Below are 122,211 nucleotides of genomic sequence, written 5' to 3'. Positions count from 1 at the left end.
AGTTCTTGGACTGGAAGCCAGCTCCTCCCTCCTCAGTGATAATTTCCAGACCACAGGCCTCTTTTTGGATGACCACGACAGTGACATAGTGACAGGGCTAGGAATGGAAGCAGCTGGAGTCTTAACCAACATTTTATCCACAGAATGTAATTTTTATGATCTTGAGGGCTGTAGCTCCTGTTTTCAATTCCTGGGAAGTAACACCAGTAACACACTGTTCAATAGCAGTATAGTGTTTCTCAGACTTCAGCAGTTAGTATACCCACAGCAGGGCCTTTCCTGTCTCTACAGCCCTCTACGAGTTAAGTAAATTTCATATCATCACTTTTCCATTAAATATAAGTTATTTATTTCTTTACTTGAATTCTGAAGTTAGGGTATCTGTGTAGCCTTGATTGGCCTAGAGTTCACTTATACCCCAGGCTGGCCTTAAACTTGTGGTGATCCAGTCATCCCAGCCTCCCAAATATGAGGATTATAGACAAGCCAATACCCTCCTCTGGCCCCTTGGGTACCTCGCTCATGTGCACCTATGCCTCCAGCTTTATGGATGTGCACCTTGTTAGGGTGGGGTTGACGCACACACAGAGAGTTAGCATTTTCTCTATTCAGCGATCAGTGTGGATGGATATCTTTCTTCCTGTACAGCTAGCTGGACCACTGCCAAGCTTCTGACCTTTGCAATGCCCACGTACAACTTGAACTTCACCGTCCTTTGGAAGGCACACAGGCTGAACATGATGATGCTTCTATCTCAGTGCACTGGAAAGGGGGAAGACACGATCTCCCTCCGAAGGTGAGAAAAAATGTGTTAAAATGTCTTACGTGGTTCTTGCTTCAATTAGAAGTCACAAAATATTAAGAAATAATATATCTTGCTAAGATGAAAATATCCAATAAAAATGAGTAGACATGGACACATTATCCAAAAATGTATGGCGGACAAATAAGCACATAACACATTTGACGGTATTATCCGTTGAGGAAATGCAAAGTCAAGCCACAGGGAGAGTACCACCAACCTGTTAGAATGACTACGATTAAAGTTGGCTAATGCTCCCCGGAGCTGGTGAGGAGGCAGAGTAACTAGCTGTATTATATCTTCTTGGCACGAACGCAAATTGGCAAATAGTAGAAACAGCCAGGCAAATGTGTGTGTGTGCTTGCGCACACTCGCGCGTATCTACAATTCATAGCATTATTAGTCAGACTCTATGTCTTTTACAGAAAAATAACCTACTCTGAATAATATTTGCAGAGTTTCTAGACTCGCTGAAGCTAACACACAGATCCTAGGTTAAGCATCCTTAACCTAGAATTCCAGAACATTTCCCCAGCTGAGAGTCAGGCAAAGGGCTGCAGAGAATTAAAGCAGAATTGTAAAGCAACGTTTTCATTCACGTTGCTTCCTCGTATTGGACAGCAGGTGGCGCGCCCGCCTGCCCGAACGCCGGGCTGGTGGCGCACGAGGGGGGCGTGGCGCAGTGCTGGTCATCACCTGGTCCAAGGAACAGCTTCCCAGTGTTATAAAATGGGAAAGATGCCAGATTGCAGGTGGCTAGGAGTAACCTCGGGGAGTGGGGAGTGGGGAGTGAGGGGGGGGGCGCCTCCGTATTCCTTTTTTTTTTTTTTTAGCGTTGAGCTGTAGATGTGTCGTAGCCTGCTGAGTGAAGTGGAGAGATGTGTGCTTAGGGTGCTTGGATGCTGTGTGTGAGGAGAGCTCTTTGCAACTGCACAAACCACAGAAACCTGACTGCAAATACTTCTACATGCAAAGGAGGAAACTGAAACCTTCCTGTGTTATTTAAAAGGCGTGAAAGCTGGAGATGCAGCTCAGTGGTAAACTCTTGACTAGCTTATGTGAGTGACTAGGTTCACTTCCCTGTACTGGCAAATTCGAATAAAACAAAACAAAATAAAAAGCATCAAAACAACTACAGTTTGGTTTTTTGGAAACCATTTTCTTACAGAACAGTCTTTCGCCTGCACAGCAGACTTCTTCCTTATTGTTGGCAATGGGATCCATGCAGACTAACTGGGCTGTCTGGAACCCGGTGGGGCTGATTTTTTCAGATGTTATCCTTGGTTCTTCAAAGAAGGAGGGTAGAAGTTAGAGCCTGAAGAGCAGAGAAGCTCAGCCTGGGGAGAGGAGGGACCCTTCCAACACAGGACTGGAGCAAGTGAGTTCCAGAAGGCAGTGGGTATTATAAGGTTACCCACTTAGTTGACACGTATATCCCTCCTTATAAAGATGAAGGTGTCTGGTGTGCAGGCGAAATAGTGTTTTATAAGAGGAGCAGGGTTTCCAAATAGCAGTTGTTTTCATGGGGGCGCAACCTAACCCTACTCCTGAAGCAATGATGCTTTACTGCAGAGGTTGTCAACCTGTTGGTCGCGACCCCTCTGTGGGTTGGACTAACCCTTCCACAAGGGTTAAATATCCAGATATCCTGCCTGTCGGATATTTACAGTCATGATTCATAGCAACAGCAAAATTACAGTTACGAAGTAGCAACAAAAAATAATTTTATGGTTGGGCTCATCAAAAAGTAAAACACTATATGAAAGGGTCACACACAGTCTTAGGAAGGTTGAGAAACTACTCTAGCGCACGGCTTCTCAGCAAGCGTGGTTGCGGATACCTGTGGTTTCAGCACCAGATTGGCAGGAGGCAGAAGGACCACCTGGTGTTCAAGGCTGGTTTGGGTGAGTTCCAGATTCACTGGTGCTAGAGTGTGATGCCCTGTTTCTGGCAGGGAAAATAACACATTCTGGCTCATGACCAACTGTGTACCTTAAGAATAAAGACATGCACAGGTTCTGGGTCTTCCCTTTGCTAACTGGAAAGAATGGGAGGTGGGATATGTCTGCATTTATAATAAGGATTCTGAATAACTCTTCTATTCTCCCCTTTTTTGTTTGTGTAATTGTTTCGCTTGAGGCAGGGTCTTGCTATGTAGCTCAACTGGCCTAGAACTTACCATGAAACCCATGCTGGCCTCGGACTTCTGATTCTCCCATCTCCCGGGGGCTGTCATGGCAGGTCTGTACCACCACACCTGGAAACTCAGAGTCTGAGAACCATGGCATTTTGGCAGTTTAGATAAAAAAGCCAGGTTCTGAGTACACAACTCCTTCCAAAGTTGATTTTCTGCTATAAATGGTCAGATGTGATCCTGTAATCCCAGCATTTGGGAGGCTGAAGCAGAAGGACTTTTGTGAGTTGGAGGCTAACCTGGGCTATGTAGTAAGTAGTAGACCTTTTAGCAAGGTGGCTCAGTCACCATGCTTGATGATTTAAATTCTATCTCTGAAAGCCAGGCAGTGGTGGCGTACACTTTTAGTTCCAGCACTTGGGAGGCAGAGGCAGGAGAATCTCTGAGTTCAAGGCCAGCCTGGTCTACAGAGTGAGTTCCAGGACAACCAGGGCTACACAGAGAAACCCTTTCTCAAAAAACCAAAACCAAAACCAAAACCAAAACCAAAACCAAAACCAAAATGACAACAACAACAACAAAAAAACCCAAAATCAATCTCTGTGACCTACATGGTAAAAGAAGAGAGCCAACTCCTACAGACTGTCCACTGACCTTCATATACTCATGGTGGCATGTGGGCTGTTCCCCTAAATTGAATGAATAAATGAATGAATGAACAAAAATCACAAATAAAGAAAAAGAAAACAGGGCCAGGATTGGCTAAGTTGGTAGAGAGGTTGCTAGCATATATGAAATCCTGGGTTCTGTCTCAGCCCTGAATAAACCAGACCTGGTGGTATTAACCTACCATCTTGGGAAGGCAGAGGCAGAAAAATCAGGAGTTCAAGGTCATCTTCCATTACACTGGGAGTACCAAGCCAGCCTGGGTTACTTGAGAGCCTGTCTCAGCACCCCTATTCCCATCTTGTTACTGCTGATAGTGCTGACCTATTTTAATAATATTAGCTGTGTGTTTCTTATATGTCTCGCATTGGCTCATTGATCCTTCATATCAATGGGCTATAGACGATTATATGTTACTCTAGTTCTATCTGTGAAGCATTCAGGGCTCAGGGACATCAAATCTCAACAGAAACCGAAACCAAAATCAGCCAACCGACCACAGCAGAAACCACTGAGACCTGAGAAGCGTGCCCAACCAAAAAGGTCCAATTTGTGACTTTTAAAAGCTTTGAAAGACAGGCGCAAGTATAGCGTGGGAAGTCTTTTAGTCACCTTTCTCTTCACTGTGACCAGATGCTTAGTAGAAACAACTTAGTTGGCGGGTAGGGGGTGATTTCTCTTGGCTTATGGCTTCGGAGGGTTTAGCTCATGGCTGCATGGCCTCCTGCACTCAATCAGAAACCATCATGGTGTAGGTATGTAGCGAGGCTGCTATCCACTCCCTGATAGGTGGGGAGTAGAGAAAAGGGAAGCCAGGAAGAATCCAAGTCAAGACGCAGCCCCTCCTCATATGACCCAAGTGATCTAGGCTCTGCCTAATTTTCACTACCTCTTAACCCTGCCATATATCAGGAGTCCCTCCAAGGATTAAACCATCTACTATGTCAGACTCCTTGTCAACTCCTACTATGTCAACTCCTACTATGTCAACTCCTACTATGTCAGCTCCTACTATGTCAGCTCCTACTATGTCAGCTCCTACTATGTCAGCTCCTACTATGTCAGGTCTGATTGTTTTGGGATGCCAGGGGTGTGTGAGTCTCATCTTTTGATCATTTCTTTCTTTTTTCTTTTTTTTTGGTTTTTCAAGACAGGGTTTCTCTGTATAGCCCTGGCTGCCCTGGAACTCACTCTGTAGACCAGGCTGGCCTCAAACTCAGAAATCTGCCTGCCTCTGCCTCCCAAGTGCTGGGATTACAGGCGTGCGCCACCACCGCCTGGCATTTCTTAGTTCCAATAACCACTGCATAAAGATGCTAATTCTTCCTAACACCCCTCCCCCCAGTAATGGGGCAACTTGCCTTTCAGAGCCCACAGTCCTGTGCCATCCCCAGCTCTGACAGAAGACGGTGCTTGACGCTGAGGCTTAATCCACTGAGAGTGGTAGTGGAGCACCTGCCCCTGTCACTCACATGATGTGGCAGTTGCTGACCCAGCATGTTCCAGTCAGATGGATTTCCCTGAGCACGGACCTTGATCTTCTTCTGTCTCGTATTTTCAGTTCTGAAATTTGAAATCTTCAGATCTGTCGTTTTTTATTGCCTGCCTCTGTGGATTTAGCTTCTTTTGTATTTTGATGGAATTACATTTGTTGAGAAACCTGTGAGCTGATTTTCATGTGTTCATCAAAAGATTTAAGGGACTTGTTTTTCATAAGTTGTTGTGGGACTTTAAACTTAAATCTTTTTTTAGATTTATCGATTTTATGCATATGAATGTTTTGCTTGCATGTATGCACACATGTCACATGTGTGTGCATCATACCTGCAATTTGCGTACCACCTGCAATTTGTGAATGCACATGTGCATGTGTGTGTGTATGCACATATGTGCAATACATGTGAGCAGCCATGCTCACCTGATATGTGTTTGTGTGGAGGCCAAGGTCAACACGGGCATCCTCCTCAATCATTCCCTACTTTGTTTTTTGAGACAGGATCTCATGATAAAGCCATAGCTTGCTGTTTTGGCTGGACTGACTGGCCAGTGAACCCCGGCATCTACCTGTCTCCATGTCCCCAGTGTGGGGGCTACAGATGAGCATCATCGTGCCTGGCTTCAAATTTCGTATGTCATTTATGCCATTTCTACCCATCTCTCTCCACATTTTCGCCTAACTCCTCCAGTGTTCTTTTTTCCTTATCTATGAATCAAATTCATGACCTCTTCTATAATTGCTGTGTCTGTCTGTCTGTCTCTCTGTCTCTGCCTCATTCTGTCTCTCTCTCCCATTCAGTGCTGCTTTTGCATGTGTGTGCTTAGGACTGAGCACTCAGGCTTAGCTAATCTATCAGGGGCTTCATCCCTGATGGAGAAGATGGATTACCACCCTCTCAGCAGCCCTGGATTGATGGTAGCTTTTGATCTAGGGGTGGGACCTTGTGAACTCTCCCTTGAGTTGGCATGTGGGCATGTGTGTCATCATGCAGGTCTTATTCAGGTAAGCACATGGTTGAGAGTGCGTGGGCGCAGCATCCCTGTCTGGTGTAGAAGACACTATGTAAGCAGCAGGCATCCTGGTCCTCAGGCTCTTACAATCGCTCCACATCCTCTCTGTTCCTTGAGGTTCCCTGAGCCTTAGGTATAGGGATTGAGATGTGGATTGAGACTGGTACCCCACTTTTTATATGGGTATGTGTAGAAAGTGTTTTATCCCCTGAGACACCTCTTCAGGCCACCTGCAGTGTTTTATTAACTTAAAAAATTAGATTATCTTAAGAAAGGGGTCTTATGTAGCCCAGGGTTGCAGAGGCTGTGGCTTTGAACTCCTGATCCTCCTGCCTCATCTCCCAAATGCACAGAGGGATTACAGGTGGACTCTACTAATCCAGCTTTTATTAATCTTTTAAAATCTTATTTTCATTTTGGCCTGATCTCTTTAGTAATCTTTCTCTGGTCTTTGGGAAAGCATATTCTTTTTGATTTGTCTCAGGACAGGATCACACTTGTAGCTCAGGCTGGCCTGGAATTAGTCTAGCCTCAAGCCAACTTCAACCTCCTGATGTTGCAGAAAGAAGGCACCGGTTCTGACCCACAACATTCTGTTACTCTGTGATGAACATGTGCTCTTCTCTTTAAAGATGAGCTCTGGCAAGGCATGCTGGTACATTACCTATATGGTGTGTACTTGGGAGGTTGAGGCAGGAGGATATTCCAGGACATATTACAAAACATATCAAAAACGAAGCAAGCCAACAGAGTCCCTGGAAAGAAGTGAATCCTGAGGTCTAAGGCTCTAAAATCTATGAACAACGTGAAGTTCATTTGGTCTATATATTCAGGTTTTCTAAATTTCACATATCCATGTAGACAACTGAATAACGAACACCTCCACCTGTGGCTGCTATTTACTGACTGTATCTGGCATGGTGGACTTACACATTATGGAAACACTCAACCCTCACCATCTCCTTTTATCTTCTCAGTGTGAAAAGTACACACTACTACTTACTGTCCATTTTTCATAGCAGAAGAAATTGAGGTTAGACTTGTGTGATGTAAAGTTGCTCAACGTGACTAGCTGCTGAGTGGCAGAGGCGGGGTTTGATCCTGGGTCTGGAGGGAGATGCAGCGATCCAGCTTGTCAAGCCACTTGCTTCTTTACTGGGATTGACAGATTTACTCCGCTGCGTGTCTGAGCAGTGACAGACGATCCAACAGCACCTGGATGGTTGGACAGTGTAGTGCGGCCCTGCTCTGTGCTAGGCTGGAGTTCACATCCCATAGACGTGTCTAGCTCCAGAGCTTCTGGTAAACCCTGCCCTCCCAGGGCCTGGACACAGTGAGGGATGTGGAGGGGTCAGCATCATGATGGCTTGGGCTTGAGGCTGATCCAGAGCCCAGTACTCTCTGGTGGTGGGGGGCAGGGTGCTAGCTACTACTTGGCCAATGCTCATTCTGGAAGGAGGCAGGCAGCTGCCACCACTCCTCCACAGCTCCTCCCAACCTCCCCTCTCCCCCAGCCCTGGGTGACCTCCAGATACCAGAAACTGATGAACTAACTCTATCCAAGCAGCACAGGAAATGCCTTTGGTGCCTGTGGTTTCAGATTTCCAAGATCAGAATTATAAGTCGAATGTGTGCCGATGTTCGCATGCCAGTGTTTACACTGGGGAACAACCTCGGTGGGGGGAACCTTGCTACTTCTCGGTGGGTGGCAGGATCACGTCTGTTTGTGAGGTGAGGTCAGAGGCAGCAAGATGAAGTGCCGGAGGCCATGCAGAGCTAGGGCTTGACCCCAGACCCGTCTGCTCCAAATTGCTTTTACTCTACCAGACCTGTGAGGCCCCAGGGGTGATTGGGACAGGCCTGGAGAAGGAATGGAAGGTTGGAAGAATGGAGACAGCCTGCCCCTGTCCTCTCTGTGTGCTCTTATCCTCTTGTATCAGGATCCTGTATAAGAATAACTTGAAACAAGGTTTCCATTGCCAATGAAGTGTTTTTGGAGGACTCAAGTTATTTTTTCTCCCCTGAGAATAAGGTCCAAGCATCCCCCACCACCCCTTATTAGGTCTCCTATTCTATGTAGGAACACGAAGAAGTGTTTGGGAGAATGTTAGCAGTTGCAGCATGGAAATACATGGTCCTGGAGACACAAGCAAAAGAAGTGTAACTTTAATGACACTTTGCCAAATTCTTTAAAAAACCATTGCTATTATGTGCGTGTGTGTGTGTGTGTGTGTGTGTGTGTGTGTGTGTGTGTGTGTGTAAACCATGTGGTATAATGCATGGGAGGGGGTCAGAGGATAACTTGCCAGAGTCGAGCCTTGTGTGTCCTGGAGATGGAACTCAGGTTCTCAGGCTTGGCAGTGTATACCCGCTCAGGGGTCTTAGTCCTTGCCACAAATCTTAACCTCAGTCATCCATCTATAAAAAACAGGACCTGGCTGAGATAATTCTGGTTCAGCTTCTACCTGTGTACCTTGGATGCTGTGATTAATTCAGGAGATCCTAGATAAAGGATCCTAAATTGTCTGCTAATGATGCGTGTGTGTGTGTGTGTGTGTGTGTGTGTGTGTGTGTGTACCTTTTGGAATGGCCTTGTCTGTAGTTTTGGTGGTATTGACTCCTGCCAGTTGTCCTCTGGCTCTCACATCAGCTGTGGAACCTTCTCACCTCTTTAAAAATACATAAAATAATAAATATAATTGCAACAATAAATGATAGTAATAACAATGTCACTAATAATAATAGTCTAACCCCTCTTTGTCTGCCGCAAAAGAAAAGTCTTAGGATTTGATCAGACCTGAGGAAGAGGAACCTCAAGGCTCTCCTTCACAAATCACTCAAAGTCACACAGGAGAAATTATCTTTAATATTTGACTTGTTTTCTGACCCTATCAAAGTGCCAGCATTGACTGGAGAACTGGGAGGGAGGGGCTTGAGCGGTACAAAGTCAAGAGACAAACAACACACCTGGACTTCACCAGGGGGCACACTTGCTCTGTCCCAGCACTCGCGTGCGGGCAGACCTCATCCACGCACCCACGCAGCCCACGCGTACACTGAACAGACACACGCACGTGTACCCACAGATAAATACGTATAGAGGAACTCATTTTATGTATATACAGAGAGAGAAGAGAGAGAGACTTAAGTCCCGGCCGGCGTCGGGGGTGGGGGACCCAGGCTCGCAGCATGCTCAGCCCAGCTCTTCGCTGTACCTGGCACCCATGCCCCTGCCAGAAAAGCAGCTGCCCCTCTCCCCGCCCCCCTCCCCCCTTGTCCCCTTGCGACCCTGTGTCTACCCAGGGCTGACACTCCCCCCCGCCCCCGTGCGCCCTCCCGCCCCCCCACCCCACGATGGTGTTCTCCCCCTGATGTGTGTGTGTGTTGGGGGGGGGGATGGAAGGGGACCCTAAAAGTGCCCGGGCGCCAGGGGCATGTTGCTCTTGAAGCCCGGCTGCCCGTTGGCCAGGTCGGTCGCGGTGTCGCAGCCCCCGTTGCTGGCGTCGCCTTCGGTGCCGGGGCTCTCAGGCTCGCCCAAGAGCTTGAAGGTGAAGAGCGGCCCGGAGTCGAGGCGGCCGCGGCGGCCGGGAGGCTCTGGCAGACTGAGCAGCGCCCCGGGTTTCCACTCGGGGAAGGCGCTCAGCTCCACGGGTGGCTGCGTTCCTCGTCCCAGGTAGCCCGGGCTGGGCGACGCCGAGGGCAGGGTCCGCTGGCTGCCGCTCATGCAGCTGCCGCTGTCATCCAGAGAGTCCTTCCGCGACTGCGATCTCTCCAGCGAGCCGCCGCGGGTCCACGGCCGGTAGGTGTAAGCGCAGCCGCCTAGACGGCGACGGCGGCGGCGGCGACGGCCACCGCGGCACTGGCACCCAAGGATACGCATGAAGGCGCGCTTGAACTCCTTGCTGGAGCACGGGTAGATGATGGGGTTGAGGCAGCTGTTGAAGTAGCCCAGCCAGAACACCACCTTGAACACGGCGTCCGGGGGCTTTAGTGTGGAGAACAGGGAGCCTGCAGGGGTGCAGACAGAAAGACAGGCAGCAATTGGTTAGTACACTCTCAGCCGCTCTCCTAAGCTGTGCTCAATGATAGCGTTCCCACCTTCCCTTCTTGTCCCAGGTGATTTTCTCTCTTGGGCTGCTAGTCTTTCTCATTTGGAAATGAATGAATTACTCCGGAGCCGGGACAGATGCTCATTGGTTAAGAGGCCTCGTGGCTTTATCACAAAGACCAGAATTTGGATCCCAGCACTCAACATGGAGAAATTCCCAATTGTCAGCATCTGCAGCTCTAACAGAGCTGACTTCCTCTTCCATCTCCTGTGAGCAGTACACAGACACATGCAAACATACTCACACAGATACACACATAGACACACATTATAAAAAAAAGAAAAAGACAAACCAGGTATGTTCACTTTGAATCCCAGCATTCGGGAGACAGAGGTCTGAGTATCTTTGTGAGTTCAAGGCCAGCCTGGTTGCATAGTGAGTTACAGATTTAAAAATAAAAATAAATAAATAAATAAATAAATAAATAAATAAATAAATGAAGGAAAATGAATGACTCCCAACTCAATAACTTCCCTCTGTATATGAAATCTCATCTCATTTACATAAACTGCTGCCACAGTCCTGGCGGTTAGGTTTCATAGAGCAGCCCTTACTGTTTCAACCCATGAGATCTTAAATGTCACTGGTAATAGTACACCTTTTTAGTCTAGGCTGCCTATGTGAGGTATCTTATCTTTCTTAAAAGCTTGGGAAATAGGCACTGATTTGTTCCCATGGCGAATAGGAGTCATGTTAAAGACCAAAAAATGCAAGCAGACCTTTAACAATAAAAGAAAACAACTTAAAAGACTTTAAGAAAATCTTGGAATGAAGAAAAATGACTTTAGTACTTCAGAAGGATGATCCACAAGGCAGGGATAGGAGGAGTTATTTATATTCTCTCACACAGCTAAAAGGCTATTTAAAATATAAGAAACACTCTAGCAAGAAGAAAGAGGTGAGCATATATCTCAGTAGCAGAGTCCTTGTGCGTGATGCTGTGGGTTCAATTCACTAAGCCAAACAACGTGAGTTCTTGGAACCAGCATGGAGGAAGGAGACAACAGATGCTAGCCTGGCCTCTGACCTCCACCTCTGCAACACTGTGAATAAATTGAAAAACATTAAGCTAAATGAAATGGTGGCTGATGTCTGTAATCCAGGGGCTGAGGCAGGAGGATTGCTAGAAATCTGAGGTCATTCTGGAATACGTAGTTCTAGGCCAGCTTGGGTTTCAGGGTCAGGTACAAAATGAGAGTCTGTCTAAAGGCAAGCAAATAAATTCCCCCACTCCCAAATCAAAAAACAAAAATCAACCAATCGACCGGATAACCAGTCAAAGGAACAAAACATCTCTCCATCTCATAACCAAAACAAAAATAAGAAATTAAGAACACAGAATTCCCAGTAGCAATATACTTAGAGAAACAAAAAAACCGTGGATAAAGAAAAAGGTAATTCACGTGGATGAAGACAGGATACTCAAAGTGTCAGGCGGTCAAATACATGAAGTAGAGGCCACAGAGATGAGCCATGGGCTTTAAGATGATGGAAACATTAGAAAGCTGCCAAGTAAGGCTGTGGGGACACGAGGAAGCCCTGCTAAGGGTGTAGGCGGTCTAGACATTTAGGAGAAGACACTGGCACTACTTGGCTTAGTCACGTGTGCACACAGTTGAGCTGGGCTATTTTGTTCCAGGTCAAACCACTCTAAGAATTTCACATAGTACCAAAAGGCAGCCTACAGGAGGATGCTTTTAGTAGTGCGGTTTGTGGTCACGGAGAATAGGAGAAACCCTGGGGAAAAGGAGGAAGTAGACATGTGGAAGCCTGGATAACGGGTAGCAATTACGTACCGGGATAACATACCTTACGGCAATATGGAAAGAGTCTAGATTCTTCTTTCCATGGCAGAACATGTAAAACGGAGTGAGATTTATGAATGATGTCATTTAAATAATTCACCAAACAACCATATGTGTTTTGCAGAAACATTTTCAAATTAAAAAGCACATCAGATAACGATGTGAGACACTTAATGTTTGCCTAGCGGTGAAGGCAGATGGACAAGGAATGGGAGATGGGAATAGAAGGAAATAAATCAGTAAAATAAGAGAGTGCTTGGCACGGACGGGTGACAATGAGATGTTGTGATCCGTGCACATGATTAACTTACCCCCTGAATGTGAGACCCTAAATCATTTCACGGCAGTATCAAATTAAAAACAATTTCTAATTTAAATACTAGGAAACTGAGACCTGGAGCAGGTAAGTGGGCTGTCCCTGGCCACACAGCATGCCTGTAATTTAGCAAGCACTGAACCTACATTTTACCTAAATACATGGCATATTTATTTATTTATTTTCTTATTTAGTTTTTATTCATAATTGCAAACTTAACTTTGCAATCCAGCTAGACTTGATGGGGAATGAGGAAAATATGGAACCCAAAGAACTTCAGTGAGAGCAGAGATTACAGGGTATTGCGAGCAGATGGGATGGGGGTGTGCTCCTGAGCCACTGAAGGAATGGTTTGATGGGTAAAATGCCCACAAGTCAAAAGAAATTAGAGTTGTCCACAGTCGGAAATGGTGACCTTTTAAAATAAAAAGATCAAAATTAAAAAATAAAGCTCTTTTTTTTGTTGTTGTTGTTTTGGTTTTTCAAGACAGGGTTTCTCTGTACAGCCCTGGCTGTCCTGGAACTCACTCTGTAGACCAGGCTGGCCTCAAACTCAGAAATCCTCCTGCCTCTGCCTTCTAAGTGCTGGGATTAAAGGCGTGCACCACCACCGCCTGGCTAAAGTTCTTTTTAGAAGAATGAGAAGATATTTTTAAAAAGACAAGAAAAGGTAAGTATTTTTAAAAACAAGCAAAACCTTATAATGCAGAAAAAAAATCACACTTCAACAAAATTATTTTTGAGACAGGATCTTGCTACATAGTCAGGCTGGATTCAAACATGCCATCCTCTCAACTATGCATTTCAGTCTCGTTTATGTATTTACACATTTAAAGCAGCACGACTATAGTTTACAGACCACTTAGGACTGTCAGTGTGTACTCTAACCTCAGTACACACTACGTGGCATTCGGTCTTTCCTGTTCCGTCCTCTGTGCCCTGCCACACTGTGGGCCTGACCCCTGGATAATCTAATAATCCTTATATTGAACTTGTTGAATGGATAGAGTACTTTCAGGCGGTGTGGATACTTATAGAATTTCCGTCCCCGGGCTGGTGGGATGGTTCAGTGGGTAATGCTGTTTGCTGCAAAGTCTGATGAGTTCACAAGGATGAAGGAGAGGGCCAACTCACGAAAATTGTTCTTTGGTCTCCACTTGCATGCTATGCCCCACGACCCAAACAGGCAAACAAACAAAATGCAGTTTTAAATAAAAAATCTTTAGGCTTGGGTTGTACTTGCATTCTTTCTAGGGACACTGCACCTTCTCTCTTCATCATCTTTTGATGTAAAAGTAACTCTTATTCTCCTGTAGTAACTGCTCTTTCCAAGGCTTGTTACTTTAGTCTGTTCGCTTAGGTGTACTCCTGAAAGCATCCAGCCCCCTGTACAATCTTATCTAGCCCAGAAATGTTTTCAGCCTCTGAGATTTGCTGCTGGATACATTCCTTTCTTCCTAGTTCTTTCTGAACTCCGGCTGGCTGATTCGACCCAGCTGTTCTATCTCCAACTCCTCTCCAAGCTGACTGATTCGGTGGGACTTCTCTCTCAGCCTCTGACTGAAGTGCTGTTTGACCTCAAGCATACTCTAGTAATCTGTTCTCACCTTCCGGCTCATCCTGTCTTCACCTGTGTCTAGCCATTTCCCTCTTCGACCCGTGTCTGTAAAACCCTCCCCGTAAAAACCGCCTGCCTCTCGCCTCTCTCCCTCTATGCTCTTTTCTTTTGTTGCCTCTCTTTTCTCTCTCTTCTCTTGAGAGTTGGACGTATCTTAGTCTGTCAAATCTTTCTCTGGTTGGTTACTTCGACTGTCATTCAGTTAAACATCACCTTCAAGCATGGCTGCTTCCTTCTACAAACTAACTTTACCTTCATTGTTTGGGATTAAAGGTGTGTGCTAAGTGCAGAGCCACACCACAACTAGAAACAGTTTGGTTTTGTTTTTTCAGTAAATAACACAATCTCAGGGTTCAAATATCCTGCAACAAGTCCAAGTTCTCCCTATTACTGTGGGGGAGTCCCAATTCTTCTCAGTTTAGTAAACCAGTAGTGCTGGCTGTTGTGGGATTGGCTGGGCTCCTGGAGCAGGATTAAACCAGACAGGAGTTTCTACTTGGAAAGAGTACCACACATACCCAAGTATCAATGCTGACTGATGTCTTCTTTAAACTCTGAGGAAACTCCGAGGGCTCCTTTCTAGCTGCGCGGTGCTAAGACCAATAAGGGCTGCTCCGTGTTTTGATTCTGACAAATATTACACCAAAAGGCTTGTATTCCATCACTTAATCCAAAGATAGGGTTTTGGATTAAGACACTGAACACAAGGCTCCTAGCTTATAGTAACTGAACGGGAAGCATCCCGGAGGGATGAGCCTTATGTCTTACGCTGTTGGCACCTTTCTAAGACCGTGTCTGAGGGGTCTAGGAAACAGGTCTTGACTAAGTAGGAAAAGGACAAAGAGTGATGAATATTGGAGGCCTATGTAGGCCCCTGGGAGGTATGTGCTGGTGAGAACAAAGACAGGCAGCAGGTCTTGTTGTATGGGTACCTATAGAGACCAGGATGGCAGCTATGGACACAGTGTGAGCAAAGACAGGAAGGATCGACCACCAGCACAGCCTACTCTCTGAGGATAAACATGTAACCCTGCCTGGGGTCAAGCCTGTTGAAGGTGGCAGTGAATTGAGCAACAAATGGATTGTTCTTTTTAAGGACTACACAGAGCACGACGACGACGCTCATTAGTGGCTAATGGTCTCCAAAGCCGTCATCAGCTCCGTGAGTATCGAGTTCAAGGCCTTGTAAAGTCTGGGCAAAGACCTGAAGCTGCATTTTCTCACGCAAATCTGTAGTCTTGTGCTATTCATTCCTGTGAGCAGAAGGGTTCTTTCCTCTCAAGACAATTTGGGCAGTGTGAGCGATGACTGGAAAGCTGAATTCAAATGACCTGGCCTGTGTTAGGAATTGGCCGTTGGACTTTAGAAGGGTTAATGAACCTAGTTTCTCATCTATAAAATGGGAACAGTGACTGTTCCATAGATTTTTTTTTTTAAGTAGGTGAACGTATCTCTGTACACGGGGTGTGGTGGCACACACTGAAAATTCCAGCTCTTTTTTTTTTTGTTTGTTTTTTGTTTTTTGGATTTGGTTTTTTCGAGACAGGGTTTCTCTGTCTAGCCCTGGCTGTCCTGGAGCTCACTCTGTAGACCAGGCTGGCCTCAAACTCAGAAATCCGCCTGCCTCTGCCTCCCAGAGTGCTGGGATTACAGGCGTGCGCCACCACCAGCCGGCATGGAAATAGAGAGAGTACACGTTCAAGGTCATTGTCAGTTACAAATTCAGTTTCAAGGTCAGCCTGGGCCACAGGAAGCCCAGTTACAAAACAACAACAACAACAAAACAGAAATGATAAAAAGGAAGAAATATATGAGAAAATAGAAGGAAAGAAAGTATCCATGTAAAACCCTTAATATCTGGCACTTTATAACTAATAACAAAGGTCGGGCCTTTTGAAATGCACTTGTTCCTCATACCAGCAGGGGGAGAGTTACAGCTCCTGTAAATATATAAATCTGTGGCTTTATGCTTATATAAAATGGTTCGAAATTTTCATGTGGCCTACCTGTAGCCTCCCATGCATTTTGCATCTTCCTTAGGTGACTGATAACAAATCAATAACTCATAGTATCCAGTATGATATAAATGACATATAAGCGGTTCTTATACTGCACAGTGTTTAGGGACCAGCAAGGAAAAGAAGTCAATCTCTCAAGTACAGTTGTGACTTTTACCCTCAAACATCTATGCAAATTTATTTATTTATGTGTTTATTTATTAGTTGGTGTGTTTGGGGGTCACATGCCAGGGAGTAGGTACACCGTTCAAGGACATCTTTGGGGAGTCAGTTATCTCCTTCTTCTATGTGGATCTAGGGTACTGAATTCCTGTAATCACACCTAGTGGCAAGCCTCTTTGCCCACTGAATCATCTTCCTACTCTACTCTTAATGTTTTAAATTCAGAGTTAGTTAACCTCTTGGATGCAGGACTGGAGGATACAGAGGGGCCGACACAGCCTGCCCAGCCTTAAGCCTCCACCAGGAACCCTGCTCTGATCCATTCAGGCCAAGTCAGTGTGACTTCTTCATCCAGCACCCTGCTGAACACAGGCAAGCAGGTCCCACTTTGCCACTTAGTTGCTTGTTAGTATTGTTAAAGCATGTCTGTCCCAGAGCTGGCTGAGGCCACATTCACTAACTAGACTGTAAATCCCTTCTGGACAGGAAACGTTAGTTTCATTTTTCCTCCAGATTTCTATTATAAAAATGATAATGCAGAGGTAAAAATGGCCAGTTGCAAAAATAAATGTATAAAGGAATAAAAAAATCCTTCTCTAGTCAAGTACAGAGGACCAGAGTTAACAGTTGTGGTTTTCTTCTGGGATTTTGTTTTGTTTTGTTTTGTTTTGTTTTGTTTTTCAAGACAGGGTTTCTCTGTGTAGCGCTGGCTGTCCTGGAACTCACTCTGTAGACCAGGCTGGTCTCGAACTTAGAAATCCGCCTGCCTCTGCCTCCCAGAGTGCTGGGATTACAGGCGTGCACCACCACCACCCGGCTGATTTTTTTTTTCTTAAATGTCTCCTTTCTCCATGTCCCTTTCCCTAAATTGCTTGGCTCAGTCACTTCTTGTCTGGGTTTATACCACTTCTTCACCCTCTCTACTGCCATATCACATTCTGATCTGGATGCATAGTAATTTATTTAACACATCCCCTAATGTCAGTCAAGCGGATGATTGATTTCCAATATTTAACGGTTCCAATCTCCATCGATTTAAAAGCCTCGGGCGCGCTCTCTCTCTCTCTCCACACCTGTTTCTGTAGGCTAAAGTCCCCTTCAAGGAACCCCTGGGCCAACTGTACTGTAAGCTCTGACAGCTAGCCGCACTGGATTCTTAAGAGCTGTCCCAAGCTTTCCTCCTGATGGACTGTGTGCTGTGTGATGTCTTTCGTACAGTGCCACTCTGGGTTCCTGTAGCCATTGTGGTCCTTCTTGTCCCCTTTGTACTGTGTCCTGTTTTATTGTTGCTTCCTTCAGACCCTTGTGTGGTACCACCTGCTCTCCAGTAAGCACTTCTGTTTCTGAGACAGAGCCTTCATTCTTTGATTATGGCTGTCCTCCAGCTTGCTAGGAAGCATACGGACTAGCTTTACATACACGCTCCCTAGTTTCCAGTGGAGCTGTACAGGCATTCACCAACATGTTTGTGCCCTGCAATGATTTCTTTTGTTGTTTGTTAATTTGTAAAGACAGATTTTCATGTAGCCTAACCCCATTATGTCACTGAAGGTGACCTTGAACTCTGGTCTCTTCTATCTTCACCGCTCAAGTGCTGGGATTACAGGTGTGTGTCCACATCCAGCATCCTCAGAAATTTTTGACAGGGAGTCCTGTGGTGTGTGTTTGTGTGTGTGTGTGTGTGCACGTGTGTGTAGTTGTTTCAGGGGTAGAACCCTGAATATTCTTCCTGATATATCAACTTTCATACTGTTCCTAGGGACCTCAGGTTCTTATCAGTAAAATGGAGTTAGTAGCAGCAACAACCCAATGTTGTTTAGGATTAAACTAGATGCAACTTGTTAAGTCCGTAGGGGGTATGCTGTAAACCAGGTCTCTGATCCCACAATCAACTCCAAAGTAATAGCCATTTACCACATAGTTATTATTCCTGTACTGATGGGCCTCATAATTCCATCAAAAATAAATAAATAAAACAATAAATAAATAAAAAATAAAAACCCTTGGGACCTATGCTTGATATCGTTACACATAATTTTGGTTTAATTATTTTCTCATCTGGGGCTTCAGTTTCCTTCCTTGGACTTAGTAGCTCTAGTTAAACATCCTTGAGAAGGCACACCCTTGCTGGGGGTGGGGCTGGATATGAGCTTCTCTTGACCTACCACACGGGGGCACTGTGAGCTCGGGACTGCTTGGCCCCTAGTACAGGAATATTTTGACTCCTTCCCTCAGGATCTTCACCCCAAGCCCCGCTCCTACCCCAACACATAGGAGGACTAAGGCTCTATTTGCTGGGCCAGGCCATGTCCTGGTAGGAAGCAGAAAACCATAGTTAATTGGAGAAGGTGCTAAGCCTCTTTGGCTCTAGAGAAGATGGGTCGCGTGGATCTTTTCCCTTGGGTACCCAAACCGATCCTTCCTCAGAACAGGCTGCCAGAAGACAGAAATAAACACAACAGGAAAAGCAGGTTCCTGGAAGGCAGGGGCTCTGTGCTGTGGGTCAGGCTGCGGAGGGTTCTCTGACAATGTCACCAACTCACTGTGACAGACGGTCCCTCCTCTCTGAGCCTGGCTCTGCTTCTCCCGCTATCGAAGCAATTCCAGAGCAATTCCAGTGCTTCAGGCTCTGCGCCTGCGCAAGTCTCCTAAGCGTGCCTACTAAGTGAAGGAGAGTGACCGATTCAAGGCCACTCAGCTTGGTGACCAGCAGATAGTCACTAGGTCCTACTCCTGTCGATTGGATCCAGCACATGTTTATAGAGCAGTGGAGTCGGGGATTTGAGGTTCTTTTCTGAGGTCATAGATAGGCAGATCTGCATTCTCAGGAAAGGGGCGAGAGAAGCTCTCCCCCCACACCCCCAATATCCCCTCCCCGCCCTCACCCCATCTTCCCCCCACTCCCCCCCCCCCACGCGCAAGAGTGAGCGGCTCAGATACTCGGAAAATGGGAGTTACTTTCTGCACAGATAAGTGACTTTATGTTTGTTGAGGGCTAGGTGTAACAGATCCCGTGAGCGCGCTGACACAAGGGGACGGTGGTCACAGTCCACAGGCAAGGGTTCTCACTATAATGCTTCTTTGCACTTAGGTCCCACACTGGGTCCGTGTCATCTCTGAGCTGCTGGAGCTGCATGAAACCTTCCTGTATTTTTCTCAGAAAGCAGTCTATAACTGTCATGGCAGTTGTAAAAGGACCAGAAACTCTCCAAAGGCCTAGTCTTGAGGCCTGACCTCAAGACTAGGTTTTCTAATTAATGTCTGAGCCTCCACTTACTTGTGCTTTACTTTCAATCCATTCACTTTGGGTTCCTAAACTATAGGGAAGAAGAAGAAGAAGAAGAAGAAGAAGAAGAAGAAGAAGAAGAAGAAGAAGAAGAAGAAGAAGAAGAAGAAGAAGAAGAAGAAGAAGAAGAAGAAAAAGAAGAAGAAGAGGAGGAGGAGGAGGAGGAGGAGGAGGAGGGAAGAGGAGGAGGAGGGGAGGAGGAGGAGGAGGAGGAGGAAGAGGAGGAGGAGGAGGAGGAGGAGGAGGAGGAGGAGGAGGAGAAGAAGAAGGAGGAGGGGAAGATTAATTAAAAAAAATAACTGTATAAAATTTCCACAAGGGAACCTATTACTTTGTAGGATAATTAAAATATAATAGTCTAATAGATACATACAAAAGACACATTTGCTTTTTTTTTTTTTTTTTTTTTTTTTTGGATTTGGTTTTTTTCAAGACAGGGTTTCTCTGTGTAGCCCTGGCTGTCCTGGAACTCACTCTGTAGACCAGGCTGGCCTCGAACTCAGAAATCCACCTGCCTCTGCCTCCCAGAGTGCTGGGATTACAGGCGTGTGCCACTACTTCCCGGCCCAAAAGACACATTTGATTAAGCATCTGTAAGTGCTTAATCGTTACCTTAATGAGACATAAATTCCTAAACTATGCTTTTGTGTTTGCACTGGATATGGTGTATGTGTGTCATCATGGACGCACACGGAGACCAGTGGAGGGCGTGTGCTGTCCTTGTTGATCCTTTTGTACCTTATTCTATGAAGACAGCATTTCTCAGTGGACCCGGGACGAGGCTGGTGACCAGGAAGCCCCAGGAAATTTAGCTTTGTGCTTCACTTCAAGGACTGGGTTAACATTGTGTGAGACCCCAGTCTGATTTTTTACATGGCTGCTGGGGATTTGAACTCAGGTCTTTACACTTGCACGGCCAGCACTCTTACCCACCGAACCATCTGCCCAGCCCAGAACTATACTCTTGAGAGAAGCTTTCATTACTAGTTGGAAATATGAATCATTTGCTATACAGGGAAAGCCCTGGTTAAAAAAAAATAAGATAGAAACACAACATTCTTAGTACGTTTTGGATTGCTACCGACTGGCAGGCCTCAGGCCTGCTCTCCCTTCCTTAGAAAGGAGAGGTTAGTACAGGTGGAGATGTGCTGACATTTTGGCCTTAGAGTGAGAGGCATTCCTTTTCGAGGGACCTAAAGTACTGAACGATGTGAACTGAGACTCCCTTAGGGAGCTCAGTCCCTGGCACATAGTAGATGCTTCATAAATATTTGATCAATGACTGAATATGCAATTCAGAGGTTCTTGTGTCATTTGTAGCTGTAATTTGAAGCCATCACATTGGCCACACAAACCTACATCCTATTTGATTTGACCAACAGCAGAGATATCCCCAGGAAGCACTGTGTTAGTGACCCCAAGGCCCATATTGACTTATCCGGCAGTCTTAGGATCAGGCTTATTAAGCAGATCTAATGAGACAGCCCTCTGAAAGGGCTGAGGGGGTGAAACCTTATCACTTGGGTGAGGCATTTCTATTATTTTACTCTACCTTCTGTTGAGTGCTAGGAGGGGGAGGTGAGGCTTAGTTAAGAAGGGATAAGTTGGGGGAACAGATGCTATAGTAAACCCACCTACGTCAAATGGCTCTTAAGGGACTTTGAGTGATTTAGGGGGGTTGTAAGGTTTAAGGATCAAAGGCTAACACCCAACAGGGCCCATAGAGAGAAGCATTTGTAGGTTGGACATATTCCAAGGAGGTCATCATCCTGTAGGGTCTATTCCACAACTCTGAAGAGTAAACACCGAACACTCAACTTGCTGGGAGCCAACAACACTCACCATAGCCACAGGGCATCCTTGTAGAATCACAGCTACTCTTTAACAAAAGTCTTCCTTTGTACCAATCCCCGGGCTAAAAGCATGGCCTCTTTTGCCTGTGTGGTGTTTAGTTTTAATTGTCAGCTTGATGCAATCTGGAAGAGAGCCCCAACGAAGGACTGTCTAGAGAAGGTTGCTCTACTGGCATCTGGACAATCTGTGCAGAATTCTCTTAGTTTAGGTAGGCCCACTGTGGGTGTCACCATTCCCTTGGTAGAGGCTTCTGAACTGTGTAAGTGGAGAAAGCAGCTAAGTGTGCATGCGCTCATTCTCTGCCTGCTCTTGACTGTGGGTGTGAATAGCTGCTTCATGTTCCTGCTGCTTTGGCTTCCCTGCAATGATGTAGCCTGGAACTGTGAGCTATTGTCAGTGTACTTTACCATGGCAACTGGATAAGAAACTAGGATAGAGTCTCCATTTTATCATCCCTGGTCTTACGACAGCTCCACTTGGCCATGCAATGCCAAACTCCAAAGGGTACTATTCATACTGTAATGTATATTTCCAGCCTGCATATCTGGTCTAGAGACCATGGTTATTCCAGGGTGACAGATAGAAGTCCAGATTCTACAAATACACTCCTAGAGATCACAGAGAAGGTGGGAAGGAGAGTTTAGACGTTGAGCCTTTGAATCTAGGCAGACTCAAATAAAGGTCCCAAGCCAGCAGAACAACACTTAGGAAAACAGAATATATATGTTGATAGATATAAAGATCGGAAGAACAGACAATGAGCATCTGTCACCACCGCTTATCCTCAGGCAGGGGGATTGCGGGTGAACTTTCCTCTTGGTGATTTTTGGTGTTTTCCAACCCCTCCCCCATACAAACTAATTATGGACTCAGTTAAAACTCAGACAAATAAAATCCAAACAAGCCCACAAGATAGTAGTTTTAGAAATTATCCTATTTTGTGTAATTCCCACGACAGCTTGACAATCAAGCTGGATTTGTTGCTGTTGTTAAAGATGGCACCATAGTGTCACAAACATCCTTGCAGGTAAGGGGCAGAGACATTGAAAGGGACAATTTTCACTGCTGACCCCAAACTAACCTTCTTTGTTAGTCCCAATGTGCCTTATACCCTGCTGACTTTATACCATCACTATGAGGATAAAACGGGTCGGGGGTGGGCATGGGGGTGGGGGGTGGGGCATCTTTTTTATTCTTTCCACTCTGCTCTCTGCGAATACCCCAAAGTCTTTACCTAACACTGGTGCAAAGGCAGAACCGGTGAGCATGCTTGCAGACTGCTAGGCAGAGCCATCAGAGTCCGTGGCATCATGTGTTTGGTGTACAGAGCACCAGCATTGAGCTCTGGTTTGTAGCATCCTGCTAGGCTGGGACATTCAGAGGCTCCTGGATGATAAATTCAGATTTAACTTATTTCACAGTTATCATCAGGCAAGCCCATGATCTCAGGGGAGCCAGTGAGAGGTGAAGCCAGTTTGATCAACTTGTAAATGGAGTAGGGCTCTTTTCCCGTCTCCATCCTCTTATTAGCAGTGTTTGGCTACACCCTTAGCCAAACTGTGTCTCCTTAGCAGAAAGAGTCTGGCCCAATAAAAACTGGAAAAATAGAAAACGCTTGCTCATTCCTTCAGCACTGGCTCTGTTAAAAGGAAGCCCTCCTGGATTTGGAAATCTCCTTCGAGGTTTTTCCATCTCCCATTTGCCGAGATCATAAACTTCTCTGGCAGATATCATGTCTTTGGGGCCAACAGACTCATGTTAAGTTTTAAAACAAATTAGCGATAAGAATAAGCAGAGTAGCTGCTTACAAAAACTGGTTCCTAAAACAATCATTGGCCACCGTGTTTACAGACATCCTCTGTGGAGATCCCTCTGATGGCTCAGCGCTTCATTCACAAGTGCTTCTCTTCATCTTCCTAAATACTACATGGGTCCCCCTTAACCAGCAGTTACTTAGCACCCGGAACATTCCAAGTACCTTCTCTGTCCCTATGATGTGTCCCCTGTCACTCTTCCATCTTCATTTCAGTTCTCTGGTCTGTGCCCCATCTTTGTCTCTAATTAGAATGTGAACTTCGAGAAAAGAGAGTTTGGGTTTGACTCTTCTGTCTCTGTTCAGAGCCTAACACAGGGCCCAACAGGTTACAATAGGCACTTAGCCAACGTACATTAGACAGGTAGTAGTTGAGATTAAACATAGTAAAATAGGAACACGTTAGTCATTAGCTGTTCAAAGAAGTGAAACTTCTGGATAAGCAATACCCAGGCCTGTATTAGAAATGAGTATCTGGCTGGGTGGTGGTGGCACACACCTTTCATCACAGCCCTTAAGGCAGAGGCAGGTGGATCTCTGAGTTCAAGATCAGCCTGGTCTACAGAGCAAGTTCCAGGATGGCCAGGGTTACATAGAGAAACACTCTCACAAAACAAAACAAAACAAAACAAAACAAAACAAAACAAAACAAAACAAAGCAAAACAAAGCAAAGCAAAGCAAAGCGAAACCAAAACCAAAACTAAAACAAACAACAAACAAAAAAGCTCCCCAAACCCAAAAGAATAAAAGACAGATAGTGAGGCATATAATACTTGGTCTGAGGACATGGCTCAGTAGTTGAAATGCTTATTGTACGATTGTGAGGATGGGCTTTCTAATACCTAGAACCCACAGACATCCTAGGTAGGCATGTGACCTGCCTGTAATTCCAGCCTTTGAAGATGGAGAGAGGGTATACCTAGAGCAAACCAGTTAGTAAGACCAGCCATGAGCGAGCTACTGGTTTGGTTGAGTTACACCACCTCAATGGGTAAGATAGAAGAGTTATGGAGAATAATTCCCAGCATCAATCTGTGTCTCTCCATGTTCTTGTGCACACATGCATGCATTCTCATATTCCATGCCCACATGCACACATTCTCTTGCACATACAAACACACATACATACACATGCACTCATACACACACATACCCCCCCCCACTCACTCACACACACACCTGCATGTGTGCTTGTACACATACACACACTCCCACAATACAAATACACACATGTACACACACACTCACTCACTCTCACACATACGCACACAATCACACATATACACACATACACACACACACACACACACACACACACTCACTTTCTCACATACAAACACATACACATATGGGAAAAAAACCAAAACATAGAATCTTTGATCCAGTGCATCAGACCTTCTTTCAAGCAAGTCTCTGAGGTGAGAAACATTATCTCATGCCACACTGGCATATTTATTTGTGCGAGTATACATTTGTACTCAGTTGTCAAGACTATAGGTGCCAGTCACAGGAGCCATCCTCGTAGTGACGATGAGATCTCTCAATGGGACTTGCTTTGAGACTAGACTGTCCAACCAGCGAGCTCCAGGGCTCCTTTTTTCGCTGTCTCACCAGCAAGGGCATGTGACCACACCTGGCTCTTTAGTGTGCACCACAGGAGTCAAGCTAAGGCTCTCATGCTTGTGTAGCAAGGACTTTACCGGCAAGTTGCATTCCCCGGCAACTATTTTATTTCATTTTTAAGACATAGTCTCATACTTTAAAGGTTGGCTTTAAACTCAGTTTGTAAACCAAAGACTAAATAAGAACTTGAAGTTGGGGAGAAGACTAGGGTGGGGTCGAGGAGGCTAGAGGAAGTTGGAAGGAGAAAGTAGTAGACAGATATGATCCATACATATATAAAAAACATTATTTAAACAACAATAGCAACATCAATACTCCACCTTCAGTAAGTAGCTGAGGATGACCTTGAACTTGGGACCCCTCTAGTCTCACCTTCTGAGTCCTGGGATTATAGGTGGCCAGGCCACGCCTGTTTAAGTGTATTGAGATGGAAGTGGTGTTTTCATGCATACCCGACAAACACTGCCAACTGGGCTATAGCCCCAGGCATACAAACTTATTTTTAAAATTTGTTGTCTTGTGTCGTCTGTCGGTTCTCAGGGAGGAGCATGGGATTGGTTCCCTTGAATTCAGTTCTCTTACGACTCCTATCGTTAGTAGGATAAAGTTCAAATTGCTCGGGCTGGAATTTAAGACCCATTGAACTTGGCTGTAGTGAGCCGCTCCTCTGCAACATTCCCTGGCCTCTTTCCTCCTGCTAACGCCTGCTGTCCGCCGGCCTGAGAAGGCTCTCCTTGCCTGCCCCTCCTTTCCAGACCTGGCTTGGGTGGGTTCCTCCTTCATACAACGACTCGCTTCTGCAGTGTGAAAACCAAGGAAGAAACTAGCACAGGGAAACTCTGCTAAGCTCTGGGTGGTGCCGGCAGCAGCTGGCTGCAGCCAGGCAGGAGGGATGGGCTCCGCAGTCTCAATTTACACAGGTACACACTGGGCTCTGGGGTGTGTGGGACTCATGCAGTATCACAAGCAGCTCCTAACTGATGGAACTAAGACTCCATTTCAAGCATCTTTGGCCGCAAAGCTGGACTCTTTTTTTTTTGTTTTGTTTTGTTTTTTTTGTTTTTTTGTTTTTTTGTTTTTTTGTTTTTTTTTCGAGACAGGGTTTCTCTGTGTAGGCCTGGCTGTCCTGGAATTCACTCTGTAGACCAAGCTGGCCTTGAACTCAGAAATCCGCCAGCCTCTGCCTCCCAAACTCTGGGATTAAAGGCGTGCGCCACCACCGCCCAGCACTTGGGTCTTCTTAATGTTGTATTCATTCATTATATATTTTTTTGTTTAGCCATTAAAACTGTTGCATGTATCTGGAAGCCAAGAGTTCTGAGGATTCTTCTCAGCTGCCAATCCTGGTTAAGCAGATAACTGAGCATCATGATTTCTAGTACCCACAGGCCTACTGAGTCTCCTCTTTGGTGACCCACCAAGCACAGAGTCTCCAGATTAAGTATATCCACTGTTTCTGCATGTGGATAAGTACACTTGAGTGCAAGTACTTTTGGAGGCCAGAAGTATCAGATGTCCTGGAGCTGGGGTTAGAAATCACTGTGAGACACTGTAAGGGTACTACTGGGAATTGAAGAGCATCGATTGCTCTTAACCACTAAGTAATCTCTGTAGCCACCCCCACCTCTTTATCTCTGCTTGGTTGAGACATGATCTCACTCTATAGCTCCAGGATATCTTGGATATTACTACATAGTTCCAGTTGTCATTGAGCTCACGGAGGTTTGCCTGCCTCAGCCTCTTGAATACTGGAGTCACAGTCAGGCTCCATCACCTCTGTCTTTACTCCTCTTCTTTACTTATCCAAATGAGATCCACCTACTTACCTAACTGAACCCAGCCCAGTTCTCATCTCTGCCTTGAGAGTGTCTCTGACTGCTCCAGACAACATAGTTTTAGTTTCTCACAAGCACAGCTCATAGTGCACAGGCCAACATGAGACTCTAGTGTTTACAGGTGATACCTTTGATCTCTTTAGGCATCTTATATACTCTTTACAAGACAGCGTCTATGTTTCATACCACTATCATGGGGCTGAACATACAGTCAATTTCTATTGATTAATTAACATGCCTATTCCAGTGTCCAAGAGGCGATCCTCCTGCTGACAACCCGAAGTGGGGAGTAAGTGGGTGGGGTGTCCCTTCAGCATGTAGGGGGGACTCTTCCAAATCCTATGAAGGTTCTATGCTTTGACTTCATGAGAAATAGTGTTTTGCTCAGTGGAAGGCTTTCACAGACTGAGCATTGGTGAGATTTATGGGGAGGCAGTTATAAAACTTTATAAAGGGGTATAAAAAGAAGACACATATAAATGGCGAGACATAGCTTGCTTTTGAACAGAAGACCCTATCCATCACAGATCCATTTCTCCCCAGATTCCTCTGAAGGTCCAAAAACAACCTTATTAAAACCCCAACAAGTTTTTTGGGGAAGGTAGATTTTTCTTTTTTAAAATCCAAAATGAAATATATGCATAATTATGACATATAAAAGAATAATTATGAGATGTCCAGGAAATTTGAAAAAATGATGGGTTGACTTTGGAAATGAATTAGCTCATTTCCTGAGTATATTAATTGTTGCTGTCCACAAAATATGAGGGCAGGAAATAAGGGAAAGGCAGAAAGACCCATAAGGTTATATACAGTTTAGGTGAAGAACCAAATACCCATGGAATTTTAAGTATCATTTTAATGCTTTCACAAAAAATAGATTATTTGTAAACAATGTTGGGGCAATTAGAAAGAAATGAAGTTGGATCGTTACTTCATCCATTTCTTAAACATAAATAAGCCTGTAACAATTTAAGATTGTAAGTATTCAAAAACCCCATTGAAATACTAGAGGAGAGCTGGACGTGTTGCCGCACTAAGGAGCCTGAGGTGGTTGGAGTCAGTTCCCAAGTTGTAGCTTTACCTAGGCTTATGGAGGGAGCTCAAGTATAATTCCAGCTTAGGCAATTTAGTGAGCCCCTGTTTCAAAAACACAAACAATAACAACATCAACAACAATCACCACAATAGCAACAACCACAACAATAACAGCAAAGAAAAACCAAGCATGGGACTGACAATTTAACTCAGAGGTAGAGTTTTTGCCCAGGGTGCATGATGCCCTAGTGTGATGGTTTGTATATGCTCTGCCCAGGGAGTGGCACTATGAGAAGGTGTGGTCCTATTGGAGTAGGTATAGCCTTATTGGAGTAGGTGTGCCACTGTGGGTATGGGCTATAAAAGCCCCATCCTAGCTGCCTGGAAGTGAGTATTCTGTTAGCAGTCATCAGATGAAGATGTAGAACTCTCAGCTCTGCCTGCCTGGACGCTGCCATGCTCCCACCTTGATGATAATGGACTGAACCCCTGAACCTGTAAGCCAGTCCCAATTAAGTGTCCTTTATAAGACTTGCATTGGTCACAGTGTCTGTTCACAGTAGTAAAACCCTAACTAAGACACCTAGTTTAGTCCTCAGTATTGAAAAAAATCAGAAGAGATATTTTTACAATATGCATAAGTATTTTAATGGTTTGAAAAAAAAGTAAGATTTTAAGGTGTGACAGAAGTTCAGGACTGCTAAAGAAGAAATGTAGATGATGAATTTGTTGAGGTATGTTTATACAGTCACAGATTTTATTTGTTTAATTTTATACTTTGTGGGACAAGATATGGCTTCCTGTACAGCCAATTATGGCCTTGAATTTCTGATCCCCCTGTTTCCATCTCTCCGAGTGCTTAGATTACAGGCATGCGTGACCACATAAGGGTTAGGTTGTACAAGGCAGAGAGCCAGGACTTCATGCTTGCTGGGCAAGCACTCTACCAACTGAACGATGTCTCTATCCCAAAGTCTGCAGACTTTAAGACCAAAGATATGAGAAGAATTGAGAGAAATACTAATTTTGTTTTTGTTTTGAGGTGCTGGGGGTTGAACGCAGGGCCTTACATATGCAAGCCAAATACTCTACATTTCTACACTGAGCTACATTTCCAGCCCAAGAGAAATATCTGTGATGTAAGTGACAGCAAAAGGAATGGCATCTTGGATACAGCAAAGCTCTCATTGAAATCAGCCAGAGAAAAACAAATCAGTAGAAACCCATGCAAATCAGATGGATAAACAAATAGGATGAGGACAGTGGTCAGCTCAGGAATTGGTGAAAAGTAAAATTCTTCTGCAAATAAACAACGTGAAACATTTGAGAGCTATCAATCCATACGAAAGCTTAAAAAGTGCTATGTGGGGGGTGTTGTTAGAGTGTTGACAAGCAGATAAGAGCATTTGCTGTCCTTGTAAAGGACCAGATCCAACTGAAGTTCCAACTCTAGGGAATCTATTGCTCTTTTCTGAATTCATTTGGTTTGCTCACGCGCGCAAGCGTGCGTGCGCGCGCGCACGCATGCACACACACACACACACACACACACACACGTGCCCGCACAGTCACACACACATACATACACACACACACACACACACACACACACACAGCCACACACACAAATCTTAGTGGGAAAAAGTGCCAATGTTCAGTTTGCCAAGGGTATAGGAGAGAAGACATTTTTGTGTGCTCCAGTGGAAGGAGTGAGTGACTTTGGGGTGGACAAATGGCATTACCTAATAAAATCAGATGACCATGGTGTTTGACTTATGTATGGTACCCAGAAACTTGTCCTCTAGAAGTGTTCTCGAAAGAGAGCAAGATGAAAAGGGTAGGGAACCAAAGAAGTGCTCCCCCAAACTGAGAAATAACCCAGATTTCCAACAATAGGGGATTGTAAAATAAACCATGCAGCACTCATGCTGTGAAAAACCAGGTATTTACCAAAATGGTAAGCTTAGTCTAAAGTGACTTACATAATAATATTAAAAAGAAAAAGGTACCAAGTACCAGGAGATCATGATGACAACCTACTTTTTAAATGATTTATTTATTTTACTTTATGCGTGCGAGTGTTTCGTCTTCAAGTATGTGAGCACACTGTATGTGTGCCTGGTGTTACCGAGGACAGAAGACGGTGTCAGATCCCCTAGAACTGGAGTTAGAGAGGTTTGCAGGCAACCAAGGGGATGCTAGGAATGGAACTTGGGTCCTCAGTAAGAATGACAAGCATTCTTTATGGCTGAGCTATCTCTCCACCCCAATCTGATTTTTATATAAGAATTCTCTTCCTCTCCCTCTCACCACTCTCTCTGTGTATACAGTGTTATATTTATAACAAAAACAATATGAGTAACTGAAAACTAAACTGTTGATAGTGCTTATTTCTGAAAGAAGGGGTCTATGAAAATTTTTGCTTTTTATCCATTTTGTTTTTGTAATGAACAAATACTGCTTTGCTGGAGTGTGTGGGAGAGATAGGTTGAAAATATAGGATGTGTGTGTGTGTGTGTATGTGTGTGTTTTGAAGTCTACACAGAAAGAGCCCGTGGTGGGCACTGAAGCCTGGCCTTGGTTTACGGGGTATGAAGTAAGGAGTTGATGACCTCCCAGGGTCTCTTCTTACTCTGACTCTAAGCCTCATGCCCACCATTTTGAAATGGGCCTGAAGTTAGCAGAGAAAGTGCATGATCTCTTTGGAGTTTCTTTGAGCCCAGAACAAACAGGCCACCCAGCACTTGATTCTTCCTTGTGAGGTGGTAGATGAACTCGTTGGCGGGCTGAAAGGCCCACGTGTCTCCGATGAAAGGCTCCACGACAGAACAGGGGCAATTACTGGCCTTGGGGAGCCAGATGGGAACCCAGACAGATTGGGCCACTTAGGCCATTAGGCTCTGCAAGATGCCTTTCATCCCGTCCCCCAGCAGCTGTTGGCTCATTTGAGTTTTCTTTCTGACTCATCCCTTTGTTCCGTCATTTGGCTGGTGGGATCAAACTTTTCCTATCTCCAAACTTGTCTTCCATGTTTAGCTTGGCTCTGGACCCCCCACGTGGCTCTGTATATCTCCTTCCACCTGTTTGGTCCCATGTGGGACACACTGCTCCCTCAGGGGCTCTGTCTGGGGATAGTGATGCCTTTTTCATCTGGAGCCCTTTGCAGTCTTTGACTGCATCATGAGTGACGCCAGCCCCAGCTCCAGGATGTCCTGCCTTCTCACCAGAGGTCCCTCTTGTCTTCTCATGTCTTGAGAGTCAAGCACGTTGCTTGGCACTGTGAAATTTTATATGACGAAATAAATGTTCTTTGCTGTTGACTGACACTCTCCAAGTTCTAGAAAAAAGAGCTCACTCTGGTTCTTAGGCTAAGTCTGTGAGCATGGCCTAAAATGACTCTGGGTACTGTGTCAGTGACATAGGAGCAAGAAGTTCTGAGTGCTCCATGGGAGCACGGCTGTGGGTAATAAGAATGCACGGTGCATCTCGGAAAGCTGGAACAAAGGAGTTTTTGAAAGTTTTTACGGAAAAGAAATGATCACAGTCGTATATGGTGGTTGGTGCTTGTAATTTTAGTACTCTGGGGACAGAAGCAAGATGGGTAGAGCTGTGAGTTCTAGACCAGCGGGGTTACTTGGTGAGTTTCCATCTCAAAAGTAGGAAGAGATCAGGAGAGGGAAAAGCACTTGCTGCTCTCGTAAAGGACCTAGGCTCTGTCTCCAGCACCCACAGGTGGTTCACAACCATCCGTAAATCCAGTTCTAAGGGATACAGTGTCTCTGGCATCCATGGGGGCCAGCCACATGCACAGTATGTGTACATACACTTTAGCAAAACATTGACATGTATAAAAAGTAATATATCATAAAAAATATGCAAGAGAGGAGAAAGAGGGAGGGAGGGAGAGAGGGAAGGAGGGAGAGAGGGAAGGAGGGAGAGAGGGAGAGAGGGAGGGAGGGACGGAAGGAGGGAGGGAGAGACAGAATGGCTATTTCAGTCTCTGAGGAGATTAACACGTTCTCTACAATCTAGAGATCAAGTAATGTGCAACTGTATCAAAGTATCATATTGTATCCCATTACTACAGACTTCATGTTTTTATGTTTCATTGAAAAAAAATCAATTAAAAAAGCCTCTGAAATTCCTGATCTTTGTCATGGTTTAAAGGCTGTTCACAAATGGGCAGTGTTCTGGAAGGAAGGGCCTGGAAAATGATTCCTTGCTTGGCTGGCACATGCCCTGTAGGATAGATGCAGAGGTGAGTGGGTTTGCTGTGGCCACACGAGAAGAATTTCAGAGAATTTCAATGAAAATTCTGAATGTGTTCTATTTGTGTTTTGAGTAAATGTGTCATTTATAAATGTGTCACTCAGATATGGTTGGGGGGACTCCTCTTATATGTACCAACCAGTACCCCCAGAACTCCCACGGACTAAACAACCAACCAAAAGTACACATGGAGGGACCCATGGCTCCAGCTACATATGTAGCAGAGGATGACCTTTTCAGACATCAATGTAAGGAGAGGCCATTAGTCTTGTGAAGGCTTGATGCTCCAGTGTAGGGGAATGCCAGGTCAGGAATGTGTGTGTGTGGGGCGGTTGGTGAGCAGGGGGAGAGGGGATTGGGATAGGGGGTTTTTGGAGAGGAACCAAGGAAAGGGGATAACATTTGAAATATAAATAAAGCAAATATCTAATAAAAAATTAAAAACAAAAAAAGAAAAGTAGGTGAGATTGTCTCCTAGGTCCCTTCTCCACAGTCTTTCAATTTAAAGCCCTCCCTTGAGCGTCAGGATCCCTGGGGGTTGTCTGACCTCTGCCTGGCCTTTCCTCCCACTCCATTTCCAGTTTCTTGATGTTCCTCTTGCTCATATCCTGTGTGGCAATGGTTCCTTGAGAGAAGAATCTCTCACACCTTGTGCAGTGTATGAATCCTGAACTTCATAGCTTGCAATCACGACTCTCAATGTGATGGAATTTAGAGGTGGAGCCTTTGGGGATTCAGTCTTGAAGGTGGAACCCTCAAAAATAAGAATAGTGTTCTAATATTAATAGGACTCTACAGGGGCAGGAAAGTACTTGCTTAGTATATATAGCCTGGCTTCCATCACAAGCATATAAAAATATTAGGGGCCTCCAGAGTGACTCTCTTACTCTCCATGTGAGGACAGAACAGTCAACCTGAAGTCTGGAGGAGGCCAATAAAAAGAACTGGATTGGGCTGATGAAATAAAAACCAGAAGGTAGGGAGATGGTTCAGTGGCTGAGAGCACTTGTAGCTCTTGTAGAGGATGAAAGTTTAATTCCTAGTATGCATATGGTGGCTCATAACCTTCTGCGACTCTAGTTCCAAGGGATCTGATGCTCTCTTCTGACCCCTACAAACACCAGAGATGCATATGATGCACATATATATGTACATTCAGGCAAAACACACATACAGCGAAATCAATAATTAAAAAGAGAAACAAAAACCCATCTTTACTAAAAACAGACAAAGCTAACAGTTCTGGACTATGGTTCTTGGAGCAGCCTGAGGGGACGAGGACCCCAAACATGTAGAGAAGATGCTGCACCCAGACCTCCTCATCCTTTCCCACCTCTGTTCTTATGTTGTCTCTGGAAGGTTTGAATTATTATTTTTGAGACAGGGTTTTAGGTAACCCAGGCTGGCCCCAAATTACTGTGTGGCTATGAATGGCCTTGAACTGCTGATATTCCTCCCTTGACCCCTATAAGCACTGGGCTTCTATTTTCCAGATGGGTTTTTGGATGTTGGTTTCTGGATGGCAGTGTCAGCAGGAAGTCCCCAAGCTCTGCGCCACTTTGCAGTGAGCCTCAATCGAACATCTCCTAGACTCCTGCAGCTGGTTGAGCATTTAATCAGGGAGATTAATATTGATCCTGGAATCAAGGAGATTTCACTGATTATTTTGTTCAGCATTCCCAGGCTTAGGAGGTGAGCACAATAATTATGTGTCGTTTACATATTAACAACAACAACAATAGAAAACAACAGCTCAGCTGTTAAACGAGTTGTTCAAAACTGCACAGTGGCAAACAAGATTCAGCTTAAGGTATGACCTCCTTCTATCCACAAATCCTAGATTATTTTAGAGCAGTTATGTTCAACCTTCCTGATGCTGTGATCCTTTAATACAGTTCCTCAAGTTGTGGTGACCCCTAACTGTAAAGTTATTTTTTTGCTGCTACTTTGCAGCTGCAATTTTGCTACCTTTATGAAACATACTGTAGATAGATCTCTGATATGCATGATATTGATATTTAACCTCTAAGAAAGGGTTGTTCAACCCCAAAAGGGGTTGCAACCTGCAGGTTGAGAACCACTGGTTTCGAGACTTGTATGTCCTGTGAAACATTGGTATGGGGGTGTCTGTGAGAAAACCAGAAGTACTGCTTACACACAAGGAAGGAGAGACTTATGGAAGATTGTTTGGGAATTAGGCATTATTTGATACTATTATTGCTTTCAAAACATGTTCCATCTTTGAAAATGTTGACGAGATGGATTGGAATGGTAGGGCAAAGCCCCTGCTTCACCTGAGGAGGCCTAAGAGCAACTGAATAAGTGTGTTTCTGTAAAGCCTATAGTTTAGGAAGGGTCTTTAGCTCCTGAGAGGAGTCTGACTTTCTGATTTCAGAGGTAGAGAACAGGTACAGACTCTCACAATAGTTAGAAATGGACTCATTCTTTGTGATGGTTAATTTTGCTTATCAACTCGACAGAGCATAGACTCACATAGGAAATCAGTCTCTGGGCCTGCCTGTAAGGGTCATCCAGACTGTTAACTGGCGAGAAGACCTACTCTGACTGGTGGCAACACTATTCTTGGATTCTGGACTGAACAGGATGGGGAAAGCAAGCCGAGCACCCGTATCCGTCACTCTCAGCTTCTTGCCTGTGGATGTAGTGTGACTAAACTGCCCCAAGCGACCCGCTGTCATAATCAATGGAGCCCTGTCACGGTGAGCCAAAACAAACCACTCCAGCATCCAGTTGCTCTTGTCTGGTGTGTTGCCCTAGCAATGGGACAGGTAACGGATAGTCTTCATGACAAGAAGATGCTGTTCTGATCCAAATAACAATAAAACAACCATAGAATCAGCCACCATCAACAGAGAGCAGGCAGGTGGGTAGCAGGTTCTCTCACTACATTATGCATTATCCTGTTTGGTACTCAAAAGTTATATGTGGGAGCTACCATTAATTGTCCCCATTTCACAGATTTTTTTGTTAGTTTCTTTGTGATATGAAGATTTGGACTGAGGACTTCACAAATGCTGGCTAAGGACTCTGCCATGAGGCTATATCCACAGACCTGTTTTCACCTTTTACTTTGAGACAAGGTCTCACCAAGTTGCCCAGCTGCCCTCAAATTTATGATCCTTAGGCGTCAGCTTCCTGACCAGTAGAGACGACAGGCCTGTGTCACCAGGCTTGACTCCTTTCACAGATGTAAAAGCTGAGGTTTAGTAGAGAGGTCACCTCTGCAGAGCCAACTGAATGATCTCCTATTCCCGTCTTCTGTGGTTTCAGTCTATGATTCGGGTATTAAGGTATCAATCAAGTACCCCAAAGAAGTTTTAAAAAGTAATGTGCAGCCACTACGGAAATCAGTGTGGAGATTCCTCGAAATACTATAAACACGTGAATCACATGACTGAGCTATAACTCTCTTGGGCATAGACCCAAAGGACTCTATTTTTCTGATACAGAGACACGTGCTCAGCCCCGTTCATAGCCCCTTTCAGAATACCTAGGACATACAAACAGCCTAGATGCCCAGCAACTGGTGAACAGCTAATAAAAATGTGATATCTATAGTGAAATCATATTAAGCTGCAAAAATGAAATGAAATTGTGGAATTTGTAGGTAAATGGACAGAACAGGGGAAACATTATACTGAGCGAGTTCAGCCAGATCCAGAAAGACAAACATCCCATGCTCTTGAACTCTTGTGAAGATCCTCGTGTGGAATCTTTAGATTGTGCGTTTACCTTGGGGTAGGCATTGAACCAAAGGGGATAGATAGCAAAGGGGCCAGTGGTGGAGATAAGAAAGAGAGAGCCTAAGGGAGGTGGGGGATGGTAGAACATGGGGAAGGTGGAGAATAAAGGCGAGGGAGGTTTAAGTAGGGAGAGGGATGGGAGGATAGGATATAGAAGGGACCAGGGGAGGGGTAACTCATACTAACGATGTCTGAAAAAGCCAAATGGAAACCTCCTATTTAAAAAGCTTGCCCCCCTTCTTCCTTTCCAAATATTCATATTGGCAAAAAAGAGTTGAAATGGAGTCACCTTACATGGAGGATAATACTCCTTCCAGAGATGTAGGTTGACAAATAAAAAGTCCAACATCAGGCGAGGAATAATATCCCTTGAGTTATGGTCAAGAGTGTCCAGTAGAACACCCCCACCCGCAAAAACCCAACAACAATATAGAGGATTACCACTGCTCTTGGTTGCCCACTGGGACTCTATGTAAAATCCCATGTTGAAGGCATCACACACTGCACATGGAAAGAGCAAAACAGGCAAAGAGAAAGGAGAGATAGCAGGGTAGACGCGTAACTGTAGGCATTTGGGAGGTGGAGGCAGGAGGATTAGGAGTTTGAGGCTTTCAAAAACCCCAAACAAAATGTAGACCAGGACCACAAAGTAGTGTATATAAAGAAGAGGGTGGGGGGAAGAGTCACATTAGGGTATGACTATTAGTTTTCAGATAACCTTTATTCCTGAGAAAATTGGGAGAAGCTATTTATTCAGAGTTGAAAACTCATCTTTCCCCCTGTCTAGACCTCACAGACTGAGGTGCATAAGAAGATGGAGAGACAAGGGATGCTTAAGTGGCAGTGCCACGGAAGAGAACCAGAGGATAGCAAAAGGTATGCCCGTATAGTGGGGAAAGCAAAGAGATGGAAAGTCAGAACTAAGTTGGTGTTACGAAGCCCTAAAGTCCTTGTTCCCGTCACTTTCTTCTCATATTTTTGTCTCAGATGAAAGTACGATGAGACCTAAATGGTGGCTGTGGTTGGGTGCTGAAGCCAGGGCATTTTGGATTTCAGTCTAAGAAGAGAAGTTACTGCATTCTGTTTCTTGGTGGTCTGTCCTTCCTGTTCAAATGTAACATAGCTCTGCTCTGGGTCACTCCACAGGGCTTCCTTCAGCTTGATAATTCTTCTGTTTGCTTCCTTCCTTGCAGTTTCCACCTGATGTTCAACCCCAAACCTGACAATGCCACTGAGCCTCAATGGTTCATTATGAAAAATGGCCCTATTTCTTCCAGAGGTGCATGTTTACGATGAGGGCACACAGAAAACTCCACCTGCCTGAGTCGCAGTGAAGACAGGTGACCGGTTGGGCTCTGGTTTTCATTTTCCCTCTAACCTCTCCCTGCTCTAACCCACTGATCGATCCAGGAGAGTCGATGCAGTCTCTGATGGCTTGAGGTTTTGCAAAGGCCAAAAGCTAAGTAGGACGTAAGGAGAAGCCAGTTAAAGTCCAGCATGCGAACAAACAAGTTTGGCAAGAGCATCTCGACTCATTCTTCTGAGGTCGCTGATACGCATGAAGGGAGGCAGGCTAGCCCATCTGCTCTGAGCTCTTGCTGGCTTAAGAGAGGACAGTATGACCTTAGGAAAAAGCCTTGACCTGGCCACCTGCCTCTGCATGGCTAGCGCTCCTTTTGTAGAGTCAGGTTCTTTATTCTAGTGTCTTTTGATCTGCCTCTTTACCCTATGGATTTGTTAAAAGAAAGGACAGTCTGGTAAAGCCAGCATTTGAAGACCTGGTTTTATTAGCCCCACTTTCTGTTTTACTTTCTGTGATGTTAATGTGTCAAGCCTCTAAAATACAAAAAAAAAAAAAAAAAGGTGTCTGTGAAACACCGAGAAAAAAACGTCTCCTGATGCTCGGATGTACAATTTCTTTGTAGCTGTTTCATAGCTTCTCTCAGGCTTTCCAAAGATCCCTGTACTAAAAAAGGGGTAAGGACCATTGATTTAAAGAAAATCACTGTTTCAATCAAGAGCCGGGTTGTCCGTGTGCAGAACCAAGCACCCAGAAGCCTGGTTTCCATTTCTCTAATGAACAATTCGAAGCTAATGGTGTTGGTTAGGATGCGGATGAAGGAGCCTATTGTGCCCTGATTGTGAGAGCATGAATTGGTTCATGATTTCTGGAGGGAAATTGAGAGAGATGGCTGAAGAGCTCTAAAGTATTATGTATTCGAATTCTCTGGCATGGCAGTCCTGAGAAGGCATCTTAGCAGCGTCAGTTGTTAATTCTGGGATCAGATTGACAGGTTGAAATTTAAGAGTTATTGTCTCTATCTTTGTAGAGGTCTCAGTCCCTCTAAGCTACAGATTACTCATCTATGAAATGGAGATGTTATCTGTCCATAGAGTTCTTTGGAGGGTTAAATGAAAACATACCTGTGAAACATGTTGTATTCATCTACAGCATGAAAATGCAACAAATAAAAACCCATGAAAAGGCACTTGTAGCCAAGCCTGATAATCTGAGTTCAATATCTGGAACCCATGCAATGGAAGGAGAGACTCAATAAATAGTAATTACTATTTGCATATAACGATTTGATTGCCATATTACTTAAAATGACTAAAGTTGGAACTTTATTTGGACTTCAAATTTGTAACATGAGTAATTGACCTAAAGATATATGGTATTTAACCAGTTAAGATTAATGAAGTATGATCAGAAAAGTGTTTCTATATTTATAAGCTTTCTATAAATACACACACATATATGCATATATATACACACACACATATATACACATGCATATATACATATACATACACATACACATACATACACATATACATACATCATATACATATACATAATATACATACACATACATATACATACATGCATATATATACACATATTTATATTCATACAGAGCAAAATTCTCCTCCCTCCTATTGCTGAAGACACCACATATATTGTTCACTGGGCATGGAAGAATCAAGTCATTATTAATGAGGACGCTTCCTATTTGCTGACTAGTTATCATTAACTGAAAGGTTCTAGCGAGTCTGGGAAAAAGCTATCAACAGTTGTGTCCATCTCTGAACCCTGTGAACTGCAGTAATGACCAGTGTGGCGTGGATATAAGAGTGGCACAGATGTTATGGATGTAACCAACTGCTTTCTAAGTTGAAGTCCATTCCACCAGATGACATCGTGCTGGTAAGCCTGGCCAGAACCCATGGATAAGGAGCTAACAGGCATTAGAGGTGAACCTTCAATTCTCTTAACTGTACATGTATCAAACTTCTTTCTACAGTTATATCTCTGTACCCATGACTTAGTGCAGACCTCAGACCTTGTCATAAAAGTCTCTTTGTTCAGTGGGAGGTGATTAATACAGGAATGCACAGCTCATTAAAGTGCAGAGACCAAATGTCAGTGGCATACTCAGCCACAAATGAGACATCTCCCACTATAAAGGTTTAGAGACCACTGTGTATGAGGGAGAAGAAAGACTGTAGGAGCTAGAAGCTTGGGAGGACTGGAATTAACTAGTGCCTTCTGTCTATGGCAGGACTGTTATCTTGATGAATGCAACAGTTGTGGTTGCTTGTCCATGATTTGCACAAGACCAAGCCAGTCGTGACTGTAGCATGGACGGGGAGGGGCTCATGAATCATCTTCCTTATCTGAGGAACTATTGGTAGTTGATAGCTTCTAGAGGAGGAAGATTCAGTTTTCTTGAAGGGTGTGGCCCTGTTAGATCAGCAAGACATTTGTGAGTATATGGGCACCACAAGTTGGAACTGGTGGGTTATTAAAAAAACAAATTACAAAAAGGGGTTGTGAAATTGGGAGTGGGGAGTGAGGTGGGGTGGATCTGAGGGAAGTTAGAGGAAGGACTCAGGAGTGAGTATGATAAAAATTCTTTGTATGAAATCCTCAAAGAGTTATTAAATGGATAAACATATTGTATGAAACCGTTTGCAGTGTGGAAAGACACTAGGGAGGTTACAAGAGGGCGTGTATGATATTCCACAGAAAAGATGCTCAGTAAACATTCTAGGCCTTTCAGCGGCTTTATTTGGGGCGTGGGTTTTGGTGATCTTCATCTTCCTTTCCTGTATATTCTAAATTTTCTGTAATGAACACATGAAGCTTTTTGCAGGAAAACTGACAAACAAAATTGACTTAACAAAATCATTCTATGAAAAAATGGCGACTAATCACTGTTGAGAAATGTGTCATGACTGTGATCACTTTGGGGCAGGGTTTTTTTTTCTTATATGAAAAATAAGAGTTTTGTTTGTTTGCTTGTTTGCTTGTTTGTTTGTTCATTTGAGAGAGGTTCTTATTGTATAGTTCTAGAGGGCCTGGAACTCAAGGAGACTCCCCTGTCTCTGTCTCCAGAGTGCTGGGATTGAATGTGTGTGCTACCATGCCTGGCTTAAAACTGAGTTTGTAGCTGGGCAGAATAGCACATGCCTATGATCCCAGCGCTGGGGAAGAGGAGGAGACAGGAGGATCCAGGAATTCAGGTCTCCCAAGTCTGGGAGGCATCAGCCTGGGCTACATGAGATCCTGTCTCAAGAAACTGTAGCCATGTTCAGTGGGCAAATGTGCTTGTGGTTTAGTTGTGAGCACATAACTTTGAGTCCCTAGAACCCACATAAAAGCTGGGTGCACAGCATGAAGATCTGTAATTCCAGTGCTCCTGTGGGGAGATGGGAGGCTGACACAGAAGGGTCCTCAGAGCTCTTGGGCTACCTAGCCTTGTACATAAAGCAGTGAACAATAGACTCTCAAACCAAATGAGTTTGGTTTGTGTTTCAGCGGAGCGTGTTTGTCTAGCAGACCTGAGGCCTTGGGTTAAATATTTATCATTCCAGGATACTGCCACCACCGCCACCACCACCAGCACCATCACCAGAACCACCACCATTACTAATAAAAGAAAGGCACCAAACAAGATAGAAGGGGAAGACCAGAACCCAAGGCTGACCTTTGACCTCCATAAACATGTTGTAAGCATGCACGATTGAATGTAGGTGCACATAATTAAAAATGTAACCAAAATCAAGGGGCTGGAGGAAAGAGCTCAGCTGGTAATAGTCTTGCTTTGCAGGTCCCAACGCCTAAGTTCAACCTCTAGAACTCATGTAAAAAGCTATCTAGGCATGATGATGCACACTTGCAATTCCAGCTCCGGAAAACCTAGTATCCTTGGGCTCATTGCCCAGCTGTCTTAGCATGCTTTGCAAGTTTGAGGCCAAGGAGAAAGCCTGTTTTTTTTTTTTGTTTTTTTGTTTTTTTGTTTTTTGTTTGTTTTTTAAAGGGCAGATGAATGATGCCTGAAGGGTAATACCCAAGGTTCTTTGCTTTCATATTTACACGTGGGTAAGCACACTCATGTGCGTGCGTGAGTGTGAGCACACACGCACAGCAAAACGAGAGCAGCACCTTCTTTTCTTGCTGAAATGTAAATGAATTTTGCTGTTGTTTTGTTTTTGAGGTAGTGACTTGTGGATTGCCTGGGATGGGCGACTGAGCTCTTGATTCTCAAGCCTCAACTTCTGTATTGCTCGGGTTCCAAACAAAAGGACAAAAACCAAAAAAACAAAACAAAACAAAACCAACCAAACAAACAAAAGCATTGTTCAGGTGGTAGGTGGTAGGTGGTAGGTGGTAGGTGGCACTCATGGGGAAGCAAGACTCTTTCACTTTCATAGCTTTCATAAAATCATCTGGGTTTCATAAAATCACTGCAGAGTCCTAGCTAGTTGGCCTTTGAGAAGGCACTCACAACCCTGGGTTAGAAAGCCATTGTAATGACTCTAGGGAACTTCGTATGGATTGAAGATGTCAGGGACTGTGACATTCATCTGCGGACACTGGCCTGCAGTCAGGATTCCAGGTTTAATCTCTGTGAAACTGATGCAGGAGCATGGCTATGCTTACTAATTAGATAGCAGCAGTGTAATTGATCAAATCAGTTCCTTTCATGATGCAAAGCCAGAAAAGTCAGCAACAGCTTGGGCCAGCTTCCAGATAACCAAAACGCACGACTCCTCCCTGAGAAGATACTGCTGTCGGTCTGGATTGCCTTCCTAACTGCTGACTCCCCTCTCAGTGACAGACAATATGGTGCATTTGCAGTAGCTCCTGTCTCTCTCATGTGGTCTGTTTCCAGGCTTGGGCAGTTTAAATAGTGCTCATTCATTCCTTTCCTGGATTTACGGCAAGCATTAAACTTCATCAGCCTTAAAGAGTCATTGCACTCTGAAAGGAAGCAAAGTCATAGCTGCAGTTCCCCACTGCATTTATGAATGGCTCTGCCGTTAATTGGAAAGCCAACGTGTCAAAAAGAGAACAAAAATGCAAAGTACTGGAGGAAATGGCGCTTATCGCAACAGCCAAGATCAGGGACCTGTGCTTCTAGTCTGTTTTGTGCAGATCGAAGGAAGAAAGGCACAAGGGGTGGCTTTGGTTGAGTGATGTATGAGCATGGGATTTGGAGGAACCCAAAAAGCCTGTTGTACGCTTTGCTTCTAGTGAGCCCAGAGAACCAGGGGCCATGATTTTACCTTTCAGAACCTTGGTTTTCTTATTGGCAGAATGGAGGGAATTAAATCAGCCTCAAAGGGTTGAGAAGATTAACAAGATAACAGAGAAACAGCCAGTTCACATCTGAGGATGTCATAAGGGCTGTGTAAATATTTACTTCACACTCACATCTTGCCCTCTGCAGGGAGCCCTGCAATCCTGTCTTCATTCTGGGTTCTGGGTTCGTGGACCCCTGGTTCACTGCCCAATGCTGTTGGAGTTCCTGGTTTTCGTTATACTTCTAGACAACAGTCCCCATTGCATTGACAGAGTTTGTGACACATTTATGTGAGTTTTGATTTTGCTTTTATTTTTTTTTGAAATGTGGTCTCATGGGGTGTCTGAGTCTGGCCTTTAACTTCCTGGATAGCCTAAGCTAGGCTTGAACTGGCCGACTTTCTTCTTTGGTTTCCTTAGTGATAGGATTCTGGTACATTCCACCCACCAGGATGAGTTCTGAATCTTAAGAGAGGGCTAAACAGAATCCTGGAGTAGGATCTCATGCAAGGTTTGAAAATAGCATATTTGGTATTTTTTAATATGACAGTCTTAATATAATATACACGAATGTAAAATTAAAATTCTTTTGGATGGCAGTATAGGAGAATCCCTATAGGAGAGACAATTCAGCTCTCATTCTTGAAAACGGGGTTAAGTAAGACGGAGAGAACAGCTTTGCAGAAGGTCTTAGCAAACCATGTGCAGATACACTGTAATCCTGCAGGTTGGCCTGAAGTGGACACTGTGGGGTACAGATACCCTCTTCTGTCTCATTTTGGGTGTTATTTACAGGATGGGTTCACTTGGTAAAAGTTATATATTACGATCAATATGTTTTCCTGCAGGCATTCCCATGGCAGTGTAAAGTTAACCTAAGAAAATACAAAGGTTGGAAGTCCTCACAAATCCTGGATCATGCTTTTTCCTTAGTGATTCGGATTTTTCTATTCAAGAACAAAAGGCCATCCCTCCCATGTCGCCATCTCTTCTGCTTGTGCCTCTCCTACAGCCTCTGCAGCTGCTCTGAAGCCTCTGCAACCCGTTCTTTATCCTATGAGAAGGGTTTGTGGTTCTTTCCTACCCTCCTCCTCCTCCTCCCCCCTCCTCCTCCTCTTCCTTTTCCTCTTCCTCTTCTTCCTCCTCCTCCTCTTCTTCCTCCTCCTCTTCCTCCTCCTCTCCTTCCTCCTCTCCTTCCTCCTCCTTCTCCTCTCTCTCTCTCTCTCTCTCTCTCTCTCTCTCTCTCTCTCTCTCTCTCTCTTTCTTTCTCTCTCTCTCTCTGTCTCTCTCCTTCCCTCCCTCTTTCCCCCTCCCGCTCTCTCTTTCACCTCTCTCTCTCTACTCTGCTGCCATTTTTATATGACAGCCACCTGGAAAACAAACTCATCTTAGGATCTTTGTATCAGTGGTGCCTGAAGCTTGGAATACTGTCTCCTAGATCTCCACAGGACAGCTCCACGTTACCCCCACCCTGCCTCTCTCTCTTGTCTTACTTGGATTTTCAGCACCCTGTCCCTTCTGCCTCATCAGTTCATTCTTTGATTTTTTTTTTTCGTTTTTTCCAGGCAGGCTTTATTTGTGTAGTCCTGGCTGCCCTGGAACTCTTCTGTAGACCAGGCTGGCCTTGAACTCAGAGATCTGTCTGCCTCTGTCTCTGCATTCTGGATTCAAAGAATGCACTACCATCGCCCAGCTCCCCTTTTGAGTTTTTAAAGTCAGGTCTCAGAATATATATAACCCAGCATGACAAGGAGCTCACTACTCCTTTTTTCTTTTTGTTGTTTTTTTCTTTGTCTCATATAGCCAAGTCTTTGAACTGCTGATCTTCCTCCCTCTCCATCACCAAAATATTTATTTGTTTGTGTGTTTGTTTGTTTGGCAGTTGTTTTTGAGGCAGGGTCAGCTCAGGCTAACTTTGTATTTGCTAAGTAGTCAAGGCTAGCCTACTTCTTTTTATTACTCATTAAGGAAGGCTTATAGGCACCCAATATTTGTCTGAGACTTTATTAAATAAATTGTGTGCGGAGGTGTGATTCTTTTGCTCCTTCCACCTCTATAGTACCTCTAAACATCTGGATAGAGATCTGACTATAAGGATACCTCTCAGTCTCTGAACTTCAGCTTCTACATCTGGAAAATGAGGCTGGTGACAAGCCTCTCCCATGTCCCCAGGCGTCTTATGAAGATTAAAGGCAATGAGGTAGATACACTCCTCAGTACAATGTGCAGCCAGGTGTCTGCGGCGTTAACAGCGAGTCTTTGGTAGACGTACATCCACCGGACACCTCTCTAATTCAGCTATCACAAGCTTGAAATCATCTGTTATTAAGGGCATTTTAACAAAATGGTAACAGGGCCCATGGAGAGACTAGATTTCTCATCATTATCCTCATGTTTCTTTGGCTAGGTGTAAGGCACAGCATGGTACTGTGTGATGTGTAATGGAGGATGGATAGAGTCATTGCTTGGAAGCTAGGTCATCTGGATCTGGGAGGATAAGCAGCCTTGGGGCACGCACACACACACACACACACACACTCACACACGCACACACAGAGGGGGAGGGAGAGGTGGGGAGTCTGAGTAGTGACCTCCTGCTACCATGGAGCCACCTGTCACTGTGTCTTCTCCGCGATGGAATGTAGCTCTGAAAACTGTAAGCCAAAGTAAGCCAACCTTCCTTCCCCTCCTTCCCTTCCTGTCTCTCTCCCTCCGTCCCTCCGTCCCTCCCTCCCCACTTCCTCTTTCTATTTCTGAATTGCCTTTTTCTTGTTCATAATGAAAAAGGCAATTCAGAAATAGAATTGGTTCATCAACAAGAGAAGTAACTAAGTAACTCACACTGTATCTCATATTAGTTAGGATGTTGGTTACTTAGGATGTCCAGGAACAGACAGCCCCAGCCCCATGTTAACCTGATAAAGGGAAGTGGGGGCAAGGAGAGAGAGAGAAAGAGAGAGAGAGAGAGACAGAGAGAGAGAGAGAGACTGATTTGAAAGGAGGAAAGAGCTGGGGAAGGAAAGTGTGGATAAGCATTAAGAAGGGGAGGGGATAGGTGGAGGACACACGCGTGAGGCCGGTGGTGGTAGTCGTTCAGCTGCCCACGCTGGAAGAAAACCATAGTGGAATTTCAGCTACATGAGAGAGTGGTCTGCTGTGTTCTTTTAAAAATATTCTGTTTCCCCTTATAACAGAATAGAAAAACCGAGGGGGAAAAAGAAGCTGGTAACAAATCAAATGACAGACAAAGCTCTTCCTGTCCCCAGCCACGATCAAGAGAAAGCCTTTCCTAAGTAGGTCACATGACAGACCTTCAAACCTCTCTGAGTTCAAGGTGCCAGAAACATAAAAAAAATGGGGGTAGGTGCTATAAGGTTAGGGAAAGGTGCCACCTGGCCACGCGGGTGGGAGACCAAAGCCCAGCTCACCACCTACAATGTCCGCGTTAGAGCATCAGAGCTGTTTGGGTCTGGCTGCTGATCAGAGCAACCTCCCTCTGGGAGGGATGTTTTCAGCTCTAGAGAGTTCTAGGCTAGGTGAAATGTAAGAGTTAAGTTTGAAACCAGGCACAGGGGTTCACACCTGGGATCACTGCAATTGGGAGATAGAGGCAGGAATGGATAGCTAGTTCTTGCCAGTCTGGGGTACAGAATGAGTTCAGGGCTATCCTGGGCTATTGTTGGGCTGAGGGAAACCTTCAGCTAACAACCAGGAGAAACTGATGTTGCTTAGGTACTTTTGTTCTTTGAAATTTCTTTAGTATGTCCCTGCACCAGAGGTGATCCAACTTATATTTTTACTCTAATAAGAAAACTTTAAAATGTTACTTATACATGGAATAAATGAAATCTTCTTTTAAAATGGAGATGGTAGGTACCTCGTAACTTGTATTCTGACTTCCACGGCAGTGGTTCCTGTTTTAGATGACACACCACTGACCTTCCTGTTTGTAAGACTTTAGCCAATAAGGAGGTCACCATGAAGATTGACTCGGGATAGGGGGAACGGTAATCAGCTTTCCTGCACCAACTTTGCAGCTAAAAAGAAGCCTCTTGTCACAGATGTCACAGGAAATAAAACCAAAGGCTGCCAGGCTCCAGCCTAAGCTGCACCACAGTGAGGTTCAGGGACTCCTGCATCAGCAGAGACATGTTTGGCGAAGTTGTCAGGCTAGGTAGCTCTCCCAAGCTTACCAACTTATTCTGCTTGGGGGTATTTATTATTATTGTTGCATGCACGTGGATGGTGTGTGTGTGTGTGTTTGTGTGCGTGCATGTGTGTGTGTGTATGCATGTGTGTGTGTGTTTGTGTGTGCATGTGTGTGTGTGTTTGTGTGTGCATGTGTGTGTGTTTGTGTGCGTGTGTGTGTGTGTGCATGTGTGTGTGTTTGTATGTGTGTGTTTGTGCATGTGTGTGTGTGCATGTGTGTGTGTGTTTGTGTGTGTGTGTGTGTGCATGTGCGTGTGTATGTGTGTTTGTGTGTGCATGTGTGTGTGTTTATGTGTGCATGTGTGTGTGTTTGTGTGCGTGTGTGTGTGTGTGTGTGTTTGTGTGTGCATGTGTGTGTGCATGTGTGTGTGTGTTTGTGTGTGCATGTGTGCATGTGTGTGTTTGTGTGTGCATGTGTATGTGTGTATGTGTGTGTGTTCATGTGTCACAGGACACTTGTGTGGAGCCAGCGCTCTCCTTCCAGTTTTTAAATAGACAGGCTCCAGATATCAAACTCAGGCCACAGGCCAGCATGGCCTTTACTGGCCGAGATATTTTGCTAGTCCTAACTCACTTGCTTAAATAACGGCCTTTAGTGTTTTGTTTCTTACCAAAGCAGTATACATGCTTGGCTGAGAAGCATGAAAGGGGAATAAAAACTACTGTAGATGCTTATAGTTATGGCCATAAAAAGAGAGTGGGGGAGACGGGAGCTAAGGAGAGGGACTTAGAAGACAGGAGGGAGGGGAACCTGCGGTCGGAGAATTAAAAAAAAAAAGATTGCAAGAGCACACCTGCTGGACTCCGTGTCTTCTAGACTTGGCAAGGAAGCTGCACCCATGAAATCTCGACAATATGGTTGCTTAAAGACCTGCCTAAAGGATGTCACTCGCTGACATGCCCTGTGGATGTCTCAAGTCCCCACTCCTAGATAAAGGCAATTAAAGGCTGCTGAGATAAACAGACAGACAGACAGATAGAATTAGTTTCTTAAGGACAAGCTCCTTCATGGTTTATTCAACAGCAGTGGCTATCCTTAAGCACTCATATATATACATATGTAGCAATAAGAATTAAATAAGAAGAGGTCAATAATCTTTAGAGGAAGTGGGAGAAGGCATGGGGGGAGTTGAAGGGGGAGAGAAAAGGGTGTAAATAATGTAAATTAAATTATTTAATCATCATTGAACTATTAATCATACTGTTATGAAATATTTAGTCATATGTATATATTAAATTATCAAAATAATAAAAAATTAAATACAATAAAAAAAGCCCCAGTGATATTGTTAATGTGTGAGAGGGGAGACCTCACCCAGGACTGCTGTGAAGTGAGCAGGAATGGCAGCAATGGGCTTTTGTGGTGGGAAGAGAGACAGCTCAACTCCAAATACAGCATGGGATAGCGGGAGAACATGGCCAGGGTGAAGTAGGTGGGGCAGAGGGGTCACTGAAAGGAAATCATCAGGAGGAAATGTCAGGCAGATGGAGTTGTGCTGCCCTAACCTATGTAGGATTCTTGTTGAAGGCAGGCCAGAGTAATGGTTTTCTGGGGGCTGGTGGAGGATGGATGTCCGGTTACGCAGATACCGAGAGAGTCGGGTAGAGTTTACTTTTAGACTGATTATCTAGATTCTTGCTAAAACTGGACTACACAAGGAAGTACCAAGGTCAGTCTAAGAGAAGGTCTAGAAGACTGAAATTTGATCCAATAAGGAATCTGTAAAAATACTCTGTGTGTCTATACTGCAGCTGGCTCCAAAGCAGGACACATGTTGGAACCGGTCTTTCCCCTTCCTTACAGTTCTTCTGACTTTCTTCCTTTTATGTCATCAGTCCTTACTGTAGGCTTCTGCAAGGTGAGACCCTGTCTCCTAAGGGAGATGGACACCAGAAAGCCCTGAGTGGTAAAGTAGAGGTGTCACTGGGGGACAGAGAGAGCACATGGGAGGTAGCATACTCTCCCCAGGGGCATTGTGGCAGATTTGCAAAGGAGAATCCACATAATTTGAGCTGCAAGAAAACCCTGTCTCGAAAAACCAAAAAAAAAAAAAAAAAAAAAAGTCATAATGCAGATCTGGGTGTGGAGGCACATGCTTGCAATCCCAGCTTACAGGAGTTGGAGGCAGGAGGATTGGGAGGTCCAGGCCAACCTTGACTTCACAGTAAGCTTGAAGTAAGCCTGAGATACCTGATACCCTGTGCTGTCAAAAATCAAGAGCAAACAAGACTAGAGTATATGATAGAGAGGGGGAGGGTGCTATGGGCCCCAGGGGTAGAAGCTTTGGGTGTGTCTGTTCACAGGACATCACTGCCCTTCTGGCTGTAGTATATGGTGTAGTATACACCTTATACTTAAACCCTGTAGTATAGGGTGTAAGTATAAGCCATTCCTAGATTACCTGACTTAAAAATCTTTTAAATTCTCTTATTGACACAGTGAGGCGAGTAAAGTGCCACCCCTTTGATAGGCAACAGGCAGAAGCTGAGAGAGATTAAGTAGTGTGCCCTTGTATAGAAGAAGAACCAAAAACAAGGGACTTCAACAGCTTGGACAGTGAGGAACGAAGCCAAAGGTATAATAGATGAGGTATGTGTGATGGTTAATTTTGTCAGTCAACCTGACAGGCTCTAGAATCACTTAAAAGATAAGCTTCCGGGCAGATAAGTGAGAGATTTCCTAGGTTAGATTAGCTGAAGATACAAGCCATATGTGGGTGGTACAGTGGACTGCAGCCCTAGGCTGACAGCAACGGAGAAAGCTAGCTGAGCAGTGGCGTTCATCTATTTCCTAGCTGTGGATATCTCAAGGTGGGATATCTCAAGCGCATCCTCAAACTGGGAGTCAAAATAAACTTTCCTTATGTCGCTTTTCTCAGTGTTTTTTTTTTTTAAATCACAGCAATAAGAAACATAAGTAATATAGTAGGTTAGACCCTGAATGTGGATGGATACTCCTACATGTGGAGGACTTCAACAGTCACCTGCTGGAGCAGAGCAGGGCACTAGCCCAACTACAGTTATGTCCTAGGAAGGGTATGGTGGCCAGGAAGGTCCTAGGGAGGGTGTCAAAGACTGCTTCCAAGAACCTCAGCAGTGTTTCTTGTACAGATCTACATCACACACATGGACACACACACATACAGAGACCCTGAGAATCCATCCCTCCTTGTTTCTCTCTCATTTCCCAAGTGGAGGTCAGCATGGGCATCTCTGCTCTGTCCTAGTTCCCGGAAGACAGGACAGGTGGATATTCTCATCTCGTAGGAACACAGTTTCCCCCTCTACTAGGGAAGCCCTGGAAGTTTTCTTTAACTGCACCTTCTGTCTTTATAGTCAGCTACTTAGAGTAATAGGCTTACTCTGGCCTAGCACTATGATATTTTGGGGGGCGGGGTGGGGGAGCTGAGGCTTCTTGAGACTTGGTTGTCTCAAAATGCATGGTCTCTTTGTGTGTCTTTCTATTCATTCACTTTGAAGGAGGGTATCGTATGACTCAGGAAGGCTTCAGATTCCCTACATAGCTGAGGATGGTCAAAAACTTCTTTCTAATTCTTCTTCCTTCATCCCCAGAGTACTGGGATTATACACATGTATACCACGCCTGGTTTATGCAGTATTAGGGATTTAACCCAGGGCTTCATGCATGTTGGGCAAATGGGGCCACATTCCTGGCCAATGATGGCTTTCTCACTGTGTCTTGCACAGTCTGAGGCCCAACTTTCCAAGCATCACTGAAGGCACATCACAGCCATCTTTTGTCTTCAGGCGCAGCCAATGGCGGCAAATAACCTAATTAGGACCGCACAAGCAGCTTGCCCAGTGAAAGCTAATTTAATTAGGGTCTTATTAGTTGTTATAACTACTTTTTAATGAAGCCTTATTACATTCAACTCCACAGATCCCAAGCAATTGTATTAAACGCTGGCAAATGACCCATCAGTCTTTGATTTCAATCTGGTGTTGTTCACACCTATCCTGAGACTCAGATGCCTGAGGTTCTTCCTCTTATTACTATTTTTTTTTTCAAAATAGCCAGTTGCAGCTTTAAAGGCATATTCCCTTTCTTGTCCGGTTGCCAATCCCTGGGAATTCTCTCACTCTGACTCTGATGACAGGATGGTTAATGATTATAAGTGGGGGAAAGTCTCCCTGTGCAGGAGAGTCTCTCTGCATTCCCCCCTCCTTTTATTTCCATCCGTAATCATACCTTAATGGTAAAACTGTAAGGCCCCAGGTTGTAAGGCAAATGGTATTTTGGAGGCAAACACAGAAAACCATTATTATCAATTCACACCTCCGTGAGGATTAACTCATCATATTAGCTAATTGGTCAATAAACAAGCAGAGAATCAACCTTGGATGGGGTAGTTTTGACAGTGGAGGAGAAAGAAGAAAACCAACAGCTCATTAGTTCTTATTGTGCTCCAGGGACTGGGTTAGAGATGTTTATCTTTGGTACCCTGATTACCTCTCACAACAAGCTTGATATGAATGCAATGTTATTATTGGCTTAGAGGTGAGAAGTGGGAGCCCAAGAATGTCACCGAATCCCCAAGGATCACTAAATGATGACAAGGCTCACAGCATGCCCATTGGGAGTGCTGATTTATTGATTTGTGCTCCCCATCTCTGTTAGAGGGCAACTTGCAAGACTCAGTTCTCTCCTTCTACCATGTGGGTCACAAGGACTGAATCCAGATGATTAGAGGTGATGGTAGGTGCCATTATCCAATGAGACATCTCACTGGTTCACTGTATTGGCTAGTTTTATGTCAACTGGATCCATGTTAGTGTCATCAGAAAGGAAGGAGAGAGCCTCAATTGGGAAGATGCCTCCGTAAGACTGGCCTGTTGGCCATCTTGTAGAGGACTTTCTTAATTAGTGATTGATGTGAGAGCACCCATCCTGTTTTGGGTGCTACCACCATGGGCTGGTGATCCTGGGTTCTGTAAGAGAGCCGGTTGAGTAAGCCATGAGGAACAAGTCCCTCAGTAGTATCCTTCCACGTCTTCCACATCGGTTCCCATCTCTAGTTTCCTACTTTTTATTTTTGAGTTCAGGGTTCTGACTTCCTTTAATGATGGACTATAATATGGAAGTATAAGCCAAATAAATCCTTTGCTCCCCAACTTAGCCTGTGGGCATGGTTTCATCATTGCAATAATAACCCTCACTAGGACATTCACTTTTTGTATTTTTCGTAATTACTGGGCAGGGGCTGTTATTCATAAGAAGGTAGAATTCAGTATCAGGCTGGTTCATTTCAGGCTCTGCCCCCAGTCATTTTTTGTAGGAATGGCACTGGGGGCATTGTTTAAATGCTAAACAATTGTTTCCTCACCCCATGAAGAACTTAATATTCATGCTGTGAAAGTAAAGGGATATGTGTCAACTGTTGTAGTGAGAGTATAGTCCCTTGGCTTCTGAACTGTGCTGGATTGCTGCAAACAGAGGCAGATTCAGGGTGTGTGTGATCTAACCATATTCCACTGTTGGTTCTTGAGCCCGGAGGGCAAGGAACCCAGATATTCTTGGCTGCACCTGCAGTTCTGACTCAGTTCCTTTGGAGTGGGCCTCAGCAACCACCACTAGAACAAGTTACTGGTGATGCTGTTGAATCTCAGAGGAGATTGCTCAAGGCAGGGATTCCTGGGACAGCCACAGGCAGAATATTCTGAGTCCTGCTAAGCCTGGCTGAAGTAGAGAGGCTGAGTTCTCCCTTCTTTTCTCCTCCCCATTTTCTACCCCACTGCTCGGACTTTCTGAGCTCTTGGAAGCCAGGCCTTGAAATCAGGAGCCAAGAAGTTGACTTAATTAAAACGCCTTATTTATTTACATAGTACTGTGCCAGACCCTGGGCTCATTCGGATTGGAGGAATATTTGTGGTTTAAGTGAACCAATTCTGAGGCTGAAAGTGATGATACAATTCCTTTTATACAGAGTGTAAGAAGCAGACAGACGCCGAAGAAAAGCTTCCGGTTAATCTATTAGCCTACAATTTGATGTTTTTAGGAGAGGATTAGATTTTAATTTAACAAATAGAATAAACCTTAGACATGTGGAAGAAAGGTGCCAGGCTTCTGTCATTCTTTGCCAAGAAGGATCACCTGGCTGATACCATTGAGGTAGCATGAAGCATCTCAGACAGATTAGACTAATTTATGGCACTAAAGGTTTGGTTTTGCTGTAAAATTAGTTATTTTAGTGTGTGTGCGAGCACACACAGACACACATACACACACACACACACACACACACACACACACACGTACACAGGTGGAGATTAGAGGGCAACTTGCACTAATAGGTCTGCTCCCCTGCCCCCTGTAGGTTCTGGGGATTCAACTTGGTGCTTTTACCTGCTGAACCTCTAGTGCTGGGACTATGGTCTTGAAACACTACCATTTACCTGCCCCTTTTGTTCAAAGATGTATTCTTTTCTTAGGATCCATGGTGGTTACAGCAATATGGATAGGTTGTTACCATCTTTCCTAGGCCAAGGCTCAACTGGAGTCTTCCTGTGTTAATAGCAAATGCCTGTGGGCTATTAACTAGTGTTTGTGGCCTGGCTGAATCCCTCCTGTGTATTTCTCACCAATTCCTCACTACACTCCTACAAGGGGGGTGATTCAGTCCCCTTTAATAGATGGATTAGTCAAGGCTCAGTGAGATAGGGTGGAGCCAGGACTAAAGACCTGGGTTTGTTTGACTTTAGCATGCTGGTTTTCTATTCTAGGCAGCCTCTGTCCTAGGCAGCCAAGGATCTTGAAGAACCCATGAGGCTGTCTCTGAGGAGGGGAGAGACAAGATAAGGAATGTCAGGGCAGAGATGTTGACAACGACGAGACCCACCTCCCAGTCTGGGTCTGAGTCTATGTTGGCTGAGCCCTTGTGTCAGCACAGACCCCTTGAAATTCTGGTCTTGTGGAAGTGAATCAAAGTTTACCTCTCCCCAGTCCATCTAGCAGCTGGTCCCAACAGCTCTCCATTTAGTACAGTTTAAAAAGAACTCTGCCTCTCCTTCCAGTTCAAGGTCAAGATCAAATGACCCCCTTGCCCAGCCAGAGCCCATCCACTTCCCGAAAAGCCCCCTTTACAAGGAGCAGAGCCGTGTTGGAGTGAGTGGATGTGACAGCATGAGAGGCCGAGCTCTTCACGGGACAGCTTGAATACTGAAACTAAAATGCGATCCTCTTGCCTAAATATAGACTATCCACTGCATTCCGGCCGCTCAGGCCCTCATGGTGGGGCGGAGTGGGTATGGATGCCCGGGGAGTCTTTTCTTACTAACACAGCCTCTTGATACTGGGGGCTACAGATACAGCATTTTCCTATTCTGCAGTCTCTAGATCAGGCTGTCCTCAAACTCCCTGTGTAGCTAACTGGTCCCTCTACCCCGAACTCACTGGTGTTGGGATTATAGATGTGAACTACCTACCACCCGTGGGCCATTTGAAACTGGGAAGGGAACTCGGAGCTTTGCATATACTAGCCAAACACTCTGCCCACTTGGGCAGAGCCCCAGCCTAGTCTCAGAATTTCTTTTTCTTTCTTTCTTTCTTTCTTTCTTTCTTTCTTTCTTTCTTTCTTTCTTTCTTTCTTTCTTTCTTTCTTTCTTTCTTTCTTTCTTTCTTTCTTTCTTTCTTTTAACTTTTTCACGTTTGTAAATTGGGACGTTATTCCTGGAGCCTGGGGCCACTGGTGAGGACCATGATGGACTTGGGTGCCAAGTGCAAGATTGAATCTGGTTTGCACCATAGGTGCCTGTCTGCTCTCACGCCCAGTTTTGGGTGAAATGCACACACATTCCAGGCTTCTGCTTCCCTGGCAGATGGCTGCTGCATTCCAAGAGGGCGGCACCAAGTCCCGCTTGAACTCTGGGAAGCTGTCCTGACTTCGCTGGAAGGATCTGAGGCATTCAAACTGTCCGGGAACCCCAGTGAGGATGCCGACTTGTTAGGTTGACACCTGAAAATTTCTGGGCCCCTGAGCAGCAAGGAGCCCTCTGTTAAAAAGCAGCTTCTTTGGGGCTTGGGATTCAGCTAAGTCCGTAAAGTGCTTGCCTTCCCTGCACAAAGCCCCAAGCTACAATCCTTGGCGCTGCATAAAACTGTCTGGTGACACATGTCTGTCACCTCAGCGCTCAGGAGGTAAAGGCAGGAGGATCAGAAGTTCAGCTTCATATCAAGTTCAAGGTCAGCCTGGACTCCGTGAGATCCTGTCTCACCTCTGACCGAATATTTCCATTTCCACCTCAAGGATTTTGTATTATCCAGACTTACCGAGGTAGAAGGTGGTGAAGTATGTGTGCAAGTAAGAATACGATTTTGTAAAAGCAAAAACTGTATAGGCACCTAAACGCCTTTCTGCAGCGATCTAGTTGCAGAAAAGACGGTAGATAGTATGCAGCTGTGAACACGGCTGTTCTGTTTACACAGGAGCGGAAAGTCTGCCTCCTACACTGAACAGTGGAGAAAGCAAGCATGACCAGGTGTTTATAAGTGCTATCTCCGTGGAAAGGGACATATGAATATATTTTATGCATATACACAGAATAATTCTGAAAAGATATACCAGAAGCTGGTGACAGCAGTTGTCTCTGCGGTGGCGAGGGATGATCGCAGCCAGGGATGTGAGAGGGACATACTCTCACTGTACACTTGTACCTTGTGAGGGAGCAGCTTTGTGTGTGCATTGCCTGTTTATTTAAATGGCCTGCTTATATAATGGAGTTGGCTAGGCACATTATGGTATCTTTTGTTATAGAACTCTTTGGCATACTGAAAAGATGAGAAAAACAAAAAGAAAGAAAATGGAAAGACTGAGGATTTATTGGTATAGCAAGAAGTCTGTGTTTGATGAGTGTTGAAAAAACCCTGGGGTGATGCAATGTGTGTTACATACGTGCAGATACACACAGACACACTCACAGACATAGACACAGACACATACAGACACACACACAGACATGGACACACAGACAGACATTCATACAGACATACACACAGACACACACACAGATGTGAACACACAGATATGACACACAGATACACTCACAGACAGACATGAGCACACACACACAGACATGGATACACACACAGACACACACAGATATGAACACACAGACACAGACACACAGACAGACACACACACACAGACATGGACACACAGACATGGACATACAGACATAGACATGAACACAGACACACACATACAGACACATAGACATGGAACACAGACATGGGCACACAGACTGACATTCATACAGACATACACACAAACACACACACAAAGACAAACAGATATGGATACACAGACACAGACATACAGACACACAGACCCAGACCCCCCCCTACACACATAGACACACACACAATCCTAGAAAGTCCATAGAAAAATATGGTACTGTATTCTGGATGTCTGAGTTGTGCTCTCTTCCTATTTGCATGTTAAGTGTTCCTGTCAGGAGCACTGGAGGGGATGCCTGAGAAGAGGTCACACAACAGAGCCTTTGTGACTGGGATTAGTGTCCTCATGAAAGAGGCCTGGGGGAGCTCACTGGCACTCTTCCTCATGAAAGTTGCTATCTGTGAAGGCTGAGAGTGAATCCACAATAATCTTGACCTTGGACTCTCCTGGCCCCTAAAATCATGGGCAATAAATTCCCATTGTTTATTAATGACCAAAGGCTGAGCCATTTTATGAGAAAGTCCACTTTTCTTGTCTTTTTCATTTATGATATTACGTATGAATGAATGGCTTCTTGCTGTTGAGAATAGTAAGAAGAATTCTTATTTTGAAAAGAACACAAGAGGAAAAAGAAAACACAACAGCCAAACAATCTGACGTGTTTTTTGAGTGTAAGAGTGGACAGGCTGTAGCAGCATTAGGAAGAACCAGGAGAATTTATAAGAGTTCCTATTGAACCATTAGAAACAATGAATTCATGAAATTCTTAGGCAAATGGATGGAGCTGGAGAACATCATACTAAGTGAGGTAACCCTGACTCAAAAGGTGAATCATGGTATGCACTCACTAATAAGTGGATATTAACCTAGAAAACTGGAATACCCAAAACATAATCCACACATCAAATGAGGTACAAGAAGAAAGGAAGAGTGGCCCCCTGTTCTGGAAAGACTCAGTGAAACAGTATTCGGCAAAACCAGAACGGGGAAGTGGGAAGGGGTGGGTGGGAGGACAGGGGGAGAGAAGGGGGCTTGCGGGACTTTCGGGGAGTGGGGGGTTAGAAAAGGGGAAATCATTTGAAATGTAAATAAAAAATATAACGAATAAAAAAAATTAAGAAAAAAAAAAAGAGTTCCGAGGGCTGAGAAACAGCAAGCAGGATAGGAGAGAAATGACAGTGAAAATGATGTGCTCATGTTGGCTGCCCAAGGATCCGAGTTTAAATCCTCAGTACCCATATCAAGGTGGCTGAGGCAGCTATGAGCTATTATCACAGTGATCCTGCAACGAGATAGGAGATGGAGAGAGGAAAGCCCCAGAAATGGAGGGCCAGCTAGCCTGAGTACACAACTGTCAACCGCAAGATCTACCAAGTCTCCAACAAAGGGAAAAGTGAACACACACAGGCGTGCACTTAAAGAAACGGCCAAGGATAGAAACTTTTGCCTTTGGTGGTTTTTCTTCTGAACTCATTAAACAGTGTGGAGGTCCAAACAAGAACTCTATTAAATCCCGATTTCCATTCTGTTAATATTCTTAATCGGATGCCTTTAATTACAAATGGAGTGTTTCCTTTCTGCTGTATGTAAACTTGTTAGAGGAGAGAAGAAGAAGTTAATAATCTACTCCCACTCTTTAAAGTGGTCCCTGGAAGTGAGTAGGCTAAAGCTTTAATTTTTGTTTTTTGAGAATGCATATGTGCATGTTCGTGTGTGTGTGTGTGTGTGTGTGTGTGTGTGTGCACCTGCACGTGCATGCGTTTGGGTTTAAAAACAACCCCCGGTATGGTCCTCTCCCTCCACACCATGTTTTGAGACAGGGTCTCTTGCTAAGTACTGTGTATACCAGGCTAGCCGGCTTATGATTCTTGTGTTTCCACTGCCTACCTTGCTGCGTGAGCCAGATGACAGGCAGGAAGTACTGAACCTGGCTTTACCTGGGTTCTAGGTTTCCAAACCCATATTCTCACACTTTTTCGGCAAGCACTTCACCCACTGGGCCATCTCCACAAGCCAGTTCATTGCTTTTGAAAGGGCGATTGCTGGTTGGCAAGATGGTTCAGTGGGTAAAGTGCCTTCTGCGAGGGCTGGTTACTTGAGTGCCAACTCTGCCGCCGGAGTGGTGGCAGGAAATAACTGCGTTCTGTAGCTGTCCTGTAACCTCTGCTCTCTAACACATGCATCCCCTACTGCACAAAATAAATATAATGTAATAAAAGTGAAAGTGAGATTGCATATTAATCAAAGACTTGCCTTCCTTGTGCAGATATCATGTCTAGGTCATGACAGATGAATAGACCTATATTTAACCAACTTTGTTTATAACATCACATTATATTTTCCTATGCTTTAAGTTGATTGTTTAATAAAACTGAACATATCAAAGGCTAAATACCAGTAGTAAATTTACCAGTGACTTTACTGCTGAGGGGAGAGTGTACTGGTTGTATGTGAGCTCTGGCACTGGAAGAAGCTGATTTTTTTCCCTTTTTTCTCTTTCTTCTGACTTAATCAAAATTAAGGAAAGACATTGAAATGATTTCTAATGATATTCTGGTATACTCATAGACTGGAGCCTAACATAACCGCCATCAGAGAGGCTTCATTCAGCAACTGATAGAACAGAGGCAGAGCTCCACAACCAAACATTAACCAGAGATTAGAAATCTTGAAGAAGAGGGGAAGGAAGGATTATAGGAGCCAGAGGGGTCAGGAATATCATAAGGACATGACCCACAGAATCAACTAAATAGGGCTCAGAGAATCAACAATCACAAATCCTGTGGGAGTTTGACCTAGGTCCTCTCTCTGTAATGGTTGGGTAGCTTGGTGTTCTTGTGGGAATCCTAACAGAGGGAGTAGGGACTGTCCCTGCCTCTTTTGCCTGAGCTTGGAACCCTTTTCCTCCTTCTGGGTTGCCCTGTCCGCCTTGGTATAACAGTTTGTGCCTAGTCTTAGTGCATCTTGTTATGCCTTGTTTGGTTGATATCCCTGGGGGTCCTTCTCTTTTCAGAAGGGAAACGGAGGATGAGGAAGCAGGGGGGACTGGAAGGAGTAGAGTGAGGGAAAACTGTGGTTAGGATATAATGTATGAGAGAAGAAAAACTAGCTTATCAAAGTAATTGCTAAAGCAAACAAAACAAACGAAACAGAAAGTGAGATGACACAGCCTAAATTGTCTGTGGTCCTAAGATGATATACACATACATATATAGTACATATATGTAAACCATCATACCCAGAACTCCATTCTTGTGGCATCCCAAGGATGCTCCTTAACTTAGGGTTGGAGAAGTCTATGAATTTGGATGGGAAGAAAAGTATTTCAACAAAACAAACTAAATCCCTTTGGCTGCAAGTTTGCCTTTGTTCGGCAAAAATGCAGGCCAGGGGCCACAGACAACTCTTCAGGGGTTGTCACCAATAGAAGTCAAGTCTACACCAACCTGTTCTATTTGCCGCAGAGCTCACGAAATGTTTCCACTTGTCACCACTTCAAAATTACAGTCCTGGCTTATTTGACTGGCTGCCAGACCTTGTTTATTTAATATGCTAAGGAGTGCCTTCCCCACTCTACAATCAATTTGCTTTTCAACATAATAATAACTGCATTTCAGAATAATTGGTCAGCTTTGACTTCCTACCTACATGTCTGCTTTGAGGAGGGGTTTCATTTCATTGCCAACCTGGCCAATGGAAGGATGAAACCCTCAAGATCACTTGCATTCAGGTAAATTCTGAAGAGATGGATTTTCTAAAACCTAGGAAGAAGCCTCAGGGACCCAAGACCATTATGTAAGTTTTCCAAAGTTCGGCCTGTTAACTGAGACCAACAGAGGCCCCTTGCTACTTCCATACTGTTTTGCCGAGTGGTACTTTTCCTTTTGCAGGCGTTGGTACACGAGCCATTGGACTCTGGAGTTGGGTTACTTTCTGTTCTGTTTCCATTCTCTCCACTCTGTCTGTACTTCATAGCCTTTCCTTCTGCATAGCTAGGTCATCACTAGCGAGTGGCTGTGGAACACAGTGTCTAGAAATACTCCTGTCCACAGTGCCAGCTTGACTGGCCTGTGACATCAAGGGAAGGGCGTAGGATGACCCGTGATGGAGAAGTGTCCTGTTGGGTCGGCATCATTTGAAGGTGGATGGAGGCAGTGAATCCGGTCTCAAAGATAAAGAAACCAGAAGCAACACTGGGAAAATATTTTTTTTCTAAATATGTCTTTTCTAAAATTTGCTAGAAATCTAATCAAATGTGCTTGTCATTAGTGACAATAAGCCATGAAGTTGAAGTCTTCCAAAAGTGTCAACAGTAAAAGAAAGGTTTCAGTCCATCTTGCGGTTCATCTTGCCAGGAAACGACCCAATTTTTTTTATGATCTTTATATCTTTGCGAGGTTGTGACTAGTGGCCAAGTGCCCTTCCTTGTCTCCTTCTAAGAACAGAGGTTTCCTGTGTGTGTGTTTTTTTCATATACTTCCTTCCAACATTTCTTTAATGAGAAGCCCATCTGATGGCCTGGATTTGAATTCATAGTCAGCCACTCATCTGAAGCAAAGCTCCTCCAGCTCCTCTGAGTTTACATCCCTAACTGTACAAGAGGAATATGTTCACAAGCCTTTCACATGGAGAGGACAGGGCAGAGGCTGTGGGGTAGCTCGCACCCCCAGCACCAAGTGGGAAGGTCTAATGTATGGAAGTCATTAGTGTATCCGTGGTGGTCAGGGAGTACACTGGCTGAAGACAAAGCCTGCAGATATGAGAGAAAGCAATTTCTAGATGGAGGCTGGCAGCCATCTGCGGTTTTTACAGCTTCACACATACTCATGTAAAGCCCTCATGGAGCCCTTGGTGACCCTCTGGTAGTTATGTGTCCCACTGTGCCCCAGCAGACTTGGCCACCTCCACCATTGGCTCCTGCCCTGTGTACCTGGCACATTCTTCTGCCTAGGCTCTCTCTCTCCTGGTTCCTCTATCCCAGTCCACTTGGTTTCAGTGGAAGGCTAAGATTGGCTCGACTCTCCAGTCCTCCTTTCTTTCTCCCTTCTTTCCTTCCTTTCCCCCCATGAATCTTTTTGTGTTGTTTATGACTCCAAACTCTTTGGAAACTCAAATTTCAGATATTTTTAGAGGCAACTGATAGAGGTTGCTATTTTTTAAAAAAAATGTTATCAAATGGGACATTACAACACACACACACACACACACACACACACACACATACACACACACACACACCCTAAACACAGCTATTACCATTCATTATCATCGTTCCATCTAAAAATGCTATTTTGGTGTCTTAAAATAGAAAGGATATAGTCTTCAGATTGAAAGGACAGTCATTTAGATTGAATACGTTTCAGTTTTTGAAAGAACACAATGTTTTTCTCATTTTGTCATGAGCCAGTCAGTGGAAACTTTGGGCATCGGATCTCTGACAAATTCAGGGGAAGCAGTATGCTAACAATAGGACAGCACAATGAATGTTTACTGAGTACCAGTGCAGAGTCTGATGGATTCTACCGTTTACTAGGTATGTGACCTTGGGCAAGTTCTTGAGCCTCTCTGAATTTGGTGTTTGCATCTGTGGAGACAAGGAAGCCGTGACTTGCCTGCAGGGTTTCAGCTCTACACACTATGCTGTGTGGTAAGGATGCTTCCATAGTGCTCATCCTGTTTCCATAGTCAGGGGGCTTTAGTTCAAAAACACCACCATCCCTCCTGCCTCCCCTTCCCCCAAGCCCCCATGGAATGGACCAAAGGCCTGGGTAGGACTGAGGATACTTCTGGTTGTACAATAGAAGCTTAATCATATTTTCTTGAATTTCCATAAGGATTCTGATTCATGGCTGCCTGGGTATAGGGAGGATGCTGGACGCTGGGTGAGAATTCACCCAGGAAAACTTGTTAAGGGCTGAAGATTCTTGGCCTCTCAAGAGATTCTGGTATGATAGGTTTGTGCTGGGGCCCAAGGCTTGGGCTGTCAAAACTTCCTGTCAGATGCTTCTCATGTACCCATGAGGCTGGGGCTGCTTACAGGGACTCCTGGCCTTAGGTCAGATGTTAATTTTTTTTGTCCAAATTATAATAATACCCAGTAGATCCTGCCCGCTGTGATATTTTATGAGTCCTGGAGGATGTTTTGAGAAAGACCCTGGGAGGAATCCTGTTGCTTCTGCTCAGCCCTCTCCAATACCCACATTCCCCAGTTCAAGAAGTGATACCCAGGTGGCTCTCTGCCAATATCCAGGTTATTCTGGACATACTTTTCTCACCAGCCTGCCTATGCCATCCCATAGCAAGTCTTCAAATCTGTCTGCTTCTTGCTACTTCCATTGTCATCAGCATTGTCCAAATCACTCTTTCCATTCACTGAACTTTTGAGACCTACTGGTCCTACATCGAGTTTGCTTTATATGTTAGCCAGACTGACACACACACACACACACACACACACACACACACACACACACACACACACACACTCACACACACACACACACACACACACACACACACACACACACGAATGTAGATGCTCTTGAGGCCAGAAGAGAGAGAGCACATCAGATCACCTGGCTGGAGTTATAGGTGGTTCTGAGTTCCTCCATGGGAATGGGTGCTGGGAATCAAACTATGGTCCTCTGTAAGAGAAGCAAGAGCTCTTAACTGCTGAACCATCTCTTCAACCTATAGCATTTTATAGAGAGTATTCAGATAGAGTCTTGGTGTGCTTTAACTCTGTCCATAGTGGCTAATATCGCTAAGACAAAAATCTAGGGCTGAAGATGTATCTCTGTTAGTGCCTGCTTGGTGTTCACAAAGCCCCAGGTTCCATCCCAAGCAGCGAGTAAACCAGGCATGGTGGCACATGTCTATAACATCAGCATTTGGAAAGTGAAGGTAGGAGGATCAGGAGTTCAAGGTCATCCCCAGCTACATAGACAGGTTTTGGTCAGAATGGGCTACCCGAGACCTTGTATCAAAGAATAACGCAAAATAACAACTACCACCACCTAAACAGAAACCCACCACTAAATACAAAATCCCCAAATTAAATTGTATAATATGGTCCAAAAGTCCCATCATGGCCAGACTTCTGTCCATGTCCGAAGTCTGTCTTGTCTATACCCATCCTAAGCTCTCATCCTAAGCTCTGGGAGTTCACCATCATTCCCTACTACAGAAGACCTTCCTGCTGCAAGGATCCTCTATCAACATTACCAAAGTAGCTACTTTAAACAGCACTGTTCGGCCTTCTCCTTCCATGTTCCTCCCCTGGGACCTCATGATATACTGATCCATATTAGATAATTCTAGTCTCTGATCACTGATGCATTTGTGTTTCTTTTTGCATTTTTTTCAACCACCTCTTTACCTCCTCAGAAGTAAGTTTCATGGTGCTTAATTATCTTCCTTACCATAGTTTCTCTTAGGAAAATTCCTGGACACAGTATCCATGTGGTACATTCATATTTACTTAGTGGGTGCATGCACAGTTAAAGCTGAGACCCACAGCCCTAGGAGGAAGGCAGGTTTCCTCCAATTTTTCTTCAGCAAAGAAGAAAATGATGGGCAAGAGCCTTGTTCCTAGGAAAGGTCAGCACCCACAATGCACCAGGCTAGGAGAAAACCTAGCTCAAAGTTTGAACACGGATGGTCTGCTCTGACACTTCATCAGTTGGATTTTTTTTTTTCTTTCCCACATCAGGAATGGGCAGGATTTTACCATGACTTTGTCCTTCCTATCTTCTGACAGCGTGATGACAGTGTAGTTTACGGTTTCCTGGAGAACATTTCCTATGATAGCCAGTTGCCACCAGTGAACAGAAAAGGGTCAGGTGCAGTGTAGGAGGTATGGTCTTTACTAACAGCTGGACTCAGCCTTTGGCCCTATCACTCTGATGCTGTGTGACCCTGGGTAAGAATCTAACTGTACGGAGCTTTGGTATATTCATCTATGAAGAGGTAGCAGTTACTACACACTGCATCTCTGCCAGAGTTATTGGGGGGGGGGCGATGTCATGGGAAGTCCTATAGAATGTCTATACAAAGTATGAACTACATAACCACATGCTGAGTAGTCATGTAGAAACCTTGATTAGTTCAACGATCCAGCTTTTAGTACAGAGCCAAGGACACAGTAGATACTTTAAGAAGTCTTTGGCTAAATATTTAACTCAGAGTCAAGAGTAAGTTACCTTAGTAATATTTTCTTCTTTTTGGAAGGATTCTGCTTTTAATTTTTTCCCCTCCTCACCAAGTTCTCAAAGTAATTGTTTTCCTTGAAGGAATCTCAAAGGCCGAGTTGGAGGCTCCACCTACATTTGTGGGGATGATTCTGTTCTAGGTCTGAGACCCTCATTCTTACTTGCCCTCATAATGAGTGGAAATTCCTCAGCTCCGATTTGAATGAGAAGAGAGCCCAATCAGTTGCTGTTTGGTTCAGTACTGTATGGGGCACAACTGTTTCTTTGAAACTGACCTTCATTTATTTAGAGGGGAGAGTAGTTAGTTCAATAATGGCTTCCTAGTGCCTTTCAGCATTTTAAAAGGCGGAAGAAAGATTTGGAGCGAGGCAAGTTTCCAATGTTTTCTAAACAGCTCTCTAGTCCCAGCCGCTTGTTGGCTGCCTGGCACTTCGTACCACCCCTCCTCACATCCCGTACTGAAATACACACTCCCTCAAGAGTCCTGCCACTTCATTAGACCTTGACCACGCTGTCTCCCCTCTGCTGGGAGCTGGTCTTCATTGTCATACCCGGCAGCTGGAGGTTCTCTTGGACATTATGCATAGTCCATGAGATAGAAGTCCTTCTATATTCTAGTCCAGATTCTCTGTCACGCCCTGGCTCGTTTCCAGGGGAGCAAAGAAAGAAGTTCTTGTTTGATGACATGCATCTCTGATCCTGAATAAGTGAGCACTGGTCCCTGGTGCAACTTAGTCTGAGGCCCCAGGGAAAGGGTGAGGAGAGCCGAGTGGGGGCAGAGCAGGTGGGGAGGGCTCCACGGGGGCCTTCGCTGCAGGTGGCCCAACCCTGCTCCCAAAAATAAAAATAAGGGAGGAAGAAAAACAAATGGGGCCACAGAGCAGGGTCCTGTAGGGCTATGTCTATTTTCCCTCCTTCTAGAAGGAATCCCAACCCTTCTCTCCTATGGAGAAAGCAAACATAGCTATGGAAATCTGGTGGCACCCAGGCACCTGAGAGTCTAGCTGGATTGGAAGATATTCCTACCTTACACTTCCCTGCTTGTCGAGTGTAGCCTTCCGCGTGTCTGCTTCTGCCTTCTCTGAGTAAAAAGTTCTGGATGGAAAATTTAGAATTTGGAACCATCTTCAGATGCTCACAAAAAGAAAAAAAAGCTCCTATTGCCTAACATAGTACTTCCCACTGGATTTGTAACCTGGAGGAACTGCAGTTTCATCTTGCTGTGGTGTTCTTCAATGATTAAGAAAGCAAGCATCGATTGTGTACCTTCTGATTGAGTTCTTGACTACCTTTCTGAAGCCATTGGAAAACCATAGCTCACCTACATGGGTCCTCTCATCTGTGGGCTTCCATGGAAGAAGGTTGCTATATTGGGCTTGTTCAGGGACAACATATGGGGGGTTCCCAGGTGATCATAGTGTAGATAACTAGAGTTTCCATTGGTAGGAGAGGAGAAGCAAACTCTGCGAACACCATGGGCTGGGGACATGGATGCCTTTCACTACTATTGCCTAGACATGAAGGACCCCAGAGACTAGGAGGGCAGGGTCTCAATAGGCATGAACAGAGAGTCAAGGAACACCCCCAAAGGCAGGCTTGACTACTTGAAGCATACGATACAGAGAGAAGCCATACCATCTCACACTACTGGTAGCTGGGGAAGATCCGAACTAGCAACATTCAAGGATGCTAGGCTCTAAAGGGAGCTTAGGGATGTTCTGACCAATGACTTTCAAAATCTCAGTTGTGATCCACCCCTTCAGAGTCTCCTGGGGGTCTGATTAAACATGTAGATTCTGGATCCATCCAATTTGCTGAATCAGAGCCTCTGTAAGTTCAACCTAGGGGACTATGTTACTATGGAGTTTCTCAGGTGCTCACTGTATTCAGTACATTTCCTCTTCATCTCATTTAACCATCTTGTTATCCATACATGAGCTTGGAAGCCCAGAGAGGCACAGCAATGGGCCCAGGGTCACAAAGCTAACTAGTGGCCAAGAGCAAAGTAGAACTTAGTAGCCTATAACACCTGAGTCTCATCTTTCCAACCTGTTGGGAGCTTTTCATTTCCCTTGAATTTCAGAGACAAGGATTGAGCCTATGATGATTTCTGAGTGAGACTGGGCTGTCTTTCTTCTTGCACATGGTTTGGCCATAGCCTCTGTATATTTGTGGGTGGATCTGGGGGGAAGTTAACAGGTGCTGGATTGGCAAGAGAAAACAGAGGAAATGCACGGCTACCTACAAAAGAGTGGGGCTTGGCTGAGAGTACTCACACCTAATTTTGATTAACTGCTTGCCGGGGGTTCACACTCTACACTGTCTTCTTCTTACATCAACACAACTCCTTAGAGTGAATATCAATTAGTCCATTTTGTAGATGAAGAAACTGAGGTTGACATAGGAGCAGTGCTTACCTCAAGGTCATACGGCTGATAAGAGACCAAATCACACCTCCACAGAAACATGATCTTTGGAATGGTCTGGTACAAGACAAGCTGTCACCCAATGTTAACAGAACAAGAATGCCAAAGGTCCTAAGACCTTGAGAAGGGGAATCATACTCCTCTGCAGTGGGATGCAATCACTGCTGGGGCAGAATTTTAAGCTTTTTCTATTTAACACCATTTGAAGAAATATTTCTGAATGGCAGAAGTCTGCCAGACTTCCTTAAAAAAGATCACATAGACAGTATGTTGGATAGATTTTTTTCCTTAAAAAAAAATAAAAAGGAAACTCTTGGTAAACAATTACTTCCTTTTCATTCATTTTTTTTTCTCTCAGAAGCAGTGTGACTTTGGAGTCATAGTTGCTGGAGGGGTTTGGCCACCTTTGAGACCCTGCAGGTATGACTGGTATGTGAGGTCTGTGGTATTCAGTAGTGCCCCCTCCTCTGATAGCATGCCCCGAGAACATCCTTCCATTCATTTCCCTCCAGTTCCCAACAGGAATAGGAGAAGAAATCAAAGCAGATCAATGCACCAGAGAAGGGACAAGGATTTCCCAAGCCATGTGAACAGCAGCATATCACCGCACTGTCTTCTCTGCTTACCATTTAGCCAGATCTTGTCTCCCCCCACCCCCGCCCCGTCCCCCTAGCAGGAATCAGGCAGCGTTTTGAACAATTCACTTATCAGGACCACCAAGCCAAATAAGATGGACACATTTTTGTGGGGGGGGCAGGGACCAGCTGAAGGCACTGAATTCCATTTTGCCTGGGTTTGGCGTCTTATCTCTGAAGGTGAGGGTCAGCTATAATTAAATTCTGAACATTTCATAAAGCGCCAGAGTTGGGAGCATTTTGGGGGGTGAAAACCGAGAATGTTTCCTCTTTGAAATTCAAAGCTTCAGAAACTTAAAGGCCCGGAAGCTGTGTGGCTGTAAGATGCTCCTATTATCTGGTAAGAACCACAGTGCAGAAAGGGGAGAGCCAGCAGGGAGGGAGGAGAGGGAGACCGCAGCCTCTGCAAGGCTGAGAAACGTGGTCCCTGCAAATATTGAATGAACACTGCCTCTCTCTGTAGGAGCCGCCTCCCTGCTTCCCCAATGCCGCGTCTGCAGTAACTACAAACTATTTGGTATTCTGCGTTAGTGACGCTGCCTTCTCAGATACATCGTTACAACTGAAATAACACTGGCATGATGTTGGAGCCCAGTGTCCTTTTTAATTATTAAACTGAGGCCAGTGACTGAGTCATTCCACATCCCAGATTTTCCTCCTGTGCTTCTATTTCAAGTGCCTAGTATCTTAGCTTTTTTTATTCACCAACACCTGAGTTGGTTCTTAGCCAGTTCCCCAATCTGCAAAGCCCTTGCAGAACAAATAGTATTATCCAGTCTCCAAACACACACCGATGGCATAAAAATAACCAAACCCACACAAGAACTTTGGAGTGAGCTAGCTCATCAGGAAAACCAAGGCAGGAAAAGGTCTATCTCCCCCTCTGCCAGTCCCCAACTTACCAAGCGGAAGAGCGATGAAGAAGGGAAGCCAACATAAGATGAACATTCCGACTACAATGCCCAAGGTTTTGGCTGCTTTCTTTTCCCTGGAGAACTTAAAAAGTTTGACAGCTATGGAACTCCTGGGGTTGTGGCCCTTGGCCTTGGTACTGCTGAGCGTGTCCTCATGAAAGTTCTTGGAGTGGATCCTCAGGGTCAGCTCCTTGGAGTTGGACATTTCCTTCATGACTCCCGCCTCCAGATTCTTGGTGGTCCTCTTGGCCACGATGTAGACCCGGCAGTACATGACCAGGATGACCGCGAGTGGGATGTAAAAGGAGCCCAGGGAGGAAAAGAGGGCATAGAAGGGTTCTTCTGTGACCCCGCATTCTTTGTCGTCATTGGGCGCAGGTTCTTTCCATCCAAGGAGAGGCCCGATGGAGATGACCGTGGACAAGACCCACACACTGAGGAGCGCCAAGATGGCCTTCCTGCGGGTGACCAGCGTAGGGTACTGAAGAGAGTATCGCACCCCAATGTAGCGATCAATGGAGATGGCACACAGGCTCAGGATGGAGGCCGTGCAGCACAGGACATCTACTGCTGCCCAGATGTCACAGAAGATGCGCCCCAGCACCCAGTAGCCGAGCACTTCCAGGGTGGCCGAGAAGGGCAGGACTGTGAAGCTCAACAGCAGGTCAGCAATGGCCAAGTTGACAATGAAGTAGTTGGTGGGCGTCCGCAGGTGCCGGTTGCAGGCCACCGACAGGATGACCAAGATGTTGCCCACGATGGCAAAGAGGATGAAGGCGCCCAGCACCAGGCCCACAGAGATGGCCCTGGTGACGTCCAGCTGGGGCAGTGTGGAGTTGCTCGAGGTCTGGTTGGGGCCAGTGAAGTTGGCATCTTTCAACTCTCCCCAGTGGGCAGGTGCTGATGTGTTGTGGCCGGTGTCCAGATCGGGATTCATTTTAAAGTCCGCCCTCCATAGCCAGGGAGGAGATTGGGCTCGGAAGGGCTGCGACCAAGGCTCCTCAGCTGCCCTGAAACTTTGCTCCCTCCGTGGTCTTCTTTCCAGAGGCGTCCTCCTGGCGAGAAGTCATCTCCCCCGGGCAGCCTAGCCCGGCAGCACGTCGCCTGCCTGCACCCAGCGGCTCGCTTGCCTGTCAGAGGGAGGAGGAGGAGAGAGGGGACGAGGCGGCAGCTCCAAGTTTAATGGTCCACGTCAGGCGCGCCTGGCCGGTCTGGCGCGGGAGCGCAGGGAGGAGCGGGCACGGGGCCGGGGGTGCCCGGCTGTGCCCGGCCTGCGGCGGGTCTGCGGACCGCGGTGCCTTCTCCGCCCAGCGATCGCGAGGAGGGTCTGCTTTCAATGAGCCGCCTCTGGGCTGACTGCACGGCAGTGACATCAGGCGGGGAAGCCCGGGCGCCCTGACTCTGTGCGGCACTAGGGGGCAATGCGGGTCCAGCCAAGGCGCGCAGCCCCGACGCCAGCGCCAGCCTGGTCGGCCTGGAGACCAGCCGCGCCCGGCACCGCTCCCTCTGCGGGGATGGGGCGGGGAGCAGAACAGGGGATGGGGTGTGGGCATCCTGGTTCATACACCCCAGGGGCCCCGCTGGGATTATTTTCCCTCCTGTTCACGCTTAGGTTAAAAGGTAGGGTGGGGTTGCTTACCTCTACTGGGGGCTCCTGGAGTCAAGCCATGGGTTCAGAGGAATGTGCAACTTCTTCACAACTGGCTTCTACAAAAGAAAAGAAAATCCCCTCGCGTTAGGCAGGTGGCAGAGACTTGAGTCACATCTGAGACCAGGCGGACACTTTAGTTCCCCCTTGCAACCTCTTCGGCCTTGATAAAACCTAGAAACTTCTGTTTGCTCATTCATTCGTTCATTCACTTGTTCATTTATTCCCTGCACACATTCCTTCAGTGGATTGTTAATGTCCACCTCCGGACAGTGGTTCCGTTCTTCAACAGTTGGAGGGAGGGGTAGCCAGATTCCTGACCTGCAAGTGGGTGCTTACCAAAACAAGCAAAATCTGAAGCATGACATCTAATGACAGGAGTTAAGGAGAAGATTAATTGAAGACAGGAAAATGCATGCAGCCAGGGTATGGGGGAATATGAATTGGATTTTTTTTTTTTTTTTAATGACAGAGTTTGATGTAGCTCAGGTTGCTACCTGAGCTCACCATATAGCATAAGGATAACTTTGAACTCTTGGTTTTCCTATGGCCACCTCCTGAGTGCTGGAATTACGGGCATGTAGCACTGTTGTCAGTTTATTTGATACTGGGGATAGAACGCGAGGATTCATGCATTCTAGGCAAACACATACTCTACCAATTGAGCAGCATCTCCAGTCTGAACTTGACATTGTAAGTAGGGGCTTCGGGGTGTCACTAAAGAGATAGTTGAGGGAAGGAGGAGGGAAATGTGAGAGGGAGCTAGTTGGCTCTCTGGGAATAGAGTGAGGGCAAACAGATTGCTAAGCCCTGGCGAAGGGGCTTGGGGGATCGTGTTGTTTGTTAGTTCTTTTCTTGTATTACCCTGTACTCATGTTGAGATGGGTAATTATAAAAAGCCCCCCTCCCCCCCCCCCAAAATTTGTCAAACCAGGGAAGAATTTTCTTGTTAGTTTTTTTTGAAACAAGGTCTTCAGGTTGGTTTTGAACTCAAGATTCTCTGTCTCCCAACACTTAGATCCTAGACCATGTGCTGAGTTCAGGCTGCCTTTTCTCATGACTCACTGAGAGAACTAGTCTCAGTTTGATCTCTGTTTTGAGCATGGGACCCGGGTTATAAGGGAAGTCCAACCCCCTTTTCAAGTACATATACCTCTTGAGGAGAGGAACTGTGAGTTGGAGTTGAACCCCAATTACTGGGTCTCCTTATTGTAGTGCTGAGCACTGAGCTGTAGAAGAGTCGCTGTTCTTACGGGGGCAAGATAGAGGACGGAGTGGATGGTAGAGCTGGGGATAGTTTTTAAAATGGCTTCTGGGAAGGGACCCACATTTGCTAAACTCCTGTGGATAGTCAAACATTTACTTATTTCCTTCTTCCATATCTCTCTGTATTCTTTTCTCTTTTTGAATGCGTCTTCCTGTCTAGCTCCCACTGGTCTTGAGCACACTCTGTAGACCAAGATTGCCCCTTAGGTTACGGGCATAAGACACCACACCCAGCTTGGCTTATTATTATTATTATTATTATTATTATTATTGATTCTTCTTTAACAGTTCTCTGAGAGAGGCATAACTGCTTTCTGTGGACACATGAGCAAACAGGGGGTTAGGGAGTTAGTCATATGTTAGTGATATGCAGCAGGGGACAGGGCAGTGGCTGCTGAGTTAGATACCTGATACTCGTTTCTTCAACTCCACAAGCCACAACCCAGGCTTCTCATTTCTGCTTTTGATAATCACTGTATTTTGATTAAGGGGTGAGGAAGCAGGAGCTATGCAAGGCGGTTACTGTGCAAGTTTTTCAATCTAAAGTTGGGTTCTTCAAGTCTTGTACTTTTTGGAGAAGATTAAGGTTTCTTGTTTATTTGTTTTTTTTAAATTTATTGTATTACTTTTTGTGTATGAGTACTTTAGCCACATGCACACCTTTGTGTTACATTCATGTCTGCTGCCTGTGAAGGTCGAGAGACAGTGTGGGGTCCTCTGGGGCTGGAGTTGGGATGGTTGTGAGCCACCATTTGGGTGGTGGCAATTGGACCTGAGTCCTCTGCAAGAGCAACCAATGCCCTTAACTGCTGAGCCGACTCTCCAGGCGTTGATTGCTTGTTTGAGAGATGGTCTTAACTTGTGGCCCAGGTTGACCTAGAGCTTGTTGTTAGCCTAGGCTGGTTCCCAAATCATGATACTCTTCCTCACCCCAGCCTCTTAAACATTGCTGTTACAAGCATGTGCCACCCACTATACATTTAAAGTCTTAATCTCCTATAAAAATGCACAGGCTTTCCAATTGCACCAAATACACAATTTTAAGGGGTTTCTCTGAGATTTCAAACAAGCAAAAACAGTGATGCAGACAGCCCTGAAAACAGTCCTGTTCCCATTTCAATGATCTGACATAAACTGCCTTTAGAGCTTTAGAAATAAGAGATACCTATTTGTAAGGTTTGTGGTAGTGTGGACCTGTAGGAGCTCCTGGTACCTTAACTCACTGTCATGGAGATGGTGCAAAGGCAAAGGGTACTGGGCATCTGCCACAGGTGGTCAGGCATTGGCTCCTTTTCTCTGGTCCACAGAATGGGGTTTCTTCTGATGTAGAAAAAAAAGCCACCAACATAGCTACTACTGACTTTCACAGTAGACAACATAGCTACTACTGACTTACACAGTAGACAACATAGCTACTACTGACTTACACAGTAGAGTGTGGGTCAGGCCAGTGCTTGCCTGCAGCCATCTGCCAGAGATCTTAATGAGAAGGAGAGCCTGTCCTTGGTCTTGTTGTACTATTGTGTATGGAGATAGAGGCTGGTCCAGATGACCTTTTGAGATACCCTTGTGTGCTAACTGGATAGACTAGCTCCTAAATCCACTCTGCTGCTCTCCAGTTATTGCTTCTTCCATGATGGGATGTGGCAGCGGGAGAGCTTCTCTGTTTCCTACATGACATGAGGGCTAGGAGGACGAAGCTTTCCTGGAGCTGTTTTCTCTCTGGGGTGATGGTGGCAAGAGGAGAATACTGATGAACTGGGGGTAAAACCGATGGTTTGTGCAAATTCAGGGATGTGGGGACAGGAAGCCAGAGGAGGAAGGAAGAGCAAGCTCCTGGTTCACATTTTGGGTTTGGCGGCCCATTCCTCATTTCCTTGGGCATTCATTAACAGCCAACAACCGCACACCACAGAAACTGAGGCTGTGTCTGCATAGTCACAGCCAGAGTATGTAATGTGAAAGGCTGGTGTATCTGATATATTTTTTTCTTATGAAGGCAAAGGGCCAAAAGTGAAGAAACACACACACATACACACACACACACACACACACACACACACACACACACACACACACACACACGTGTATGTGTGAATGCGTGGATCATAAAGGGCAAATATGAGATTCGAAGTTGGCTTATCTTTATTACCAAAGAGACTAGTCTGAGAACTTGTGTCTCCATTCAGGCGTCAGGATGTGGAAGAGCTTATTGAGGCATTGAAGGAAGTCAAATATCCTTGCAGATGTCTGACATGTCATCATTTTCCAGCATCTTTCACATAGGCAAAACAAACATGTCCCATCAACAAAGCAGACAGGTAGCAGCCTTCACAGCAGCTACGAGGCAGGGCCCCCACTAACCAAGCCCTTCTGATGGCTACCTCTGTGCTCTCCTCTGTTCCTAGCCTCGCTGGAGATGCCTGTTTGGCCTTCTGGCTGAGTTTTGACCCATGGAATTGTTTAGGTGTCATGAGGATACAGACGATATTTCATTTTCTCGGTACTCCCTGGGGCAAAGCCAAGCACAGAGCTCTGACTCACTCGAGGCTCGGAGAAGAAGAATCTTTTCATTACCCATCTTATTACATTAGAAACCTCTGATGTTGCAGACTTCCATTTATGTGAGCCCTCTAGGAGAAGCTGCCACTGATTTTGAACAGAAGGGAAACTGAGGCTAGCAGTGATTTACTTAGGACATTTATAGAAGGTGATCTCTGTCCTGGAACTATACCTTCTATCTATCTATCTATCTATCTATCTATCTATCTATCTATCTATCTATCTATCTATCTATCTATCTGTCTGTCTATTTATTTATCTTTCTGGTTTACTCTGTCTAGTTCTCTCCAGTTGCAATCCAGCCAGATATCGCCTGGTATATCTGTTTCATGAGAAGCACCACACTAAGTACTGTGGTTTATTAATGATCAAATCAAATAAAAAAGAATAAGCAACTGATAACCTAGCACCCACCATCCACTGAGCATAAGGAATGAAGGAAAAATACCTTTTCGAGAGAACCTTCCATGTGCCAGACACTCCTCATAAAAGTTCAAATGAGGGCCTATGCCCATTTTACAAATGAGAAAACCGAGGCTCAGAGAGATTCTAGATATGACCAAGGCTATGCAAGCAGTAGGCCTCAGTATTCACAGCATTATCGTCAGCTTCGAAAGCTGCAGTGAAACCTTCTCTCTGCATCAGACTAAGATTGTTAAAAAAAAAAAAAAAGGCAGCCAAAGCCTCCATGTTAGCCTGAAGGAAATTACAGCAGGGACCAGAATGTGACCAGGGTTCTGAGTGAGCAGAGGTCAGCGAGGTGGGAAAGCAGAACCATTCCCCTCCGCCCCCCAGTTCTGCAGGCCAGCCTCCAGGAGTCAGTCTGCCAGGGAGTTGAGGGCTGGCTGGGATTCTTTTAATCCCACTCCATCCTTTAAGAGCAACTTCTGTGGCCTTGGGTAGGGGAATAAAGTATGAAGCAGCCTGGCATCTCACTGACCTGGGTTTGTGCCCTACTTTCATAAATTATGATCTTGGGTAAATCATACTTTGGGCTCCCAGCTTCCTGAGCAGGGAGACGAAGGTCAGCACTGCTTCACAAGGCCACGGTGAAGACTGTGATATCGTGTGAGCCGTGCCAAGTGCTGGACGATAGTGACATCTATCAGCCAGGGATTGCAAGGCATTTAGGAAGTACTGGGCATGGGGCCAAAACTCTCAACACACTATATCTTATTTAATCCTGATAATGATGTTAGGTGGATGCTGCTGTTGTAGATATCTGATGGATAGGGAAACTGAGGTTCAGTGGTTAATAGGACTAACTAATAGGTGGTCTGCAAAGCACCCCATAAATGAGGCGAAAAAGAAGGTGCTGGTGCTGTGAGGAGTTTACTCCACAAGGCATCCGGGGGCTGTGGACCCTCAAAGGAAAAATCTTTGATCCTTCTTACCTCTAGGTCGGAGGGCCAAATACTGTCCTGTCCTTTCTTCTGGGTAGGGGATGCTGGTTGTTGCAGGCATACCTGCTACTTTTAAAGACAGCGTACATGTCAGAGGCTCCAAGCGTGAGGTATCTCAGCTTCCTCTGTGCAGAACTGCGTTTGTCTATGGTAAGCCTTGATGAGCTTAGAGTCCCCTAATCCAGCACGTGCATCCAGTCCGGGTGAGCTGGGAGAGATCTACAGCCGCCCTCAGCAGCAAGCAGATGAGGATTAACTGCCAAGTCGTCTAGCAGCTACATTCACATCCTACATTGGGGGAGAGTCTGGGAGCTCAGGGTGCAGGCCTAGGGGGCCTGTGCATGTCATATGACAGTTCTTTCTGTAGGTCTGAAGAACATGTCCATTTTCTTTTATGCTAGCTACTGTACTAGAAGACAATGCCAGAGTCACTGTAACAACACATGCTATAGCTTATATCAAAGCTTAAGGCATCAGGGTCCTTACAGCTAGATGCCTCTTCATTGCCCTGGCCTCTCTGGGCTCGACCACTATAATCCAGGACCAGGAACTTCTAAAATGTCACAACAACAACAACAACAACAACAACAACAACAACAACCCCAAACAAAGCAAAACAAAACATTAGTCCAGGACATCCAAACTATAGTCTGTGGATTAAATTAACCTGTGTTTTATTTTATTTTATTTTTATAATAAAGTTCGATTGAAACCCAGCCATGTCTGTTTTGTTTGTGTGGTGACTATGACAGTTTTTATACTATAGGGGCTAAGCCAAGTAGTTACAACATTTGAGTCATCTGATCTATACAGCCTTAAGTATTTACCCTGTGAAACTTTGTAGAAAACCCTTAATCTAGTCTGACTGTCTTATTTTAAGTGTGGGAATACAAAGGCCCTGGAAGAGGATGGGGCTTGCCTGAGGCACAGCCAGTGTCAGTAGCCAAGAGAACTGACTTCGTGCCTCATGTTGCCACGGATATCATGTTTCTGCATCATGCCACGGGCTCTGAGTTTGAATCCCAGTTTTAGTCGCTCAGCTGGGTGACCTTTGGACAAGCTATGCAAGTCATTTCCATCCCTTAACTGACTTGTGTTCTAGAAATAATGCTTTCCATTCCCTGAGACAATGCACATACTAGGTGCTCTGGTTGGTAATGTTTAGTCTGAAAGCTGTCTCTACCGCTCCTTCAAATAAAAGGCTGCCACTGCTCTTACATTAATGGTCTCTATAATTTTATATTTATAATCTCAGTATGCATGCATGTATATTATCATGATCATCTATGCATCTGTGTACTTACCATTTGTCTGTCAATTACCTACCCCGTGTGTATGTCTCTATCATGTATGTATGCTACTATCTACCTAACATATACATATGTATACATGTATGTATACACATTTATCTACTGCTTTGTCCTATGATTTTTCCTTAATTCCTCCCCTCACCTTTTTTTCTGGAAACAGTGTGTCTCTGTTGCCCTGTCTGTCCTGAATTCAATTCTGTAGACTTGATTGGCTTCAAACTCAGAGATCCACATGCTGCCTGTGCCTCCCAAGTGCTGGGATTAAAGGCATGTGTCACCACTACTGTCTGGCTCCTTAATTCTTTATTGTAGATTCCTCAGGATCAAATTCTTTTTAGAATCCTTGACCAATATTTCTATCTTATTACTTATAACTGTGAGCCTTTCCTATTCTCTGTCTCCTTCCCTTCCTCTCTCTTTCACGTTGGGGCAACAGAATGAATCCAGTGTTTTACTATTTATCATTTATCATAGAACACAACTTGGACTGAATCAAGTGAATTGATGCTGGCCTCCCTTGTCCTCATGGCCACTGAGATGAATAATGAGGATGTAGGGGATTTTGCCTGACACTGAACGAGAGTGTGAATTAAAGAAGGAAAGAAAGAAATCCAGAATCCAGGGCTCAAATTTCTCTATCGTTCTTCTTCTTCTTCTTCTTCTTCTTCTTCTTCTTCTTCTTCTTCTTCTTCTTCTTCTTCTTCTTCTTCTTCTTCTTCTTCTTCTTCCTCTTTTGTGTTTTCTGATCCAAACCACACAAGCCTTTTGGGGGATTTTCACTTGGGGTCACCAACTTCAAAGAGTTCTAAAGGAAGTGGTGGGAATCTTTTCCTTGGAGGCATCTAAAATTGTATTTGGACAAAGTGTTAGGGCCCAGCTTTCGAGGGGACAGACCAGGCCCCAAGGGATCAAGACAGTGGAGAGAGCTCTGACTGCTTTCTTCCTTCTTTCTCTATTTTTGAGCAGAAGTGTTTCTGTGTGGGACCCTGGGATAAGTGTGGGCAAGCTTGGCAATTATGTGTGGCATCACTTTGGATACAGGGACATGGTGAGGGGCAAGAGGGCAAGAAAGGAGCCTCTTTCCTCTGCAGCACTGAGTAATGAGACAGGAAGTGCCCAGAGATTCTCAGTTGTTTACTGGACACCAAATTAAAAGATTTGAAAACATGCCTAAGGAGTCTTTAAAAGATGAGCAGAGGAAGAGGAGGTATCCTGGTCTTTCTGCTTCTTGTGGGAACAGTATTCTTGAGTAGAAACTGTTTGGGAAATGTCTAGGTAAGAGAAATTTGGGATAATAGAAGTTAACTCCATGGTGCGCATTCCTAGGATCACCCCATCTATCTCCTCAGCCCACTAGAAGGGTGACATGGTGGGTGTTGCCTGCTCCCTTTTGCCCCATTTACATAAACTTTGCTGCACATAGGTACTAGCAGTATGACAAGGTCATCGAATGAGTCGCCTCATCTAATTCCTCAGCATCACTTTTTCAGGACAGATATTATTAGCTCTATTTCATAGGCAAAGAAACTGAGAATAAGAGAGATTGAGTAACTTGCCGGTAATTATTCAAAGGTAGGATTGGAATACAGGCCATCAGATGAGAGAGCTGATACTTTTCATCTCTTTGGTACTCCATATTTGGCTGTAGTTTAGTGTTGGTGCTGACAAAATAATCAACAGTAGAAACACTACAGAAAGTTCTGGGCAAGCCTCGGTATGACCAGGGACACTGATCTATGGAAGCAGACATATTTGGAGTTGTGTTACAGTAAAGCACAAATGTGGATTCCTCTTTATAGGATCCAAGGATTAAATCTCTCTACCTATAAAGAAAATGTGATATATGTACAAATGAAATGTTTTCATCCATAAATATAGAAATCTTGGGCCAAGCGTGGCAATGCCTGCCAGCCATTCCAGCACTAAGGAAGAGGCAGGAAGATTAGGAGTTCAAGGCTTGCCTCTCCTACAAAGCAAGTTAAAAGCCAGTCTGAAATACACACAACACAACAACAACAACAACAACAACAAAGACAAATGAATAAAAATTGAAATTTGAAAGCTGGGGTAGAAGAGATGGTTCAGTTGTTAAGTGTACTTGATGTTTCTTTAGAACACCTGGTTTGGTTCCCAGCCCCCATGTGGTAGTATGTAGGGGTAACTCCAGTTTCAAGGGATATGATGCCATTTTTTTCCATCTCTATGGGAAGTAGGCACACATTCAGTGCACATACACCAGGGGGGAAAACTCAAATAGAATGAAAATAAACAAATCTTAAAAAAAAGTAAAAAGAAAATTGAAATCTCATTATATTGACAACATAGATGGAGCTGAATGATTGATTTCATGATAACAAACTAAGACAGGCACAGAAGGGTTAAAAAACAGTGACATCACTCTTCTGTGGGAGTTTAAAAGACAATTCTGTGGGAGAAGAGAGCAGCAGAGTAGTCACTAGGGACAGGAAGGGCAGAGGGAATCTGAAATAGGAGGAAGTAATTCTAGGGCAGGGTAGAGTTTGTATGGCTAGTAACAATGTATCATAACCAGGAGGGTCTGAAGCCTTTCAGGGCACAGTAGAGTTTGTATGGCTGGCAATAATGTATTCTAACCTGGAGAGACTGTAGCCTTTCAGGGCAGTAGAGTTTGTATGGTTAGTAACAATGTATCATAACCAGAAGGGTCTGATGCCTTTCAGGGCACAGTAGAGTTTGTATAGCTAACAACAATGTATCATAACCAGGAGTGTCTGAAGCCTTTCAGCACAGAATAGGACCGATGATTCAGGAGGTAGAGATGCTAGTTGTTGGGATCTGATCATCATACTGATACTAGAATGAACTTTTCCTGCTTCCCAACATACATTGAAGACCAGCAGCTTACCAAGTATCCTCCAAGCTTTCTGTATCTCATTGGGAATGCTGAGATAGATATCTAGCCTTCCAGACTGACCAACTACTAGATTGTTGGACTCTCAGATATGAGTCATTGTTGTACTACTCAGATACTATTTTGTAAGCCAATATAACAAATCCCCTTAATATATTTATAAAATCTATAATCTATAACATCTATCTATCTATCTATCTATCTATCATCTATCTATACAATATTCATTCTGTTTATTCAAAGAACCCTTACTATTATAGGAGACCTATCTAAGTAATTGTCTTTTTAAGGATTGTAAAAAATTGCTTTTTACATGTTGCTAACTAGCAAGAGAACATGAGAGAGTGTGAGGAGGGAGAAAGGGAGGAAGGGAGGGATGAGAGAGAGAGAGAGAGAGAGAGAGAGAGAGAGAGAGAGAGAGAGAGAGAGAGAGAGAGCACAGATACAGGCTCCGGTGACAGCACAAGAAGCCAGTTAGCCTTAAGGAAGTAGCTGGCTACACACCAGACTGGTTTCATCTGGACAGATCATAGTCTCACTCCTGCCTCTTCTGGGCTTTGTGAGCTGGAAAAGCTCCTTCATTTGTTTAACCTCCCATCTGTTTGTCTATAAAATGGGGGTTTTAATAATATTTACCACATCAAGTTGTTGAGAGAATTAAATGGAACTGTGCCTGGAACCTAGAAAGCGTTCAACAAATGTTAGTTGTTGTTGATACTTTTGTATAATCTTAAAAGTACACAACGGATTTCTCAGCCCCCAATGCTTTGAGTGTGCACTCTGAGCCAGTCTCTCAGCTGTCCTTCTGATTCTTGATTGCCAGTTGATATAACTGATGTATTCTTTCTTTTTGTTTATTTCTTTTTTTTTTTCTGAGATAAATTCCCCCGAAGAAACTGTAGTTGAAGAAACTGGAATACAGAGAATAGATAAGATTTGTTGAAAACTTCTTGTATCCTATGATATATACATTGTATGCTTTCTAAGATTACTCTCCCTCCATGTGTTTGTATAGGTAATTGTGTGTACAGCATGTATAGAACATGTTTGCTCTCTCTCTCTCTCTGCATGTCAGTCTCTGACATCATTCGTCCACATGTTCTTTTGAGACAAAAATCTCTCTTTGGGGCTCACTGACAAGGCTGGCTGGCCACTGAGTCCCGGGATCCCTGTTTTCTAAGTTGAAGTACACCGAGTAGAAGCACAGGCCACCACACCCAGCAAACCACACCCAGGCATTTTTATGTGGGTGTAGGGATTGAACTCAGATCCTCTTTTTTTGCAGGGGAGATACGTTACTAATGGAACTATCATCCCCGGCTATGGTATCCTCTCATTTTAAGACATGAATCCTACCAGGTACACAGAAGTAGTCTTATCTGCTTTTGCTTTTCAAATGGTCATATTCAGAGAGCCCAGAGCTCTCTGGAAATCACTCTGCATGCAGAAAGAATTCCTGGATTGGAGGCAAAGCCAGTGTGGGTGTTGGCGATCTCAGGGAGTGGAGTGGGGTGGGCAGTTGGCCCAATGGAGCTTGCTGTGCAGAGAGAAAGAGAAACCCAGCTCAACTCCACAAGCAGGGCAGCAAGCCCTCGGCTTGTGATTCTTGGCCACTGGACCAATTATGTCAACAGGAATTTTCCTTGTGTACCAGGCCAAATAGGCTCATAGATAATAACCCTTCAGTCAGGGAGACCATTCACACCCTAGGAACACAGGGAAGGAAGGAAGGAGATGCCCATGTGATTCCTGTCCTTGAGAGGGCTGGGACCCTGAGAAGGAAGAAGGCCAAGAGGAATGGGACAAAAAGCAGAAAATAAATGCTGTGAATATGTACTTTTTAGCTAAGTTCCAGGGATTGAGTAGAGTTCTCTAGTCAAGCTGTGAAATGATTTAACACTGATGGGTCATCTGTAGCACATGAAAGATTGACTCTTTGTTGTCACCCCAAGACTTTGTAATTTCCTTTCTGTTCAATCTGGGGTGGCACTAATCCCCCTGGGATCTAGAAAATTAAAAGAAGAATTACAGATAGAGTCTCTGGAAAGGTTTGACAGTGTAGCACTATGACCCAAACTTCACAGGGATAACTCATTCACAATGAGGTCCAAGATCAGATTTCTGGGCATTCTGATTCTGAACCTCTAATATGGGGTCTATTTGTGTTTTGTACAGAGCTGTGGGGTTCAGGAGTTTGTACACAGATAACCAAAGTAGTTCTTTTACAGAAGATGGGTGGACCGCGTTTGGAAGACATCATTTAGTCCAATGTGCCCATTTTACAGGTGATCTAATAGAGGACCAGAAAGTGCACATGACTTTGCTGAGGGTCTTTGACACAGGGCTTTTGAAGGACCAAGGTCTTAAACCTGGATGGTTTGATTGATAGCCCTAGTACTCTTGTCTCTGGGGGGTCCATGACAGATGGCCTTGCTCACTTTCTGATCTTTTTCCTGCCATGCACCCCACCTTCACCCAGCTCACAGGCCACTCACTCACCCAGGCATGACTACTTATTGTTTTCTACTTAATTATTTTTTTAATTAAAAGTTTTAGCATATAAAATATTAGATTCCATTCTGCCATCATCACACATATTGATGGTGCAGGAGAGCTACTCTCTTTGAGCCGGTTCCCACAACATCTCAGCTGTGTTCCCTTTCCACCATCAGCGGACCCACATTCCAGTAACCAAGTAAATCAAAACTCTTAAAGCTTAATAGTCGACCAATTGGATTTATGTATCAATAAAATCACAGTTTACAAGATGCCAATGCAGTAATTTAAGAGCCAATTGATAATGATAAAAGCTTTATCCCAATATTTCTAACCTTATAAAAACTTAGCTACTTGTGGCTAGAAAATACCACACAGGTCCATATCTGAAGCCATCTCCTTTCACCCTTCCTTCTCCTGCGACCTCTGTCTGTCCCCCCCAACTCCTAGCTCCGCCTCTCCCTTCCTGTCCAATCACAGGCCTTCCACTGTCCCAATGTGATTGGACAGGAAATATCCTGTAACATACTGACACTGTACTTTGCTCATATTTACCCACTTATGACTTTTAAATAGTTAATGTGTGTGTGTGTGTGTGTGTGTGTGTGTGTGTGTGTGTGTGTGTGTGTAGGGCAGAAGACAGCTCTCAGTTCTTTCCACCCATCAGCTAGAGATTGAACTCAGATATCAGACTCAGTGACAATCATCTCTGCCAGCTCAGACTTCTCACCTGCCCCTCCCATTACCTTTGTGGTTCTTCTCTTCTGCTCCTCGCCCTCTTTCTAACAGGACACCTCCTGTTTCACGATGCCCCAGCCCTTTTATGATGCTACTAGGACTTTCGGATGTCTGTCTTTCCCTCCCTCCCTCCCAGCTCCAGGCTAGGGGAGGTTCCTCTGTGCTCTGCATCTCTCGTAGCACTGGCCTTGGTCTGTGGTCACACACGTCTCCATCTATCTATTTCAGCATCACCCGACTCTGTCCCTAGACTCAGGCTCCAGGTGGGATGGAGAAGCATCTCCATTTGTTCATCCAAGAGTCCAGTTGATGGATAAGAAGAGATCAATAAGTGAGTGAATGAACATGAACCAATGATATTGAGCCAATGAAGTTGACGTCAGCCTTAACTGAGAGTTGAAATACATCAGGGTGCATGTGAAAGCTTCTGATTTTCAGTGGCATCCCACTTATAAATATTTTTATTCATGTTGATTTATTAATTTTAAAGAATTATTTATTTAACACACATAAGTACACTGTAGCTATCTTCAGACACACCAGAAGAAGGCATAGGATTCCATTACAGATGGTTGTATACTACCATGTGGTTGCTGGGAATTGAACTCAGGACCTCTGGAAGAGCAGTCAGTGCTCTTAACCACTGAGCCATCTCTCCAGCCCATTCATGTTTATTTTTATGTTTTAGATTCACTTATTAATAATTTTTTCAGACTAGGTCTTACGTATCCCAGCCTTTTTCTAACTCACCATGACCCTAAGAATGACCTTGAATTTGTGATCTTCCTGTTTCTGCCTTCTGAATGCTGGGATCACAGGTGTTTGCCACCGTGCCTGGTCTATGCCACGCTGTGGATCAAATCCCAGAGTTTCAAACCCAGCCAAGCACTCTATCAACTGGGTTATATTCGCAGCTTACTTTTTTGGATTCCTTGCTGGAGACAGAGTCTCATATTGTAACTAATATACTCTGTCCTGTATCTCACTATCCAACAAAGGCTGGCCTCAAATTTATACTACCTGCTTCCTCATCCTCCTTACCACTAAGACTATGGGTGTGAGCCGCCATGCGTGAATGTGTGTAGATATTTTAAAAGATTTATTTATTTTATGGGCATGCATATGTGTCTACATATATTACTGATGGTTCATAGCTGCCATGTATGGCTGACAGGAACTGAACCCGCACAGATTGTCTGTAAGAGCAGCGAGTGCTTTTAAGCACTAAGCAATCTCTCAAGCTCCCCATGTGTGGATATTTTTGAAACTAAGGGTCTTTTTTTGTTTGTTTGTTTTGGTCCAACATTTTCATGCCACCTGCATACCCTGCTCCTGAAACCAGAGTTTGTTAAATGTGAAACTGGACAGGAGAATGCTTGCTTAGCTTGACTCTGGATAAACTTTGTATTTCTGTGGTGAAATTATGCGTTGGGGATTAACTCTGCTCTCTGTAACCTCCCCTCCTGGCCTTTGCAAGAGCCCAGTGAATCCAAAGGTCCTACTCATGCTGCCTCCAACAACTCCTAAATTGTGACCTTTTCTAACCTGTTCCCAGTCAAAGTATGCCAGCCTAAAGTCCTGTGTTCTCAAGGCTCGGGGAGTGTCAGGAACCCGTTATAGGATTGGCTCCTTGCCAGTGACAGACAGCATTTTTCTGTTGCTCCCCTTCCTCATTTATTAATCTGGGCTGAAATGATGCTTTGTAAAAGAATCATGTGTACCAATGACTACAGAGGCCAAGAAACACTGATTACGGAATGCTGGTGACTGAGTATCTACACAGGCACCTCAATAGACTTTCGCAACAATTTCCATATCAAACAATTGTGATGATAGAAGTGCTATGAGTTATTAGAGTGTGGATAACTCACCCTGTGCCAGCCCTAACCACACAGTAGGCCCACTCAGTAATGTTAATTCTTCTTTCCTGTAAAAGGACTGAAGAGGTTTCCTGGATTGAATGGTCTTCACTGAGGAGTAATCTCTTTGAGTTCTGCGGAGCACATTCAGCTTCTGATGAAATCTTCGGGGCTTGCAAATGAGCCCATTTACATTCAGGAACGATTCCTTATCTATGCTTTTTACTTTGCTTGTGTGTCTATAGGAAAGAAGTGTTCAGAATCACAGCTGGTGTGGATTGTAGAAGCCATGTGACCCTTCCTTTATGCCACAGGCAAGGAAATTAAGGCTGGACAAATGCCTTGACCGTGGTCACCCAGAGCCAGGGCCAAACTAAGGTTACCGATGTCCAGCCATAGTCATGAAAATAAGTGCACTCAAATTAACACCATGTGATCTTCATCATTTAAATATTAGACGAATGACAGCAGATTCATCAAGGCAGATTGTGGCTATAGTGAGCTATGAAAAGGCATAGGAGGCTGATAGGAAGCCTTCATTCTCCACTCAGAGAATACATTTCGAAATGTAACATTTCGAAAGATGTTTTCTAGACTACACACACACACACACACACACACACACACACACTCACACACACACAAACACACATGCACACTCACAAACACATATACACACTCATTCACAAACACATACGCACACTTAAAAAACAAAAGTACATGCATAGATGCTCATTCACTTTTACACACAGACACACACATACAGACACACATACACTTTTTTTTTTCCCCCGAAACAGGGTTTCTTTGTGTAGCCCTGGCTGTCCTGAAACTCCCTCAGTAGACCAGGCTGGCCTCAAACTCAGAAATCCACCTGCCTCCGACACACATACACATACACACACACACACACACACACACACACACACACACACACACACACACACACACGCTGGGTGAATGCATGGTTCACCCAGAGCTCACCAATGCCCAAGATTCTATTAATGAGGGACTTGAGAATAGAGAAGCTGTGTTTGAAACACGCTCTGGAGGTGTTACATAAGGAGGGTCCCACTGGGCTGAGTGAGCTGAGGGCACGGGAGACTCTGGCTGTTTCCCCAACTCCTTTCTGTGGGAGTTGTCAGAATAAACTCACTCCTTTAGAGCAGCTAGCTGGCTATTACTACTAGATCTGCTTCTTAGCTGAAGGCCTTTGAGCAAATTGCTTACCCTCTCTGAGCCTAGTTTCCTCATCTGTAAAATGAGATGACACTTGCGAGAGAATGATGAGGGTAGTGTGTGCTCGCTCTTATATTACTATGACTGTGAACAACTCAAATAATTGAATTTATAGCTATGTCTGTTAGCTTCTTGCTATATGTCAGGACTCAGGCCAAGCAGCTTATAAATGTTCCACCTGCTTTTCATACCCATGAAAAGAGGAAGAAAAAGTACCTGCCTCTATGTCCGGACAGAAGACAGCCAGGCAGAAGCAGAGCCCCACAGCCCCATGTCCTCGTGCTATCGTTTTGCTAACTGATTGCTTTGCCTCCTTCAGCCTTTGGAATAGAGACCTTGGCACTTTTCAGGGCCTCTTGGCTGGGATCTACTTTTAAAAGCCTTCCACAGGGACAGGCCTCTGACTGATGTTGAAGGAGGAAGCGCCTGTCCAACTGTCATGGGAGAGAGCTGAGACACTGGCCAGAACCCTCTGTGTCTAGAAGAGCCCCCTTTTGGCTGTGCCTTGGTGTTCCCTAGGTAACAGCGGGGGACATAGCAAAGATTTATGTGCCTGCTGCTCCCAGCAGCTACTTGACATGCTCTGTCCAAGAGAGACAGTGTCTGGTCCCAGGTGACTCATCAGGATGGAAGCAGACACAAGCTGGTGATGTGGGAGGAAGGATATCCCCCACACTCTCACTTCCACACGATCAAAGGGGACCTGAAGGGATTTCTTCAGCACACAGACTTTTATAAAGGCAGGTATTCAAAACCCTTTTTATATGAGGCCCCATTCCTAAGGCTCCTTCATTTTTTAAAATTAACTCATTTGTTTAATTATTTGGAGGAACATTGATGGAATAGTTAGTGGCTTTGTGCCAGGTGCAGAGTTAGGCTGTGTGACCGATATAAACATATGCGAGACACAGACTGACCATCAACGATGCTGTTGACTAAGTGGGAAGGGAGGAAGATGCAGCAATGGGGGACTGTGAGAAAAGGTGCAGGCCCCAAAAGTGGACCTGTCAGGGAGTTGTGTGTGAATACCTTCGTCTTCCCTGCAAGTGTCTCCATCCCGTCTCCTTTCCCTCCTCCACCTTCTCTTCTTCACTCACTTTCTTCCTCCATGGTCCTCCAAACCTCCTCCCCCTCCTCTCCCTCTTCTCCCTCCATCTGTTCTCTTCCTCCTCCTTCTCTTCTTCCTCCTCCTCTTCACTGCAGTACAAACTCACAGCACAAAATTACCCTCTTAATTTATAAACAGTCACAGAAGTCCTGCGAACTGTATGTCCTAGAATTTTCCATCTGACTTGACAGAAACTCTGAATCTGTTGAGCAGTTTTTGATATGTTCTTCCTGGTGATCAATGGAATTCTCCATTCTCCATCCCTGTGACCTCACTTGGTTTACCTGCCTCACATGAGCAAATCACGTGACATCTCTCACCTTTGCCACTGACTTACTGCATTTAACACGACATCCTCCAGGCTCATACACTCTGTGTCATTGGACGGCATCTCCCTTTTCAAGGATCAGTAATAGTCTATTGTTGGTAAACACGATCTTCTCTTTATCCATGAATGGGTAAACATTTAGGCTGCTCCAACTACATGACTGTTAAGAGCAAGATAGTGCAAATATCTCTGAGATCTTATACCCAGAGGGAGAAGTGCTGGATTTTATGATAGTTTCAGGTTTTTTTTTTGAGGAACTTCTACAGTGTGTTCTATAGCAGTGGTGGTGGGTGTACAAGTAAGGTCCACACCAAGGTGTTCCCCTGAGAAATCATGCCATGCAACAGGCCTAATATAGAGGAGGTTTATTTAGGGAAGGGAGTGAATGAGGACCTGGAGAAGAGGTATAGGCAGAGAGATGGGAACAGAGTCATGAGGGCAGAGAAGGAGGAACAGAGAAGGACAGAAAGAAGGACAGAAAGGGGGGGAGATCAGCTGGGGACATGTGGGAACAGAGAGAGAAAAACAGAGAGAACCGGGGTGTTGAACAGTTCTTTTATACTCCAGGCTACCTGCACATGGCAGTGGCAGGTAATGGTGACAGGCGATGATGTAAGCTGTTGCTAGGTCCCTGGGAGGAGCCTAGCAGAAATGCCTATAAGCTAACAGTGGTGTTCTTGCTACAAACGCCACTGACAATGAAGGGGAATTCCTGTCTTCCTGCATCCTCACCAACACTTGTTAGCTTCTTTTTTTATTCCCCATGTGGGCTTAAATATTTATTTACTTATTCTTGTGTGTGTGTGTGTGTGTGTGTGTGTGTGTATGTGGGCATGCACACATGTGGGTGCATGTGAGTGGAGGCTAGCTGTCAGCCTTGTTGTTTCTCAGGATACTGTTGATGACATAGTCTGTCTCTCACTGGTCTAGAACCCCCGGATTTAGCTAGGGTATCTGGCCAGTGAGCACCAGAGATTTGTCTTTCTCTACTTTACCAGTGCTGAGGTTGTGTGTGCCACCACACCTAGACTAAAAAAAAAGATGTATTCATTTTCATTTTATTTTATCTATATAGGTGTTTTTACCTGCATGTGTATTTGTGTACCCCATGTGTGCAGTGCCCACAGAGACAAGAAGAGGGCGTTAGACCTGTGGAAGTGGGATACAGATGTCTGTGAACTAATATGTGGGTGCTGAACCTAGGTTCTTTGCAGGAGCAGAGCCTTAAACACTGAGCCATCTCATTATCCCCAATATCCAGAATTTTTTTAAATATAGGTTTTGGAGATTGAACTCAGATCCTCAAGCTTGGGTGGCAAATACTTTATCAATTCTGCAGCCTTTTTTTTTTTTTTTTTTTTTTTTTTTTTTACAAATTTTACTCTTTAGTCATCATGGTGCTTCTTCACTGGGTATGTAGTGACATCTCATGGATTTCCTGATGATGAGTGACAGCAGGCATCTCCCCCACCCCACCCCCCACCCCCAGACAGGGTTTTTCTGTTTAGTCCTGGCTGGCCTGGAACTCAGTCTGTAGACCAGGCTGGCCTTGAACTCAGAAATCCACCTGCCTCTGCCTCCCAAGCGCTGGGATTAAAGGCACGTGCCACTACCGCCCCAGCTAACAGCAAGCATCTTTTAATCCTTGGTCATTTATGTATCATCTTTAATTTATTTCACTCACTGTAACACTGTGCTATCTGTTACCACACATATTCTTTGAGTATTTACTTCTGGTTCTGAGGAGAGTTGAGATGATTTTGAAATTCCCATGAAGCCTTTCAGAAGGCTTTGTCAGTGGGATAGGTGGGAGGGGGGGTCTTCCTTAACGTAATGTAGCTAGTGTGTCATATAGTATTGGGAAAGGGTCTTCACCAACCCTAAATACGACAGAGGGCTAATATCTAATATATACAAAGAACTCAAAAAGGTAGACCCCAGAGAACCAAATAACCCTATTAAAAAGTGGGGTACAGAGCTAAACAAAGAATTTTCACATGAAGAACTTCGGATGGCTGAGAAGCACCTTAAGAAATGTTCTACATCATTAATCATTAGGGAAATGCAAATTAAAACAACCCTGAGATTTCACCTCACACCAGGCAGAATGGCTAAGGTTAAAAACTCAGGAGACAGCAGGTGTTGGCGAGGATGTGGAGAAAGAGGAACACTCCTCCACTGCTGGTGGGATTGCAAGATGGTACAAGCACTTTGGAAATCAGTCTGGCGTTTCCTCAGAAAACTGGGCATGACACTTCTGGAGGACCCAGCTATACCACTCTTGGGCATATACCCAGAGGATTCCCCGGCATGCAATAAGGACACATGCTCCACTATGTTCATAGCAGCCCTATTTATAATAGCCAGAAGCTGGAAAGAACCCAGGTGTCCCTCAACAGAGGAATGGATACAAAAAATGTGGTATATTTACACAATGGAGTACTATTCAGCCATTAGAAACAACGAATTCATGAAATTCTTAGACAAAATGGATGGAGGTGGAGAACATCATACTAAGTGAGGCAACCTAGTCTCAAAAGATCAATCATGGTATGCACTCACTGATAAGTGGATATTAGCCTAGAAACTTGGAATACCCAAGACATAATCCACATATTAAATGATGTTCAAGAAGAACGGAGGAGAGGCTCCTGGTTCTGGAAAGACTCAGTGCAGCAGTATAGGGGAATAACAGAACAAGGAAGTGGGAAGGGGTGGATGGGGAGATAGGGGGAGGGAAGAGGGCTTATGGGACTTGCGGGGAGTAGGGAGCCAGAAAAGGGGAAATCATTTGAAATGTAAATAAAAGATATATCGAATAAGTAAAAAAAAAAAGAAGAAAGAAATTACATCTTAGAACTTCCATCAGTTTACAGTGGTCTTTAGAAAGACTTTGAAAACAGTATAGATCCTTCCGGGGGTGGGGGGGTTCTTGTAGTTTGTCTCTCTGCCTAGGATGAGTGTAGTAAGGAAGTCCTGCTGAGAATCCCTCTCCTCAGCCTTTATCCTCTGAGGAATGTGACCCTGTGACTCTAAGGTGGAAAGGAGGAAAGTTAGAGTCTGTGTCTACCTAATAATCATATTAATACACCCAAAGGCAAGGTTCCCCTTGGAATGACAAGCTTGCTTCAGCCATTCCAAGATGCACCTTTTGGTATTCTTAAATCAGTGCAATTCTGGTAGCTATCCCCATGGAGACAGTGCTGGCTTTGAGAGCAGGTGTGATTTCTAGAGCCTCAGGAGTCTTTATGGAGACAATATGAGTTAGCCCTGGGGTCTGCCCCATGGCCTCCCTTGCTTTATGTCTGAGACTTTCTATAACTCTGCTGCCTTCCATTTACCAGTTTCAGCTGGCTTTCCAGTGGGCATATGGCAGGGAACAGACAAGAAAAGTGATGTCTGCATCCTCATCTCCTCCCTCCTCTGCTTCTTCCTCTTCTCTACCCCATCTTTTTCTCTTTGCTTTGGGCTCATCTGAACTTGCTCTACCCCCTCCATGGCTCTTGTTCAACTAGGCATGCATACAGCAGCATGTGTCAATGGCTTGATATATACCAGCAGATTCGCTATAAAACAGAATACCATAGTAGCCATATATGTATTATGCAGAAATAATTTTAATAAGGGACATAAAGGACCTATATGATAAAACTTTACTAAGAGGCATTAAAGAAGACTTGGGCAAATGAAAGGACACATTATGGAGGCATTGAGAAGATGTCAATGGTTTCCAATTCAATTTATCCATTTATTGCAGCTCTATAGGAAATATCAGAAGAATTTGGAAGGAGCTTAGCAAAACGATTCCAAAACACTTCTGCAATAAATGCTTAAAGAGAGAACATAAAATTTAGGGAAGAAAGTTAGAGAGGAAAAATCCTCCTGGGTTAGAATTTTGATAATGTGTCTGAAGTGAGACAGGAGTGCTGAGAGGCAGGCTTGGTGGCTGGAATGGACCATCTATCCAAATGGCTGTCTGTTGGAGAGATGTAGCATATGCATACAGGTAACACCTATTTGCTACAATGATACTTATTTTGGATACTTGAAGAGGAAGGCCCTATTTGCTTCCTAGTCTGCTTCATAACTGTGAAGCCCAGGCTGTGTGTGCTACTTAACTATAGAGCTTAATTAACATGTGTATGATCCTGGCATTATTTCTCATATGTGTTTACATACACATACATACACACATATGCACATACACACATACATATGCATACACACATATATACATATATATACACACATCTACACATAACACACACATCTACACATACAGATACATATACACATAAACACATACACATACATATATACCATATGCATACACATATACATATATATATCATTTATATCTATGCATACACGTACATACATGTCATATAAATTAGAGATTTAAATATAAACAAATAAATCATAAAAGTCAGAAAGTTTAGGTAAATTTTTTTAAAAATTCAGATTTAGAAAATCCTTTTTTAAAAATAGACAGCACCAACTATGACTAGCAGTAAAAACACATTGTGGCTGGAGATAGCTCAGCAGTTAAGAGAACTGGCTCCTCTTACAGAGGACCTGAAGACCTAACTTTGGTTCCTAGCACCCACATAACGGTACAAAATAGTCTGTAACTCCAGTTATGGCATCTGCTTCCCTCTTCTGTCCTTTGCAGGCACTGCATAAAGGTAGCACACAGACATGCATGCAGGCACTCAAACATAAACCCAAAACAAATTTTAAGAATTTAAGTCTCATATTTCAAAACACCCACATTACCAGACTAAAGTACAAAGAATGTCTTGAGAAGTGTGACTCATATTATTGTGATATTAGAAAAATCTTTAGAGATCAATCATGAAAAAGAGAACAAATACCATAAAAAAAAAACAGTAAAGTAGATGCAAACCATACATCAGAATTGTCTGGGTTTTTAATTCACCTCGCAGAGAGAAAGGAACAAGAAGCAATCTGTAAGGAGCAGTCAGTGCCAGAGACGATTCGTCCCATGAGGTTGCTAGAGAACTGAAAAGTCTCTATTGTCTAGCATGTCATTTTAGAACTGTCTTCTGTATATTTAGACACACATGCACACACACACAGACACACACAGACACACACAGACACACTCATGCAATCACACACACATACACAATGCAATCACAGACACACACGCTCGCGCACACACACACACAAACACACACGCATAGACACACACACACTTATCATACTGCTATAATGAATTATTACTGTAGTCAAGACAGTCACGTGCCAAATGTATTTGTAGCTTAGGAGCAATAGGCCACACTGAATAGTCCATGTGGGGTAACAGGCAAGATTCATGTTAGTTGACCTCATACAGTAACTAAATTATCAAATGATGCATTTATCAGAACGTATTTACCACCTCTAAGTGATATGAGCATGAGACTATTAGTTGAAATCATGTCTGAGGAGGTGACTTAAGGTTCTGAGTGATTTTACACTTTTCCATATATCAGAATTTATTCTAAGTCAACAGTGTATAATGTGCAGTTTGAAGGCTATTGTGTATCTGGGCTTGCTTAGCAACAGAAACTTGGGACCCCAGGAAGGCCCTCAGTAAACCTCGCATAGATAGAGGATTTGTCTCTATTTCTTGGTTTCATGGTACAGAACAAAACCTTCCCTGGTTCATGTATTGAGAATGAAGACCACAAAGGTCCGAAGCTGTACACCTCAGAATGGAAGGAACCTCTCAAAGTCCACCTCCTTTCTCCACATTCCCATGAAAGTCTGTACAAGCCTGGGGATTTGGAGGAACTGGATAGGCCTGATCTAGGGGTGGCCACACAGACCAATCAACTGTGTGGATAAAGTGGACCTGTTCTCCTCACCCATCTCCCGGTGACTGTAATTAGAGCCTTTCACCTGACAGTCATAAAGGCTGGCTGTAATTTTGGTTTAGAGTCTGCCTTGTGAGGGTATTGTCTATGCTAGTGTGCAGGTGTATTAGAGGACAGAGGCCACCTTGGCTGTTGATCCTCAACGGCTGCCCACTTTGTGTTTTGAGAAGGGTTTTCCTCTACGGTCTGGAGCTCAGCTACTAGGCTAGACTGGCTATTGAGGAAGCCCCAGGGATCCACTGGTCATTACCTTCCCAGCCTGGGATTCTAAGCGTGCATCGCCATGCCTGACTTTTGATCTACAGTTTCCTATTGGCAGGTTCTGCAGACTAGATCTGAAGGCCTTCCAAAGAGTACTGGTGGAATGTGTAATAAGAAAATTTCAATTGATAGTCCCCTTCCCAGTGACAACTTTGATGGCATTTGGAAATGAGAGTCTCGGTGTGCATTTCATTCCCAACCTCATTACATGCCATGGGAAGATCTGAGATGGGTCTGGGTGGTGCAGAGCAAGCACCTCACATACTTTCCCTCTGTGTGGCTCTTGTCAGTGACAACAAGGTCACTTTTCATCCAGACTTAGAAATTCACTCTTTAGATCATACCTGTATACATAGCACCCCAAATTAATGAAGTAAAAGGACTGAATTTGCTCATGTTAGAGGCTGCCTGGTACAGATGAAACTCGGCATACAGTTCACAGCACATGGCCAGGATATGATTTCTCTATTTGTGGACCATGACTCTTTGATAAGGGTCCTATTTTCAGACCTTTCGTCCACTGTCACCTGAAGCACTGTCCACACTTCTTGGGGGCTATATTCTCCCAGATCTCCAGCCAGTGGGATATATTAAACCATGTTCTAAGCATTAAGAAAATTCCCCAGGCTTGTGTAACTCACTGGGCCTGATTGGGCTGTGGGTCTGGCTCCAAGAGTCTCTGTGGTTAGGGGTGGTTGAGTCACACACTGCTTGATCTAGTTTGTCACATGGTCAACACCAGGATGAAGCTAAAATGCTGAAGGTAGAGAGGGCATCTCTTTATAACATGCAATGGCACCAGAGGGGTAAGAATCAGGCAGTGGCAAAGCCAACATCAAAGTTCACTAGAGACATGTTTGGCAGCAATTCTGAGGACACTGTTGTCTAAGTAATTTCAAAGCCTATAAAACTGAGGTCTAGAAAGGGGAAGGAACTTTCTAGAAGACAGAGAACACATTAAGTGAGGACAAGGGTCCTGCAGTTTCCATTTTAGGCTCATTGCACTGAGCATGTCCCTAAATGGCAGTGGCTCTCAGCCTTCCCAATGCTGTGACCCTTTAATACAGTCTTTCATGTTGTGGTGACCCCCAGTCATAAAATAATTTTTGTTGCTACTTCATGTCTGTAATATTTGCTACTGTAAGAATCACAGTGTAAATATCCATGTTTCCTGATGGTCTTAGGTGACCCCTGTGAAAGAGTAGGTTGACTCCTAAAGGGATCATGATCCATAGGTTGAGACCTGCTTCTTTAAGAGATCATCTCTATAGCCCAATTCATCATTTCCTAGACCAAGTTTAATTTTTCTGAGGGACCATGAGGGCATGTATAGCTGTGTAGGTACAAGTCCGGGAATTTTCATAGACGTCAAGCTCTGTTTGAATGGCATCTACTAAAGCTGTAGCTTGTGTGGGCACCCTTAGGCATCTTGGAAGATGGGTCAGTTCTTCAGTTAAGATGGCACAAATGCTTGTTACATGTAGTGACACTTTTGCCTCTAGCACTATGCAAGGCATTGCCTATCAATCACAAGACTCTGTTAGTCCAGTTTTGGTCTCAGGATCTTTCTCACCCAAGCCTTCCAGTTTCTTGCCAGATTTGGGCTGGAGTGTCTACTCCAGCCCAAATCTATTTACCCTATTGCTCTAAGTCAGTAGGCTGAGCCTATCCTCAGAATGATCCTCTCCTGGGTCTCTACACTGGTCCCCAGGGGTACAAGAGCTAAAAAAGTCTGTAGAAAGTGATTAGTGCCTTGTAAATGACTAGTGATTGGTGTTTTAAAATGACAAACAGCTAAAAAGTGCAGTGTCTTTAAAGTCGTCTTGTTAGAAGTTATAAACTTGTTCAGCTCCTACTGTCTATGTTCTTAGTCTATCCCCTAAGTTACAAAACTACGGCAGAGAAATATACTGGCAGTTAGATGTTTATTGGTATTTCAGTTTAGTTTCAAATACACTGCCCCTCATCACATCCCCTCTCTTATACACTCTCTCTCTTTCTCTCTTTCTTTCTCCCTCCCTCCCTCCCTCCCTCCCTCCCTCCCTCCCTCCCTCCCTCCCTCTTTTTGAAACTCAGCATTTGTAGTATTTTAACTACATAGGGGGATGGGGCAGAGACTTATAGCTGTATTAAGAGTCTCTTTGTCTCTCTTTCTGTTTCTGTCCCTCTGTCCCTTGGTCTCCCTCCTGCTGTCTGGGTTCACAGAACCCAGGGTGGTGATGTCTGGGTGTCAGGTGGTTGATACTGAAGATTTGGAGGCAACCATTGGCTGTATTTGGCAGTTGCCAGAGACTCCTGCCTGACTGGTGTTCTTAAATGAGAGTAGGAGGCAGGGGAGTGCCTTGGATCAGTCCTGCCTGGGGCTTCTCTACTGTGGTCTCCCCATGAGCCAGGCTGATGTTGGGAAGATGGGAGGGAAGGAGGCAGTGTATGGAGCCAGAGTGGATCACAGCTACCATTGTGACATTAAACTCACCTTGGCCCAAACTACTTGCTGGCCTGTGCCAGGAGTTCTCAGTGTGGTCTGCATTGATAACACCAAGGCAGTGCCGGGAAGGGACTGAAGTTTTACAAGACTGTATATTTTTAAGTGTTTTGCAAAGATACCATCTTTCTATTTGTGGCGTTGCTTTCAGTCCTTTCCCCTTTTAAAACAAATTTTGTAAATTGGAAAAAAAAGATTTAATTTAAAAGGGAATTAAGCTTTTTAGGTTAGAGCATAAAAAGTAATGGGTTCTGTGAGGATGTTATCACATGCACACACATGTTATTGTATGCTCTCTTCCCCACAGCCTTCCACAGATCCCTTCCCCGCTCTAGCTGACTCTCTTTCTTGTGCCTTAGCCTTTAAAGGGGGAACCTGGAAGACTAGCAAAGATCTGCATGTGAGTGTGTCATGGGGTACGCATTTAATAGAGGCTTAGGGAATGCTGACCTAGAATGAGGTCGAGTGGTGTTGGCTCTCTTTCCGGTGTTGAAGGTTGACAGGGAGCACATTACTGTGTAGGCACCTGGAGGGGTGACATGACAGGAACACACCACATGGTACTTCCAGTTCCTCCTCGTGCACAACTGTGTCACCTTCTCATACTGTCTCCATTTCTTATACCACTATCTAAAATTTTCTTGTTTACAGTTATTGCGCTCCACGATGCTGAGAAATTTGAAACACTTTGAAAACTAGATGTTAAGAATAAGAATATAAATCCATGTTTTTGGATGTATATATGTGTGCAACTCTGTGTGTGTGTGTGTGTGTGTAACATCTGTGAGTGTGTGCATTCATGCACAGTGTGCATTTGCAAGTCAGAGGACAATCTTGGGCGTTTCTTCTCAGACCCTTTTCACTTTTGGTTCGAGTCAGGGTCCCTCACTGTCCTGAGACTTTGTCACATAGGCCAGGCTACTTGGCTCATGTACTAGATACCCTCCTGTCTCTGCCTACTTTCTCTGGGCCTCACTTTATTCTACACAAGTTCTGAGGATTTGAACTTAGATTCTCTCACAGGCAAGGCAAGCACTTTATCAACTGAGCTCTCTCTCCAACCCGTCTGTTTGTAGTTTCTGTAGAAACAAGACCTTCATAGATGGGAAATTCTCTGCTTTCTGAATTTATTCCTTGTAGGGTAAATATTTCCATGTGCAGTTGCAGAATTGTTAACACACCTGTTAACACATCCTTGCTGGCCCAGATGCTACAGTGTAGAACACATGATTTGGTATTGAACATATGAGGCAAAGACTCTCAAAGACTGGAAAAAATCATTATCTCCTAAATAATTGGTGACAAAGCCTCTTATTGTTTGTTTTCCCAGACCAGGTCATGAAGATGGTAGGGGTCTTGTTTGCTGACTTAAGGCTGTATCTTGAGGCCTTCATCACAGCTGGCCCAAAGTGGGTACTTTGTGTCTGTGACTGGAGCCATTTAAATGGGCATGCTTCTGTGGACATGATGTCTGGAGGTGGTAAAGGGGACTCAACTGGTAGCTCTGCAAGCTGCTGATTTTGGCTGGCTAGCCTGTTGTATTATCTCTATGGGCTTTGTGAAGGGCTAGTGTGGGTCCATTTTTTTGCAGAAGGGACAATTTGGACCGAAGACAATTACCCAGAGAGCCCTCTCTAATTCAGTCCATCTGTCTCTTAAGGTCATTCCTAGTGCAGATTTTGTGCGAGTTGAGGTGTTATAACTGTAGGAAACTGCAAGCCTCCAGCCTGCCTTCTGACCCATAAGTACAGCCTCCAAATCTCTCAACTTGTATTTCCAGAACCTTCCTTTCAGAATGATAGTTGTGCTGTCAGTCTGCCCACTTTCTGCCCCCATACCCCATTCAGTACAACAGCATGTCTTGTATGGAGTAAGGGCCTGGGAAATACTTACTGAATAAAAGGATGAATAGGGGGATGAATGAATGAATAAATGAACTTCATCTTTCTTGACATTTAATGTCATGTCTTTCTGGCTTGGTATAAACCTTAGTTTTTATCTGTGAGGTGTTGGTCCATATGTCTTGCTTCCCATTTTGTTTTGTAATACATAGATATTCCTCAGTTTAGAGTGGAGTTACACCCTCCCCCCAAAACCAAATGAGTTGAAACTTTGTAAGTTGAAATGCATCTGATACATATAACCTACGGAATACCATCACTTAATAACAGGGCATGTGCAGAAGGTCAGTGGCTTCACTCCTGGACCCAAGCAGACTGATTTCTGGCTCATGCCACTGCAGAATGTCAAGACAGTATTAGATAGTGTATATCATCATCCCAGCAATATAGTTTCTACCCATCTTGTCTCATTCCACATTACCATAAAATAATTGTTTAGTCAGAGGCTGTGATGGTTAGTGTTAACTGCCAGACAGGACTGAGAACCGTCTGGGAGAAAGACCTCTGGGCACACCTGTGAGGGTTATCCTGATTACATTAACTGATGTGGGAAGCGCTGCCCACTATGGGCAGAGTCCTGACCAGAATCCTTACCTGTAAAAATGGAGGAAGTGCTGGCAGTAGCTTATATTTTATCACTCACTTATTGTAAGTAAAACACGACTGGCTGCTTCAAGCTCCCTCTGCCTTGATTTCCTCATTGTTAGTGGACTGTCTGCTAAAAAGAGACTTTCTCCCATATTCGCTTTGGTCAGGGTCTTTTGTTACAACACTAGGAAAACAGGTACTAAGGCAGATACTGTTTGCTTTCAGTTAGTACCCAACCTCCTCCTCTTTATCTTTATCCTCACTAAGCATCCAGTATCCACTTCCTGTGGCCACAAGCATGAGTGAGGTCATCATCTCACAAATCATTCCTTCTTTCAGAGAGGTGAAGGAATTCACCCAAGGACACACAGCTAGGAAGTAGCAGAGCTGGATGCAAAACCCAGGCCTGATAGTCCTTTGCATGCATAACTTGGGCACTTTCATGTCTTTCTACTCTTCTTTTTCAAGTTAGTCCACACATTACCAAGGCTTACACTAAACTCTTAGCTTGGCCCACTGAACCCTGAATTGCAACATCAGCCCTTGGACATGCATTAGCACCTCAAGTCACCAAAGACACTAGGATTACCACCGTGGTATTCTGTGACTGCACCCGGCTCTACTCCCCCCTCCAACTGTTTCTCCATTATATCTCTAATAGTATTCAATAATACATCAAATAGTAATCCTGGTAGGTATTCAAAGACATGCGTTTGCTTAATTAATTCTTCTCAGAATAAATATTGCATGCAGGAGAAGCCCTCAGTTAGTGATGGACCCACACCAAGTCTACTCAAGGAATACTCCTTGTTTCATTGAAAGGAACCTCTTTCAAATGGTTAAGCTCTTAGGCAACTAAGCAAGACCCAAAGCTGCTCTTCCCCACACAACCAGGACCTGGTGTGTCTACACTGGGTGAAAAGTCTAGAGTCTGGACTCAGTTCTGACTCTCCTGAGCACAGCTTTGCCCTTGTCTTCCTGGAAGGCAGGCCTGGTCTGAGCTCAGGAAACTGCAAAAGAGAGTTCTGAAACCTCTAAGTAATGAATCACGAATGCTTTGCCTGAGGGCTAAAAGAGAAGTCAATTTATTTGCTTCCTTTTCTACCTTCAAATTACCCAGTTCCTGCAGGATTCTTAGCTCAGAAAAATTAGCTGTAGTGTGGCCAAACCACCCCTTCAAGGTGGTATAAGCCACCTACTTACCCGGTTCCCTCCCCTTCTCAGCAAAGTTGTTGGAATGGTTTATTCTGAGGCACTGGCTCCTGAGGGGTTGGGTCTTAATGAATACAACTCAGGGAGGCAGAAGGTGAGCAGAGGAGGCACAGTGCGAGCAGTTTTTGAGCCATGTTTGTACTTAACACCACATGCATTTTTATTTACTTACCTTTCCGTCAGAAAAGTCATCTTGGAGTTTATTGATTGAAGGGGGCCTAGGCAAGCTGAAGTGCAGTATGAACTATAAAGCTATGTATATGGCTCGGAGGGTTATTGAAATGAGGATTGTTGAGTTAATGCTTGTAACAGGGAGCCCTTTGAGATGACATTTGCTTTTTGACATTTATTTGTTTTTGTTCAGAAGGAGTCAGGAGACCATCTGAATCTCACTGAGCAGACTCCCCTCCACCCTCTACCACTTAGAAGGTGCTTAGGTATCAGGGATTCTAGACTCAGGTGATGGGGTGCATATTCGAAGACAGGTAAGAGTGTCTTGTCACATGATCCAAGGACAGTGAGTTCAAAATGGTCCCTTTAGCCTGGAGATTACTGAAAATGACTATGGCAGAAATATCTATGAGTCAGAGGCATTGACTATCTTTTATTCTAAAGGCTTGTTTTTATCATATGACCTGCACTCTGCCAGAAAGGCAGGGGTCTCCACTCTCTTGGATCAGGCCAGATCTTTACAATTGGCTTGACTAGTAGAAACTAGAGAAGTAGCATCATGCAGCTTCTGAGGATAGACTGTAAAATGTTCTTGGAAGCCAGCAGCCATCTTGAGGAGAATCCAGGGCTCATATGTGGATGTTTCAGTAGTTGTCTACAGCTGGACCACTTGCTCCCAGACAGCATCAACCACTGGACATATAAATGAATGAGCTATAGTGCAGCTTCCAGCTCTTGAGTCTTCTGTTGAAGCCTCAAAGAATCCTATGTGGGCTGGAGACAGATTATCTCTCTAGGGTCACAGCTGACTTCCTGACCTCTAGACAGTATTAGTGATGATAAAGAACTTTGGCTTTAAGTCATTAAGTTTTGGGGTGGCTTGTACAGCAGCAAAGGACCAATTTAATAGGACCAATTTAATATCTTAGAACAGGAGAGTTGGGGGAAAATAATCTTGTTCCTCAAACAATCTTTGGTTGATATTGGAAGGAGTTTGGGGTTCAGAGTCTGTAAGGAATAGTTTGTGACCAGATAAGGTCTGGGAGAGTCAGGAGTATAGTTAAGAACTTTCTAGGTGGGTTAAATCCTTGTGAGCGAGACACGAAAACAACTCAAGAGTGCCACTAGATTTTGAGCTGACTCTCAAGGTCCTTACTAAGCACCCTTCCCTGTGGTCATGGCTTGAATTGCATGTGTTTAGACTCCTGGATGCTTTAAGAAACCAGCACATTCCCATATCTTAAACTTCTGGGAATTCCATGGCAGTACCTACTTATCTTCTACAGCTCATTTTTCTTTGCTATAGTTGGAGATGGACCTTCATTATCCCTTATGTAACCACAGCTTTGGGGTTCAAGATGCAAAATATGTGGTCAGAAACAAAGACTTCATGCTCATCAAGATTCTTGATTGTAAATAAACACAGTGCTCTATGATTCCGGTAGAAGATGAGATTATTGAAATGCTTTTTTAAAATTAGAGAACAAAAGCTCTCCCACAAAGAGTCAGAATGTGAGATTTTCATAGACCTAGAATGTGTGTATCTCTGAGCCCCAGATGGAGCTACTGGAATGACCACCATTGTGATCCTAAGAACCTGAGTGTGGCTTCTCAGTTGGGATAGAACTTTCCTGTCTCTACTTCTTCTGGTCACCAGGGGCAGATGTGTATGATTGATGGAACATAGGTGATGTGCCATCTCCTGCTGTCAGAAAGCTGGGAAATGGAGAATCAAAGGAGCGTCAAGTACTGGGAAGACTGAAACTTCACATGTCCACTTCTGGGTTGTTCTGGACTTGTGATTCTGGGCACCTTTGTCTATTGATGTGCAGTTGTGAGGTGAAATGGAAATCAGGTCTTGAACTTGAGAACTCCAGGGACAGTGCTAGGAGGAAGGTCTCATTTAGAAAATATGAATGTGCTGGTTGGCGGCCTAATTGTTCCCAGTGTCTTTCTTGCCTTCCATGTCTTGTGCTGTATTGAGTCTGGATTACTATAAACCACAGATCCCAGCAAGCTAAAGGCTGGAAGGAGAGATAAGACACCCTTTTTGTGCTGCAGTTCCTTATGTGGGCTCTGGAAGTGACTGACTCTGATAATTTCAATGTTAGTCACAGGGACTTGGTGTTGTTCTGAGAAGCCATGTTTATTAACCCTTTCCCATCTCCCTTTCTGATATTATGAGCTATGCCTCTGGGCCTGCATAGTGACATGTTCCTTTGTATATTCCAGCTCTGGCTGATTCTGGGCACCCAAGTCTCTGGTTCCTGACCCTCTCCTCTTTACGTTTTTTAGGTTCAAGACTCTGCAACTAGTTACTTGGAATAAATCCCTTCTTCTTGAAATTCCCCATATGGTTCCAGTATCCTGAGTACACTCTGATATATATCCCAATTTGGTTAAAAACAATATCCACCTGTAGCATAGTTCTCACCCTTCTAGACATAGCAAAATAGTATGTCTAGAATGCTCCGTTTTGTCTTCCTTCCTTCTATCTGAAGAACTCATATATACCATATAAAACTTAATTTTGGCATTACTTCTTCCACGATGATTTTCCTGATAGTACTCTCATCGCACAGGATCAAAAGCAGCACCACACACTCACAGTGGGAGGTAACATTGCAGGTTATGAAGACTGCAAATGTATGTGTGAAAGAAGATACATTGAATAGCATTTTCTCCCTATCATCTATCTATCTATCTATCTATCTATCTATCTATCTATCTATCTATCTATCTATCTACCTATCTATCATCAGTTTATCTATCTATATCACCTATTGTCTACCTATAATCTATCTATCTATCTATCTATCTATCTATCTATCTATCTATCTATCTATCTATCTATGTATCATCAATTTACCATCTATTTATCTATATATCATCTATCTTCCTATCAGTCATCCGTCTGTCTGTCTGTCTGCCTGCCTACCTACCTATCTATATATCATATACTTACCTATTTATCTGTGTGTATGTATACATGTGGGCTTACATGTCAAGGCCATGTGTGGAGGTCAGAGGGCAACTTGTGGGAATCAGTGTTCTCTTTCTACTGTGTGGGTTTTAAGGATCGAACTCAGATTGTCAGGCTTGGTGGCAAGCATCTTTACCCTCTGAGCCATCTTATCAGCCCTCTGGTAGCTTTTCTTAGGCTAGTATGCTAATCTTGAAGTCTGAGGTTCTAGCCAACATTTGGTTAGTATCTAGCTCTATAATCTTGGGGAAATAAGGTGACTCCTCTGGGGTGCAGAATTAGTGTGCTTCATCAGGATGGTGATTTCTAAGCTTCTACAAACTGCATGATGAATGACTTGGATGTTCAGTTTGGAAGATAGAAATAAAGCACACTGGTTACTGCAAAGTGTGGATGTTGCAGAATTAGCTCCACTGCTCTATAACTCGCAAGTACTTGCTGACATGTCTGCCAAATCTCAAAGTCTCTGCAGAGGATGGGGACAACTATCTTAGTTGGTCTTTTCAAAACATCTCAGTCATACGCAGTGAGGATAAAAGCCACTCAATATCTTGCCACGCATGACTCAAGTATTAGTTGGAACATGACTTTCTAATTATTAGTAGATTTATAATTCTGCATGAAAAATTTTCTCAAAATCATGTTAAAGAAGACCAATGTATTTTGTTCCTCTAAGTTCCATACCAATCCAGTGGTGAGCATAAATGAGAGGCTGGGGATATTTGAGTAAGATAGAACAAATCTTTTCTCCATGCACTTGAGAGAATCATCAGAATGTCTTTGAACCCTTGGCTTGATTTTCCTGTTGGCAACATGGTCTCTTGAAATGAGCCCTATCTGGCTTGGCTCATTGCCTGGCTGATCTTCTCCTCTGAGTGCTGATGGCCGATTGTGATCGTCATTATCTCTATGTGGCACTATGGGGGGTTATTTTTGCAGGCAGCCACAGAGGAGACATTTGACTTTTTTTCTTTTGGGCAAGTTTCTGTACTGGATTGTGTTTTCATTAAGGAGTGAAGAAACATGGGCTGTGGGACGAATGAGAGACAGAATCTCTTCTAATGAGGCCGAGACTTGCTCTGAGTTGCTAATGAGGAGAAATGTTGACCATGTGAACTATCACTTGTTTTCTGGTCTATTAAATTTATCATTATCATCATCATCATCATCACCCCCCACCACCACCACCAGCAGCACTACATTACCACACACCACCACTACCATTGTCTTTCTCATCATCCAGTTACTTATGTTATCACTGAAGACTCTTTACATCACTATGACATGCACTATGCTGATAGCTAATATCCACTATTCAACTACTCTTAAAATTGCTATTCCTTTTCTTTGAGAGAGGATCTCAAGTAGCCCAGGCTGGCCTCAAATTAACTCTATGGCTGAGGATGACCTCAAATCTCTGATCTTTCTGTCTTTGCCTCCTGAACATGGGGTTACAAACATGAACCACACTGGTTCATGCAGAAGAGTTTCATTCAAGCTAGGCAAGATTTCTACCAGCTGAGCTACAACCCTAGAATACTGCCTCTTACAGACAAAAAATTAGGTTTAGAGAAGTTCATGCCTGTGTGTGTGTGTGTGTGTGTGTGTGTGTGCTTGCATCTGTAGTGCGGCCAGGAAATTTCAGATACCATTTTAAGGAATGCCATCCATCGCCTATGAGACAGGGTCTCTCAATGGTCTGGTGCTTGAGGCTTAGAATAGACATCTATCCCTAGAACCCTAGATCTCTTTGTGTCAGCCTCCCACCACTGGGCTACAAGCTATGTGCTACCATGCTGGCATTTTCACATGGGTTCTGAGGATAGAACTCGGGTTCTCATGCTTTTGTAATGGAGTTCTCTTTCCATCCTTCTTACTCAATGCTTTGCATTTATCGTCCAGCTAGCAGCTGAACCGGATGCAGACATAAGAGTTAAGCCATGCCTCAATTTTAAGCCCCACAACTCTACCCCCATCTCAAGAACACCGCAATACAAGGTTACTGCACTATGCTTTTGTCATACTAGCATGGTGATTGTATCAACATCAGTCTGTCCCCTTGATCAGGAACAATCCAAGATCTGTGAGGTTTCCAGGGTGGAGCTCTTGACAACTAGGCCTTCGTTTGCTTTCTTTCTATGCTTGAGGCATTTGGGCTGTCTGTTGGACAGCCCAGGAGATGCGCTGAATCAAGACCGAAGCCAATTAGCATGGGAAACATGCCAGCTTCTCTTCCAGGCCCCAGCTGGTAAGAACTTCCCATAGGCAGTGTGCTCAACCCTACAGGGACTCTCCAGAAAGAATGACATGTTTGTCTACTAGCCTCAAAAAGTCAATGAATAGTTGTAGTACCAGGGGATGGGAAAAGGACCGCAGAGCAGGCCAAGCCTCAAGGCTCTGGGCCTCACGAGAAGGGATGCTTAGGTTACAGGGTAGGGCGTGTTAAAGTGAGATCATGGTTCCAGGAACATTAGAGGGACATTGCATCTTGGTTTCCATCCTCAGAGGACACTGACTTACAGTGCTTTGTGTAACAAGCTCCCCTTCCCCCCTTTGTGGGGTAGTAGAATGGAGGCTAAACGTGAGATCCTAGGAGGATTCCACTTCATTTTTTAACCTCATTTCCACTATTGACCAATGGGTTGAGCGCAAATTATTTAACTTTTTGTGTGTCCATTCCCACCAGTCTAGAAGAAGGAGGTGGGGGTATATTCAGGGCAGTACATTTATAGATTTGCTTTGTATAAAATGGGGATAGTATGTTACCCATCTTACATGGTTGTCACAAGGGTTAAGGAAAGATGTTTATGGTCTACCAAGTGTAGCAATTGGCGCACAGCATCATCTATCTAATTTAGAATGCTTTCTGGCTACAGCCAAACTTCCTACTCAAAGTGGCCTCAAAAATGCAAGTGTAGAGACTTTATGTGAGCAGAGGTTGAAGATGAAGCCATCTATATGGCTGGTTAAGTTACTGCCACACAGTGATGTTCTTAAGAGCCTGGATCTGGGCTGGGGAGATGGCTTAAGGGTAAGGTACTTGTGACGATCTAAGTTTAAATCCTCAGGACCCGTGTAAATCTGGATTCAATGAAGTCATTGCGCCTGCAATCCTAGTACCCCTAGAGCAAGATGGGAGGCAAGACAGGAGATCTCTGGATGCTTGCAGATCAGCTAACCTGTTGTACACAGTGATGAACAACAGAGAGACTCAATTTCAAATAACATGGAAAGTGAGAACAAACACCAGAGGTTCCACAGCATGCATTCCCACCTTCCCCCATACACACACACACACACACACACACACACACACACACACACACACAGAGCCTGGGTCCTCTTCTGTTGCTAGTTTATGATCCCAAGCCTCAGGTCACTTAGTTGGCAGCAGGATGCTCACACGTGTCCTAAGCAGGGCTTTTAGATATGTCTATATGAATCGGAAGAGGAAGGATGTCTTCCTTATTTGAAACAAAAAATGTTTCATAGAAAATAGGATCCCAACCACAAATATCTTCTCACGCCTCATTGGCTAGAGGTGTGTCATGTGCTTATTCTAATCGATCGCTGACCAGAGACGTCGGAGCAATGGTGTTCCTCCTGAAAATAGAGGCTGCCACCCCTCCACCAGAGGTTTGGATAACCACCATGGAGGTTAGAGGTCTAAAAGAAATTGATTAGGATAAGGCTGCTGGCTAGACACATGATAGAAATCTCTACAATCAATAAATGAGACCAATAAATCAAAGCAAATGCTTATAAGGTGTCTTTGAAGACAGTATTTTAAAGACATTCTTCTTGCTGTGGGCTAACTCTGGAGCTGGAGTGACAGTGACACCTACTACATGGAGGAAAATAGAGCGGGGTTATTGACAGGGGCTTCATCTCACTGCATCAGGAAACATCCCAAGCACACTGTCACAGCTTTCTGCCCAGTTTACGTTTACCACTATTTGTCAAGTTGGGAAAAAATGAGCTTTTAATTTAACTCGCACCACACTTAATAGATTATGTGGGAGAGAATAGAGTTCTTTAAAATTGAGTCTTCCTATACAACCTCCAGAATGCAGCTTACATGTGATCCAGGTAGAGTGTTGCACAACTGTAGTCCTAGCTACCCAGGAGACTACTGCGGGAGGATGGCGAGGGTGAAGTCAACTTGGCAACAACACTGAGCCATCTTCCCATCTCATAAACAGAAAAGGCTTCTGTTAAGAGTAAGTATCAGAGAAACACCTGCTGCAGGTGGTGACCATCTTGACAAATGCAGCAAATGTACCCTCCGAAGAGGTTTTTTCCTCAGCATCTCTCCAATGGCAATTATTTATTCTTTCTAGGGTCCTATTCTACCCACATATTCTCACAACTCATATAGAAGACTTCCAGGAAATGTAAGTGACATGCTTTTGGCAAACATTTCTGTTGTCAGTGTATCTTGTATTTTACATCATATATCACTCGTTATGTTTTTATTCACAATTTACTTTGCAAATGGAAGAAACTTTTATGCCTTCGTAGAATAGCTAACGTACACAGATACTTTTATAACACCTCAGAGGTTAACAGAATTTTCTGACTGAGTCTCGCTGGGCGCCAGTTTTGTTATCCTTTGCAAGATGGTTTCTTCCTCCTCTTAACAAGAATCTTAGATTTTAGGCAGACCCTAAGATCATCTTACACACTGGCATTATGTAGAGGAGATCCTCTGGTTGCTGTTTTTGCTGATATTACTGGCCTCTGACTAGGGTAGGAATATGAGACTCTGTGGTTTGCCTTTTCTCTATCTCCCAACTTCAGACTTTGATTCCATTGCAGTTGTGACCATATAGAGAAGTTCCCCTTGCATTGATAGGGAGAGCCAATGGAATGTGTGGTGTTATAATTTTATTGGTAGCACCAATGTTTTTTTTTTTTTCAGCTGGCATAAAACTCATTACATCAAAGAGATGTTAGTTTATTTCAGAAAGTGCGGATTTTCACTTGTTTCTGTTTAGATGAAATGAAGCCAATATAAAGTCCTGTTGATTTTAAATATTAGTTGTCTATTTCTAGACTGTAAACCATAGCACTCACCAGGAAACTACTGTGTACATTTCTCAAGTTGTTTTAATAATTGTTCATAGTAGAAACAATTGCTAAGAGTTTTTAAAGGGTGCATGGATGCATGGCTCTCTATGTGGGTGTGTACATGCCTGATTGTGGGTGTGTACGTGACTGTATGTGGGTGTGTCATGTCAGGTGCCTGAGAGGTCAGAAGAGAAAGGCGGATCCCCTGGAGCTGGGGTCATAGGTGAGCCATCATTGCTCAAGTCACAGCTATTTTAAAAGTATAAAATAATCCCCATCTTTGAAAGTCTGTGCAGTTTACCAGTATATCATTTCCTAGGGCCAGCAAGACAGCTCAGTGGGAAATCTGGTTGCTATACAATCATGGTGACCCTACTTGGGTCTCTGGAACCCAAGTTAAAGGTGGAAGCAGAGAAGAGAAGACTTCCTGGATTAAAAAAAATTCATAAATTTGCAGTACAACCCATGTCTCATTGTTGCATTTAAGATAGATTCTGAGGTGTTAGCTGTGTTCTTTTTATAATACCCATTCATTTTACATGCAGTGGAGTTCCTTTCATAATGGCAAAGTTAAATTAATGTATCTCAGTTCATCTCTTACGTTAGCATTTTCAAGTTCAGACTGGTCTTGGTTCTAATCAGACATGGTGACAGTGCATGAAGCAGAAGATAATAATGCAACTTGTCAGTTTGTGTTAGGAGTCAGAAAACTTTGTCTGTAAGGCCCCAGACTTACAGACCATATTGTTAAACTAAGAATCTGTTCCTGCAGTGCAGCAGCATCTATGGCTAATTCTTAAACTATGCATTTGACAGTAGTTACAGTGTATAGATAGTGGCCATATTTGGATTCCAGTATATAGTTTGCCAACCCCTAACCTACTGTATAGATTTAGTCTCATCCAGAGGATTTAGAAATAGAAGTTACACAAAGAATATCTTTCCTTGTACCCATGTTCTGAATCTTCTACATGATCAAATATATAGATGCATTCATTAGTGGGAGAAATATTTAAGCCTTTTGCTGCTTGCTAATATTGCATTTTAGAACCTCTTTTACAGTTAGGTATTTTAGTACATTGAAATATGGCCATTGGCAGGGATTAAAGCATGCCCACCCCATGGTATTGATAAAAATTAACTGCTCATTTTCATATAGTAGTCAGTAACTTTCCTATGCTTATTTAGATGCAGGCAGAATTTGTACATGTTTGATCTTTGTATTAATATTTTTAAACTTTCTATTTAGCATATCATAGCAGTATTCCCAAACCAGTAACTATAACTTACAGATTTATATTAGATATAAATTATGCATTATAATATATGGAATTATTTCTTTATTTTGAATAATTTACTTTAAGTTGATAAAAATATGTTTTGCTTCTTCATGTCATGTTGTTGTGGATAATTATAAAACTATGATATTATATTTATGTCCCTACTTACACAGCAGTATGGTAATAGTTCATCATCTGTGGATACCTTTGGTTTCTGTTAGTACTGTGAGACTGCCCATAAGTGATTCTTTGGCTAACCAGGCAATGGTAGAATGACAGTACTGATTTCCATAAACTTGTGGTTGTTGGCATTTGTCAGTCCTTTAACTACTAGTTAATCTAATAGATGAAGTACTATTCTAAAAACTTAAGCCTACTTTCAATGCTACATGACCACAGTTTTATAAATTTAAATAGATTTTTGGGTTATTCAGGATGGAAGTGGGTACTTGCATTCCTTCAAGGACTGTCCAGATGTTTAGAACTACAAGTCTTCAAGTGTTTCCAAATTTAGCACATCTTCATGAACTCCTTAAGCATACATTATGATGATGATTTTCCCACTCATTTTGACATGAGTTTAGAACCGTATAGATAATCACATATGCTCTTTATCCAGGCTGACTTGCTCTCTGCGGTTCTCTCGCCTGTTTCTGTTCTTTTCCTTCCCTTTCCTCTCCTCTCATTCCTGTTTTTGCATTTCACTCATTTTCTGAGCCATACATAAATTGCACATATGATGTTTACACTGGCCAATATCTAACTATGTGTAATTTTCACAGGCTTGTGTATGCTTCTTTAAGTCTGGTTTAAAATGTAAGAACATCACACACATCATCACTAGTTCAAAAGTACGCCATACACATTGCAGATACTTACATTTCACTAATTGTTTGATTGAGTTACACATCCATTCTTCCCTTCCATGGGATCAAACAGTATTTGCAGAAGCCATTTCTCTTTCATATTGGTTAATCAGAATCAGTTCTTTAGTCTGTCTTTGATGACACTAGTATTCTTGAGAGGGAACATCTTTCAGGTTTTGAGATTTCTCAGTTTCTGATTCTTTTTCTTTGTGAAAGCCTTAAAGACATGCTTGTGTGGTAGAAATGCTTTAGGTTTCTTGTGTATTGTCTTCAATAAAATTGCTGATATTATTAATTATTATTATTATTATTATTATTATTATTATTATTATATTTTTTGACAGAAGCTCTCACAGTCTATTCCAAATTGGTATAATACTCGCTGTGTGACCCAGGTTGGCCTCAAACTCAAGGCATTCCTCTTTCCTCAGCCTCCCTAGTGCTAGAATACAGGCATCTGGTATTATACTATTGACTACTATTTTATTATTACTGCTATTATCATCAGTTTATGCAGTAATGCATTAGGTTGTGTCTTAGTTTCATTTTCCATTGCTTTGATTAAAATACTCTGAAAAAATAGCTTAGTGAGAACAAGTTTATTTGTCTTGTCCTTTCACGTTATTGTCTGTCATTACAGGGACAAGTGCAGCAGCCGGAGAGTGATGGAAATGGTCACATGACATTCATAATCAAGAACAGGAGGGTGAACAGTGTTCATCTTGCTTTTTCTTTTTTAATGCGGACCAAGATCTTGCCTAAAGAATGGCGCCACCCACAATGCATGTGCTATCCCCACCTCTGTTAGTGCAATAATTATAATCCTTCTTAAATATGCTCACAAGGCTCCTCACCCCGGTGATTCTAGATTTTATCAAATCGATAGTTCACACTAACCATCACAGATGGCTTGATTTTCCGTCTCTTTTCACTTTCAAAAGTCCGTGATACGGATCTTACTCAGAGTTCTCAGTGTGGGCTGGGCTAATTTTGGTCCCTGCCTCTTCTCATGAGAAGAGACTCGAAATGTACCATTTTTGCTTCCAAGTTTCTTATCCCCTTAGAACTACCTCAGGTGGAATAGCCAAGTACTCAAGGAACAGCCAAAGGAAATTAATTTTAAGATTTCAACATCTGTCACTCACAACAGTGTCTTGTGTAACTGAGTTAATGATACCATTGGGTATGTTACAAACTATCTTTTCCCACCTTAGCTTGCAAATTTGCCCTCTACTCAAGATTGATAAGCCTAGCCCCCCAATAGTTCTGGTTGTAGGAGCATGTATTTGAACATTTGTAGCTAGTTGAACTAGTTCCTCCGTGTTCTATGGACACAGATTGTATGGTTAACACATTTTTCTTCTTTTTTAAATTTACTTTTTATATATTTTTAAGAAGGATCAATGTAGATGGCTTGATGAAAAACCTTTCCCATTTTTTTTTGCATAAAAACCCTTAAATGTAATAGCATGTCATTTGAGGGTTGGATAAATACCCCTTAGTCTCATGGGACAACCTATTTGTTTTCCTACCCCACCCTGAGATATAACTTAGATCCACACTGATAATTAAATTGATTTTTTTTTCTTTTTAATTTATCGTTGGCTTTCAGCCACAGGGAAAGCTGTTTGGTGACAGATGGCTGAGACCACTTCTGTCTGTGGCAGCCAGCTCAGTGGACTACAAAGAACACCATCGTCTGCTGTTCAACTGGCCTGAGGCACCCAGGAAGGGATGCTTGGCTTTCAGGGTAGATGTGAGCGAATTGCCTCATAGCTTAGATAACATTTTCTTTCATAGGGTCAGGTCAGACACTGCACTCTGATGTCATAAACTTCCAGGCAAGTGGCAGAAATTTGGTACCATTGGGATTACTTGCAAGATTCAGCCAGGAGTCTCCAAAATCTGGTGGAGTGAATTATAAGTCGTTGAGTAAGATGTTCGTTAACCTCTTTTTTGGAAATAAATTCCACTTGCTTCATCAGAGAATTGTGAACTTTTAAAACAAGGCGTGACTTTGGAGGTTATGAATTTGAATGATTTTACAGCCAAGTCCACTAAATGTGCCTAATTCTACTGCAGGGGCCCCGAGACAGAGGTTCTGTTTGTACGAAGTCCCCATGGGCCTTTTAGGAGACCTGGTAAGGGAATATATTGGAGCTGACTGTTGGCTCCAGCTAAAAAGACTGTTGGTTCTTCACCCTTCATGGTGGAGGTAAGGCTTACCTAGACTGGGCCCAATTCTTGGATGACACATCAGAGAAATGATAATTTTATAGGCTATACTTTCTATATCTTTCCTGTTGATTCCAGCTCCCGAAGACATCCCTCCAAAGCTCCCAGGAGAACTCATGGTAAGAAATTGCACATGTTAGCCAAATATAAGAATCCTAATACCAGCTGACAAGATCCTCATAATGCATAGAAACTCTGCTTGGGGGACTCATAGGAGTTGGGTCTTATGATGCTGAAGTGGAGGTCTGAGAAGACACAGGTGGGACTGGGCATGAAGCCTCTGATTGACAGGCTTTGGCAGTCATGACGTCTAAGACTTGGCTCAAGAGCAACAGTAAACAAGGTGGTCCAGAGAACCTAAATCCAAGAGCATTCAACCCAACGAGAATATGCATCTACTAGGAAGTGACCATGGGAATGAGTTCAACTGGTCTGCCTCCTTCTCTCATGACTTTGAATCTCTGCATTGTTAACCTGATGTCATCAATCCTTCCAGCTATGGGGCCTGGAGAGCTACTTGACACTTCCTCTTAGTCAGTGTTCATTGGTATCTCCATCTTTCTCCTCCTTAGAGTCGAGATCTGCTCATCACAATAAAATTATCCTGTTATCCCTTTTACCAATTAGCTAACAACTGTACGGTAAACAGATCCTCAAGGAGCAAGCTTGACAGTTTAGGGAGACGGGGACTTACAGCCGCCAATTCCTCACTGTTCAGCAGCTCGGACACGGCCAAGTACAGCTGTATGCTCAGGCTATTGAGCCAAGGAAACATCAGTAGTAAGTGCCCGGTACCTTGCTGCAGGTGGAAGGCACAGATGGTTAGCTGTCATGACACTTGTCCTTGTCAAAAATCACTGTTCTCTTTCCTGTCTCAATATGACCTGTGCTAGCGTAAAAAGAGCTCTGGGAGCTGGCACAGCTGGGAAGCAACGTCACCTAGAGCCTAGCTAGCTGTGTGACTATTCTTACGTTCCTTCATTTTTTTTCCCCAATCAGTTTCCTTGCCTATAAAACAGCAAAGCCACACAGAGCAACCAAAAATGTAGGACTAACAATAGGACAGCCAGAAGGATGCTTCAGGGTGGAAACCTGCATCCCTACTAATTTCTATCTCCTTCACTTTTGGTCCTGGTGGTACTTCTGTGAGAATCCAAAGGTCTGAGGAAGCTTTTGATGTTTTGATGGCAGAATGGCAACTAATATCTAAGGTAACATGCAGTTTATAATTCTATTAATTTCTTTGATGAAACAGTCATGTATTCATAGTTATTTACATTGTGCACCCCCTTGCATGAGTGCACCCACATAGTTTATACATCTAGGAAAGTGTGGGGTGGGGCTTTGTATTCACTGCTTGATCCTGCGTTCCTGGGGATCCCCTAGGATTATTGACAAGATGCTAATGGGCTATAAACAAGTCTAGAAGATTGTGGTCCTGAAAGAGGGGGACCTCTCCAGTGTATCTCCAGGCTACCTATGACCATCAGTAAAGCTTTTCAGGGCTCCATGGCCCCTGAGTCTGAATCTGAGACATGTAAGCAGTTTGGACAGTTCCTAATCCCCAAAGTTTATGTCTGGATGTGCTAAAGGAAGATGCTTCTCTTGGTGCATTCTAAGATCCAGTCGCAATAATAAGCTGTCCAGAGCCATTTACAATGCTGGGATTAAAAAATACATGAGACCCAAATATGAGGTGCTACTTCTGAAATCTCTGGACTCAAGAGGTTCAGACGGGAGGATCTTGAAGTAGAGGCCAACCTGGATGACGTAATGAGACTGTCTTAAAAGAAAGTTTGTGTAATGTGGGACAGCAGATCATCCCTGGCATCCAGGCACCCACCTGAGATGGTAGGTATCTCCCTGCTCCTACTAGAGTCCTGGCCTGGAACATGTGACAACACTCCCCACATGGGTCTTGTAGCCTAGAACAGAATTCTCCATGTTACAGAATGAGGTATCTAGAGGTCCTGAGAGTTTAGCCAATAAACTTCCTTTCCAGGATACCCCTTCCTGCAAAAAGTATTTAATCTCTGGTCCAGCCTGAGAAAGTGGTATGCTTACATTTTCCACGATAAACAATCAATAAACAGTTTGGAACCCAAGGACTGTCTCTTCTGTCAAAATCTGTAGTGGGGAGCATGGAGAAGGCCTTTGCCTACAGAACTGCAGCCAAAGTCTCCTGCAGAAGGCCCCTCTGTGCTCCCAGACAACCACAGCTAAACTAAGCACGATCACAAATGAGCTAAGCTGGAGTTTCCTACTTTCCAAGTTCAGTCATTATCCTCAGACAGCGGGCCCCCCAACTCCGTTCCCAACTCTGGGAGACCCAGCAGGGTCTGGATGTCCAGGAGTTTGGGAGTCCCTGGACCCAGCCTCATTGTAGGGCCATGGGGCTCCCAACCCTCATTCCTGACTCCTCTGTGCTGTTTTCCAGAGGTGACTGGATGCCTAGGAGTTTGGGATCCCAAGCTTTGGCTTCCCATATCCTAGGCTGCATTTTCCCACCTCCTGAGTGGTGTATCGGTGCTAGGCAGCACATGGTAAATGCAGTCTAGTTAGTGCTCTGAGTTTCGCCTGCCCAGTACCCCAGCGGTGTGGCAAAACATGGACCCACATTGTCCATGTTCTTTTATTCGTACATCCCACACTGAAAACTTTCCTTTTCCTGTAACACAGCCAGCCTTGCTAATGAGATACAGTCATATTTTTTTCTAGGTCATTTCTTCCCATCTCACTGATCTAGGAGTAGTCACCTGACCAAAGAATGAGTTTCTCCCACCTAGGACACAGAGCTTCTGCTATTTAGATCTGGGTGAACATGCAGCTGTGTGGGGACATGGCTTTTGGACAGCTGCCACGTTGGACAATGAGCAGCAGAGAAAAGCAGCATGCCAAGAGATAGACTTAGAGTTAGGAAATGGGGGAGGGGAACAGAGGTAGGAATGGGAAGGAGGGAGGGGGAGTGGCAAAGGAGAGGGAGGCAGCTTCTCCTACTGATCTCATTCTGCAACTCTTTGGAATCTTCCCACATGGAGCTTTCTTTTGAGCTTGATGCATCCTTCCGCCCAACCTGAACTTTTTCCTGAACAAGCTGGGACAGACTTTTCTTCTTCTGGCATCCATCCAGTCCTTAATTAAGACAAAAGACTTCACTCGGTAAGTCATGGCACTGTCTCACCGCCACCCCATAAGGCTCACTTTTCTCTTCATCCTCCCAACTGGCATTTATCTAACCTAAACTGGACAGCACTGTGGGTACCAGCCCAAGGGATACAGGGATGAGCAAATATATTTGGAGATTTGAAATTTTTTCAAGTGTGAAATGGTTGCAAGTCTGGTTCAGGGAGGAAGCGGTACAGAGGCTGTCACTGGCTATTTGAAAAGCAATGATAAGAGGAAGGAATTAGAGTTGGTGTCTCTCTTGCCAGAGGACATAAGAAAGCTTAGGGTAGAGATGAAGAGAGCAGGGCAGATGGGGTCAGCCCTTCCAGGAGTTTGGCATTGAGGGAAGAAGGAGGAGTGGTCCAGTTTGGATATTGTTTGACAGTTCCCAATGGATTCCTGGAAGGAAAGCTTGTGTCTTTGTAGTTTTGGAGATGTGGTACCTTTAAGAGGCAGAGCTTGGAGGAGGGTCCTTAAGTCAAAAGGGAGAATCTATGGGAACACTCATAGCCTATGGTAAAGTTTCAGGAAAATGAGTCACAAAATCCGGCAGTGGTGCCTCCTACTCTCCTTTTTTCTTTCTTCTGCTTGAGTGACCCCCACTGCCCTCCACCATGAGACCATGTCGGTATACCACTGGCTAGAGCTGGGCCACTGCAGGTTCTCTTTTTTTTTTCTACCCTGGAACAGAATGATGGGTGTTCACATGTCTGAGGGGTACAGAAAACATTCGATGAACATTGAGATGAAAAGGTCACTTGGACTGTGCCCCAAATTTCTGTTTGGAGAGCTCCCTGCAAACTCTTCAAACTTGGGTGATTTTTAGGAAGCTTGTTGAGCCTCTCTGGGGTGGTTTGCCATCTTTAGACACTGGGACACGACATAGGTTACAGTTGTGCAGTGCTCAGTGAAAGCCTGGCTGGAAGAAGAGGGTCCCAGGAATCATTGCCTTCCTTGTTCTCTTTAGAAGAGGCTCTGCTTTTCATGAAGTATTGCTTTCTCAAGCTCTGTTGCAACTCAGGGAATTTTATTTGCTTTAAGCAATGGCAGTCCACTGAGACACAAGAGAATTTGTACTGTTAACCTTGCTTAGCATAGGGCAGTTCTGCAGAGAAGGTCCTTTGATGTAACAGGGAGTCCTAGTTCATGGTTGTCATCTTGGATCTGTGTGACAGAAGCTTCTTTCCATCACAGGAGACACAGATGAGCACACAGACACACGTGTGAGTTCACATGGACTGCATCTAAGTGGATGCTCGTGGGATGCAGTGACCATGGACACATGTGACTCTGGTCTCCACACCTGCCTAGACTCATTCTCCCCTCAGAATCAGGGAGATGCATGGAGAGCTGGCTTGTGGGATGAGTCACAGAGGTGGCCAGAATGAAGGGCAGGATTCGGCCTCTCTGGGGATCTTTATTTATAGCTCTGACTGTTTTAGAGGAAGGCTGAAATCATTCCCAAGGAGTACTACCAATGAAGAGTGATTGGATAACCGAAAGATGTCATTCCCACTGCTGTGCTTTCTTGCAGGCGGGTGCCTGTTGCTCTAGGAGCTGGAACCTGGAGAAGTGCTGTGTCACTCCAGGGCTGCAGAGCTATGGGGAGGAACTGAGCTGACTGTCTTCCAGCTGCTCCTTCCTCAGCTGTTGAACCCCCGTCCCCAGGGTCCAGGCAATCTCTACGCTAATCTGAGCAAATCTTCCCCAACCCCAAACAATAGAATCTCTCTAGGCTGACAGAGACCACTGATCATGAAGGATGCTGTTTTGATTCAAAACGATACAGTTTAATCCTACATCCAGATGCCCCTACCTCTGTCAGGCTTCTGTAAGAAAAAGAACACATGACACAGGAAATATGCACCAAGGAACCTGCCCTGCTTTCCTGAGGTGGTGCCTCTTTTCTGGTGTGTGTGTGTGTGTGTGTGTGTGTGTGTGTGTGTTTTACACATATACATGTGTAGGAAGAGGCTAGAGAACAACCATGTCTGTCACTCACAGCTGCCAATCACTTTATTTTTTTGAGGCAGGGTTTCTCATTGGTTTGGAACTTGCCAAGTAGGCTAGGCTAGCTGGCCGGTGGGTGTTTGACTCATGGCTGCATATACAAATACGTGCTACCATGCCCATTTTTTTTAAAAAAAAGTTGGATTCTGGGAATGAAACTCAGATTTTTGTGCTTTTAAGGCAAGCACTTTTCTGGCAGAGGTATCTCCCGAGACCTTTGTCAAATGTTGAAGGACACTAGAAAACCAGGAGTTGTTGAGCATCAAGACCTGGGTAGGCCCTGGGCCTCATGCATTCTGGCTCACAAGTGCTTTGGACTCTTCCTGACACAAGCGGTGCTCAAGAAGTTAGCTGAGGGAGGGACACATGTGTGATCTTGTCAACCTCTTAGTTACAAAGGTCTCAGAGCTCCAGCTCTTAGGTAGGGTACATAGTACAGAGAAAAGAATATTCTCTTAGAACAGCCCAAGGTTCTAATCTTGTCTCTTCTACCAGGAGACATTTGACAGATCACTCAATTCCTCAAGCCTCATTTTGTTCATCCACAAAATGGAGAGTCGTGGGTACCTACTGATTTCTGAGGATCATGGCAAAAAGTAAATACTGTGCTAGCATGGGCAGCTGACTATGACATGCTGCCTAAGAGGAGTGAGATACCACTATAACACTTTGGTTGAGTTGATGCTTTAGCTCTCATTTGGCTGCACTTCAGGACTGTTATGGGTTCTGTTTGGTCCATTGGTCGCTGTGACAGTTATTATTCATTGCCTATTTTACAAGATATAGAATTATCTAGGAGACAAACTTCTGGGCATATTTATGAGGGAGTTTCTAGACTGGCTAATTTAACTGAGAGGACCCACTCTGACTGACTGCGGGTGGTACATTTTATGGGATAGGGTCCTGGACTGAAGAAAAAGAGAGAGGGGGGGAGTTGAGTACCATTTCTATGGTTGCAGTGGGATTAGGTTCTTTAAACTCCAGCTGACATGCCTCCAACACCATGATGAACTGTACCCCAAACCTGTGGGCCCCAATAAACCTTTCTTCTTTAAAATACTTCCTTAAATTCCCATGTATGTTGCCTTAGCAATGAGAAAAGACTGCTCAGAGTGTGCATTCTCTTTCTTCCCTGTTCATTGCTATCAGTTGATTCAAGTGTACCATGAGCTGTGTTCTGAGCCAAGGCAGGAAACTCTTGGACTGGACACCAGCTGCTCAGTGCACACCTCAAGCTGTGACCCTGGACCATGACTTTGGCTGCAAGCCATGAACACTGCTTAGGCAACACTCCCCTGCTTGCTCTGGACTGTTGATCCCAATGGGTCACTCTGAGCATGATGGCCCTGACCTAGAGATCACCCTGGCATTTGGTCTTGCCTGGCCATTTTCTCTTTTAATTTTGGGACCTAATGAAGCGATAGAATCCTGGTCCTTGCATCTGAAGATACCTAAGTCCACTCATCTGTGTTGCAGGACACACAATTCACCCCATGTGTCTTCAGGTTGTCCCCAAGTGAGGACAAAGAACAAAGAGGGCCAGGAATATAAGCTCTAGGGACAAGGGAGAACCAGGAGATGAAGAATAATAACCTTTGCAAAAACCAATCAATATATTTTTTTCTCAGATTTTTTTTTTGAGACAGGATCTCATGTAGCACAGGTTGGCCTCAGACTTGCTAAGCAGCTGAAACTGAAGCTACAGAGTTGAGCATGATCTATCTTCTGATCTCAGTTTCCGCCTTCTGAGGGCTGGGATTATGCACCATTCTGAGTGCATAGTCATATATCACTATGTACAATTTATGTAGTTCTGGAGAACACACCCAGGCCTTTGTACATGGTCAAGCAGTCTCCCGATGGAGCCACATCTCAGCCACAGGCTAATCACCTTAATGACGCGCAATACCCATTATTTGTCTTCAGGGCTTCAATAACCTTTTATTTGGGCTCTTCCTAGACTGAATAGAATGCAGTAATTACTAAAGCTCAGGTTTTGTGTTGGGCAGATCTGAACTTACAACATGGTTTGACTACTGGTGACTTTGGGAGAACTGTATCACCTTTGGGTCCATGCTTACAAAGTGGAGCTAGTATGGGGACCTGCATTATAGAGTTAATGAGAGTGTTAAACAGGATTATGAGTCTAAGTGTCTAGTAAAGAATTAGTATGGGATGCCATTTTTTTTTTTTTTTGGCCCTTGTGGCTGCGTGTTGGTCAAGAGGATTTGATAGATGAAGAATTTGAATCCTGGAAGCTGCAGACCATGGTGCTGACATGGCGCATGGAAACAGTCATTTTTTCAATTTTTGGAATTTTGATGGATGTGCTGTTGGCTTGGATGCATAGCAACCAGAGAGTCTGGAGGGCTCCCTAAGGACAACTTCCTTGGGCAACATTCCAATCTGGTGCAGTGTAAAGGAAGGGGTTCAGAATGAGTCCTTCTTCTGCCTGGGGCCTTGCCTTCGATGGGTTCTTCCATCTTAGCAGGGTGACTTGATAAGGGGATGTGTGACATGTAGTGTCAGGTGTGACAGCTTCATATGACAACTGTTTCCTGGGATTCACAGCTCTGGGTTGCCTGAGGGTGAGTGAGCTGAGGTACAACACAGGGCCAGGCATTGAATCCCTATGAGTGATTCAGTTCCTTATTCTAGCACATTTGCTGTATTTTCAGAAAAGCATTTTAAGCAGACAAACTGACCTTCAGACCACAACACTGAGTCTCGGGCCTACTCCAAAGAGCAACATCTTCCACCCCTTAAGGGAAGAAAACATGGAAAGTTCTAGAATTGGGGCAGAATGGGGAGCTGCTTTATACTGGTTGGTAAATATCTGAAACAAGCATTAGACCCCAGGGATGAAAGGAAGGGTGGGAAAATTCATTTTAAAAAAACAGTGATACTAACAGCAGTCCATATAGAAAAGACAAAGAAGCCTTAACTCTGTATTACACCATGTTTCTCAACCTCTGTAGACTTCCCCAGGATCCCAACTGTCATAGAATGTTAAGACAACCCATATGGCTATGCCTTCCCCAAATGGTAGGTATCACAAACACCTGCCACCTTCCACATTCTACCAGATTGTATATACAGCCATGTGTAAGATGGACCCATCTGTTAAATCTGAGGGATGAACTCTGTGTGTTTTCATTCAAACACGACAATTTCATACTTATGTGATAGCAGTTGGCTTAGGGATAGCTATGCATTCTGGCCAATTCTGGCCAATGGGACCTGAGTCAAAGACTTCTGGAATATTCTGGAAAAATTTTCCTTCTAGAGGAGTGCAAGGCACAGCAAGAGATATTCTGTTCTTTTCTTTTGCATGTCATCATAGAAGGATATAAGGTTTGGAGCTATGGCAGCAGTTTTGCCAGCCAAGGGGAAAGCAAAAAATATAGAGAAGTAGATTCAGAGCTTCGGTGTTCTCAAGCCCTATTCAAACCCTGTAATCAACATGTTGACTTTTGTTAAATAAAACAACAAAATTCCATATTCACACCTGTCCCAAAGCAGCTGAACAAATACAGCAGCTCAAACCTTTCCTTATTTGGCTTCTCCTCTTTCCTCCTTTCCTGTCTTAATTCAAAGGACTCAAACTCACATATCTGTAGGGTCAGAGCAATATCAGAGAGTGTATAAAGCTGGAGACTGGGAGTCTCGTGTAAAAGAGTGCCTGTAACTGGTGGTATCAATTCTGATTCTGGAATGCTATGCCACTGAGACCAGATGTTTTTAGTTTTTAGGAGAAACTGGAAGCTAGATTTTTGTGTGGTATTGCCCAATTTTGAGGTGCATGTTTAAATGATCAAAGAAGAGGTATTATAGGCACCAAACCAACATGTCTATGAATTGTTAGCCTAAGGATCACACAGTTGTACTTGGCTTTATGTGCATAATGCCAGACCCACAAATAGTCATCCTCACAGTTAGGAGCTCACAGGGCATACAATCAGTGGAGCTGCTGGGACAGGAGTCTTCTGGCTGCCAATTGCACCAGGGAGCCAGAAGGCTCCATAGCCTTCAGTGCACGGCCTGCCAGGAGAGGGTGATCTCCCAGCAGAGCTTTCACTTCTGAGAGCAGAGGTGAGATCTCTGCCTTCTCTCTGGAGGGGAACAGGTAGAAGTGCACCAGGGCATATGATAAGTGGAACTGCTGGGATAGGAGTCTTTTTGATGCCAATTACACCAAGGAGCCAAGCAGCTCCATGGCCTGTGTACAGACCCTTCCAGGAGAGAATTGGTCTCCTGTCCAGGAGTACGGACACAGGCTTATAGGCCCACAGAAGGGATAAGGTCCAGCCAGAGACAGGAAGACCAACTAACAGGAGAGATAACTGGATGGCTAAAGGCAAGCACAAGAACCCTACCGACAGAAACCAATGCTACTTGGCAACATCAGAACCCAGTTCTCCCACCACAGCAAGTTCTGGATACCCTAACACCCCAGAAAAGCAAGAGTTAGATTTAAAACTGTATCTTATGATGCTGATAGAGAACTTTAAGAAGGACATAAATAACTCCCTTAAAGAAATATAGGAGAACATGAGTCAACAGGTAGAAGCCCTTAAAGAGGAAACACAAAAATCCCTTAAAGAAATACAGAAGAACATGGGTCAACAGGTAGAAACTCTTAAAGAGGAAACACAAAAATCCCTTAAAGAATTACAGGAAAACACAAACAAGTGAAGGGACTGAACAAAATCATCCAGGATCTAAAAATGGAAGTATAAACAATGAAGAAATCACAAAGGGAGACAACTGTGAAGATAGAAAACCTTGAAAGAAATCAGAAGTCATAGATGCAAGCATTAACAGCAGAATGTAAGAGATAGAAGAAAGAATCTCAGGTGTTGAAGATGCCATAGAAAACATTGACTCAACAGTCAAAGAAAATGCAAAATGCAAAAAGCTTGCAACATAAATATCCAGGAAATCCAGGACACAATGAGAAGACCAAACCAATTATAGGTATAGAAGACAGAGAAGATTTACAACTTAAAGGGCCAATAAATATCTTCAACAAAATCATAGAAGAAAACTTCCCTAATCTAAAGAAAGAGATCCCCATGAACATACAAGAAGCCTACAGAACTCTGGACCAGAACAGAAATTTCTCCAGGCACATAATAATAGAAACACAAAATGCACTAAACAAAGAAAGAATTTTAAAAGCAGTAAGGGAAAAGGCAGACTTATCAGAATTATACCAGACTTATCACCTGAGACTATGAAAGCTAGAAGATCCTGGGCAGAAGTCATACAGACCCATAGAGAACACAAATGCCAGCCCAGACTGCTTTAGCCAGCAAAACTTTCAATCACCATAGATGGAGAAACCAAGATACTCTATGATAAAACCAAATTGACACAATATCTTTCCACAAATCCAGCCCAACAAAGGATAATAGATGGAAAACGCCAACACAAGGAGGGAAACTACACCCTAGA

At 44.2% G+C, this 122,211-nt stretch overlaps 1 protein-coding gene across 1 annotated transcript; it reads right to left on the bottom strand.

Annotated features, from left to right (window-relative positions):
- Positions 1 to 8,956: 8,956 nt before the first annotated feature.
- Adra1b (adrenoceptor alpha 1B) lies at positions 8,957 to 69,224 on the bottom strand. Its single transcript, XM_052196637.1, has 2 exons — positions 67,787 to 69,224; positions 8,957 to 10,118 (listed from the first exon to the last, which is right to left on the bottom strand). Exons 1-2 carry the CDS (start codon positions 68,733 to 68,735, stop codon positions 9,520 to 9,522), a joined length of 1,548 nt encoding a protein of 515 aa, XP_052052597.1. The 5' UTR covers positions 68,736 to 69,224; the 3' UTR covers positions 8,957 to 9,519.
- Between the last annotated feature and the right edge of the window lie 52,987 nt (positions 69,225 to 122,211).

The sequence above is a fragment of the Apodemus sylvaticus genome, chromosome 10 (assembly GCF_947179515.1).
Source record: "Apodemus sylvaticus chromosome 10, mApoSyl1.1, whole genome shotgun sequence".
Classification (NCBI taxonomy): domain Eukaryota; kingdom Metazoa; phylum Chordata; class Mammalia; order Rodentia; family Muridae; genus Apodemus; species Apodemus sylvaticus.
Note: the sequence above shows the minus strand (reverse complement) of the source record. Positions and strands in the feature narration are given on the sequence as shown.

Excerpts from the sequence above, each read along its gene's own strand:
- Adra1b (XM_052196637.1), bottom strand. The coding sequence starts at position 68,735 with ATGAATCCCGATCTGGACACCGGCCACAACACATCAGCACCTGCCCAC. Across the intron at positions 10,119-67,786 it reads CTTCATCGCTCTTCCGCTTG|GCTCCCTGTTCTCCACACTA; the intron begins GTAAGTTGGGGA and ends GCACCCCTGCAG.